At 43.4% G+C, this 122,302-nt stretch overlaps 8 protein-coding genes and 1 non-coding gene across 14 annotated transcripts; 5 read left to right on the forward strand and 4 right to left on the reverse strand.

Annotated features, from left to right (window-relative positions):
• The first annotated feature begins 2,580 nt into the window (after positions 1-2,580).
• On the forward strand, positions 2,581-4,080 carry LOC149982802 (uncharacterized). The gene is made up of 4 exons (XM_090237258.1): positions 2,581-2,761; positions 2,916-2,982; positions 3,193-3,661; positions 3,770-4,080. The coding sequence occupies exons 1-3, from the start codon at positions 2,708-2,710 to the stop codon at positions 3,396-3,398; spliced, it is 327 nt and encodes a 108-aa protein (XP_090093384.1). The 5' UTR covers positions 2,581-2,707; the 3' UTR covers positions 3,399-3,661; positions 3,770-4,080.
• Positions 4,081-5,797: 1,717 nt separating this feature from the next.
• LOC149982803 (uncharacterized) lies at positions 5,798-8,034 on the forward strand. Its single transcript, XM_090237261.1, has 3 exons — positions 5,798-7,421; positions 7,602-7,683; positions 7,844-8,034. The coding sequence occupies exons 1-3, from the start codon at positions 5,934-5,936 to the stop codon at positions 7,960-7,962; spliced, it is 1,689 nt and encodes a 562-aa protein (XP_090093387.1). The 5' UTR covers positions 5,798-5,933; the 3' UTR covers positions 7,963-8,034.
• Positions 8,035-14,667: 6,633 nt separating this feature from the next.
• LOC149982804 (uncharacterized) lies at positions 14,668-16,904 on the forward strand. The gene is made up of 3 exons (XM_090237262.1): positions 14,668-16,291; positions 16,472-16,553; positions 16,714-16,904. The coding sequence occupies exons 1-3, from the start codon at positions 14,804-14,806 to the stop codon at positions 16,830-16,832; spliced, it is 1,689 nt and encodes a 562-aa protein (XP_090093388.1). The 5' UTR covers positions 14,668-14,803; the 3' UTR covers positions 16,833-16,904.
• Positions 16,905-40,096: 23,192 nt separating this feature from the next.
• On the forward strand, positions 40,097-43,469 carry LOC149982805 (uncharacterized). The gene is made up of 3 exons (XM_090237260.1): positions 40,097-42,798; positions 42,988-43,069; positions 43,244-43,469. The coding sequence occupies exons 1-3, from the start codon at positions 40,204-40,206 to the stop codon at positions 43,360-43,362; spliced, it is 2,796 nt and encodes a 931-aa protein (XP_090093386.1). The 5' UTR covers positions 40,097-40,203; the 3' UTR covers positions 43,363-43,469.
• Positions 43,470-48,851: 5,382 nt separating this feature from the next.
• Positions 48,852-52,169, forward strand: LOC149982806 (uncharacterized). Its single transcript, XM_090237259.1, has 3 exons — positions 48,852-51,553; positions 51,743-51,824; positions 51,979-52,169. The coding sequence occupies exons 1-3, from the start codon at positions 48,959-48,961 to the stop codon at positions 52,095-52,097; spliced, it is 2,796 nt and encodes a 931-aa protein (XP_090093385.1). The 5' UTR covers positions 48,852-48,958; the 3' UTR covers positions 52,098-52,169.
• Positions 52,170-58,256: 6,087 nt separating this feature from the next.
• Positions 58,257-61,484, reverse strand: LOC149982807 (uncharacterized protein C22orf15-like). 2 transcript variants are annotated; one of them, XM_090237256.1, is made up of 5 exons: positions 61,329-61,484; positions 60,977-61,063; positions 60,043-60,165; positions 59,740-59,814; positions 58,257-59,572 (listed from the first exon to the last, which is right to left on the reverse strand). In XM_090237256.1, the coding sequence occupies exons 1-5, from the start codon at positions 61,351-61,353 to the stop codon at positions 59,439-59,441; spliced, it is 444 nt and encodes a 147-aa protein (XP_090093382.1). In that variant the 5' UTR covers positions 61,354-61,484; the 3' UTR covers positions 58,257-59,438. The 2 variants fall into 2 exon arrangements, with proteins under 2 accessions (XP_090093382.1, XP_090093383.1); XM_090237257.1 differs by lacking the exon at positions 60,977-61,063 and having other exon boundaries at positions 61,329-61,480.
• A 1,959-nt stretch (positions 61,485-63,443) lies between these two features.
• LOC110525528 (adenosine receptor A2b) lies at positions 63,444-74,835 on the reverse strand. 2 transcript variants are annotated; one of them, XM_090237263.1, is made up of 4 exons: positions 73,571-73,783; positions 71,682-71,766; positions 68,643-69,366; positions 63,444-65,451 (listed from the first exon to the last, which is right to left on the reverse strand). In XM_090237263.1, exons 3-4 carry the CDS (start codon positions 68,975-68,977, stop codon positions 64,428-64,430), a joined length of 1,359 nt encoding a protein of 452 aa, XP_090093389.1. In that variant the 5' UTR covers positions 68,978-69,366; positions 71,682-71,766; positions 73,571-73,783; the 3' UTR covers positions 63,444-64,427. The 2 variants fall into 2 exon arrangements, with proteins under 2 accessions (XP_090093389.1, XP_090093390.1); XM_090237264.1 differs by having other exon boundaries at positions 71,682-74,835.
• A 15,843-nt stretch (positions 74,836-90,678) lies between these two features.
• On the reverse strand, positions 90,679-120,755 carry LOC110525523 (cytospin-A). Of its 4 annotated transcripts, none has more exons than XM_090237265.1 (16): positions 120,479-120,755; positions 111,220-111,379; positions 110,695-110,833; positions 108,943-110,585; positions 106,482-106,689; positions 106,092-106,165; positions 105,711-105,886; positions 102,357-102,523; positions 102,077-102,180; positions 100,968-101,058; positions 100,336-100,431; positions 99,952-100,102; positions 99,131-99,233; positions 95,835-95,951; positions 94,668-94,727; positions 90,679-92,371 (listed from the first exon to the last, which is right to left on the reverse strand). In XM_090237265.1, exons 2-16 carry the CDS (start codon positions 111,367-111,369, stop codon positions 92,282-92,284), a joined length of 3,369 nt encoding a protein of 1,122 aa, XP_090093391.1. In that variant the 5' UTR covers positions 111,370-111,379; positions 120,479-120,755; the 3' UTR covers positions 90,679-92,281. The 4 variants fall into 4 exon arrangements, with proteins under 4 accessions (XP_090093391.1, XP_021461381.3, XP_021461382.3 ...); XM_021605706.3 differs by having other exon boundaries at positions 102,339-102,523; XM_021605707.3 differs by lacking the exon at positions 120,479-120,755 and having other exon boundaries at positions 111,220-115,572.
• On the reverse strand, positions 113,755-113,946 carry LOC118965095 (U2 spliceosomal RNA). Its single transcript, XR_005052429.2, has one exon. It is a non-coding gene; the product is annotated as a U2 spliceosomal RNA (small nuclear RNA).
• Positions 120,756-122,302: the final 1,547 nt, after the last annotated feature.

Below are 122,302 nucleotides of genomic sequence, written 5' to 3' on the forward strand. Positions count from 1 at the left end.
GATGCAATGCAGAATACGGCTTCACACAGAACAATCACCAAACCCATAAGATAACACTTAGCACAGCCAAACATCATGTATCACATGAAGAGGCATGTGTGTTCTCCAGACGTGATACCTTTTCATGGACCTGCTGTTTCGATCTTCGCTCTCTCTCTCTCTCTCTCTCTCTCTCTCTCTCTCTCTCGACCTCTCTCTCTCTCTCTCGACCTCTCTCTCTCTCTCTCGACCTCTCTCTCTCGACCTCTCTCTCTCGACCTCTCTCTTGACCTCTCTCTCTCTCTCTCTCGACCTCTCTCTCTCGACCTCTCTCTCTCGACCTCTCTCTCTCGACCTCTCTCTCGACCTCTCTCTCTCTCTCTCTCGACCTCTGAATGTTCGGCTTTGAAAAGCCAACTGATAATTACTCCGGAGGTGCTGACCTGTTGCACCCTCTATAACCACATTATTTTGTTGACTCTGCTGGTCATCTATGAAGAATGTTTGAACTACAATGCTTGAAGAATGATCTGGCCTTATTGGCCATGTACGCTTATAATCTCCACCGGCACAGCCAGAAGAGGACTAGCCTGGTTCCTCTCTAGGTTTCTTCCTAGGTTCCTGTTTTTCCTAGCCACCGTGCTTCTAAATCTGCATTGCATGCTATTTGAGGTTTTAAGCTGGGTGTCAGAATAAGCATTTTGTGACATCTGCTGATGTAAAAAGGGCTTTATAAATAAATTGTACTGATTGATTGATGATTGATTGTATGAAATGAAGTAGCATATATCCATCATGTAAAATAAACATTGAGCACTGTCTCCATGGAGTATAGCACTGCAGCCTTAGGCAATGTATATTTACGTGGTGCATAACATTATCTCATATCACATGCATGGCAAGACATGATTGATGTAATTAGATGCTCTGGAGAGATCCCACCGTCCTTCCCCAACACATGTAGAATGCTTAGAAAGCACCAGAAACCTGTGAAATAGATCAACAGATGATGTTTTATCTCCTCTCAAGGTCTGTTGGTTTACTGTCATATCCCATGTGATATGTCAAAACAAGTTGATGCATGTATTATCATGTTGCATTGGGTTTGTATTTGTATTTATTGTGGATCCCCTTTAGCTACAGCAGCTACTCTTCATGGGGTCCAGTAAAATGAAGGCAGTTATGCAATTGTAAAAACATCCCTATACATTCACAACAGATTTCACAAAATCCATGTTCCTGTTTGATTTCGGGGTAGGCTGTCAACAGCACGTACTATGTATGATATGTATTCTGATCAAGTCAACAATACGTCTAGGCATATCTGACGTCATGTATATCTTTATGTGAAGGTTAATGTCCATATTGACATCAGTTCATTGTGTTTGAGGACGGTTCACTGACCGGTTTTCAACGGATACGATTAGACGAGTTTAACAGTTACAGAAAAGCTACAGTGGCCTATCAGAACAGCTGCAGTATCAGAGGCGCAGAGCCTTAATTAACGGGCTACACATAATGGCTGACGACAGCCAGGTAAGGTTAATTTTAGCCCACGTTTAACGAGCTTTACAGTTGTCCTAATTCCATCTTGTTCTAATGGCAAGTCTGCCTTAAGTGCAGAAACGATGGTTGATATTAGAAAATAAGTATGATTGGAAGTTTAGGCAAGTAATTCCAATTGGGGAATTGTTGTGGGATGTTAGCATAATATATTGCGCGTGTAGCATTCGTGCCATGGAGGATTGTGCAGGCCGGCAGGTTGCTACAGGATCCTAGTATCATGTATGTTATAGAGATCAGATCTGGCTGACTTTTTCACCTGAACTGCTCATTGGCTGTCCATAATGAGCCCAGCGAGCAGGATGTGTAGCTGGGCTCTGCAATAATTAGCTCCCAGAGCAATTACAAATACCTTTTGTTGTTTTAAAAGCGTCATTACAACTAGCAACATGACAGACAGTCACCTCTAAGCAGGACCCAGTAGAAACGCTATGTGTTGGATTTGGCCATGTCTCGCTAAATTAACCTAGCTACCAGAACAGATGTGGAGAATTCATACTACAGTTTTAAGGGATCTCTCTGAAGGTTTTAGATGATACAATGGTGCTTCGTCCTCTGGATGAAGAACCATACATCTCGACTTGGCTTTATTATTTGGGGAACGTTGACATGCCATTTGTGTTGACGGATGGATGAAAATAATGTAATGCCCTGCTGACAAGCTATGATCTGTTTTCTAATGACATTGACAGTTCATATAGACATTAGATTTAGGCCTAATTGTGACATCATGTGTGTATGACATCTTTGAAGAATGCTCTGGCTTCAGCCAATCGGAATCGAGTATTCAACAATGCTTAGGCATAATTCAAGGACATTCATATTCACTTCAGTTGTCTGCCGATGGTTCACTGACGTATTTTTAAAGGAGGTATTAGTATTTCCTACACATCATGTCAGATGACAGCAAGGTATGGTTCATTTAGCCTATTTTGAGTTTAGAGGAGAAATTACTAACAATATAGTAGGTCACTACCAAAGCAATATGTCTCACTGGTTTGATCCATGGACTGAAATCTGACCACTATTGCCGTTTTGTTTAAAATATTAGCGAATAAGTTGTTTCACAAAGTCACAACCTAGGACTGATATTGACCTCTCATTTATCCACCAGAGCGTGAAATGGGAGGATCCCCCGGATGACCAAAATAAGGTTGTGGAGAATATGAAGGATGAAACAGAGACACATGAGACCAACAAGAACAGGACAGGAGGCAAGGTAAGAAATATGCTGTCCTCTACACATGTTCTGCCTACTTAGGCACAGATCTAGGATTAGTTTACTGCCACTAAATCCTAGCCTTAAAGCATTAGGAGGAGACGCTACACTGACCTTGGATCTGCTATGAGACCTATAATCTGTTGTCATGTAGGCTAAACGTAAGTCCAGTGGCCGCGCCAAGAAGACTTCCGTGGAGGAAGACAGCAGCATTGGTGCAGGTCTGAGATTACTTCATGTTGGTTGCAGGTTGTATTCAAATTCATCAGCACTGATCTGAGAAGATAGTATCTATATAGGTGAAAGCAATATAGTGGAGGCACGCAGAGAGATGTGCTTTTACCTGTCCAGTGCAATCAAATCACTAAAGGTGAAAGAAATGAGGGATCAAGTTCAGATTCAACTTTAGATTTCTCTTTGCGGTTTCCCAGAGTCTTCTCAGACACCCGGGTGTGGTTTCCGGGAAAGGGGATCTATCATTGAGCAGCTGGAGAAGGAGGCTCAGAGGACTCTAATGCCTTCTCTCAAGACTGGGACATGCTGTGCCCCAATCCTCCTCTCCTTCCTGAGGAGTCTAACTGATGAGCAAGTCCCATGTCTTTTTCCAACCTCACATACAACAACTCTGAATTTATAGTCATAGTGCACCTTCTAACCACAAATGGGATTTTAGACACTACACCTAACATCACTGTAACCACACCCCTAACTCTTCCTGTAAATCAAGAACAAAATGTCTCATGTACTTGCTAATAGCTTAATTAAATACACTTTTATTTTCCCTGACATGGCTATCTAGTGACTCCACTAACTCAACACCAGTGTGCAGGTAAAATATGTTTCCTTTCTTTTCTTTTCTCTAGCCAATGGAGGGTGATTCAGCATGGCATGAAAAATAACGTAAGTCTCTCCACATAAGGTTCTGGTCAAAAGTTGTGCCCTTATATAGGGAATGGTGTCATGGAATTGCTTGATTGACAAAAACATTACTCTGTTTGTTGGCCATAGCTCACATTCGAGCAGCTCTCCATGCTGTGTCTGAAGATTGTTAAAGTCGTGACCCAGACAGCCCTCCGCATTCTCCTACCAGCGCTAGCTCGTATCATGGGGGTGAACCTGAGGAGTGGGGCAACCTCCCCAGAATCCCAGTGCTCTCTGACAGGGTCTGAGGATTCCTTAGGCAGTCTGGATGAGAGAGAGAAAAGGCTGCTGATCAGTGAGATGAACTACTGGACTAAGGAGAGGAGGAGGAATGGCAGTGCAGGGTTCCGCCAAAAATCCACTCGCAGAACCTCATCACCATGCTGTTCGCCTAAGAGGTATGTTCACAGCAATATTTCAACTTAATAATTGCAAGACCTGACCCATACTTATCATAAATTATTAACTTGGAATTCACACCTTGTAGTTTTAAGTTCTGGTCAGAAATGTTGCCACTGAGGGGGTGGGTCCAGGTGAAAGTCATTTTTAACTGGGTAAGCCATAAAGTCATCTATGAATAAATAGATCAGCCTTTCAGAATTAATCATATTCTGATGTCGTACAAACATAAAAATCAGGCAAAAAATCGTGTCAGTTGGCTTTAGGCTTTTAGAACTACGGTGGTATGAGAAGTAAACCATCATTGCTCTAATTTGGTTATCAGGCTCACTAATGACCCAGATTAGATAGCAGTTGGTCACATTTGTGGTGATTGTGTGTTTATCTTCAAGGTCCCAGACCTCATTGCAGAGCTTGCCTGCAACTAGAGAGGCTCCCCTCATGGAGGAGCCTCTTAAGGCTCTTTTTGGGGTAACGGAAGAGAGCCTCCTGATATCCCTGGTTGAGGGTCACTCCAACCCCATCTCCTCCAGCTCTTCTGAGTTGAGCTGTGCTATTGTGGGAGAGGTAGTACACCAGCTTAACTCTGGCCTCTCAGTGGCCATTCAGGCCAGCTCAGGGAGTTGCCCCCCTATGGACAGTCAGGACATAGCAGTAGGCAAGGAGGTCATTCGGGTAGCCTCGGTGCAGATCCTGGCCGAGCTACAGAGCCAAACGTCTGAGCCAGAGTGGGTAGGGTTTATCGAGCCCCTCATGGACCCTGTGACCGATGATGTGCTGGATGCCATTGTCGACAAAATGGCACAGGACTTCAACATCCTATTGGATCTGGCCAAGAAGATGACAATCTTGGGGTCTAAATTTCTGACCAATCTTCAATGTGACCTTGATGTTGAGTGTCCATCTGGGAAAGAAGGGACCACTCACTTTCTCAAAGAGACTGGATCCTCTACCAGTGTGGTGGCCAGAAAGCTTCAGACCCTCTCTAGCCCCGACTTTCAGTCTAAAGCCCTGAAGGCGGTGAGCACCATCCTTACAAGGAAAGTCAGCAGCTCTTCTGGCATGGATCCTTCCTCTAGGCCTTCTAGTGCTGCACCTAGCCTTACTGAAGCTCCCCTGAATACCAGCTGCACAGCCCTGACACCTGTAACCTCCACTGCCACAGTGATTGTTAAGGCATTTGTGGGAGGCATGGAGACGATAGCATCATTTGAAGGCACATGTGAAGCAGTTGATTGGCCAGTTCCTGTAAAGGACCACAAAACAGGATCTTCACAGATGATAACCTTCTCTCTAGCCCGCACACTCTACGGCCGTATACGAGCAAAGCTGAGGGACCTTTTAACTCTATCCGCTCGAGAAGGTGTGGCTAAGGATGCTTCTCTTCAGGAGTCTTCAGACACCCTGGAAAAGGCAACTGTTTCAACTGTTGAGGTCCAGTTACCCAGCACCGAACTTAGTAGAGTTCCCAGTGAGAGCCAACCAATACCAGCTCTCTGTCTCTCCAATCTGGATACCAGTACTCAAGAAGTTCTTAGCAGTGTTTTTTCCATCTACAAGTCAGAGTTATCAAAAGTGGAGAGTAAATCCTTGGCCGTTGTCAGTTCATCTGATGAGTCCCTAGAGGCTTGTTGGTTTGTTTGATGGTGTCCTATCAAAGCTCGATGACTATACTATTTCCCAGTCACCCTCACCCAATGAAGACTTGAGCGTGAGTACTCAATATTCTCAACTGAGCTCAGAAGAGAGTGTCAGAATCACAGAGTCCTCTACTAGTCTGATTCAGAGCATTAAGAAGCTCTCTAGCAATGACTTCCAGACTCAGGCAGAAGAGGCAGTGAGTAAAGTGCTGATGAGATCCAGTCATTCCTTTATCACACAGATCAGCCATACTGGTCTTCAGAAAAGTCTGCAGGCTGGCTTATCATCTAGCTCACCATCAGAGATCCATGTCCTTTCAGAATCCATGTCCTCCATGTCCTCTGAGAATACAGCCTCTGGATTAGTGGAAACCTTTGTCAAAGGAATGGCGACTATTTTCCAGAAAAATGAGTCCACTGACACTGTGCTACTGGAAAGAAGTGGGAGAGTTTCGCAGTGCTCCCACGGGGGCTCCCAACTGGATGATACTGAATTGAGTGTTAAAATATCAGAGGAGAAGCTTTGGTCAACAGCTAAGACCATATGCGTCAGTATGAAGAACACACTTAAGGATTTCTTCACAGGGCTGAAGCCACCCGGATCCGAAAGGACAGAAAATGCTTCTTCCAAAGAGACCCTTGGGGAAATCCTGGTTGCTATCCAGAGTGAAATCTCAAACTTAGGGCGAATTAAGGATTCCAGGGAGCTCCTTCAGATCAATGATATGGTAGGAACTATGCTGAAGGAGGTTGAGAAAAGTGAGGATGACAGTGAACAAGTCTGCCAAGACATCCCTAGAACCTGTTCATCTTTGTCCACTTCTTTAAATGGTCGTAGTTCCTTGTCCAGCTCTTCAAAGAGTCCTAGGTCAGAGTGTGAGTTAGAGATCAACCTCCCTGGCACTCCCATCCCTGACGAAGTGCCTTTCGATCTGACCTGCCCCATCGTCAGGAGCTCCTTCATCGACACCAGGGTCTCTAAAATGCCAGATATTTCTTCAAGTGACCTAAAGACAAAGATGATGGCACACACAGATGAACGATCCTCCACTCCTTCTTTCACAAGCAAGGGAACCTCTTTGGTACCAAAGGGAGATGGGATTGACATTGAAGAGAAGGAAGAGTGTATCCCCAGCAGCTCTGGCCATCTGAGGGAGCTCTTAATCACCCCGGACATCAGCAGTGCCACTGCATTCCCGCTGCAGTACTTGATGGACTCCAGCAAAGACGATGTCATCTGTTTGGTCACCATACTGGTGATAAGGTTGTTATCGGAGATCAGACCCTCAGCCCTAGATGGACCCTCCCAACAGGCAGCAGATCTGACAGAAACATCTCAGCAACTCATCAGACAAGTCCTGTCTGAGTTCTGTGCTGCATCCAGATTCTCCAGGACAAAGGCATATTCCCAGAACCTGAACATCCAAAGGGTGTTCAGAGGTGTACATAAAAACCTCATGGAGGAGTTTGGCTCTTATAACACCCTGCAAGCAGCTATTTCCTCCCAGGACCCTGCATTTGACAGAGTCCTGGTAAAGTCCTTGACCCAGCAGCTGGTACAGGGATGCAAGGAGGCGTCAAGACCAGCTTCTGCTGCAACAAACCCATCAGACCAGGCTGAGACAGAGAGGGGGGCTGAGCAGAAAGCAAGAAGGAGCTTCCTTTGCTTTTCAATGACCAAACTCAGGATCAACTTCAAGGTATAGCAGGGAGTTAGCATTTGTTTTTGGTTCCAGTTAGGTGCTGATGTTATTGATATGATAAGACAAATACATGAGATAAATATGTTTTATTCATCACTAAATTGTTGCCTTGGATTCAGAAGTGTTCCATTTATTTATTTATTCTCTGTACCATTTTCTTGACCTTTCTTCTGTTAGCGTTCCAAGAGAGGAAACAAAAAGGACTGCCATTCAGTCCAGGAACAGACTGAGATTCCCTCTACTGATGGACATTGCATAGGTAAGGATTTTAGAGCTCTGCTAAAGCTTGTAGTTTTGTTTAGGTGTGTGTTAGAAACATAGGTATGCCTACCAAACTCACTGCACTGTTATTTTTCAACGTTACTATACTGCATCTCTCTCTCTCTCTCTCACCCCATCCATTTCTCTTGTGTTTCTAGCTCCAGTTGGAGAGGATTCTCCCTCCATATCTCAGCCTGTCAAAAAACAATCCTTGATTGTCAGGGTCTTTTCAGCAATGATGAAGCCATTCAGGCGCTTCACCAAGAAGAACCTGTAACCTCTTAAGCTGCATGAAGATCTACTTTTGTAACAGCAAGACTTTTGAAAAGAGGAATTTCTGCATGTCTACCCTTTCAAAGTCTATTTGATCAAATAAATGCAAATTATTTTACAAGAATTTCAAGTGTTTTGGAAGATTAGTAAAACTGAAGCAGCTTTTCTCAGAGAAATGCACTAGTTCTCCCTTGGTTACACATTTATTGTGCAGTTTTTGAGTTGGCAGGACTTGGGGCAGCAGGTAGCCTTGTGGTTAGAGCGTTGGGCCAGTAACTGAAAGGTTGCTAGGTCAGATCCCTGAGCTAACCATGTAAAAATATGACGTTCTGCTCCTGAACAAGGTAGTTAACCCACTGTTCCTAAGCTGTCATTGTAAATAAGAATTTGTTCTGAACTGACTTGTCTAGGAAAATAAATAAAATAACCACAGCTTGACTCTAATACAATAGTTGCTGCATAGACTGTCAGATAACCAGATGTCTATGCATTTAGTTCGATTGGTAAGAGCTTATTAGCAGCAAGGGGAAAACACATAGAGGAGAATTAGCTATCTGCAGCTAGATGTTTTGTATATGTTGAAAATATGTTGAAAATATAAGATCCAACAGTTGACAGTGTATGTCAGAGCAAAAACCAAGCCATGAGGTCGAAGGAATTGTCCATAGAGCTCAGAGACATGATTGTGTCAAGACACAGATCTGGTGAAGGGTACCAAAACATTTCTGCAATATTGAAGGTCCCCAAGGACACAGTGGCCTCCATCATTCTTAAACGGAAGAAGTTTGGAACCACCAAGACTCTTCCTAGAGCTGGCCGCTAGGCCAAACTGAGCAATCGGGGGAGAAGGGAAGTGCAGTGGAGCAGCAGTGCAGTGGATTCCATGATGCAATGCAGAATACGGCTTCACACAGAACAATCACCAAACCCATAAGATAACACTTAGCACAGCCAAACATCATGTATCACATGAAGAGGCATGTGTGTTCTCCAGACGTGATACCTTTTCATGGACCTGCTGTTTCGATCTTCGCTCTCTCTCTCTCTCTCTCTCTCTCTCTCTCTCTCTCTCTCTCTCTCTCTCTCTCTCTCTCTCTCTCGACCTCTCTCTCTCTCTCTCTCTCTCTCTCTCTCTCTCTCGACCTCTCTCTCTCGACCTCTCTCTCGACCTCTCTCTCTCTCTCTCTCGACCTCTCTCTCTCGACCTCTCTCTCTCGACCTCTCTCTCTCGACCTCTCTCTCTCGACCTCTCTCTCGACCTCTCTCTCTCTCTCTCTCGACCTCTGAATGTTCGGCTTTGAAAAGCCAACTGATAATTACTCCGGAGGTGCTGACCTGTTGCACCCTCTATAACCACATTATTTTGTTGACTCTGCTGGTCATCTATGAAGAATGTTTGAACTACAATGCTTGAAGAATGATCTGGCCTTATTGGCCATGTACGCTTATAATCTCCACCGGCACAGCCAGAAGAGGACTAGCCTGGTTCCTCTCTAGGTTTCTTCCTAGGTTCCTGTTTTTCCTAGCCACCGTGCTTCTAAATCTGCATTGCATGCTATTTGAGGTTTTAAGCTGGGTGTCAGAATAAGCATTTTGTGACATCTGCTGATGTAAAAAGGGCTTTATAAATAAATTGTACTGATTGATTGATGATTGATTGTATGAAATGAAGTAGCATATATCCATCATGTAAAATAAACATTGAGCACTGTCTCCATGGAGTATAGCACTGCAGCCTTAGGCAATGTATATTTACGTGGTGCATAACATTATCTCATATCACATGCATGGCAAGACATGATTGATGTAATTAGATGCTCTGGAGAGATCCCACCGTCCTTCCCCAACACATGTAGAATGCTTAGAAAGCACCAGAAACCTGTGAAATAGATCAACAGATGATGTTTTATCTCCTCTCAAGGTCTGTTGGTTTACTGTCATATCCCATGTGATATGTCAAAACAAGTTGATGCATGTATTATCATGTTGCATTGGGTTTGTATTTGTATTTATTGTGGATCCCCTTTAGCTACAGCAGCTACTCTTCATGGGGTCCAGTAAAATGAAGGCAGTTATGCAATTGTAAAAACATCCCTATACATTCACAACAGATTTCACAAAATCCATGTTCCTGTTTGATTTCGGGGTAGGCTGTCAACAGCACGTACTATGTATGATATGTATTCTGATCAAGTCAACAATACGTCTAGGCATATCTGACGTCATGTATATCTTTATGTGAAGGTTAATGTCCATATTGACATCAGTTCATTGTGTTTGAGGACGGTTCACTGACCGGTTTTCAACGGATACGATTAGACGAGTTTAACAGTTACAGAAAAGCTACAGTGGCCTATCAGAACAGCTGCAGTATCAGAGGCGCAGAGCCTTAATTAACGGGCTACACATAATGGCTGACGACAGCCAGGTAAGGTTAATTTTAGCCCACGTTTAACGAGCTTTACAGTTGTCCTAATTCCATCTTGTTCTAATGGCAAGTCTGCCTTAAGTGCAGAAACGATGGTTGATATTAGAAAATAAGTATGATTGGAAGTTTAGGCAAGTAATTCCAATTGGGGAATTGTTGTGGGATGTTAGCATAATATATTGCGCGTGTAGCATTCGTGCCATGGAGGATTGTGCAGGCCGGCAGGTTGCTACAGGATCCTAGTATCATGTATGTTATAGAGATCAGATCTGGCTGACTTTTTCACCTGAACTGCTCATTGGCTGTCCATAATGAGCCCAGCGAGCAGGATGTGTAGCTGGGCTCTGCAATAATTAGCTCCCAGAGCAATTACAAATACCTTTTGTTGTTTTAAAAGCGTCATTACAACTAGCAACATGACAGACAGTCACCTCTAAGCAGGACCCAGTAGAAACGCTATGTGTTGGATTTGGCCATGTCTCGCTAAATTAACCTAGCTACCAGAACAGATGTGGAGAATTTATACTACAGTTTTAAGGGATCTCTCTGAAGGTTTTAGATGATACAATGGTGCTTCGTCCTCTGGATGAAGAACCATACATCTCGACTTGGCTTTATTATTTGGGGAACGTTGACATGCCATTTGTGTTGACGGATGGATGAAAATAATGTAATGCCCTGCTGACAAGCTATGATCTGTTTTCTAATGACATTGACAGTTCATATAGACATTAGATTTAGGCCTAATTGTGACATCATGTGTGTATGACATCTTTGAAGAATGCTCTGGCTTCAGCCAATCGGAATCGAGTATTCAACAATGCTTAGGCATAATTCAAGGACATTCATATTCACTTCAGTTGTCTGCCGATGGTTCACTGACGTATTTTTAAAGGAGGTATTAGTATTTCCTACACATCATGTCAGATGACAGCAAGGTATGGTTCATTTAGCCTATTTTGAGTTTAGAGGAGAAATTACTAACAATATAGTAGGTCACTACCAAAGCAATATGTCTCACTGGTTTGATCCATGGACTGAAATCTGACCACTATTGCCGTTTTGTTTAAAATATTAGCGAATAAGTTGTTTCACAAAGTCACAACCTAGGACTGATATTGACCTCTCATTTATCCACCAGAGCGTGAAATGGGAGGATCCCCCGGATGACCAAAATAAGGTTGTGGAGAATATGAAGGATGAAACAGAGACACATGAGACCAACAAGAACAGGACAGGAGGCAAGGTAAGAAATATGCTGTCCTCTACACATGTTCTGCCTACTTAGGCACAGATCTAGGATTAGTTTACTGCCACTAAATCCTAGCCTTAAAGCATTAGGAGGAGACGCTACACTGACCTTGGATCTGCTATGAGACCTATAATCTGTTGTCATGTAGGCTAAACGTAAGTCCAGTGGCCGCGCCAAGAAGACTTCCGTGGAGGAAGACAGCAGCATTGGTGCAGGTCTGAGATTACTTCATGTTGGTTGCAGGTTGTATTCAAATTCATCAGCACTGATCTGAGAAGATAGTATCTATATAGGTGAAAGCAATATAGTGGAGGCACGCAGAGAGATGTGCTTTTACCTGTCCAGTGCAATCAAATCACTAAAGGTGAAAGAAATGAGGGATCAAGTTCAGATTCAACTTTAGATTTCTCTTTGCGGTTTCCCAGAGTCTTCTCAGACACCCGGGTGTGGTTTCCGGGAAAGGGGATCTATCATTGAGCAGCTGGAGAAGGAGGCTCAGAGGACTCTAATGCCTTCTCTCAAGACTGGGACATGCTGTGCCCCAATCCTCCTCTCCTTCCTGAGGAGTCTAACTGATGAGCAAGTCCCATGTCTTTTTCCAACCTCACATACAACAACTCTGAATTTATAGTCATAGTGCACCTTCTAACCACAAATGGGATTTTAGACACTACACCTAACATCACTGTAACCACACCCCTAACTCTTCCTGTAAATCAAGAACAAAATGTCTCATGTACTTGCTAATAGCTTAATTAAATACACTTTTATTTTCCCTGACATGGCTATCTAGTGACTCCACTAACTCAACACCAGTGTGCAGGTAAAATATGTTTCCTTTCTTTTCTTTTCTCTAGCCAATGGAGGGTGATTCAGCATGGCATGAAAAATAACGTAAGTCTCTCCACATAAGGTTCTGGTCAAAAGTTGTGCCCTTATATAGGGAATGGTGTCATGGAATTGCTTGATTGACAAAAACATTACTCTGTTTGTTGGCCATAGCTCACATTCGAGCAGCTCTCCATGCTGTGTCTGAAGATTGTTAAAGTCGTGACCCAGACAGCCCTCCGCATTCTCCTACCAGCGCTAGCTCGTATCATGGGGGTGAACCTGAGGAGTGGGGCAACCTCCCCAGAATCCCAGTGCTCTCTGACAGGGTCTGAGGATTCCTTAGGCAGTCTGGATGAGAGAGAGAAAAGGCTGCTGATCAGTGAGATGAACTACTGGACTAAGGAGAGGAGGAGGAATGGCAGTGCAGGGTTCCGCCAAAAATCCACTCGCAGAACCTCATCACCATGCTGTTCGCCTAAGAGGTATGTTCACAGCAATATTTCAACTTAATAATTGCAAGACCTGACCCATACTTATCATAAATTATTAACTTGGAATTCACACCTTGTAGTTTTAAGTTCTGGTCAGAAATGTTGCCACTGAGGGGGTGGGTCCAGGTGAAAGTCATTTTTAACTGGGTAAGCCATAAAGTCATCTATGAATAAATAGATCAGCCTTTCAGAATTAATCATATTCTGATGTCGTACAAACATAAAAATCAGGCAAAAAATCGTGTCAGTTGGCTTTAGGCTTCTAGAACTACGGTGGTATGAGAAGTAAACCATCATTGCTCTAATTTGGTTATCAGGCTCACTAATGACCCAGATTAGATAGCAGTTGGTCACATTTGTGGTGATTGTGTGTTTATCTTCAAGGTCCCAGACCTCATTGCAGAGCTTGCCTGCAACTAGAGAGGCTCCCCTCATGGAGGAGCCTCTTAAGGCTCTTTTTGGGGTAACGGAAGAGAGCCTCCTGATATCCCTGGTTGAGGGTCACTCCAACCCCATCTCCTCCAGCTCTTCTGAGTTGAGCTGTGCTATTGTGGGAGAGGTAGTACACCAGCTTAACTCTGGCCTCTCAGTGGCCATTCAGGCCAGCTCAGGGAGTTGCCCCCCTATGGACAGTCAGGACATAGCAGTAGGCAAGGAGGTCATTCGGGTAGCCTCGGTGCAGATCCTGGCCGAGCTACAGAGCCAAACGTCTGAGCCAGAGTGGGTAGGGTTTATCGAGCCCCTCATGGACCCTGTGACCGATGATGTGCTGGATGCCATTGTCGACAAAATGGCACAGGACTTCAACATCCTATTGGATCTGGCCAAGAAGATGACAATCTTGGGGTCTAAATTTCTGACCAATCTTCAATGTGACCTTGATGTTGAGTGTCCATCTGGGAAAGAAGGGACCACTCACTTTCTCAAAGAGACTGGATCCTCTACCAGTGTGGTGGCCAGAAAGCTTCAGACCCTCTCTAGCCCCGACTTTCAGTCTAAAGCCCTGAAGGCGGTGAGCACCATCCTTACAAGGAAAGTCAGCAGCTCTTCTGGCATGGATCCTTCCTCTAGGCCTTCTAGTGCTGCACCTAGCCTTACTGAAGCTCCCCTGAATACCAGCTGCACAGCCCTGACACCTGTAACCTCCACTGCCACAGTGATTGTTAAGGCATTTGTGGGAGGCATGGAGACGATAGCATCATTTGAAGGCACATGTGAAGCAGTTGATTGGCCAGTTCCTGTAAAGGACCACAAAACAGGATCTTCACAGATGATAACCTTCTCTCTAGCCCGCACACTCTACGGCCGTATACGAGCAAAGCTGAGGGACCTTTTAACTCTATCCGCTCGAGAAGGTGTGGCTAAGGATGCTTCTCTTCAGGAGTCTTCAGACACCCTGGAAAAGGCAACTGTTTCAACTGTTGAGGTCCAGTTACCCAGCACCGAACTTAGTAGAGTTCCCAGTGAGAGCCAACCAATACCAGCTCTCTGTCTCTCCAATCTGGATACCAGTACTCAAGAAGTTCTTAGCAGTGTTTTTTCCATCTACAAGTCAGAGTTATCAAAAGTGGAGAGTAAATCCTTGGCCGTTGTCAGTTCATCTGATGAGTCCCTAGAGGCTTGTTGGTTTGTTGATGGTGTCCTATCAAAGCTCGATGACTATACTATTTCCCAGTCACCCTCACCCAATGAAGACTTGAGCGTGAGTACTCAATATTCTCAACTGAGCTCAGAAGAGAGTGTCAGAATCACAGAGTCCTCTACTAGTCTGATTCAGAGCATTAAGAAGCTCTCTAGCAATGACTTCCAGACTCAGGCAGAAGAGGCAGTGAGTAAAGTGCTGATGAGATCCAGTCATTCCTTTATCACACAGATCAGCCATACTGGTCTTCAGAAAAGTCTGCAGGCTGGCTTATCATCTAGCTCACCATCAGAGATCCATGTCCTTTCAGAATCCATGTCCTCCATGTCCTCTGAGAATACAGCCTCTGGATTAGTGGAAACCTTTGTCAAAGGAATGGCGACTATTTTCCAGAAAAATGAGTCCACTGACACTGTGCTACTGGAAAGAAGTGGGAGAGTTTCGCAGTGCTCCCACGGGGGCTCCCAACTGGATGATACTGAATTGAGTGTTAAAATATCAGAGGAGAAGCTTTGGTCAACAGCTAAGACCATATGCGTCAGTATGAAGAACACACTTAAGGATTTCTTCACAGGGCTGAAGCCACCCGGATCCGAAAGGACAGAAAATGCTTCTTCCAAAGAGACCCTTGGGGAAATCCTGGTTGCTATCCAGAGTGAAATCTCAAACTTAGGGCGAATTAAGGATTCCAGGGAGCTCCTTCAGATCAATGATATGGTAGGAACTATGCTGAAGGAGGTTGAGAAAAGTGAGGATGACAGTGAACAAGTCTGCCAAGACATCCCTAGAACCTGTTCATCTTTGTCCACTTCTTTAAATGGTCGTAGTTCCTTGTCCAGCTCTTCAAAGAGTCCTAGGTCAGAGTGTGAGTTAGAGATCAACCTCCCTGGCACTCCCATCCCTGACGAAGTGCCTTTCGATCTGACCTGCCCCATCGTCAGGAGCTCCTTCATCGACACCAGGGTCTCTAAAATGCCAGATATTTCTTCAAGTGACCTAAAGACAAAGATGATGGCACACACAGATGAACGATCCTCCACTCCTTCTTTCACAAGCAAGGGAACCTCTTTGGTACCAAAGGGAGATGGGATTGACATTGAAGAGAAGGAAGAGTGTATCCCCAGCAGCTCTGGCCATCTGAGGGAGCTCTTAATCACCCCGGACATCAGCAGTGCCACTGCATTCCCGCTGCAGTACTTGATGGACTCCAGCAAAGATGATGTCATCTGTTTGGTCACCATACTGGTGATAAGGTTGTTATCGGAGATCAGACCCTCAGCCCTAGATGGACCCTCCCAACAGGCAGCAGATCTGACAGAAACATCTCAGCAACTCATCAGACAAGTCCTGTCTGAGTTCTGTGCTGCATCCAGATTCTCCAGGACAAAGGCATATTCCCAGAACCTGAACATCCAAAGGGTGTTCAGAGGTGTACATAAAAACCTCATGGAGGAGTTTGGCTCTTATAACACCCTGCAAGCAGCTATTTCCTCCCAGGACCCTGCATTTGACAGAGTCCTGGTAAAGTCCTTGACCCAGCAGCTGGTACAGGGATGCAAGGAGGCGTCAAGACCAGCTTCTGCTGCAACAAACCCATCAGACCAGGCTGAGACAGAGAGGGGGGCTGAGCAGAAAGCAAGAAGGAGCTTCCTTTGCTTTTCAATGACCAAACTCAGGATCAACTTCAAGGTATAGCAGGGAGTTAGCATTTGTTTTTGGTTCCAGTTAGGTGCTGATGTTATTGATATGATAAGACAAATACATGAGATAAATATGTTTTATTCATCACTAAATTGTTGCCTTGGATTCAGAAGTGTTCCATTTATTTATTTATTCTCTGTACCATTTTCTTGACCTTTCTTCTGTTAGCGTTCCAAGAGAGGAAACAAAAAGGACTGCCATTCAGTCCAGGAACAGACTGAGATTCCCTCTACTGATGGACATTGCATAGGTAAGGATTTTAGAGCTCTGCTAAAGCTTGTAGTTTTGTTTAGGTGTGTGTTAGAAACATAGGTATGCCTACCAAACTCACTGCACTGTTATTTTTCAACGTTACTATACTGCATCTCTCTCTCTCTCTCTCACCCCATCCATTTCTCTTGTGTTTCTAGCTCCAGTTGGAGAGGATTCTCCCTCCATATCTCAGCCTGTCAAAAAACAATCCTTGATTGTCAGGGTCTTTTCAGCAATGATGAAGCCATTCAGGCGCTTCACCAAGAAGAACCTGTAACCTCTTAAGCTGCATGAAGATCTACTTTTGTAACAGCAAGACTTTTGAAAAGAGGAATTTCTGCATGTCTACCCTTTCAAAGTCTATTTGATCAAATAAATGCAAATTATTTTACAAGAATTTCAAGTGTTTTGGAAGATTAGTAAAACTGAAGCAGCTTTTCTCAGAGAAATGCACTAGTTCTCCCTTGGTTACACATTTATTGTGCAGTTTTTGAGTTGGCAGGACTTGGGGCAGCAGGTAGCCTTGTGGTTAGAGCGTTGGGCCAGTAACTGAAAGGTTGCTAGGTCAGATCCCTGAGCTAACCATGTAAAAATATGACGTTCTGCTCCTGAACAAGGTAGTTAACCCACTGTTCCTAAGCTGTCATTGTAAATAAGAATTTGTTCTGAACTGACTTGTCTAGGAAAATAAATAAAATAACCACAGCTTGACTCTAATACAATAGTTGCTGCATAGACTGTCAGATAACCAGATGTCTATGCATTTAGTTCGATTGGTAAGAGCTTATTAGCAGCAAGGGGAAAACACATAGAGGAGAATTAGCTATCTGCAGCTAGATGTTTTGTATATGTTGAAAATATGTTGAAAATATAAGATCCAACAGTTGACAGTGTATGTCAGAGCAAAAACCAAGCCATGAGGTCGAAGGAATTGTCCATAGAGCTCAGAGACATGATTGTGTCAAGACACAGATCTGGTGAAGGGTACCAAAACATTTCTGCAATATTGAAGGTCCCCAAGGACACAGTGGCCTCCATCATTCTTAAACGGAAGAAGTTTGGAACCACCAAGACTCTTCCTAGAGCTGGCCGCTAGGCCAAACTGAGCAATCGGGGGAGAAGGGAAGTGCAGTGGAGCAGCAGTGCAGTGGATTCCATGATGCAATGCAGAATACGGCTTCACACAGAACAATCACCAAAACCATAAGATAACACTTAGCACAGCCAAACATCATGTATCACATGAAGAGGCATGTGTGTTCTCCAGACGTGATACCTTTTCATGGACCTGCTGTTTCGATCTTCGCTCTCTCTCTCTCTCTCTCTCTCTCTCTCTCTCTCTCTCTCTCTCTCTCTCTCTCTCTCTCTCTCTCTCTCTCTCTCTCTCTCTCTCTCTCTCGACCTCTCTCTCTCGACCTCTCTCTCTCGACCTCTCTCTCGACCTCTCTCTCTCTCTCTCTCGACCTCTCTCTCTCGACCTCTCTCTCTCGACCTCTCTCTCTCGACCTCTCTCTCTCGACCTCTCTCTCGACCTCTCTCTCTCTCTCTCTCGACCTCTGAATGTTCGGCTTTGAAAAGCCAACTGATAATTACTCCGGAGGTGCTGACCTGTTGCACCCTCTATAACCACATTATTTTGTTGACTCTGCTGGTCATCTATGAAGAATGTTTGAACTACAATGCTTGAAGAATGATCTGGCCTTATTGGCCATGTACGCTTATAATCTCCACCGGCACAGCCAGAAGAGGACTAGCCTGGTTCCTCTCTAGGTTTCTTCCTAGGTTCCTGTTTTTCCTAGCCACCGTGCTTCTAAATCTGCATTGCATGCTATTTGAGGTTTTAAGCTGGGTGTCAGAATAAGCATTTTGTGACATCTGCTGATGTAAAAAGGGCTTTATAAATAAATTGTACTGATTGATTGATGATTGATTGTATGAAATGAAGTAGCATATATCCATCATGTAAAATAAACATTGAGCACTGTCTCCATGGAGTATAGCACTGCAGCCTTAGGCAATGTATATTTACGTGGTGCATAACATTATCTCATATCACATGCATGGCAAGACATGATTGATGTAATTAGATGCTCTGGAGAGATCCCACCGTCCTTCCCCAACACATGTAGAATGCTTAGAAAGCACCAGAAACCTGTGAAATAGATCAACAGATGATGTTTTATCTCCTCTCAAGGTCTGTTGGTTTACTGTCATATCCCATGTGATATGTCAAAACAAGTTGATGCATGTATTATCATGTTGCATTGGGTTTGTATTTGTATTTATTGTGGATCCCCTTTAGCTACAGCAGCTACTCTTCATGGGGTCCAGTAAAATGAAGGCAGTTATGCAATTGTAAAAACATCCCTATACATTCACAACAGATTTCACAAAATCCATGTTCCTGTTTGATTTCGGGGTAGGCTGTCAACAGCACGTACTATGTATGATATGTATTCTGATCAAGTCAACAATACGTCTAGGCATATCTGACGTCATGTATATCTTTATGTGAAGGTTAATGTCCATATTGACATCAGTTCATTGTGTTTGAGGACGGTTCACTGACCGGTTTTCAACGGATACGATTAGACGAGTTTAACAGTTACAGAAAAGCTACAGTGGCCTATCAGAACAGCTGCAGTATCAGAGGCGCAGAGCCTTAATTAACGGGCTACACATAATGGCTGACGACAGCCAGGTAAGGTTAATTTTAGCCCACGTTTAACGAGCTTTACAGTTGTCCTAATTCCATCTTGTTCTAATGGCAAGTCTGCCTTAAGTGCAGAAACGATGGTTGATATTAGAAAATAAGTATGATTGGAAGTTTAGGCAAGTAATTCCAATTGGGGAATTGTTGTGGGATGTTAGCATAATATATTGCGCGTGTAGCATTCGTGCCATGGAGGATTGTGCAGGCCGGCAGGTTGCTACAGGATCCTAGTATCATGTATGTTATAGAGATCAGATCTGGCTGACTTTTTCACCTGAACTGCTCATTGGCTGTCCATAATGAGCCCAGCGAGCAGGATGTGTAGCTGGGCTCTGCAATAATTAGCTCCCAGAGCAATTACAAATACCTTTTGTTGTTTTAAAAGCGTCATTACAACTAGCAACATGACAGACAGTCACCTCTAAGCAGGACCCAGTAGAAACGCTATGTGTTGGATTTGGCCATGTCTCGCTAAATTAACCTAGCTACCAGAACAGATGTGGAGAATTTATACTACAGTTTTAAGGGATCTCTCTGAAGGTTTTAGATGATACAATGGTGCTTCGTCCTCTGGATGAAGAACCATACATCTCGACTTGGCTTTATTATTTGGGGAACGTTGACATGCCATTTGTGTTGACGGATGGATGAAAATAATGTAATGCCCTGCTGACAAGCTATGATCTGTTTTCTAATGACATTGACAGTTCATATAGACATTAGATTTAGGCCTAATTGTGACATCATGTGTGTATGACATCTTTGAAGAATGCTCTGGCTTCAGCCAATCGGAATCGAGTATTCAACAATGCTTAGGCATAATTCAAGGACATTCATATTCACTTCAGTTGTCTGCCGATGGTTCACTGACGTATTTTTAAAGGAGGTATTAGTATTTCCTACACATCATGTCAGATGACAGCAAGGTATGGTTCATTTAGCCTATTTTGAGTTTAGAGGAGAAATTACTAACAATATAGTAGGTCACTACCAAAGCAATATGTCTCACTGGTTTGATCCATGGACTGAAATCTGACCACTATTGCCGTTTTGTTTAAAATATTAGCGAATAAGTTGTTTCACAAAGTCACAACCTAGGACTGATATTGACCTCTCATTTATCCACCAGAGCGTGAAATGGGAGGATCCCCCGGATGACCAAAATAAGGTTGTGGAGAATATGAAGGATGAAACAGAGACACATGAGACCAACAAGAACAGGACAGGAGGCAAGGTAGGAAATATGCTGTCCTCTACACATGTTCTGCCTACTTAGGCACAGATCTAGGATTAGTTTACTGCCACTAAATCCTAGCCTTAAAGCATTAGGAGGAGACGCTACACTGACCTTGGATCTGCTATGAGACCTATAATCTGTTGTCATGTAGGCTAAACGTAAGTCCAGTGGCCGCGCCAAGAAGACTTCCGTGGAGGAAGACAGCAGCATTGGTGCAGGTCTGAGATTACTTCATGTTGGTTGCAGGTTGTATTCAAATTCATCAGCACTGATCTGAGAAGATAGTATCTATATAGGTGAAAGCAATATAGTGGAGGCACGCAGAGAGATGTGCTTTTACCTGTCCAGTGCAATCAAATCACTAAAGGTGAAAGAAATGAGGGATCAAGTTCAGATTCAACTTTAGATTTCTCTTTGCGGTTTCCCAGAGTCTTCTCAGACACCCGGGTGTGGTTTCCGGGAAAGGGGATCTATCATTGAGCAGCTGGAGAAGGAGGCTCAGAGGACTCTAATGCCTTCTCTCAAGACTGGGACATGCTGTGCCCCAATCCTCCTCTCCTTCCTGAGGAGTCTAACTGATGAGCAAGTCCCATGTCTTTTTCCAACCTCACATACAACAACTCTGAATTTATAGTCATAGTGCACCTTCTAACCACAAATGGGATTTTAGACACTACACCTAACATCACTGTAACCACACCCCTAACTCTTCCTGTAAATCAAGAACAAAATGTCTCATGTACTTGCTAATAGCTTAATTAAATACACTTTTATTTTCCCTGACATGGCTATCTAGTGACTCCACTAACTCAACACCAGTGTGCAGGTAAAATATGTTTCCTTTCTTTTCTTTTCTCTAGCCAATGGAGGGTGATTCAGCATGGCATGAAAAATAACGTAAGTCTCTCCACATAAGGTTCTGGTCAAAAGTTGTGCCCTTATATAGGGAATGGTGTCATGGAATTGCTTGATTGACAAAAACATTACTCTGTTTGTTGGCCATAGCTCACATTCGAGCAGCTCTCCATGCTGTGTCTGAAGATTGTTAAAGTCGTGACCCAGACAGCCCTCCGCATTCTCCTACCAGCGCTAGCTCGTATCATGGGGGTGAACCTGAGGAGTGGGGCAACCTCCCCAGAATCCCAGTGCTCTCTGACAGGGTCTGAGGATTCCTTAGGCAGTCTGGATGAGAGAGAGAAAAGGCTGCTGATCAGTGAGATGAACTACTGGACTAAGGAGAGGAGGAGGAATGGCAGTGCAGGGTTCCGCCAAAAATCCACTCGCAGAACCTCATCACCATGCTGTTCGCCTAAGAGGTATGTTCACAGCAATATTTCAACTTAATAATTGCAAGACCTGACCCATACTTATCATAAATTATTAACTTGGAATTCACACCTTGTAGTTTTAAGTTCTGGTCAGAAATGTTGCCACTGAGGGGGTGGGTCCAGGTGAAAGTCATTTTTAACTGGGTAAGCCATAAAGTCATCTATGAATAAATAGATCAGCCTTTCAGAATTAATCATATTCTGATGTCGTACAAACATAAAAATCAGGCAAAAAATCGTGTCAGTTGGCTTTAGGCTTTTAGAACTACGGTGGTATGAGAAGTAAACCATCATTGCTCTAATTTGGTTATCAGGCTCACTAATGACCCAGATTAGATAGCAGTTGGTCACATTTGTGGTGATTGTGTGTTTATCTTCAAGGTCCCAGACCTCATTGCAGAGCTTGCCTGCAACTAGAGAGGCTCCCCTCATGGAGGAGCCTCTTAAGGCTCTTTTTGGGGTAACGGAAGAGAGCCTCCTGATATCCCTGGTTGAGGGTCACTCCAACCCCATCTCCTCCAGCTCTTCTGAGTTGAGCTGTGCTATTGTGGGAGAGGTAGTACACCAGCTTAACTCTGGCCTCTCAGTGGCCATTCAGGCCAGCTCAGGGAGTTGCCCCCCTATGGACAGTCAGGACATAGCAGTAGGCAAGGAGGTCATTCGGGTAGCCTCGGTGCAGATCCTGGCCGAGCTACAGAGCCAAACGTCTGAGCCAGAGTGGGTAGGGTTTATCGAGCCCCTCATGGACCCTGTGACCGATGATGTGCTGGATGCCATTGTCGACAAAATGGCACAGGACTTCAACATCCTATTGGATCTGGCCAAGAAGATGACAATCTTGGGGTCTAAATTTCTGACCAATCTTCAATGTGACCTTGATGTTGAGTGTCCATCTGGGAAAGAAGGGACCACTCACTTTCTCAAAGAGACTGGATCCTCTACCAGTGTGGTGGCCAGAAAGCTTCAGACCCTCTCTAGCCCCGACTTTCAGTCTAAAGCCCTGAAGGCGGTGAGCACCATCCTTACAAGGAAAGTCAGCAGCTCTTCTGGCATGGATCCTTCCTCTAGGCCTTCTAGTGCTGCACCTAGCCTTACTGAAGCTCCCCTGAATACCAGCTGCACAGCCCTGACACCTGTAACCTCCACTGCCACAGTGATTGTTAAGGCATTTGTGGGAGGCATGGAGACGATAGCATCATTTGAAGGCACATGTGAAGCAGTTGATTGGCCAGTTCCTGTAAAGGACCACAAAACAGGATCTTCACAGATGATAACCTTCTCTCTAGCCCGCACACTCTACGGCCGTATACGAGCAAAGCTGAGGGACCTTTTAACTCTATCCGCTCGAGAAGGTGTGGCTAAGGATGCTTCTCTTCAGGAGTCTTCAGACACCCTGGAAAAGGCAACTGTTTCAACTGTTGAGGTCCAGTTACCCAGCACCGAACTTAGTAGAGTTCCCAGTGAGAGCCAACCAATACCAGCTCTCTGTCTCTCCAATCTGAATACCAGTACTCAAGAAGTTCTTAGCAGTGTTTTTTCCATCTACAAGTCAGAGTTATCAAAAGTGGAGAGTAAATCCTTGGCCGTTGTCAGTTCATCTGATGAGTCCCTAGAGGCTTGTTGGTTTGTTGATGGTGTCCTATCAAAGCTCGATGACTATACTATTTCCCAGTCACCCTCACCCAATGAAGACTTGAGCGTGAGTACTCAATATTCTCAACTGAGCTCAGAAGAGAGTGTCAGAATCACAGAGTCCTCTACTAGTCTGATTCAGAGCATTAAGAAGCTCTCTAGCAATGACTTCCAGACTCAGGCAGAAGAGGCAGTGAGTAAAGTGCTGATGAGATCCAGTCATTCCTTTATCACACAGATCAGCCATACTGGTCTTCAGAAAAGTCTGCAGGCTGGCTTATCATCTAGCTCACCATCAGAGATCCATGTCCTTTCAGAATCCATGTCCTCCATGTCCTCTGAGAATACAGCCTCTGGATTAGTGGAAACCTTTGTCAAAGGAATGGCGACTATTTTCCAGAAAAATGAGTCCACTGACACTGTGCTACTGGAAAGAAGTGGGAGAGTTTCGCAGTGCTCCCACGGGGGCTCCCAACTGGATGATACTGAATTGAGTGTTAAAATATCAGAGGAGAAGCTTTGGTCAACAGCTAAGACCATATGCGTCAGTATGAAGAACACACTTAAGGATTTCTTCACAGGGCTGAAGCCACCCGGATCCGAAAGGACAGAAAATGCTTCTTCCAAAGAGACCCTTGGGGAAATCCTGGTTGCTATCCAGAGTGAAATCTCAAACTTAGGGCGAATTAAGGATTCCAGGGAGCTCCTTCAGATCAATGATATGGTAGGAACTATGCTGAAGGAGGTTGAGAAAAGTGAGGATGACAGTGAACAAGTCTGCCAAGACATCCCTAGAACCTGTTCATCTTTGTCCACTTCTTTAAATGGTCGTAGTTCCTTGTCCAGCTCTTCAAAGAGTCCTAGGTCAGAGTGTGAGTTAGAGATCAACCTCCCTGGCACTCCCATCCCTGACGAAGTGCCTTTCGATCTGACCTGCCCCATCGTCAGGAGCTCCTTCATCGACACCAGGGTCTCTAAAATGCCAGATATTTCTTCAAGTGACCTAAAGACAAAGATGATGGCACACACAGATGAACGATCCTCCACTCCTTCTTTCACAAGCAAGGGAACCTCTTTGGTACCAAAGGGAGATGGGATTGACATTGAAGAGAAGGAAGAGTGTATCCCCAGCAGCTCTGGCCATCTGAGGGAGCTCTTAATCACCCCGGACATCAGCAGTGCCACTGCATTCCCGCTGCAGTACTTGATGGACTCCAGCAAAGATGATGTCATCTGTTTGGTCACCATACTGGTGATAAGGTTGTTATCGGAGATCAGACCCTCAGCCCTAGATGGACCCTCCCAACAGGCAGCAGATCTGACAGAAACATCTCAGCAACTCATCAGACAAGTCCTGTCTGAGTTCTGTGCTGCATCCAGATTCTCCAGGACAAAGGCATATTCCCAGAACCTGAACATCCAAAGGGTGTTCAGAGGTGTACATAAAAACCTCATGGAGGAGTTTGGCTCTTATAACACCCTGCAAGCAGCTATTTCCTCCCAGGACCCTGCATTTGACAGAGTCCTGGTAAAGTCCTTGACCCAGCAGCTGGTACAGGGATGCAAGGAGGCGTCAAGACCAGCTTCTGCTGCAACAAACCCATCAGACCAGGCTGAGACAGAGAGGGGGGCTGAGCAGAAAGCAAGAAGGAGCTTCTTTTGCTTTTCAATGACCAAACTCAGGATCAACTTCAAGGTATAGCAGGGAGTTAGCATTTGTTTTTGGTTCCAGTTAGGTGCTGATGTTATTGATATGATAAGACAAATACATGAGATAAATATGTTTTATTCATCACTAAATTGTTGCCTTGGATTCAGAAGTGTTCCATTTATTTATTTATTCTCTGTACCATTTTCTTGACCTTTCTTCTGTTAGCGTTCCAAGAGAGGAAACAAAAAGGACTGCCATTCAGTCCAGGAACAGACTGAGATTCCCTCTACTGATGGACATTGCATAGGTAAGGATTTTAGAGCTCTGCTAAAGCTTGTAGTTTTGTTTAGGTGTGTGTTAGAAACATAGGTATGCCTACCAAACTCACTGCACTGTTATTTTTCAACGTTACTATACTGCATCTCTCTCTCTCTCTCTCACCCCATCCATTTCTCTTGTGTTTCTAGCTCCAGTTGGAGAGGATTCTCCCTCCATATCTCAGCCTGTCAAAAAACAATCCTTGATTGTCAGGGTCTTTTCAGCAATGATGAAGCCATTCAGGCGCTTCACCAAGAAGAACCTGTAACCTCTTAAGCTGCATGAAGATCTACTTTTGTAACAGCAAGACTTTTGAAAAGAGGAATTTCTGCATGTCTACCCTTTCAAAGTCTATTTGATCAAATAAATGCAAATTATTTTACAAGAATTTCAAGTGTTTTGGAAGATTAGTAAAACTGAAGCAGCTTTTCTCAGAGAAATGCACTAGTTCTCCCTTGGTTACACATTTATTGTGCAGTTTTTGAGTTGGCAGGACTTGGGGCAGCAGGTAGCCTTGTGGTTAGAGCGTTGGGCCAGTAACTGAAAGGTTGCTAGGTCAGATCCCTGAGCTAACCATGTAAAAATATGACGTTCTGCTCCTGAACAAGGTAGTTAACCCACTGTTCCTAAGCTGTCATTGTAAATAAGAATTTGTTCTGAACTGACTTGTCTAGGAAAATAAATAAAATAACCACAGCTTGACTCTAATACAATAGTTGCTGCATAGACTGTCAGATAACCAGATGTCTATGCATTTAGTTCGATTGGTAAGAGCTTATTAGCAGCAAGGGGAAAACACATAGAGGAGAATTAGCTATCTGCAGCTAGATGTTTTGTATATGTTGAAAATATGTTGAAAATATAAGATCCAACAGTTGACAGTGTATGTCAGAGCAAAAACCAAGCCATGAGGTCGAAGGAATTGTCCATAGAGCTCAGAGACATGATTGTGTCAAGACACAGATCTGGTGAAGGGTACCAAAACATTTCTGCAATATTGAAGGTCCCCAAGGACACAGTGGCCTCCATCATTCTTAAACGGAAGAAGTTTGGAACCACCAAGACTCTTCCTAGAGCTGGCCGCTAGGCCAAACTGAGCAATCGGGGGAGAAGGGAAGTGCAGTGGAGCAGCAGTGCAGTGGATTCCATGATGCAATGCAGAATACGGCTTCACACAGAACAATCACCAAAACCATAAGATAACACTTAGCACAGCCAAACATCATGTATCACATGAAGAGGCATGTGTGTTCTCCAGACGTGATACCTTTTCATGGACCTGCTGTTTCGATCTTCGCTCTCTCTCTCTCTCTCTCTCTCTCTCTCTCTCTCTCTCTCTCTCTCTCTCTCTCTCTCTCTCTCTCTCTCTCTCTCGACCTCTCTCTCTCTCTCTCTCTCTCTCTCTCTCTCGACCTCTCTCTCTCGACCTCTCTCTCGACCTCTCTCTCTCTCTCTCTCGACCTCTCTCTCTCGACCTCTCTCTCTCGACCTCTCTCTCTCGACCTCTCTCTCTCGACCTCTCTCTCGACCTCTCTCTCTCTCTCTCTCGACCTCTGAATGTTCGGCTTTGAAAAGCCAACTGATAATTACTCCGGAGGTGCTGACCTGTTGCACCCTCTATAACCACATTATTTTGTTGACTCTGCTGGTCATCTATGAAGAATGTTTGAACTACAATGCTTGAAGAATGATCTGGCCTTATTGGCCATGTACGCTTATAATCTCCACCGGCACAGCCAGAAGAGGACTAGCCTGGTTCCTCTCTAGGTTTCTTCCTAGGTTCCTGTTTTTCCTAGCCACCGTGCTTCTAAATCTGCATTGCATGCTATTTGAGGTTTTAAGCTGGGTGTCAGAATAAGCATTTTGTGACATCTGCTGATGTAAAAAGGGCTTTATAAATAAATTGTACTGATTGATTGATGATTGATTGTATGAAATGAAGTAGCATATATCCATCATGTAAAATAAACATTGAGCACTGTCTCCATGGAGTATAGCACTGCAGCCTTAGGCAATGTATATTTACGTGGTGCATAACATTATCTCATATCACATGCATGGCAAGACATGATTGATGTAATTAGATGCTCTGGAGAGATCCCACCGTCCTTCCCCAACACATGTAGAATGCTTAGAAAGCACCAGAAACCTGTGAAATAGATCAACAGATGATGTTTTATCTCCTCTCAAGGTCTGTTGGTTTACTGTCATATCCCATGTGATATGTCAAAACAAGTTGATGCATGTATTATCATGTTGCATTGGGTTTGTATTTGTATTTATTGTGGATCCCCTTTAGCTACAGCAGCTACTCTTCATGGGGTCCAGTAAAATGAAGGCAGTTATGCAATTGTAAAAACATCCCTATACATTCACAACAGATTTCACAAAATCCATGTTCCTGTTTGATTTCGGGGTAGGCTGTCAACAGCACGTACTATGTATGATATGTATTCTGATCAAGTCAACAATACGTCTAGGCATATCTGACGTCATGTATATCTTTATGTGAAGGTTAATGTCCATATTGACATCAGTTCATTGTGTTTGAGGACGGTTCACTGACCGGTTTTCAACGGATACGATTAGACGAGTTTAACAGTTACAGAAAAGCTACAGTGGCCTATCAGAACAGCTGCAGTATCAGAGGCGCAGAGCCTTAATTAACGGGCTACACATAATGGCTGACGACAGCCAGGTAAGGTTAATTTTAGCCCACGTTTAACGAGCTTTACAGTTGTCCTAATTCCATCTTGTTCTAATGGCAAGTCTGCCTTAAGTGCAGAAACGATGGTTGATATTAGAAAATAAGTATGATTGGAAGTTTAGGCAAGTAATTCCAATTGGGGAATTGTTGTGGGATGTTAGCATAATATATTGCGCGTGTAGCATTCGTGCCATGGAGGATTGTGCAGGCCGGCAGGTTGCTACAGGATCCTAGTATCATGTATGTTATAGAGATCAGATCTGGCTGACTTTTTCACCTGAACTGCTCATTGGCTGTCCATAATGAGCCCAGCGAGCAGGATGTGTAGCTGGGCTCTGCAATAATTAGCTCCCAGAGCAATTACAAATACCTTTTGTTGTTTTAAAAGCGTCATTACAACTAGCAACATGACAGACAGTCACCTCTAAGCAGGACCCAGTAGAAACGCTATGTGTTGGATTTGGCCATGTCTCGCTAAATTAACCTAGCTACCAGAACAGATGTGGAGAATTTATACTACAGTTTTAAGGGATCTCTCTGAAGGTTTTAGATGATACAATGGTGCTTCGTCCTCTGGATGAAGAACCATACATCTCGACTTGGCTTTATTATTTGGGGAACGTTGACATGCCATTTGTGTTGACGGATGGATGAAAATAATGTAATGCCCTGCTGACAAGCTATGATCTGTTTTCTAATGACATTGACAGTTCATATAGACATTAGATTTAGGCCTAATTGTGACATCATGTGTGTATGACATCTTTGAAGAATGCTCTGGCTTCAGCCAATCGGAATCGAGTATTCAACAATGCTTAGGCATAATTCAAGGACATTCATATTCACTTCAGTTGTCTGCCGATGGTTCACTGACGTATTTTTAAAGGAGGTATTAGTATTTCCTACACATCATGTCAGATGACAGCAAGGTATGGTTCATTTAGCCTATTTTGAGTTTAGAGGAGAAATTACTAACAATATAGTAGGTCACTACCAAAGCAATATGTCTCACTGGTTTGATCCATGGACTGAAATCTGACCACTATTGCCGTTTTGTTTAAAATATTAGCGAATAAGTTGTTTCACAAAGTCACAACCTAGGACTGATATTGACCTCTCATTTATCCACCAGAGCGTGAAATGGGAGGATCCCCCGGATGACCAAAATAAGGTTGTGGAGAATATGAAGGATGAAACAGAGACACATGAGACCAACAAGAACAGGACAGGAGGCAAGGTAAGAAATATGCTGTCCTCTACACATGTTCTGCCTACTTAGGCACAGATCTAGGATTAGTTTACTGCCACTAAATCCTAGCCTTAAAGCATTAGGAGGAGACGCTACACTGACCTTGGATCTGCTATGAGACCTATAATCTGTTGTCATGTAGGCTAAACGTAAGTCCAGTGGCCGCGCCAAGAAGACTTCCGTGGAGGAAGACAGCAGCATTGGTGCAGGTCTGAGATTACTTCATGTTGGTTGCAGGTTGTATTCAAATTCATCAGCACTGATCTGAGAAGATAGTATCTATATAGGTGAAAGCAATATAGTGGAGGCACGCAGAGAGATGTGCTTTTACCTGTCCAGTGCAATCAAATCACTAAAGGTGAAAGAAATGAGGGATCAAGTTCAGATTCAACTTTAGATTTCTCTTTGCGGTTTCCCAGAGTCTTCTCAGACACCCGGGTGTGGTTTCCGGGAAAGGGGATCTATCATTGAGCAGCTGGAGAAGGAGGCTCAGAGGACTCTAATGCCTTCTCTCAAGACTGGGACATGCTGTGCCCCAATCCTCCTCTCCTTCCTGAGGAGTCTAACTGATGAGCAAGTCCCATGTCTTTTTCCAACCTCACATACAACAACTCTGAATTTATAGTCATAGTGCACCTTCTAACCACAAATGGGATTTTAGACACTACACCTAACATCACTGTAACCACACCCCTAACTCTTCCTGTAAATCAAGAACAAAATGTCTCATGTACTTGCTAATAGCTTAATTAAATACACTTTTATTTTCCCTGACATGGCTATCTAGTGACTCCACTAACTCAACACCAGTGTGCAGGTAAAATATGTTTCCTTTCTTTTCTTTTCTCTAGCCAATGGAGGGTGATTCAGCATGGCATGAAAAATAACGTAAGTCTCTCCACATAAGGTTCTGGTCAAAAGTTGTGCCCTTATATAGGGAATGGTGTCATGGAATTGCTTGATTGACAAAAACATTACTCTGTTTGTTGGCCATAGCTCACATTCGAGCAGCTCTCCATGCTGTGTCTGAAGATTGTTAAAGTCGTGACCCAGACAGCCCTCCACATTCTCCTACCAGCGCTAGCTCGTATCATGGGGGTGAACCTGAGGAGTGGGGCAACCTCCCCAGAATCCCAGTGCTCTCTGACAGGGTCTGAGGATTCCTTAGGCAGTCTGGGTGAGAGAGAGAAAAGGCTGCTGATCAGTGAGATGAACTACTGGACTAAGGAGAGGAGGAGGAATGGCAGTGCAGGGTTCCGCCAAAAATCCACTCGCAGAACCTCATCACCATGCTGTTCGCCTAAGAGGTATGTTCACAGCAATATTTCAACTTAATAATTGCAAGACCTGACCCATACTTATCATAAATTATTAACTTGGAATTCACACCTTGTAGTTTTAAGTTCTGGTCAGAAATGTTGCCACTGAGGGGGTGGGTCTAGGTGAAAGTCATTTTTAACTGGGTAAGCCATAAAGTAATCTATGAATAAATAGATCAGCCTTTCAGAATTAATCATATTCTGATGTCGTACAAACATAAAAATCAGGCAAAAAATCGTGTCAGTTGGCTTTAGGCTTCTAGAACTACGGTGGTATGAGAAGTAAACCATCATTGCTCTAATTTGGTTATCAGGCTCACTAATGACCCAGATTAGATAGCAGTTGGTCACATTTGTGGTGATTGTGTGTTTATCTTCAAGGTCCCAGACCTCATTGCAGAGCTTGCCTGCAACTAGAGAGGCTCCCCTCATGGAGGAGCCTCTGAAGGCTCTTTTTGGGGTAACGGAAGAGAGCCTCCTGATATCCCTGGTTGAGGGTCACTCCAACCCCATCTCCTCCAGCTCTTCTGAGTTGAGCTGTGCTATTGTGGGAGAGGTAGTACACCAGCTTAACTCTGGCCTCTCAGTGGCCATTCAGGCCAGCTCAGGGAGTTGCCCCCCTATGGACAGTCAGGACATAGCAGTAGGCAAGGAGGTCATTCGGGTAGCCTCGGTGCAGATCCTGGCCGAGCTACAGAGCCAAACGTCTGAGCCAGAGTGGGTAGGGTTTATCGAGCCCCTCATGGACCCTGTGACCGATGATGTGCTGGATGCCATTGTCGACAAAATGGCACAGGACTTCAACATCCTATTGGATCTGGCCAAGAAGATGACAATCTTGGGGTCTAAATTTCTGACCAATCTTCAATGTGACCTTGATGTTGAGTGTCCATCTGGGAAAGAAGGGACCACTCACTTTCTCAAAGAGACTGGATCCTCTACCAGTGTGGTGGCCAGAAAGCTTCAGACCCTCTCTAGCCCCGACTTTCAGTCTAAAGCCCTGAAGGCGGTGAGCACCATCCTTACAAGGAAAGTCAGCAGCTCTTCTGGCATGGATCCTTCCTCTAGGCCTTCTAGTGCTGCACCTAGCCTTACTGAAGCTCCCCTGAATACCAGCTGCACAGCCCTGACACCTGTAACCTCCACTGCCACAGTGATTGTTAAGGCATTTGTGGGAGGCATGGAGACGATAGCATCATTTGAAGGCACATGTGAAGCAGTTGATTGGCCAGTTCCTGTAAAGGACCACAAAACAGGATCTTCACAGATGATAACCTTCTCTCTAGCCCGCACACTCTACGGCCGTATACGAGCAAAGCTGAGGGACCTTTTAACTCTATCCGCTCGAGAAGGTGTGGCTAAGGATGCTTCTCTTCAGGAGTCTTCAGACACCCTGGAAAAGGCAACTGTTTCAACTGTTGAGGTCCAGTTACCCAGCACCGAACTTAGTAGAGTTCCCAGTGAGAGCCAACCAATACCAGCTCTCTGTCTCTCCAATCTGGATACCAGTACTCAAGAAGTTCTTAGCAGTGTTTTTTCCATCTACAAGTCAGAGTTATCAAAAGTGGAGAGTAAATCCTTGGCCGTTGTCAGTTCATCTGATGAGTCCCTAGAGGCTTGTTGGTTTGTTGATGGTGTCCTATCAAAGCTCGATGACTATACTATTTCCCAGTCACCCTCACCCAATGAAGACTTGAGCGTGAGTACTCAATATTCTCAACTGAGCTCAGAAGAGAGTGTCAGAATCACAGAGTCCTCTACTAGTCTGATTCAGAGCATTAAGAAGCTCTCTAGCAATGACTTCCAGACTCAGGCAGAAGAGGCAGTGAGTAAAGTGCTGATGAGATCCAGTCATTCCTTTATCACACAGATCAGCCATACTGGTCTTCAGAAAAGTCTGCAGGCTGGCTTATCATCTAGCTCACCATCAGAGATCCATGTCCTTTCAGAATCCATGTCCTCCATGTCCTCTGAGAATACAGCCTCTGGATTAGTGGAAACCTTTGTCAAAGGAATGGCGACTCTTTTCCAGAAAAATGAGTCCACTGGCACTGTGCTACTGGAAAGAAGTGGGAGAGTTTCGCAGTGCTCCCACGGGGGCTCCCAACTGGATGATACTGAATTGAGTGTTAAAATATCAGAGGAGAAGCTTTGGTCAACAGCTAAGACCATATGCGTCAGAATGAAGAACACACTTAAGGATTTCTTCACAGGGCTGAAGCCACCCGGATCCGAAAGGACAGAAAATGCTTCTTCCAAAGAGACCCTTGGGGAAATCCTGGTTGCTATCCAGAGTGAAATGTCAAACTTAGGGCGAATTAAGGATTCCAGGGAGCTCCTTCAGATCAATGATATGGTAGGAACTATGCTGAAGGAGGTTGAGAAAAGTGAGGATGACAGTGAACAAGTCTGCCAAGACATCCCTAGAACCTGTTCATCTTTGTCCACTTCTTTAAATGGTCGTAGTTCCTTGTCCAGCTCTTCAAAGAGTCCTAGGTCAGAGTGTGAGTTAGAGATCAACCTCCCTGGCACTCCCATCCCTGACGAAGTGCCTTTCGATCTGACCTGCCCCATCGTCAGGAGCTCCTTCATCAACACCAGGGTCTCTAAAATGCCAGATATTTCTTCAAGTGACCTAAAGACAAAGATGATGGCACACACAGATGAACGATCCTCCACTCCTTCTTTCACAAGCAAGGGAACCTCTTTGGTACCAAAGGGAGATGGGATTGACATTGAAGAGAAGGAAGAGTGTATCCCCAGCAGCTCTGGCCATCTGAGGGAGCTCTTAATCACCCCGGACATCAGCAGTGCCACTGCATTCCCACTGCAGTACTTGATGGACTCCAGCAAAGATGATGTCATCTGTTTGGTCACCATACTGGTGATAAGGTTGTTATCGGAGATCAGACCCTCAGCCCTAGATGGACCCTCCCAACAGGCAGCAGATCTGACAGAAACATCTCAGCAACTCCTCAGACAAGTCCTGTCTGAGTTCTGTGCTGCATCCAGATTCTCCAGGACAAAGGCATATTCCCAGAACCTGAACATCCAAAGGGTGTTCAGAGGTGTACATAAAAACCTCATGGAGGAGTTTGGCTCTTATAACACCCTGCAAGCGGCTATTTCCTCCCAGGACCCTGCATTTGACAGAGTCCTGGTAAAGTCCTTGACCCAGCAGCTGGTACAGGGATGCAAGGAGGCGTCAAGACCAGCTTCTGCTGCAACAAACCCATCAGACCAGGCTGAGACAGAGAGGGGGGCTGAGCAGAAAGCAAGAAGGAGCTTCCTTTGCTTTTCAATGACCAAACTCAGGATCAACTTCAAGGTATCGCAGGGAGTTAGCATTTGTTTTTGGTTCCAGTTAGGTGCTGATGTTATTGATGTTATTGATATGATAAGACAAATACATGAGATAAATATGTTTTATTCATCACTAAATTGTTGCCTTGGATTCAGAAGTGTTCCATTTATTTATTTATTCTCTGTACCATTTTCTTGACCTTTCTTCTGTTAGCGTTCCAAGAGAGGAAACAAAAAGGACTGCCATTCAGTCCAGGAACAGACTGAGATTCCCTCTACTGATGGACATTGCATAGGTAAGGATTTTAGAGCTCTGCTAAAGCTTGTAGTTTTGTTTAGGTGTGTGTTAGAAACATAGGTATGCCTACCAAACTCACTGCACTGTTATTTTTCAACGTTACTATACTGCATCTCTCTCTCTCTCTCTCTCTCTCGCTCTCTCACCCCATCCATTTCTCTTGTGTTTCTAGCTCCAGTTGGAGAGGTTTCTCCCTCCATATCTCAGCCTGTCAAAAAACAATCCTTGATTGTCAGGGTCTTTTCAGCAATGATGAAGCCATTCAGGCGCTTCACCAAGAAGAACCTGTAACCTCTTAAGCTGCATGAAGATCTACTTTTGTAACAGCAAGACTTTTGAAAAGAGGAATTTCTGCATGTCTACCCTTTCAAAGTCTATTTGATCAAATAAATGCAAATTATTTTACAAGAATTTCAAGTGTTTTGGAAGATTAGTAAAACTGAAGCAGCTTTTCTCAGAGAAATGCACTAGTTCTCCCTTGGTTACACATTTATTGTGCAGTTTTTGAGTTGGCAGGACTTGGGGCAGCAGGTAGCCTTGTGGTTAGAGCGTTGGGCCAGTAACTGAAAGGTTGCTAGGTCAGATCCCTGAGCTAACCATGTAAAAATATGACGTTCTGCTCCTGAACAAGGTAGTTAACCCACTGTTCCTAAGCTGTCATTGTAAATAAGAATTTGTTCTGAACTGACTTGTCTAGGAAAATAAATAAAATAACCACAGCTTGACTCTAATACAATAGTTGCTGCATAGACTGTCAGATAACCAGATGTCTATTCATTTAGTTTGATTGGTAAGAGCTTATTAGCAGCAAGGGGAAAACACATAGAGGAGAATTAGCTATCTGCAGCTAGATGTTTTGTATATGTTGAAAATATGTTGAAAATATAAGATCCAACAGTTGACAGTGTATGTCAGAGCAAAAACCAAGCCATGAGGTCGAAGGAATTGTCCATAGAGCTCAGAGACATGATTGTGTCAAGACACAGATCTGGTGAAGGGTACCAAAACATTTCTGCAATATTGAAGGTCCCCAAGGACACAGTGGCCTCCATCATTCTTAAACAGAAGAAGTTTGGAACCACCAAGACTCTTCCTAGAGCTGGCCGCTAGGCCAAACTGAGCAATCGGGGGAGAAGGGAAGTGCAGTGGAGCAGCAGTGCAGTGGATTCCATGATGCAATGCAGAATACGGCTTCACACAGAACAATCACCAAACCCATAAGATAACACTTAGCACAGCCAAACATCATGTATCACATGAAGAGGCATGTGTGTTCTCCAGACGTGATACCTTTTCATGGACCTGCTGTTTCGATCTTCGCTCTCTCTCTCCCCCACCTCTCTCTCTCTCTCTCTCTCTCTCTCTCTCTCTCTCTCTCTCTCTCTCTCTCTCTCTCTCTCTCTCTCTCTACCACACCTGCTGTCTCGACCTCAATGTTCGGCTTTGAAAAGCCAACTGATAATTACTCCGGAGGTGCTGACCTGTTGCACCCTCTATAACCACATTATTTTGTTGACTCTGCTGGTCATCTATGAAGAATGTTTGAACTACAATGCTTGAAGAATGATCTGGCCTTATTGGCCATGTACGCTTATAATCTCCACCGGCACAGCCAGAAGAGGACTAGCCTGGTTCCTCTCTAGGTTTCTTCCTAGGTTCCTGTTTTTCCTAGCCACCGTGCTTCTAAATCTGCATTGCATGCTATTTGAGGTTTTAAGCTGGGTGTCAGAATAAGCATTTTGTGACATCTGCTGATGTAAAAAGGGCTTTATAAATAAATTGTACTGATTGATTGATGATTGATTGTATGAAATGAAGTAGCATATATCCATCATGTAAAATAAACATTTTGCACTGTCTCCATGGAGTATAGCACTGCAGCCTTAGGCAATGTATATTTACGTGGTGCATAACATTATCTCATATCACATGCATGGCAAGACATGATTGATGTAATTAGATGCTCTGGAGAGATCCCACCGTCCTTCCCCAACACATGTAGAATGCTTAGAAAGCACCAGAAACCTGTGAAATAGATCAACAGATGATGTTTTATCTCCTCTCAAGGTCTGTTGGTTTACTGTCATATCCCATGTGATATGTCAAAACAAGTTGATGCATGTGTTATCATGTTGCATTGGGTTTGTATTTGTATTTATTGTGGATCCCCTTTAGCTACAGCAGCTACTCTTCATGGGGTCCAGTAAAATGAAGGCAGTTATGCAATTGTAAAAACATCCCTATACATTCACAACAGATTTCACAAAATCCATGTTCCTGTTTGATTTCGGGGTAGGCTGTCAACAGCACGTACTATGTATGATATGTATTCTGATCAAGTCAACAATACGTCTAGGCATATCTGACGTCATGTATATCTTTATGTGAAGGTTAATGTCCATATTGACATCAGTTCATTGTGTTTGAGGACGGTTCACTGACCGGTTTTCAACGGATACGATTAGACGAGTTTAACAGTTACAGAAAAGCTACAGTGGCCTATCAGAACAGCTGCAGTATCAGAGGCGCAGAGCCTTAATTAACGGGCTACACATAATGGCTGACGACAGCCAGGTAAGGTTAATTTTAGCCCACGTTTAACGAGCTTTACAGTTGTCCTAATTCCATCTTGTTCTAATGGCAAGTCTGCCTTAAGTGCAGAAACGATGGTTGATATTAGAAAATAAGTATGATTGGAAGTTTAGGCAAGTAATTCCAATTGGGGAATTGTTGTGGGATGTTAGCATAATATATTGCGCGTGTAGCATTCGTGCCATGGAGGATTGTGCAGGCCGGCAGGTTGCTACAGGATCCTAGTATCATGTATGTTATAGAGATCAGATCTGGCTGACTTTTTCACCTGAACTGCTCATTGGCTGTCCATAATGAGCCCAGCGAGCAGGATGTGTAGCTGGGCTCTGCAATAATTAGCTCCCAGAGCAATTACAAATACCTTTTGTTGTTTTAAAAGCGTCATTACAACTAGCAACATGACAGACAGTCACCTCTAAGCAGGACCCAGTAGAAACGCTATGTGTTGGATTTGGCCATGTCTTGCTAAATTAACCTAGCTACCAGAACAGATGTGGATAATTTATACTACAGTTTTAAGGGATCTCTCTGAAGGTTTTAGATGATACAATGGTGCTTCGTCCTCTGGATGAAGAACCATACATCTCGACTTGGCTTTATTATTTGGGGAACGTTGACATGCCATTTGTGTTGACGGATGGATGAAAATAATGTAATGCCCTGCTGACAAGCTATGATCTGTTTTCTAATGACATTGACAGTTCATATAGACATTAGATTTAGGCCTAATTGTGACATCATGTGTGTATGACATCTTTGAAGAATGCTCTGGCTTCAGCCAATCGGAATCGAGTATTCAACAATGCTTAGGCATAATTCAAGGACATTCATATTCACTTCAGTTGTCTGCCGATGGTTCACTGACGTATTTTTAAAGGAGGTATTAGTATTTCCTACACATCATGTCAGATGACAGCAAGGTATGGTTCATTTAGCCTATTTTGAGTTTAGAGGAGAAATTACTAACAATATAGTAGGTCACTACCAAAGCAATATGTCTCACTGGTTTGATCCATGGACTGAAATCTGACCACTATTGCCGTTTTGTTTAAAATATTAGCGAATAAGTTGTTTCACAAAGTCACAACCTAGGACTGATATTGACCTCTCATTTATCCACCAGAGCGTGAAATGGGAGGATCCCCCGGATGACCAAAATAAGGTTGTGGAGAATATGAAGGATGAAACAGAGACACATGAGACCAACAAGAACAGGACAGGAGGCAAGGTAAGAAATATGCTGTCCTCTACACATGTTCTGCCTACTTAGGCACAGATCTAGGATTAGTTTACTGTCACTAAATCCTAGCCTTAAAGCATTAGGAGGAGACGCTACACTGACCTTGGATCTGCTATGAGACCTATAATCTGTTGTCATGTAGGCTAAACGTAAGTCCAGTGGCCGCGCCAAGAAGACTTCCGTGGAGGAAGACAGCAGCATTGGTGCAGGTCTGAGATTACTTCATGTTGGTTGCAGGTTGTATTCAAATTCATCAGCACTGATCTGAGAAGATAGTATCTATATAGGTGAAAGCAATATAGTGGAGGCACGCAGAGAGATGTGCTTTTACCTGTCCAGTGCAATCAAATCACTAAAGGTGAAAGAAATGAGGGATCAAGTTCAGATTCAACTTTAGATTTCTCTTTGCGGTTTCCCAGAGTCTTCTCAGACACCCGGGTGTGGTTTCCGGGAAAGGGGATCTATCATTGAGCAGCTGGAGAAGGAGGCTCAGAGGACTCTAATGCCTTCTCTCAAGACTGGGACATGCTGTGCCCCAATCCTCCTCTCCTTCCTGAGGAGTCTAACTGATGAGCAAGTCCCATGTCTTTTTCCAACCTCACATACAACAACTCTGAATTTATAGTCATAGTGCACCTTCTAACCACAAATGGGATTTTAGACACTACACCTAACATCACTGTAACCACACCCCTAACTCTTCCTGTAAATCAAGAACAAAATGTCTCATGTACTTGCTAATAGCTTAATTAAATACACTTTTATTTTCCCTGACATGGCTATCTAGTGACTCCACTAACTCAACACCAGTGTGCAGGTAAAATATGTTTCCTTTCTTTTCTTTTCTCTAGCCAATGGAGGGTGATTCAGCATGGCATGAAAAATAACGTAAGTCTCTCCACATAAGGTTCTGGTCAAAAGTTGTGCCCTTATATAGGGAATGGTGTCATGGAATTGCTTGATTGACAAAAACATTACTCTGTTTGTTGGCCATAGCTCACATTCGAGCAGCTCTCCATGCTGTGTCTGAAGATTGTTAAAGTCGTGACCCAGACAGCCCTCCGCATTCTCCTACCAGCGCTAGCTCGTATCATGGGGGTGAACCTGAGGAGTGGGGCAACCTCCCCAGAATCCCAGTGCTCTCTGACAGGGTCTGAGGATTCCTTAGGCAGTCTGGATGAGAGAGAGAAAAGGCTGCTGATCAGTGAGATGAACTACTGGACTAAGGAGAGGAGGAGGAATGGCAGTGCAGGGTTCCGCCAAAAATCCACTCGCAGAACCTCATCACCATGCTGTTCGCCTAAGAGGTATGTTCACAGCAATATTTCAACTTAATAATTGCAAGACCTGACCCATACTTATCATAAATTATTAACTTGGAATTCACACCTTGTAGTTTTAAGTTCTGGTCAGAAATGTTGCCACTGAGGGGGTGGGTCTAGGTGAAAGTCATTTTTAACTGGGTAAGCCATAAAGTCATCTATGAATAAATAGATCAGCCTTTCAGAATTAATCATATTCTGATGTCGTACAAACATAAAAATCAGGCAAAAAATCGTGTCAGTTGGCTTTAGGCTTCTAGAACTACGGTGGTATGAGAAGTAAACCATCATTGCTCTAATTTGGTTATCAGGCTCACTAATGACCCAGATTAGATAGCAGTTGGTCACATTTGTGGTGATTGTGTGTTTATCTTCAAGGTCCCAGACCTCATTGCAGAGCTTGCCTGCAACTAGAGAGGCTCCCCTCATGGAGGAGCCTCTGAAGGCTCTTTTTGGGGTAACGGAAGAGAGCCTCCTGATATCCCTGGTTGAGGGTCACTCCAACCCCATCTCCTCCAGCTCTTCTGAGTTGAGCTGTGCTATTGTGGGAGAGGTAGTACACCAGCTTAACTCTGGCCTCTCAGTGGCCATTCAGGCCAGCTCAGGGAGTTGCCCCCCTATGGACAGTCAGGACATAGCAGTAGGCAAGGAGGTCATTCGGGTAGCCTCGGTGCAGATCCTGGCCGAGCTACAGAGCCAAACGTCTGAGCCAGAGTGGGTAGGGTTTATCGAGCCCCTCATGGACCCTGTGACCGATGATGTGCTGGATGCCATTGTCGGCACAATGGACAAAATGGCACAGGACTTCAACATCCTATTGGATCTGGCCAAGAAGATGACAATCTTGGGGTCTAAATTTCTGACCAATCTTCAATGTGACCTTGATGTTGAGTGTCCATCTGGGAAAGAAGGGACCACTCACTTTCTCAAAGAGACTGGATCCTCTACCAGTGTGGTGGCCAGAAAGCTTCAGACCCTCTCTAGCCCCGACTTTCAGTCTAAAGCCCTGAAGGCGGTGAGCACCATCCTTACAAGGAAAGTCAGCAGCTCTTCTGGCATGGATCCTTCCTCTAGGCCTTCTAGTGCTGCACCTAGCCTTACTGAAGCTCCCCTGAATACCAGCTGCACAGCCCTGACACCTGTAACCTCCACTGCCACAGTGATTGTTAAGGCATTTGTGGGAGGCATGGAGACGATAGCATCATTTGAAGGCACATGTGAAGCAGTTGATTGGCCAGTTCCTGTAAAGGACCACAAAACAGGATCTTCACAGATGATAACCTTCTCTCTAGCCCGCACACTCTACGGCCGTATACGAGCAAAGCTGAGGGACCTTTTAACTCTATCCGCTCGAGAAGGTGTGGCTAAGGATGCTTCTCTTCAGGAGTCTTCAGACACCCTGGAAAAGGCAACTGTTTCAACTGTTGAGGTCCAGTTACCCAGCACCGAACTTAGTAGAGTTCCCAGTGAGAGCCAACCAATACCAGCTCTCTGTCTCTCCAATCTGGATACCAGTACTCAAGAAGTTCTTAGCAGTGTTTTTTCCATCTACAAGTCAGAGTTATCAAAAGTGGAGAGTAAATCCTTGGCCGTTGTCAGTTCATCTGATGAGTCCCTAGAGGCTTGTTGGTTTGTTGATGGTGTCCTATCAAAGCTCGATGACTATACTATTTCCCAGTCACCCTCACCCAATGAAGACTTGAGCGTGAGTACTCAATATTCTCAACTGAGCTCAGAAGAGAGTGTCAGAATCACAGAGTCCTCTACTAGTCTGATTCAGAGCATTAAGAAGCTCTCTAGCAATGACTTCCAGACTCAGGCAGAAGAGGCAGTGAGTAAAGTGCTGATGAGATCCAGTCATTCCTTTATCACACAGATCAGCCATACTGGTCTTCAGAAAAGTCTGCAGGCTGGCTTATCATCTAGCTCACCATCAGAGATCCATGTCCTTTCAGAATCCATGTCCTCCATGTCCTCTGAGAATACAGCCTCTGGATTAGTGGAAACCTTTGTCAAAGGAATGGCGACTATTTTCCAGAAAAATGAGTCCACTGACACTGTGCTACTGGAAAGAAGTGGGAGAGTTTCGCAGTGCTCCCACGGGGGCTCCCAACTGGATGATACTGAATTGAGTGTTAAAATATCAGAGGAGAAGCTTTGGTCAACAGCTAAGACCATATGCGTCAGTATGAAGAACACACTTAAGGATTTCTTCACAGGGCTGAAGCCACCCGGATCCGAAAGGACAGAAAATGCTTCTTCCAAAGAGACCCTTGGGGAAATCCTGGTTGCTATCCAGAGTGAAATGTCAAACTTAGGGCGAATTAAGGATTCCAGGGAGCTCCTTCAGATCAATGATATGGTAGGAACTATGCTGAAGGAGGTTGAGAAAAGTGAGGATGACAGTGAACAAGTCTGCCAAGACATCCCTAGAACCTGTTCATCTTTGTCCACTTCTTTAAATGGTCGTAGTTCCTTGTCCAGCTCTTCAAAGAGTCCTAGGTCAGAGTGTGAGTTAGAGATCAACCTCCCTGGCACTCCCATCCCTGACGAAGTGCCTTTCGATCTGACCTGCCCCATCGTCAGGAGCTCCTTCATCGACACCAGGGTCTCTAAAATGCCAGATATTTCTTCAAGTGACCTAAAGACAAAGATGATGGCACACACAGATGAACGATCCTCCACTCCTTCTTTCACAAGCAAGGGAACCTCTTTGGTACCAAAGGGAGATGGGATTGACATTGAAGAGAAGGAAGAGTGTATCCCCAGCAGCTCTGGCCATCTGAGGGAGCTCTTAATCACCCCGGACATCAGCAGTGCCACTGCATTCCCGCTGCAGTACTTGATGGACTCCAGCAAAGACGATGTCATCTGTTTGGTCACCATACTGGTGATAAGGTTGTTATCGGAGATCAGACCCTCAGCCCTAGATGGACCCTCCCAACAGGCAGCAGATCTGACAGAAACATCTCAGCAACTCATCAGACAAGTCCTGTCTGAGTTCTGTGCTGCATCCAGATTCTCCAGGACAAAGGCATATTCCCAGAACCTGAACATCCAAAGGGTGTTCAGAGGTGTACATAAAAACCTCATGGAGGAGTTTGGCTCTTATAACACCCTGCAAGCGGCTATTTCCTCCCAGGACCCTGCATTTGACAGAGTCCTGGTAAAGTCCTTGACCCAGCAGCTGGTACAGGGATGCAAGGAGGCGTCAAGACCAGCTTCTGCTGCAACAAACCCATCAGACCAGGCTGAGACAGAGAGGGGGGCTGAGCAGAAAGCAAGAAGGAGCTTCCTTTGCTTTTCAATGACCAAACTCAGGATCAACTTCAAGGTATCGCAGGGAGTTAGCATTTGTTTTTGGTTCCAGTTAGGTGCTGATGTTATTGATGTTATTGATATGATAAGACAAATACATGAGATAAATATGTTTTATTCATCACTAAATTGTTGCCTTGGATTCAGAAGTGTTCCATTTATTTATTTATTCTCTGTACCATTTTCTTGACCTTTCTTCTGTTAGCGTTCCAAGAGAGGAAACAAAAAGGACTGCCATTCAGTCCAGGAACAGACTGAGATTCCCTCTACTGATGGACATTGCATAGGTAAGGATTTTAGAGCTCTGCTAAAGCTTGTAGTTTTGTTTAGGTGTGTGTTAGAAACATAGGTATGCCTACCAAACTCACTGCACTGTTATTTTTCAACGTTACTATACTGCATCTCTCTCTCTCTCTCTCTCTCTCGCTCTCTCACCCCATCCATTTCTCTTGTGTTTCTAGCTCCAGTTGGAGAGGTTTCTCCCTCCATATCTCAGCCTGTCAAAAAACAATCCTTGATTGTCAGGGTCTTTTCAGCAATGATGAAGCCATTCAGGCGCTTCACCAAGAAGAACCTGTAACCTCTTAAGCTGCATGAAGATCTACTTTTGTAACAGCAAGACTTTTGAAAAGAGGAATTTCTGCATGTCTACCCTTTCAAAGTCTATTTGATCAAATAAATGCAAATTATTTTACAAGAATTTCAAGTGTTTTGGAAGATTAGTAAAACTGAAGCAGCTTTTCTCAGAGAAATGCACTAGTTCTCCCTTGGTTACACATTTATTGTGCAGTTTTTGAGTTGGCAGGACTTGGGGCAGCAGGTAGCCTTGTGGTTAGAGCGTTGGGCCAGTAACTGAAAGGTTGCTAGGTCAGATCCCTGAGCTAACCATGTAAAAATATGACGTTCTGCTCCTGAACAAGGTAGTTAACCCACTGTTCCTAAGCTGTCATTGTAAATAAGAATTTGTTCTGAACTGACTTGTCTAGGAAAATAAATAAAATAACCACAGCTTGACTCTAATACAATAGTTGCTGCATAGACTGTCAGATAACCAGATGTCTATTCATTTAGTTTGATTGGTAAGAGCTTATTAGCAGCAAGGGGAAAACACATAGAGGAGAATTAGCTATCTGCAGCTAGATGTTTTGTATATGTTGAAAATATGTTGAAAATATAAGATCCAACAGTTGACAGTGTATGTCAGAGCAAAAACCAAGCCATGAGGTCGAAGGAATTGTCCATAGAGCTCAGAGACATGATTGTGTCAAGACACAGATCTGGTGAAGGGTACCAAAACATTTCTGCAATATTGAAGGTCCCCAAGGACACAGTGGCCTCCATCATTCTTAAACAGAAGAAGTTTGGAACCACCAAGACTCTTCCTAGAGCTGGCCGCTAGGCCAAACTGAGCAATCGGGGGAGAAGGGAAGTGCAGTGGAGCAGCAGTGCAGTGGATTCCATGATGCAATGCAGAATACGGCTTCACACAGAACAATCACCAAACCCATAAGATAACACTTAGCACAGCCAAACATCATGTATCACATGAAGAGGCATGTGTGTTCTCCAGACGTGATACCTTTTCATGGACCTGCTGTTTCGATCTTCGCTCTCTCTCTCCCCCACCTCTCTCTCTCTCTCTCTCTCTCTCTCTCTCTCTCTCTCTCTCTCTCTCTCTCTCTCTCTCTCTCTACCACACCTGCTGTCTCGACCTCAATGTTCGGCTTTGAAAAGCCAACTGATAATTACTCCGGAGGTGCTGACCTGTTGCACCCTCTATAACCACATTATTTTGTTGACTCTGCTGGTCATCTATGAAGAATGTTTGAACTACAATGCTTGAAGAATGATCTGGCCTTATTGGCCATGTACGCTTATAATCTCCACCGGCACAGCCAGAAGAGGACTAGCCTGGTTCCTCTCTAGGTTTCTTCCTAGGTTCCTGTTTTTCCTAGCCACCGTGCTTCTAAATCTGCATTGCATGCTATTTGAGGTTTTAAGCTGGGTGTCAGAATAAGCATTTTGTGACATCTGCTGATGTAAAAAGGGCTTTATAAATAAATTGTACTGATTGATTGATGATTGATTGTATGAAATGAAGTAGCATATATCCATCATGTAAAATAAACATTTTGCACTGTCTCCATGGAGTATAGCACTGCAGCCTTAGGCAATGTATATTTACGTGGTGCATAACATTATCTCATATCACATGCATGGCAAGACATGATTGATGTAATTAGATGCTCTGGAGAGATCCCACCGTCCTTCCCCAACACATGTAGAATGCTTAGAAAGCACCAGAAACCTGTGAAATAGATCAACAGATGATGTTTTATCTCCTCTCAAGGTCTGTTGGTTTACTGTCATATCCCATGTGATATGTCAAAACAAGTTGATGCATGTGTTATCATGTTGCATTGGGTTTGTATTTGTATTTATTGTGGATCCCCTTTAGCTACAGCAGCTACTCTTCATGGGGTCCAGTAAAATGAAGGCAGTTATGCAATTGTAAAAACATCCCTATACATTCACAACAGATTTCACAAAATCCATGTTCCTGTTTGATTTCGGGGTAGGCTGTCAACAGCACGTACTATGTATGATATGTATTCTGATCAAGTCAACAATACGTCTAGGCATATCTGACGTCATGTATATCTTTATGTGAAGGTTAATGTCCATATTGACATCAGTTCATTGTGTTTGAGGACGGTTCACTGACGGGTTTTCAACGGATACGATTAGACGAGTTTAACAGTTACAGAAAAGCTACAGTGGCCTATCAGAACAGCTGCAGTATCAGAGGCGCAGAGCCTTAATTAACGGGCTACACATAATGGCTGACGACAGCCAGGTAAGGTTAATTTTAGCCCACGTTTAACGAGCTTTACAGTTGTCCTAATTCCATCTTGTTCTAATGGCAAGTCTGCCTTAAGTGCAGAAACGATGGTTGATATTAGAAAATAAGTATGATTGGAAGTTTAGGCAAGTAATTCCAATTGGGGAATTGTTGTGGGATGTTAGCATAATATATTGCGCGTGTAGCATTCGTGCCATGGAGGATTGTGCAGGCCGGCAGGTTGCTACAGGATCCTAGTATCATGTATGTTATAGAGATCAGATCTGGCTGACTTTTTCACCTGAACTGCTCATTGGCTGTCCATAATGAGCCCAGCGAGCAGGATGTGTAGCTGGGCTCTGCAATAATTAGCTCCCAGAGCAATTACAAATACCTTTTGTTGTTTTAAAAGCGTCATTACAACTAGCAACATGACAGACAGTCACCTCTAAGCAGGACCCAGTAGAAACGCTATGTGTTGGATTTGGCCATGTCTTGCTAAATTAACCTAGCTACCAGAACAGATGTGGATAATTTATACTACAGTTTTAAGGGATCTCTCTGAAGGTTTTAGATGATACAATGGTGCTTCGTCCTCTGGATGAAGAACCATACATCTCGACTTGGCTTTATTATTTGGGGAACGTTGACATGCCATTTGTGTTGACGGATGGATGAAAATAATGTAATGCCCTGCTGACAAGCTATGATCTGTTTTCTAATGACATTGACAGTTCATATAGACATTAGATTTAGGCCTAATTGTGACATCATGTGTGTATGACATCTTTGAAGAATGCTCTGGCTTCAGCCAATCGGAATCGAGTATTCAACAATGCTTAGGCATAATTCAAGGACATTCATATTCACTTCAGTTGTCTGCCGATGGTTCACTGACGTATTTTTAAAGGAGGTATTAGTATTTCCTACACATCATGTCAGATGACAGCAAGGTATGGTTCATTTAGCCTATTTTGAGTTTAGAGGAGAAATTACTAACAATATAGTAGGTCACTACCAAAGCAATATGTCTCACTGGTTTGATCCATGGACTGAAATCTGACCACTATTGCCGTTTTGTTTAAAATATTAGCGAATAAGTTGTTTCACAAAGTCACAACCTAGGACTGATATTGACCTCTCATTTATCCACCAGAGCGTGAAATGGGAGGATCCCCCGGATGACCAAAATAAGGTTGTGGAGAATATGAAGGATGAAACAGAGACACATGAGACCAACAAGAACAGGACAGGAGGCAAGGTAAGAAATATGCTGTCCTCTACACATGTTCTGCCTACTTAGGCACAGATCTAGGATTAGTTTACTGTCACTAAATCCTAGCCTTAAAGCATTAGGAGGAGACGCTACACTGACCTTGGATCTGCTATGAGACCTATAATCTGTTGTCATGTAGGCTAAACGTAAGTCCAGTGGCCGCGCCAAGAAGACTTCCGTGGAGGAAGACAGCAGCATTGGTGCAGGTCTGAGATTACTTCATGTTGGTTGCAGGTTGTATTCAAATTCATCAGCACTGATCTGAGAAGATAGTATCTATATAGGTGAAAGCAATATAGTGGAGGCACGCAGAGAGATGTGCTTTTACCTGTCCAGTGCAATCAAATCACTAAAGGTGAAAGAAATGAGGGATCAAGTTCAGATTCAACTTTAGATTTCTCTTTGCGGTTTCCCAGAGTCTTCTCAGACACCCGGGTGTGGTTTCCGGGAAAGGGGATCTATCATTGAGCAGCTGGAGAAGGAGGCTCAGAGGACTCTAATGCCTTCTCTCAAGACTGGGACATGCTGTGCCCCAATCCTCCTCTCCCTCCTGAGGAGTCTAACTGATGAGCAAGTCCCATGTCTTTTTCCAACCTCACATACAACAACTCTGAATTTATAGTCATAGTGCACCTTCTAACCACAAATGGGATTTTAGACACTACACCTAACATCACTGTAACCACACCCCTAACTCTTCCTGTAAATCAAGAACAAAATGTCTCATGTACTTGCTAATAGCTTAATTAAATACACTTTTATTTTCCCTGACATGGCTATCTAGTGACTCCACTAACTCAACACCAGTGTGCAGGTAAAATATGTTTCCTTTCTTTTCTTTTCTCTAGCCAATGGAGGGTGATTCAGCATGGCATGAAAAATAACGTAAGTCTCTCCACATAAGGTTCTGGTCAAAAGTTGTGCCCTTATATAGGGAATGGTGTCATGGAATTGCTTGATTGACAAAAACATTACTCTGTTTGTTGGCCATAGCTCACATTCGAGCAGCTCTCCATGCTGTGTCTGAAGATTGTTAAAGTCGTGACCCAGACAGCCCTCCGCATTCTCCTACCAGCGCTAGCTCGTATCATGGGGGTGAACCTGAGGAGTGGGGCAACCTCCCCAGAATCCCAGTGCTCTCTGACAGGGTCTGAGGATTCCTTAGGCAGTCTGGATGAGAGAGAGAAAAGGCTGCTGATCAGTGAGATGAACTACTGGACTAAGGAGAGGAGGAGGAATGGCAGTGCAGGGTTCCGCCAAAAATCCACTCGCAGAACCTCATCACCATGCTGTTCGCCTAAGAGGTATGTTCACAGCAATATTTCAACTTAATAATTGCAAGACCTGACCCATACTTATCATAAATTATTAACTTGGAATTCACACCTTGTAGTTTTAAGTTCTGGTCAGAAATGTTGCCACTGAGGGGGTGGGTCTAGGTGAAAGTCATTTTTAACTGGGTAAGCCATAAAGTCATCTATGAATAAATAGATCAGCCTTTCAGAATTAATCATATTCTGATGTCGTACAAACATAAAAATCAGGCAAAAAATCGTGTCAGTTGGCTTTAGGCTTCTAGAACTACGGTGGTATGAGAAGTAAACCATCATTGCTCTAATTTGGTTATCAGGCTCACTAATGACCCAGATTAGATAGCAGTTGGTCACATTTGTGGTGATTGTGTGTTTATCTTCAAGGTCCCAGACCTCATTGCAGAGCTTGCCTGCAACTAGAGAGGCTCCCCTCATGGAGGAGCCTCTGAAGGCTCTTTTTGGGGTAACGGAAGAGAGCCTCCTGATATCCCTGGTTGAGGGTCACTCCAACCCCATCTCCTCCAGCTCTTCTGAGTTGAGCTGTGCTATTGTGGGAGAGGTAGTACACCAGCTTAACTCTGGCCTCTCAGTGGCCATTCAGGCCAGCTCAGGGAGTTGCCCCCCTATGGACAGTCAGGACATAGCAGTAGGCAAGGAGGTCATTCGGGTAGCCTCGGTGCAGATCCTGGCCGAGCTACAGAGCCAAACGTCTGAGCCAGAGTGGGTAGGGTTTATCGAGCCCCTCATGGACCCTGTGACCGATGATGTGCTGGATGCCATTGTCGGCACAATGGACAAAATGGCACAGGACTTCAACATCCTATTGGATCTGGCCAAGAAGATGACAATCTTGGGGTCTAAATTTCTGACCAATCTTCAATGTGACCTTGATGTTGAGTGTCCATCTGGGAAAGAAGGGACCACTCACTTTCTCAAAGAGACTGGATCCTCTACCAGTGTGGTGGCCAGAAAGCTTCAGACCCTCTCTAGCCCCGACTTTCAGTCTAAAGCCCTGAAGGCGGTGAGCACCATCCTTACAAGGAAAGTCAGCAGCTCTTCTGGCATGGATCCTTCCTCTAGGCCTTCTAGTGCTGCACCTAGCCTTACTGAAGCTCCCCTGAATACCAGCTGCACAGCCCTGACACCTGTAACCTCCACTGCCACAGTGATTGTTAAGGCATTTGTGGGAGGCATGGAGACGATAGCATCATTTGAAGGCACATGTGAAGCAGTTGATTGGCCAGTTCCTGTAAAGGACCACAAAACAGGATCTTCACAGATGATAACCTTCTCTCTAGCCCGCACACTCTACGGCCGTATACGAGCAAAGCTGAGGGACCTTTTAACTCTATCCGCTCGAGAAGGTGTGGCTAAGGATGCTTCTCTTCAGGAGTCTTCAGACACCCTGGAAAAGGCAACTGTTTCAACTGTTGAGGTCCAGTTACCCAGCACCGAACTTAGTAGAGTTCCCAGTGAGAGCCAACCAATACCAGCTCTCTGTCTCTCCAATCTGGATACCAGTACTCAAGAAGTTCTTAGCAGTGTTTTTTCCATCTACAAGTCAGAGTTATCAAAAGTGGAGAGTAAATCCTTGGCCGTTGTCAGTTCATCTGATGAGTCCCTAGAGGCTTGTTGGTTTGTTGATGGTGTCCTATCAAAGCTCGATGACTATACTATTTCCCAGTCACCCTCACCCAATGAAGACTTGAGCGTGAGTACTCAATATTCTCAACTGAGCTCAGAAGAGAGTGTCAGAATCACAGAGTCCTCTACTAGTCTGATTCAGAGCATTAAGAAGCTCTCTAGCAATGACTTCCAGACTCAGGCAGAAGAGGCAGTGAGTAAAGTGCTGATGAGATCCAGTCATTCCTTTATCACACAGATCAGCCATACTGGTCTTCAGAAAAGTCTGCAGGCTGGCTTATCATCTAGCTCACCATCAGAGATCCATGTCCTTTCAGAATCCATGTCCTCCATGTCCTCTGAGAATACAGCCTCTGGATTAGTGGAAACCTTTGTCAAAGGAATGGCGACTATTTTCCAGAAAAATGAGTCCACTGACACTGTGCTACTGGAAAGAAGTGGGAGAGTTTCGCAGTGCTCCCACGGGGGCTCCCAACTGGATGATACTGAATTGAGTGTTAAAATATCAGAGGAGAAGCTTTGGTCAACAGCTAAGACCATATGCGTCAGTATGAAGAACACACTTAAGGATTTCTTCACAGGGCTGAAGCCACCCGGATCCGAAAGGACAGAAAATGCTTCTTCCAAAGAGACCCTTGGGGAAATCCTGGTTGCTATCCAGAGTGAAATGTCAAACTTAGGGCGAATTAAGGATTCCAGGGAGCTCCTTCAGATCAATGATATGGTAGGAACTATGCTGAAGGAGGTTGAGAAAAGTGAGGATGACAGTGAACAAGTCTGCCAAGACATCCCTAGAACCTGTTCATCTTTGTCCACTTCTTTAAATGGTCGTAGTTCCTTGTCCAGCTCTTCAAAGAGTCCTAGGTCAGAGTGTGAGTTAGAGATCAACCTCCCTGGCACTCCCATCCCTGACGAAGTGCCTTTCGATCTGACCTGCCCCATCGTCAGGAGCTCCTTCATCGACACCAGGGTCTCTAAAATGCCAGATATTTCTTCAAGTGACCTAAAGACAAAGATGATGGCACACACAGATGAACGATCCTCCACTCCTTCTTTCACAAGCAAGGGAACCTCTTTGGTACCAAAGGGAGATGGGATTGACATTGAAGAGAAGGAAGAGTGTATCCCCAGCAGCTCTGGCCATCTGAGGGAGCTCTTAATCACCCCGGACATCAGCAGTGCCACTGCATTCCCGCTGCAGTACTTGATGGACTCCAGCAAAGACGATGTCATCTGTTTGGTCACCATACTGGTGATAAGGTTGTTATCGGAGATCAGACCCTCAGCCCTAGATGGACCCTCCCAACAGGCAGCAGATCTGACAGAAACATCTCAGCAACTCATCAGACAAGTCCTGTCTGAGTTCTGTGCTGCATCCAGATTCTCCAGGACAAAGGCATATTCCCAGAACCTGAACATCCAAAGGGTGTTCAGAGGTGTACATAAAAACCTCATGGAGGAGTTTGGCTCTTATAACACCCTGCAAGCAGCTATTTCCTCCCAGGACCCTGCATTTGACAGAGTCCTGGTAAAGTCCTTGACCCAGCAGCTGGTACAGGGATGCAAGGAGGCGTCAAGACCAGCTTCTGCTGCAACAAACCCATCAGACCAGGCTGAGACAGAGAGGGGGGCTGAGCAGAAAGCAAGAAGGAGCTTCCTTTGCTTTTCAATGACCAAACTCAGGATCAACTTCAAGGTATAGCAGGGAGTTAGCATTTGTTTTTGGTTCCAGTTAGGTGCTGATGTTATTGATGTTATTGATATGATAAGACAAATACATGAGATAAATATGTTTTATTCATCACTAAATTGTTGCCTTGGATTCAGAAGTGTTCCATTTATTTATTTATTCTCTGTACCATTTTCTTGACCTTTCTTCTGTTAGCGTTCCAAGAGAGGAAACAAAAAGGACTGCCATTCAGTCCAGGAACAGACTGAGATTCCCTCTACTGATGGACATTGCATAGGTAAGGATTTTAGAGCTCTGCTAAAGCTTGTAGTTTTGTTTAGGTGTGTGTTAGAAACATAGGTATGCCTACCAAACTCACTGCACTGTTATTTTTCAACGTTACTATACTGCATCTCTCTCTCTCACCCCATCCATTTCTCTTGTGTTTCTAGCTCCAGTTGGAGAGGATTCTCCCTCCATATCTCAGCCTGTCAAAAAACAATCCTTGATTGTCAGGGTCTTTTCAGCAATGATGAAGCCATTCAGGCGCTTCACCAAGAAGAACCTGTAACCTCTTAAGCTGCATGAAGATCTACTTTTGTAACAGCAAGACTTTTGAAAAGAGGAATTTCTGCATGTCTACCCTTTCAAAGTCTATTTGATCAAATAAATGCAAATTATTTTACAAGAATTTCAAGTGTTTTGGAAGATTAGTAAAACTGAAGCAGCTTTTCTCAGAGAAATGCACTAGTTCTCCCTTGGTTACACATTTATTGTGCAGTTTTTGAGTTGGCAGGACTTGGGGCAGCAGGTAGCCTTGTGGTTAGAGCGTTGGGCCAGTAACTGAAAGGTTGCTAGGTCAGATCCCTGAGCTAACCATGTAAAAATATGACGTTCTGCTCCTGAACAAGGTAGTTAACCCACTGTTCCTAAGCTGTCATTGTAAATAAGAATTTGTTCTGAACTGACTTGTCTAGGAAAATAAATAAAATAACCACAGCTTGACTCTAATACAATAGTTGCTGCATAGACTGTCAGATAACCAGATGTCTATGCATTTAGTTCGATTGGTAAGAGCTTATTAGCAGCAAGGGGAAAACGCATAGAGGAGAATTAGCTATCTGCAGCTAGATGTTTTGTATATGTTGAAAATATGTTGAAAATATAAGATCCAACAGTTGACAGTGTATGTCAGAGCAAAAACCAAGCCATGAGGTCGAAGGAATTGTCCATAGAGCTCAGAGACATGATTGTGTCAAGACACAGATCTGGTGAAGGGTACCAAAACATTTCTGCAATATTGAAGGTCCCCAAGGACACAGTGGCCTCCATCATTCTGAAACGGAAGAAGTTTGGAACCACCAAGACTCTTCCTAGAGCTGGCCGCTAGGCCAAACTGAGCAATCGGGGCAGAAGGGAAGTGCAGTGGAGCAGCAGTGCAGTGGATTCCATGATGCAATGCAGAATACGGCTTCACACAGAACAATCACCAAACCCATAAGATAACACTTAGCACAGCCAAACATCATGTATCACATGAAGAGGCATGTGTGTTCTCCAGACGTGATACCTTTTCATGGACCTGCTGTTTCGATCTTCGCTCTCTCTCTCCCCCACCTCTCTCTCTCTCTCTCTCTCTCTCTCTCTCTCTCTCTCTCTCAGTATAGCACTGCAGCCTTAGGCAATGTATATTTACGTGGTGCATAACATTATCTCATATCACATGCATGGCAAGACATGATTGATGTAATTAGATGCTCTGGAGAGATCCCACTGTCCTTCCCCAACACATGTAGAATGCTTAGACAGCACCAGAAACCTGTGAAATAGATCAACAGATTATGTTTTATCTCCTCTCAAGGTCTGTTGGTTTACTGTCATATCCCATGTGATATGTCAAAACAAGTTGATGCATGTATTATCATGTTGCATTGGGTTTGTATTTGTATTTATTGTGGATCCCCTTTAGCTACAGCAGCTACTCTTCATGGGGTCCAGTAAAATGAAGGCAGTTATGCAATTGTAAAAACATCCCTATACATTCACAACAGATTTCACAAAATCCATGTTCCTGTTTGATTTCGGGGTAGGCTGTCAACAGCACGTACTATGTATGATATGTATTCTGATCAAGTCAACAATACGTCTAGGCATATCTGACGTCATGTATATCTTTATGTGAAGGTTAATGTCCATATTGACATCAGTTCATTGTGTTTGAGGACGGTTCACTGACCGGTTTTCAACGGATACGATTAGACGAGTTTAACAGCTACAGAAAAGCTACAGTAGCCTATCAGAACAGCTGCAGTATCAGAGGCGCAGAGCCTTAATTAACGGGCTACACATAATGGCTGACGACAGCCAGGTAAGGTTAATTTTAGCCCACGTTTAACGAGCTTTACAGTTGTCCTAATTCCATCTTGTTCTAATGGCAAGTCTGCCTTAAGTGCAGAAACAATGGTTGATATTAGAAAATAAGTATGATTGGAAGTTTAGGCAAGTAATTCCAATTGGGGAATTGTTGTGGGATGTTAGCATAATATATTGCGCGTGTAGCATTCGTGCCATGGAGGATTGTGCAGGCCGGCAGGTTGCTACAGGATCCTAGTATCATGTATGTTATAGAGATCAGATCTGGCTGACTTTTTCACCTGAACTGCTCATTGGCTGTCCATAATGAGCACAGCGAGCAGGATGTGTAGCTGGGCTCTGCAATAATTAGCTCCCAGAGCAATTACAAATACCTTTTGTTGTTTTAAAAGCGTCATTACAACTACAACTAAGCAGGACTCAGTAGAAACGCTATGTGTTGGATTTGGCCATGTCTCGCTAAATTAACCTAGCTACCAGAACAGATGTGGAGAATTTATACTACAGTTTTAAGGGATCTCTCTGAAGGTTTTAGATGATACACTGGTGCTTCGTCCTCTGGATGAAGAACCATACATCTCGGCTTGGCTTCATTGCATTATTATTTGGGGAACGTTGACATGCCATTTGTGTTGACGGATGGATGAAAATAATGTAATTATAGTATCGTTATACGTAGGTTAGCAGAAAGTTGTCCTAATGAGCAAGTCCCATGTCTTTTTCCAACCTCACATACAACAACTCTGAATTTATAGTCATAGTGCACCTTCTAACCACAAATGGGATTTTAGACACTACACCTAACATCACTATAACCACACCCCTAACTCTTCCTGTAAATCAAGAACAAAATGTCTCATGTACTTGCTAATAGCTTAATTAAATACACTTTTATTTTCCCTGACATGGCTATCTAGTGACTCCACTAACTCAACACCAGTGTGCAGGTAAAATATGTTTCCTTTCTTTTCTTTTCTCTAGCCAATGGAGGTTGATTCAGCATGGCATGAAAAATAACGTAAGTCTCTCCACAGAAGTCTCTTCTGGTCAAAAGTTGTGCCCTTATATAGGGAATGGTGTCATGGAATTGCTTGATTGACAAAAACATTACTCTGTTTGTTGGCCATAGCTCACATTCGAGCAGCTCTCCATGCTGTGTCTGAAGATTGTTAAAGTCGTGACCCAGACAGCCCTCCGCATTCTCCTACCAGCGCTAGCTCGTATCATGGGCGTGAACCTGAGGATTGGTTCAACCTCCCTAATACTTATTTTTTACTTAAATACTGCACTGTTGGTTAAGGGCTTGTAAGTAAGCATTTCACTGTAAGGTCTACTACACCTGTTGTATTTGGCGCATGTGACAAATAAACTTTGATTTGATTTGAATGTGTGATTACAGTCGTACAAATTGCAATTTGTAACATATGTCATGAATTTTCAAAATGTACAATATGTTACGAATTTGCAAAATGTATGATATGTTACGGATTTGCAAAATGTATGATGTGTTACAAATTCCAATTTGTTGTTGCTAAAGTTAGTTAGGTGGCTAATGCTATAAAGTTAGCTAGCTGGCTAAGGGTTAGCTAGGGTCAAGATTAGGAGTTAGGTTAAAGGTTTAAGGTAAGAGGAAGAGTTAGCCAACATTCTAAGTAGTTGTAAAGTAGCTAAAAAGCAGTAAGTAGTTACAAAGTTTGCTAAAATGCTAAAATTGTCCATGATTGGATTGGAACACACTACCTTTGGGTTGCTAGATGTACGTGTTAGGGTTAGAGGAAGGGGAAGGGTTAGCTAAAATTAAGGTTAGGGTTAGGGGAAGGGTTAGCTACATGCTAAGTAGTTGCAAAGTAACTAAAAAGTAGTACCCTAAGTAGTTGCAAATTAGCTAAAATGCTAAAGTTTTCCATGATGGGATTCAAACACACAACCATTGGATCTTAATGGTTGTACAGTCGGTTGTACAGTCGTCTCAAATAAAACTGTAAAGGACCTCGGCGTTACTCTGGACCCTGATCTCTCTTTTGAAGAACATAGTTGTCCTCATTTCAAGGACAACTTTTTTCCACCTACGTAACATTGCAAAAATCAGAAACTTTCTGTCCAAAAATTATGCAGAAAAACTAATCCACTGGCTTCCTGTCAAAGCAAGGGCTGATTTCAAGATTTTACTGCTAACCTACAAAGCATACAAAGCATTACATGGGCTTGCTCCTACCTATCTCTCTGATTTGGTCCTGCCGTTCATACCTACACGTACACAAGACGCAGGCCTCCTAATTGTCCCTAGAATTTCTAAGCAAACAGCTGGAGGCAGGGCTTTCTCCTATAGAGCTCCATTTTTATGGAACGGTCTGCCTACCCATGTCAGAGACGCAAACTCGGTCTCAACCTTTAAGTCTTTACTGAAGACTCATCTCTTCAGTGGGTCATATGATTGAGTGTAGTCTGGCCCAGGAGTGGGAAGGTGAACGGAAAGGCTCTGGAGCAACGAACCACCCTTGCTGTCTCTGCCTGGCCGGTTCCCCTCTTTCCACTGGGATTCTCTGCCTCTAACCCTATTACAGGGGCTGAGTCACTGGCTTACTGGGGCTCTCTCATGCCGTCCCTGGAAGGGGTGCGTCACCTGAGTGGGTTGATTCACTGATGTGGTCATCCTGTCTGCGTTGGCGCCCCCCCTTGGGTTGTGCCATGGCGGAGATCTTTGTGGGCTATACTCAGCCTTGTCTCAGGATGGTAAATTGGTGGTTGAAGATATCCCTCTAGTGGTGTGGGGGCTGTGCTTTGGCAAAGTGGGTGGGGTTATATCCTTCCTGTTTGGCCCTGTCCGGGGGGGGTGTCCTCGGATGGGGCCACAGTGTCTCCTGACCCCTCCTGCCTCCAGTATTGTTGCGTTTAGATTTTTGTTCAGTATTGTTCACAGTTCAACTTATTCCCCTCTACCAAGACAGTGCAGAGGCTTGTGCATTTGGAGGACCCTCTGAGCTATATTGTCTATAGCCTATGACAAACTGGTCTGAGGTGAACTACATCTGACATCTGACATCGGTTCTTTTTTCAATGTGGGTCTAACCAATGCTAACAATTATTTATTCCAAAGGAACAGACATTTGGACATTGCTGAAATGTGTTTTAAGTTTGACATTTGTTACTCATTTGTAGTTCACTCAAATGTGGGGTGTGAATATAAGCATTGCTTACAATTGTCTTCTACAAAGGGACAGTTATACAGACTCTCCCTGTCATTTCTATGGTCCCCTCTTCAAAACATTAATTGTTTTAAGTGCAAAATATATGAGTACAAGAGTACAAGGTAAAGGTTTATTTTACTTGATTATACATTCAAAATGGGAAAGGGATATGTTTAAAGAATATGTAAAAATATCCTCTAAATGAAAATAAATACATATAAGAATTTGTGTGAGGCAGGGGCAATAGGGAGGGGGTGGGAAAGGGATATATCAACAATGTATGAAATTGAAATATGAACTGTAAAAAAAAGTCATGAGTTGAGTAGAATACAATGACATCTCATTTTTTTGTCTACTACAAAGGGACAGTTTCACCTATAACTTGTATGTATTGTAATTTAGTCCATCTTCTATCACCTTAACTTGCACAGTAGGTATACAGGGGACATACAGACAGTGGAGCAATTGTGCTGTGATGGCACACGTTATCCTGTAATTTCTTTCACTGTGTTGTTTTCCTCATTTTGTACAGGTGTGGCAAGCTTCTTTTCAACAGGAGCCATTTACTTTCCAATCTGTGTTTTCCGGTGATTGTATTTCAAATATTGGGAAAGGCCTGTTTTAGCTACGTTCTGTTCACTGAACAATATTCTGCACGTTCCCAGCTGTAGGCGATTGTGATTGGGCTACACACAATCAACAGCGAGGCAAAAATGTAAAATAAGCTAATGATCCTCTGTGGCTAAATTATAGGCCTACTCGTGGAGTAGTCTTCTGAATGATTTCACTTATTTTTGAACAGGTAGCAGTAATTCTCTAACTTTGGCAAAAGTGTTTAAATGTATCAGGGGTGCTGGGATACATCCAGCACCCTTCCCGCGGCTATGATTCTATAAGGAAATAAATTATGAACTGTAATGCTGGAGAGATGAGAGTTGCAGGCTCATGTTCATCAGAGCAGAGAGAGGGACAGAGATCATAAAAAGGTATGTGAGAGATACAGGTGTGCTTCTCTCTCTCACCACAGAAAAGGCCACGCATTGGTCTATAGGCTACATGTTTCGCAAACAATAAACCCGGGCCGGCCCGACTCAAATCAATTCGTGGAATATCAGACACTTTTTCACATTACGTTTTTAAGGGGCAGGAGAATTACGGAGGAGGCAACTTGAATGAACTCTGATTGCTTTTATTATAATTTTTACATTGCAAACTGACAATTATTTTTTATGGCAATAGAGATACCAGATCTTGACAAATGGGTTTACGGAATGAAACAGTCCAAAACGGAGAGGTGCAGGATCCTGTTCTGGCAGGATCCGTCTCAAATTATGCTCTGCGCTCACCCATCCACCCCAACCAACCACTCTCCTTTTGTTTTTGCCTGTCTCATGTAACCGTACCAAACTTTACATATCATACTAATTTGCATGCCCCAGATTTACTTTTACTATGTTACGTCTAGTCTATGATACCAGGCTCAGCATACAGACAAGGAGACTTCTGCAGCCTGATAGGGCCGAGTGCAGAATTCAACAACAACTCACTTGGTTTATTTTCCAAACAAGATTCGTTTTACTTCTTTCAATTCCTCATCTGGAATATGTGTCTCCAGTATCTTCTCCAAAGATTCAAACTCAGACCCCGGCATTGTGAGGATCCTTCTGTACAAGTTCCACTGTCCAAACCTTGTGCTTCTGTTAGTGAACCCTATAGCCCAGTAAGCCCACCCCGTCGTTTATTGGGCAAAATAAACATCATCATATTTTTACTTTTGCTGTGGTTATGCAACCTGTCCGATTCTATCACGTTTCTCTGTCATATATCATCATGAAGATGATGAGTCACGTTTTACACTGACTACAGTTAGGAAGTCTATGACAGGTCAGGTACAGTATAGACAAAGCTTGTATTGTATAGAAAACTATGTGGTATAACACTAGGCACCGTATCTACAAGTATATATGCTACCTTTACTAGTTGTTCAACAATTGTTGTATTTTATTTTAACTTCATTAATTGTTGTGAATACATGGATAAGTAGATTTATGCATTTAGTAAGTGGTCCATATAGCCTAACTCTCACAAATAGTCCTATATGAGTACAAAACGTTTCTGGACCTATACCAGCCTCTAGTATGCACAGCACACATGTAACATTCTTACATTACCCGTTGGGATATGTTGGAATGTTAACTTATCAACCTAAATGTACCTTTGTTAAAAAATAATCGGAGTGAATAGTACCACAGCACCAACACATTTACTGTATTAGTATGTGGATCACATCATTTTATTCATACATGTCCATCACCATCATTTTCACCTTTCCTCCTCTCCTCTCATCATAGTCAAAGTTTTCCAGAATGGCTCTTCTTGTTTCCAGCGGTGGCCTTGCTCCAGGTCTGGTTAACAGAGCCTTTCCTTGACGGAACAGCCTTTCTGTCCCGCTCCTTACAGGGGTTGGACAGCTTCTTTAGGACCTCTGAGGTAGAACAATTGTACAAAAGTAACACGGGTGCAGACAGTACATACAAACGTACGTATTAGCCACCCCTTTTCATAGTCTTAAATCAGACTTGATGTGGGTTTGCTCAAGGCAAGGGCGGTGCACATGTACAGTAACTAGGCAAGAGAGTCATTTGTCATTACCTGCTAACTCAGGATGACTCTTGTCCAGGTCATTTAAGAGTGGCACATACTTCTGCCCTTCAGTCCCGTCACCTTCTGGGGGGAAAATATGAAGTGAATTAAAGTTAATCCGTTTCATTACTGTAAAATATCTTTAGTAATAATAACATTTATTGCAGCCATGTTAACAACCTATCTATAACATATTAGTAGGCATAGTAATAGTGTTTGGCAAGCAATGTGAGAAACCAAACTTTGATCCCATGGGATTTTTAATACGGACATGTGAAGCCTAGTGCCTTCATCATATTTTGAGATACTCACTGCAGATGCGTATGAGAACGTAGCTGTGCCTCTTCTTCATCAGACTGCTGGCCTGCTCCATGCTCTCCTCCTTGTCACTCAGGTTCACCAGCTCCCCTGTCCTGTCCATCAGGTCCACACAGTCTGCAGAGTACATCTTCAATGTGACCTTTACGCTGGGCTCTCTCGGTCTATTACATATTCACTTATGACATTTACTCAGTCAGGAAACAATCTGGCAGAGTTACCACATAAACTCAGCAAAAGAAGAAACGTCCTCTCACTGTCAACTGCGTTTATTTTCAGCAAACTTAACGTGTAAATATTTGTATGAACATAACAAGATTCAACAACAGACATAAACTGAACAAATTCCATAGACATGTGACTAACAGAAATGGAATAATGTAATAATAATTGTTCAGAGATACATCTGCAGTCTTCATGCATCCTTGCAGCATACCTAAGGCACGTTCACGCAGATGAGCAGGGACCCTGGACATCTTTCTTTAGGTGTTTTTTAGAGTCAGTAGAAAGGCCTCTTTAATGTCCTAAGTTTTCATAACTGTGACCTTAATTGCCTACCGTTTGTAAGCTGTTAGTGTCTTAACGACCGTTCCACAGGTGCATGTTCATTAATTGTTTATGGTTCATTGAACAAGCATGGGAGACAGTGTTTAAACCCTTTACAATGAAGATCTGTGAAGTTATTTGGATTTTTACAAATTATGTTTGTAAGACAGGTTCCTGAAAAAGGGCCGTTTATTTTTTTGCTGAGTTTACATTAAACCTCACACTGCAATGTACGGTGTAATGTATATCCAGTACTGTTTGTATCACTCTTTCATACTGTAACCACACTATCAGGTTGAATTAGGAATGTGATATTTGATGAAACACATCAGAAGTTGAACTGTAAATTATTTTTCTCTATGGGAGAAGTACAGGACAGTACCTTGAGAATCCAGATCACACCTCTCCTTCAAACTGTGGATGAAGTTTATCATCCTGCAGTTCAGGTTAAACAATTCTGTTTGGGCCTCTTTCAAAGTAATAAAAGAGAAGTATTTTTGTACACGTCCTCTATCTATAACCCCATACTTTATAAAGTAACCTGATTGTCACATCTAAATCCCCACAATGATTTTCTTAAAGTTTTTATTCTCATATGATCCGTTTATATCAACAAAGCTCTCCATTACCATATGTCGGACATTTCATTATAGGTCAGCTGTTGACCTCCACAGAGATGATGGAATTATGCTCAATCAAATCATGATGATGATATAGCGCCATCTTTTACTTACCTCCAAACTGCACCGTGACAAACATTTCTCCTTCTCTCTGTACAAAATGCCTCTATAGCACCCTCCTGTAATGTAGCTACAAGCAGCTGAAGCACTCGCCTCTTCCATAGAGCCAAAAGAAGTAATGAGTTTGGGATAAGCACACAGTGCCACAATAGGGGGTGTTAAATCAATGTTGTTGACTACAATCACACTTAGTGACAAAGCTTTGGCACTGAGGGATTGGCCATTGTGAATGGCTTCTGCAGTTGCTCTGAGCAAACCAACAGTTGACAGGGTAAATATTCTGTTTGGAATTTTAACCAGACATGTAAACAGTTTTGAACTGTTGCAGGGACCTCACATTCCCCCATGGTCGATAACCCCTCTGACACCCACTCTTCTCTCTTCTCCTTTCAAAAGATGAGAAGACAGGAAGCCTTTTATGTGAAGGGACTGTTTGTTTGTATCCATGGAGTCAATATACAGACAGAGCTTTTACTGCTACTTGTTGAACACTGTGGTCTGACAGCTATACTGTGGGGGATGACTTATTGTCAGCCGACCACTAACTGAAATTGAAAACAAGACTGTGTATGACCTATAGAGACAACGCTACACTACTATCTAGCGAATTACAATGGCAAACCAGTTGTTACCACAAGCCTCATCACAACAACTCTAAGAGAGCAATATTCTGTCTTTATGCTTAAAGATGTTAGGGGCAGGAATCAGCTTTTCCTCTTACTTCACAAATACCACACAAGTTGTATTGAAGACACTTCACACATTCTCTACTTACCACCATAACAATGACAGGTGCAGTAGATCATCTGAGGACCTAAGTCCATTCATGGCAAGGCCTGCTGACTTGTATATGCTACATCAAGCAGGGCTGGTGAGAGTGAAACCATCAACACTGAACTATGAATAAACTAGTATTTCCCCCTCTATGACCATGGAGAGAATTGCATTGCTCAAATCACACTATCAATCAGGTGACCCAAGAATACCAGACCATCGAACACTTGATAGATTGTACAGTGAATGAGGCACGAGAACCACTTAGTGACAGAATTAGATTAGTCTTGTTCAGTGAGCACCATTACTCATGGCCAAATGTACAGTAAACCATGTACAGTATCAGGACCAATGGTCATCCCTGAGTCATGACACGAAGGTAACATAACCCCCCAGGTCACTTAGGACAGTCACAGGTATATCATTTTACATTAGATTTGAGTAATTTAGCCGACGGTCTCATCCAGAGCGATTTACAGTAGTGAGTGCATACATGTTCATACATTTTCTTATATCAACAGTGGAGGTTGGTACAGTAACACTGGAATAAAAATAAATGTGAGTGAGAGATTTATTGGTCAGAATGGCCACAGCTAAAAGGGTGAGTTGCTGAAATCTGATTTAGTAATGTCAGAAATGGGGGGGGGGAGACAATATGTTGTTGTGCAGAAAACACCAGTCAACTAGGCTGGGAGCATCTTTTAAAAAACATTCAAATGTCATTTCAGGAAGCCCCTGAGAGAATATCAAAAGGAGAATGTCCTGTAACCCTGTAACCTGGAATCATCAGGGAATTTGGATAAAAGCTGGGAAAGCTGGAGAAATCTGAGGATCTCACAGCTCGTGACAGGGGACATAAATCCCCATAGAGGGCCTGTCTGCTCTAGTCTGCTCCCTCCCCAGACTCAACAGCAAGCCTGCCTCTGGAGCTTCACTTCCCTTTGTCCAAAACTCCTCCCTGCTTGGAGCAAAGCCATTGTGAGCCCTAGAACTTTCTCTGCACTTATTGATCAATAGTTGGGAAAGCTTTTTGATCAATAGTTGGGAAAGCTTATTGATCAATAGTTGGGAAAGCTTATTGATCAATAGTTGGGAAAGCTTATTGATCAATAGTTGGGAAAGCTTATTGATCAATAGTTGGGAAAGCTTATTGATCAATAGTTGGGAAAGCTTATTGATCAATAGTTGGGAAAGCTTATTGATCAATAGTTGGGAAAGCTTATTGATCAATAGTTGGGAAAGCTTATTGATCAATAGTTGGGAAAGCTGTACAGTAATTGTAATGCGTAAACAATGCAACATGGAAACGCAAACAAATACACTTAGAGATGACAATTACATACAAATATTTATTTTCAAACAGGAGGTATTGCGTCCTGTATTGCATCTGAAAATGTGAAAATGCAGAGAATGCCATAGCTATGTAACTCTTGAGAGTATATTCAGTGAAAAATGTAAGCTGTATGTGTCATTGATTCATTATTTTGGCCATTTAATTGTCTGTGTAATCTCAACGATCAGCTCAACAGTTTTGGTTTGTGTTACTGACAGTTAGACAAGTTGAGAAAGTGCCCAGTAGTTTAGATATTCCTCAAAATAGTTTAAAACCATTATCATTTAAAAACACGCAGATCATTTTTTGAGCATTCATACATTTGCAAGATCATAAACCTGAACATCTAAGAGATTGCTCTTATCATGTCCATCTGTATGGTGCACAAACATTCTAAATCAATGCAGTAGTACAGTCCCCTCATCACGAACCTGGAACATCCCTGCCATCCCCAAACACACAAGATTCATCATAAAGGTGATTTATTAAAACCTCACCAGTTATCATAGAACAAAAGTCCATTGTGAGGATTCCGATTTAAGCACCAGACACGTCACAGAGCAAGAGAATAAACATCATAAACAGAATCACATTTAACCATTCGAGTCACATTAACGTTTCTTCAATAAATAACTAAAATGATTTTTGTTTGCAAATTTAAATAGAATTGTTCATGCCCCCAAAATAAGTTGTTCTCTTCCGCATGGTGAATGTACAGTAGGCTTTGCATGCCTGCCTTTGTGTAGGTCCTCGTTTCGTACTCATTCAGGACCAACGGTTACAATCCCTGGCGATAGAATGCCTCCAAGTATGTGGAATTAGACCATCTGGATACAACCAAACTCTGAAACTCAGATTGTGAGCCTGACTGCCTAGTAATCTACTCTAAGCTTACTCCAAAAAAATGTACACATCAGCAGTAATTTCACACCAAAGGCCAGGTGATAAGGATCCTTTGTAGCTGTCTAATGCCCATTCTGTGTCCATTAGGACACCTCAGTGAGCTCAGTGAAGCAGGTTTTATGTTTATAGAACAGTGTTTTGACCTGGACAGGGGAGAGATCCTGCCTGTCCTTTACCTCTTCCACCTCTGGACCTTTGTGAGACTGCTGCTGCTGGTCCCCATACTGCAGGGGATGACATAACGGGTGTGCGTGTGTCTGTCTGAGAGGCTGTGGCACAGGGGGGCTTTCCCTGTCATTGCGGGAGCTAATCACGGTAAGAGGGTGATTGTGAATGGGCGCTGGCTTCAGAACGCCGCCTGCAGGTTTGATATGGCTATGACAGGGGTGGGAGCTCTCACAGCTGCTGCTGCTGTGCTCGGTAAAGAGGTCGAAGCGGAGGCCATTGGCCTTAACCCTCACTGAGCCGCTGATGCTGTTGTGGGTGGAGGTGTGGCTGCTGCCACCACTGTCAAACAGATCCCGGCGGAACAGGACATGGCGGCGGATGACCCTCTTGAAGGTGTGGCGGAACTCCTGGATGCGGTTTGCGTAGATGAAGGGGTTGACCACTGAGTTGCCGTGAGAGAGGATGATGGCAACGTATATGATCCAGAGGGGCGGGCGGGCACACTGAGGGCAGAACAGGGTGAAGCAGTTGATGATGTGCAGCGGCAGCCAACAGATGGCAAACAGGCCCACGATGATGGCCAGCGACTTAGCCGCCTGGACCTCCTTCTGCAGGGTGGAGTGGGACTTCCCACCGTGGACAGCCTTCAGTTCTATGAGCTTCAGCTGATGCCGAGCTGCCATGAAGATCCGCATGTAGATGACCAGCATGAGCAGCAGAGGCATCAGCACACAGGCGAAGAAGTTAAAGTAGACCATATAGTCCATGACCACCACATCCTCAAACAGGCACTCCATCAAGCCTGGGGGACAGGTGCTGTTGGGGCGCTCAGTGAACTTATTCCAGCCCAGCATCGGGGTCAGGCCGATGATGATGGACAGCACCCAGCAGACAGCAATTATCCCCTTGGCACGCTGGCCTGTCACCAGGCTATTGTACCTGTGGGAATAATAAAGATATGGACTGTCAGTAAGACACACATTATGGGCTCTCTTGGCTGGAGGAGGATAAGTTGTCTCTCTGGAGGGTTAGACTCCCCCAGAGGTTAAGGGATAGTGAGTTAAATAATAAACACTATAATAGTAGGCATATCATTAGTTAGGTTTCCATCCAATTTGCGACCAATTTTTATGAGAATATTCTAAAATCTTTTTTAAACAATATGCGCATTTTCCCACCAGAGATGTTTCCATCAAACAGACTTTTTGCAGATAAAAGGCTGTGCGTGATGACATTTTCACAAAAACTGTTGTGGTATTCAGCAAATGTGCCCACTCCAGTCTTGACACATGCACTCTAGCCAACAGCTCAGAGATACAGCAGGTAGGCTACCTACATTATGAGATTATTATGGATAAGAGCAATATTATTTGTATTTATCAAATGGCGCCAAGCATCGATCATCATGTCACCAGAATAAGACCCTTGATATTTATTGGAAAGGAGCATCAAGCTCATCACCTTTAACATCCACCACACTGCGAAGTTCATCATCAATTCTTTCATCTGTAGCCTAATAAACTGCATGCTTTCCCGAGTCGTAGTGGGAGGACAACACAACATACACTACACAAACAAAAATATGTGGACACCTGCTCATCTAATATCTCATGCCAAAATCATGGGCATTAATATGGAGTTGGTCCCCATTTGCTGCTATAACAGCATCCCCTCTTCTGGGAAGGCTTTCCACTAGATGTTGGAACATTGCTGCAGGAACTTGCTTCCAATCAGCCACAACAGCATTAGTGAGGTCGGGCACTGATGTTGGGCGATTAGGCCTGGCTCTCAGTCGGCGTTCCAATTCATCCCAAAGGTGTTCAATGGGGTTGCGGTCAGGGCTCTGTGCAGGCCAGTCAAGTTCTTCCACACCGATCTCGACAAACCATTTCTGTATGGACCTCGCTTTGTGCACGGGAGCATTGTCATGCTGAAACAGGAAAGGGCCTTCCCCAAACTGTTGCCACAAAGTTGGAAGCACAGAATTGTCTAGTATGTAATTGTATGCTGTAGCGTTAAGATTTCCCTTCACTGGAACTAAGGGACCTAGCCCAAACCATAAAAAACAGCCCTAGACAATTATTTCCCCTCCACCAAACTTTACAGTTTGCACTATGCATTCAGGCTAGTAGCGTTCTCCTGTCATCCGCAAACCCAGATTTGTCCGTCGGACTGCCAGATGGTTAAGCGTGATTTATCACTCTGGAGTCCAATGGTGGAGAGCTTTACACCACTCCAGGCGACTCTTGGCATTGCGCATGGTGATCTTTGGCTTGTGTGCGGCAAGTTGGCCATGGAAACCCATTTCATGAAGCTCCCGATGAACAGTTATTGTGCCGGCCTTGCTTCCAGAGGGAGTTGGAACTCGGTAGTGAGTGTTTCAACTGAAGACAGGCGATTTTTACGCAGTATGTGCTTCTGCACTCGGCGGTCCCAGTCTGTGAGCTTATATAGCCTATCATTTCCAGCTGAGCCATTGTTGCTCCTAGACGTTTCCATTTCACAATAACAGCACTTGCAGTTGACCGGGGCAGCTCTAGCAGGGCAGAAATTTGACGCTGACTTGTTGGAAAGGTGGCATCTTATGACGGTGCCATGTTGACAGTCACTGAGCTCTTCAGTAAGGCCATTCTACTGCTAATGTTTGTCTATGGCGATTGCATGGCTCTGTGCTCAATTTTATACCCGTCAGCAACAGGTGTGGCTGAAATAGCCGAATCCACTAATTTGAAGGGCTGTCCACATACTTTTGGTTATATGGTGTATCATTGCGTGACTCTAAGTTTACTTCGACATGATGGTTATTATATCAATATTTGCGCATAAAGGCGTTTGCACTGCTTTTCTTGTGTAATTAATTTTACAGACACAAAGAGATCCCACCATGTCGAACTAACAAATTGTCTGTCGGCATATATAACATTGACTTGTTTCATGCGTCAGGTAATTCATCTGCATGAAATGTTTGGATGGAAATATGGTTAGACTATCTTTTTATGGGAAAATCTCTCATCTAAGTTATAAAAAGAGACTTAAAAACAAAACGTCTAAGGGAAGTCTATTTCAAGTGTCTGTTGGTCAGTGTGGGAGTGCAGCTGATTTTTTTGGGCCTGTTTCTGTCACATTCTCTAGACGTTGAGGTTCAAATGTTAGCTGTGAGAAAACAGCAACCCCCCCCCCCCCCCCCCCCCCCCCGTGCAGCAACACAGACATGCACAAATGCCCTTAACACATCCCAGGGACACAACAGAACAGCAATCTTGGACGCAATAAAAAGGGAGTGAATGGCATGTTGTTTTTAGGTAATGCACACTATCAAATATGCCAGTAGGAGTGAGGTTGAAAAGAGTGTGTGAGCAACAATCTACACACACTATCCAGAAAGTGTATAAGTAATTACTGATTAATAATACATTTTAGGGAATAATGTAATTTATATTTGTATATCAAGGAAAATAAATGACTGGTCTGAACAGCTATTTTATTTTTTACATGTTTATAGTTCTGAATGGGGATTATGGTCTGTATAAACTATTAGTAAGAGGAGATTACAGTTAACTGGTCTTGGGTGAGATGGCCTCCTAGGAGACTATAGCTGGTTCCACTGAGGAAATCAAAAGCTCATCTGGCCATTTGGTCCAAAAACCTAAAGTTCATTTAAAAATAGCCTCTGCTACTCCATTCTGAAAATATCTCACACAGATTTTAAGATTATGAAAAATATAGCAATGTGCTATATGTGGGTAGGCAAATCAATCAATAACCCTATACAGCCTCAAAGGGTAGATTTAAATCTTTGAAAAGCCTAACCCAGGGGTGGGAAACTTTTTGACTCGAGGGCCACATAGGGATTTCGAAATTTGGCCGCTCCAATTTCTTATGGGCCAATTTGTTAGTCAGCATCAATTTGCGGGACAGAAAAATGGCAGTTATTTAAAGGGTCCAATATCATTTCTACATACTTTCTACTTTTTTTAAACCTAAAATAATACTTTCCCCCAAAAAGTTGTTTGCTCACCCCTGGTCTAACCTCTTTCTCCGTATATGGGAGTGGAAAGCAGCGCGACAGCAGCAATATGTTTAAAATGGTTAGCACACTCTCTGTTATGTTCATACAATTTGGAACTGACCTGAGGGGTATCTTGATAGCGATGTAGCGGTCTATGGCAATGGCCAGCAGGCTGAAGATGGAGCTCTGGGTGAGCACCAGCACAAAGCAAGCAATGAAGAGGCAACCATAGAAGTTGGAGCAGAAGCCTGTGCTGATGACGATGGCAAAGGGGATACCCAGCACTCCCACAGCAATGTCTGCCACCGCCAGGGACACCACAAAGAAGTTGGTGATGCTCTGCAGGTTGCTGTTGAGACAGACAGCCCAGCAGACCAGCACATTGCCCAACACAGACAGTACAGCTATCAGCAGCTCCAGCACAATGTAGATGACAGACGCAGCATCGTTCAGCATGGTGAGAAGAGCAGCGAGGTCACTGAGGAGGAGGGAGGACCACTCTCCTCAAGGTCCATAGCTGCAGCCTGGCAGCAGTTCGCTTACTCTGTAGGGGGTATCTCACTGCCTGGGACTATGGCTGAGCTCTCCACACAGAGACCACTTCACCTTAAAGCCTCTTAGAAGTCCCACACAGTTGGTGGTCAGATAAGCAGTCCAAAGGCTAAGGCATTCTCCTCACTTAACATATAAGGCATGACAGTCTCCTTTCTGTTATGGTATCTGCTGTCCTGTCTGGCCCTCTCCTCTCAAGTCCTTCCCCACCACTGTTTGAAGATTCAGCCCTGTGAAACTCAGATGGGGCTCAGACTGAGCCAGGAAGTGATCACATGGGCGTCATACTGCTGCTGATAAAGGGAAGAAAGAGTAAATAAAGTGGAAATGCTGAATGCAGAAATGACTACACAAAATACCAGTGAATAAGAGACTTTCCATCAAATATTAACCACATTTGAAGTCAAACAATAAATTACAATGTATTGTCTGCCGTGATACTCTGGAATTTCCAATGTAGCAAGTCAAATAACAATTGTACTGTTTACTTTACATAGACAATGTACTGCATTCCCCATACAACTGCCGGTCATCATCATTGATATTTGATCCGAACCAACATCAAGATCTGCAATAGTGAGCACTGACATCTGACTACGGATTACAGTATACTGACTACATTACACTACCTGGGCAACTGCAGTGGTCATGTTAACACATGATAACTGACTTTCCACCAATCCTCCTTTTTACCATTAACAACAGTCATTAAACTGTAAACCAGGGCTAGAGGAAATAATGTCATGACGACACGGTGGTGTTATGGAGCCACTATCCCAGTGACAGTTAAATATCAGCTGTACCAGAGAGAGGAAGCAGTCAGATGCTTCAGGGACTGGAATTTTCTATGTCCCCTGAGATCATCCAACCCCTGCCTGATAAGGAGAAAGTAGTCTTGAGGACATCCAGAGACAATCACTAAATGAGGTTATCAGGACACAAAATGAAGCATTCAAATTTCGTTAGAGAAGGGTGTTGTCATGCTCAAGAAAAACAAAAAAACGAATAAAAACAATTAATGTAGTACAGTATGTGGTTCGGGATTACAGCAGGCATAATCTACACTTGAAAAGACAATTGTTTTAAAAAAGGTCTAATTTGTCAATCAACTGTGGTCACTGTGCCACGCTCACTTTCCCAGGAATTAAATATGAGTGTGAAGAGGTTTCCAAACTCCTTTCATACAGAACTCTGATCATGTTTATGGAGAATTACCACATTGAAGCCAAGGAGGTTTTCTGAGGTTACTCATGGTTTCAGGAGAGAGCAGTTGTGATGGAACTGAAAGGCCTTTGCTCTCAGAAACATTTCCATTCAGGTGGGACTGAGGTTTTTTCCGACCAATCTCAGTTACTGTTTTAAATTTATCACACACATACAGTATGAGGCACAGAGGCTGCTGTTGCAAATAGTGTCAGCCTTGGAGCACATGTAACCCAACAGTGACAGATCTGATAGCCATAGACTAGTATACTGTAGGAAAAACCCTTTGCATTGCAAAAAGCCTATAATGCATTTTGTTCACCCTCACACAGACCTAGTCACAAAAGGACCAGGGAAGGTACAAAGTGGTACCTTCAATATAGAGTTTACTGGATTAGAAGTGACATCTCAATGTGACTGCATATGTGACCCTTTCTCAGTCACCTTAAAACAGCAGTCAAAAACGAGGTAATAACAGGGTATTTCAGTTGTCCCCTTTGACAGCACTTGAGGGGTATGAATAGTCCAAGTATAGTCTATAATGTTAAATTCATTTTTATTCCATTGTGAAACAGCTGTAGCAAACAAGAGCTCTGACTGTATTCTGCTGAACAGTGGACCCTGGTGGTTGGATTTAAACCAAGGGTAGTGCTTTGATACTGCATCTCAGATTAAAAGTATTATTTAAAGTAACTGTCTAGTGTTTCCAGATTTCTATGAAATATGAAGGGTCATTAATTCCGTGAAATTGTTGTAATTCCAAGAAATTATGATAAAGCATGTTAAAAAGCAGCTTTTCTGTGTTGGAATGGTGTAGACGTACCCCAACAACAGAAGGGTGTGGGTGTATATGGGTCATGAAATAATTATGTAAGTAGACCACTGATTGGCCAGCTCATCGATGACATCATCCTCTATGAGGAAATAGCAAAAAAAAATTAAATGGTCTGTTTGCGATACAAGTTTGAGGATGGGTTAAAAAAAACAACAACATTATATCAAATTTGTGCTTTGGTCACAAATATGAGCATAGGATGAAACAAAAACATTATTTGGGTATGAGTTAACAGAATATGAATTTATAAATGTTAGATTTTCTCTGGACAGTTACTTTAAGCTTGACACAAAATATGTTCAAGCTTGACACAAAAAGCTAATTAAATCATTCCCATGAAGATAAACCAACTGAACATACAGGGCCTCAATAAGTGCACATTAATATCTTAATGTACGACTGTTTGCTGAGGAAACCAAAGAACATAAGGAATCTGACTCCCACTTTAATACACTTACCTGGAGAGGTAAAACCACTGTGGTAAAATGGAAACCTAATATACTTGGCACACCCATCAACATTATCCTTACCAGTAAGTGACAGTATTAGTATCCCTAACTATCTACTCACCTCCATCCTGTAGTTCCCTATCAAAGAGGGAGTATTTGTTTATTTGGATCCCCAATAGCTTTTGCAGAAGCAGCAGCTACTCTTCCTGGGGTCCACAAAAAAACACAAAACATGACAAGTAACAAAACAATGATACACTGCTAGACAAGGACAGTCACATTCATGTTGAAATACAATGATTTACAAACAACATAACACACAAGGGGATCTGTGCAAACATTATATCTAGAAATACATAAAGTGATTAAAAAACTTCCCAAAATGTATTGGACACAGTTATCCATAATATACAGTTCCTTCAGAAAGTATGCATACCCCTTGACTTATTCCACATTTCTTGTGTTACAGTCTGAATTCAAAATCTATAAAAATACAAAAAATCTCACCCATCTACACACCGTACCCCATAATGACAAAGTGAAAACATGTTTTTAGACATTTTTCCAAATTGGATTGAATTCCAAGTGTTTGGACTTCTAGTTCACTCTTCTAACTCCATTTTATTCATCTATTATCTATTAATTAATCCAAGTATGTAAGCGCTTTGCACACCTGGATTGTACAATATTTGCTAGACAGCCATTTTCAAGTCTTGCCATAGATTGTCAAAACGATTTAATTCAAAACTGTAACTAGGCCCCTCAGGAACATTCAACGTCATTTTGGTAAGCAACTCCAGTGTATCCTGTATTTGGCCTTCTGTTTTAGGTTATTGTCCTGCTGAAAGGTGAATTTGTCTCCTAGTGTCTGTTGGAAAGCAGACTGAACAAGGCATACCCATAACATGATGCAGCCACCAACATTCTTGAAAATATGAAGAGTGGTACTGAGTGATGTGTTGTGTTGGATTTGCCCCAAACATAACGGTTCATTTTCAAACCATTAAGTTAATTTCTTTGCCACATATTTAGCAGGCTTACTTTAGTGCCTTACTGCAAACAGGATGCACGTTTTGGAATATTTTTTATTCTGTACAGTTTTCCTTCTTTCCACTCTGCCATTTAGGTTAGTATTGGGGAGTAACTACAATTCTCAGTTTTCTCCTATCACAGCCATTAAACTCTGTAACTGTTTTAAAATCCTCTTTGGCCTCATGGGGAAATCCCAGAGCTGTTTCTTTTCTCTCTGGCAACTGAGTTAGAAAGGATGCCTGTATCTTTGTAGTGGCCAGGTTTATTGATACACCATCCAAAGTGTAATTAATAACTTCACCATGCTCAAAAGGTTATTAAATTAAACAAGGTGCCCTTGTTTGCGAGCCATTGGAAAACCTCCCTGGTCTTTGTGGTTAAATCTGTGTTTGAAATTCACTTCTCGACTGAGGGACCTTACAGAGAATTGTATGTTTGGGGTACAGAAATTAGGTAGTCTTTCAAAAATCATGTTAAAACACTATTATTGCACACAAAGTGAGTCCACGCAACTTATTATGTGACTTAAGGAAATCTTTCCTCCTGAATTTATTTAGGCTTGCCATAATAAAGGGGTTGAATACTTATTGACTCAAGACATTTCAGCGTATTTTTTATTAAATTGTAAAAAAAAAAAAAAAATGTTAAATAACAATTCTGTTTTGACATTATGAGATATTGTGTAGGCCAGTTACACATAATGTCAATTTAATCCATTTAAAATTCAGGCTGTAACAACCAAATGTGGAAGAAGTCAACGGGTGTGAATGCTTTCTGAAGGCACTGTAAGCCTTGCATAAGCTGTCCCGTGTCTGTGTACCTGGCCGAAAATCATTTTGATTGCACCAGCACTAACTGTTGTATAAACTTACATTGTCTAACAAAATGTTTAATTAGGCTATTCATTAAAAAGTTAAAATAATCTAAACGCAAACCCCTTGACTTCTATCCAATTCTATGTTCAATAAAAAAACGTACCTTTTTAAATGTATGCCTCGTCGTATTCGAAATGAATTACAATCTTTTTAGAAATGAGTTTGCATCATATTTATAATCATCGCTTAATAAAATAACATAATTCCTCGAAAACCCGTTGTGAAGAATAAGAAATGGGAAACTCCGTTTGTTAGGCTACTTGTGCGCTCCGCTCCCACTGTTTCACTACCGATTCTCCGTTCAATACCTCAGGCTGACCAGATTTACACCACGTGATCGCATGGTCGGTGTTCGTGCGGATAATTACTTTTCTACACTAAACCGAGCAACACAGAATGAGAAAACGGACAGTTGTTTTGTTTTTAGACACACATTTTAAAACGGATTTCTTATTTTTTCTTATAAATCCAAACACAATTTGATATTTTGATTTTCACATGTGGGTGGGGTTAAATGTGAAATGCCTGTCATTGGCCTGGCGTTGCCGAGGTCCACAGCTCCTATCTTGGTTCATCTGCACCCTTCCAGTCAGTTTGTGGTGGAGGCAGATGCTACTGATGTTGGAGTGGGGGCGGTCCTATCCCAGTGTTCTGCCCTGGACCTCAAGCTACATCCCTGCGCCTTTTCCCATCGCCTCAACTCTACGGAAAATAACTACGATGTGGGGAATCGTGAGCTTCGGGAGGCACTGGTTGGAGGAGGCGGAACACCCATTCATCGTGTGGATAGACCACAAGAACCTGGAGTATCTCCGCACCGCCAAGCGCCTCAACTCCAGGCAAGCCAGATGGGTCCTGCTGTTCACACGGTTCAACCGTACTGGCCGGGATCCAAGAATGTCAAGCCGGTAATCGGATGTTTATGTCTAACACTGTCCGCGCTGTGGTCCTGGAGTGGGCCCATTCCTCCAGGCTTGCCTGCCACCTGGGGTCCCGTCAGACCCTGGCCTTCGTGCAACAACGCTTTTGGTGGCCTATGATGGTTCCGGATGTCGCTGCATTTGTCTCCGCCTGCACGATCTGTGCTCAGAATAAGACTCCTCGGTAAGCTCCGGCTGCTCTTCTGCAACCACTGCCTGTTTTCCAAGGGCGCTCACTTCATTCCTCTCCCCCAACTACCCTGGGCCGAGGAAATGGCCCAGCTCATGGTGTAGCACTTCTTCCGGATCCATGGACTGCCCGTGGACATGGTTTCCGACTCGGGGCCTCAGTTCTCGTTCTGGAAGGCGTTCTGCGCCCTCATTGGGTCATCTGCCAGCCTGTCCTCTGGGTTCCACCCCCAGTCCAATGACCAGTCGTAGCGAACCAACCAGGATCTTGAGACCACTCTGCGCTGCCTGGTCTCCTTCAACCTCACCTCCTGGAGCTAGCAGCTGGTCAGGGTCAAGTACGCCCGCAACACCCTTCCCTGCTCTGCCACGGGCCTATCTCCGTTTGAGTGTTCCCTGGGGTATCAGACCCCGCTCTTCCCCGAGGAAGAGGTTGGCGTACCTTCTGACCAGATGTTTGTCCGCCGCTGTCATCATACCTGCAAGAGAGCCTGGTCGGCCCTCCTCAAGACCACCTCCAGGTATCGATGACAAGAGGATCGCCATCGGACCCCGGCATTGTCTCGGGCAGAAGGTATGGCTATCCACCCGGGATCTTGTTTGTTTGTCTTCTGTTGCACCGTACCCTTCGTATACATCACACCTTTCATAAGCCCAGAGTCAACCCTATGTCTCACAGCCCTTTGTCTTCTGTTTCCAGAAGGGGGGGGGGGTCGCCCATTATCCCCTGTGTATTTATACCTGTGTTCTTTGTATGTCCAATGCCAGTTCGTTTTGTTTGACAAGTCAACCAGCATTTTTGTACTCAGCTCCTGCTTTTTCCAGTCTCTCTTTTTCTCCCCCTACTGCTTGACCCTGTGCCTGCCTGCCGTCCGGTACCGTTGCCCCACCTCTAGTTTACTGTCCCCTGCCTGCCTTGACCTGTCTATTGCCTGCCCCTGTTGGAATATTAAACCATTGTCAATTTGACGTGTCTGCATCGGGGTCTTACCTTGATTCCTGATAGAACTGCTGTTATTGTAAATGGTTAGCTAACTGATATATTCTAGCTAGTCACCTCCAAAATGAATGGCAAAAAATACTTTATAAATACAAATACTGAGCTATATTATAGGCCTATGCAAAAAAAAGTATATTTTATACAATTGCTCAAATATGTTTAAGTAATTTAAAAAAAGGTGTCAATTATTGGCACCCGTTTTCAATACTTTGTGTACCTTGCCCTTGTGAGGATAACAGCATTTAGCCTTTTCTAGAACTCAGACCATTCCTCCATACAGAATCTTTCCAGAGCCTTGATATCCTTTGGTCTGCACTTATGGACTGCCCTCTTCAATTCAAACCACAGGTTCTCAATGGGGTTCAAGTCCGGAGACCGAAATGGTCATTGCAAAATGTAGATTTTGTGGTAAATTAACAATTTCTTTATGGATTTGAATGTGTGCTTGGGTCATTGTCTAGCTTTACGATCCACTTGAGGCCAAGTTTCAGCCTCATGGCTTAGGCAACCAGGTTTTTGGCTAAAATGTCCTGGTACTTGGTAGAGTTCTTGATGCTGTTGACCCTAACAAGAGCCCCAGGACTAGTGGAAGCAAAACATCCCTATACAATCAAAGATCCACCACCATATTTTACAGTAGGCATGAGGTTCTTTTCTGCATATGCATCCTTCTTTCAAAGCCAAAACCACCACTGGTGTGTGTAGACAAAAAGCTCTATTTACATCTTATCTAACCATAGCACCCAGTTCCAATCTAAGTGTCATGAGAATTTTCAAATCCCAATGATAATAACTATCAATCAATCAATAGCTTTGACCAATTCCCGAGGTTTGTAAGACCGTGGGTATAATAATAATTAGGCAAAGACTCAGCTTTATGCAAATGGTCTGTACAGTTTATTCAGAGAACGTTCTAAAGTCAAGAATACAAAGACATCCATTTTATACCAGGCTCCTTAATTACGCACATACTTTCACACAAACAGTAGATATCCTATGCACATACATACACACAAACAGTAGGTGAGTTTTATCCTTCTCCATAGTTCTCACCACTGTGTATCATTACCTAGCCGACAGTTCCATTCCCCCGAGATTAGGGGAACCTTGAGAAGTAAGGACGTCAGAGGACAAAAATCAGTTAACCACCTAACTGAGGAACTCAATTTAACTTTGCGCAATACCCTAGATGCAGTTGCACCCCTAAAAACTAAAAACATTTGTCATAAGAAATTATCTCCCTGGTATACAGAAAATACCCGAGCTCTGAAGCAAGCTTCCAGAAAATTGGAACGGAAATGGCGCCACACCAAACTGGAAGTCTTTCGACTAGCTTGGAAAGACAGTACCGTGCAGTATCGAAGAGCCCTCACTGCTGCTCGATCATCGTAATGATCATGATCATTAGAAAGCAAATTACGGACTCCTCTTTAAATCTGCGTATTCCTCCAAAGCTCAGTTGTCCTGAGTCTGCACAACTCTGCCAGGACGTAGGATCAAGAGAGACACTAAAGTGTACTAGATCTCTTGACACAATGATGAAAATAATCATGGCCTCTAAACCTTCAAGCTGCAAACTGGACCCTATTCCAACTAAACTACTGAAAAAGCTGCTTCCTGTGCTTGGCCCTCCTATGTTGAACATAATAAACGGCTCTCTATCCACCGGATGTGTACCAAACTCACTAAAAGTGTCAGTAATAAAGCCTCTCTTGAAAAAGCCAAACCTTGACCAAGAAAATATAAAAAAAACTAATCGGCCTGTATCGAATCTTCCATTCCTTTCAAATATTTTAGAAAAAGCTGTTGCGCAGCAACTCACTGCCTTCCTGAAGACAAACAATGTATACGAAATGCTTCAGTCTGGTTTTAGACCCCATCATAGCACTGAGACTGCTCTTGTGAAGGTGGTAAATGACATTTTAATGGCGTCAGACCGAGGCTCTGCATCTGTCCTCGTGCTCCTAGACCTTAGTGCTGCTTTTGATACCATCGATCACCACATTCTTTTGGAGAGATTGGAAACCCAAATTGGTCTACACGGACAAGTTCTGGCCTGGTTTAGATCTTATCTGTCGGAGAGATATCAGTTTGTCTCTGTGAATGGTTTGTCCTCTGACAAATCAACTGTACATTTTGGTGTTCCTCAAGGTTCCGTTTTAGGACCACTATTGTTTTCACTATATATTTGACCTCTTGGGCATGTCATTCGAAAACATAATGTTAACTTTCACTGCTATGCGGATGACACACAGCTGTACATTTCAAAGAAACATGGTGAAGCCCCAAAATTGCCCTCGCTAGAAGCCTGTGTTTCAGCCATAAGGAAGTGGATGGCTGCAAACTTTCTACTTTTAAACTCGGACAAAACAGAGATGCTTGTTTTAGGTCCCAAGAAACAAAGAGATCTTCTGTTGAATCTGACAATTAATCTTGATGGTTGTACAGTCGTCTCAAATAAAACTGTGAAGGACCTCGGCGTTACTCTGGACCCTGATCTCTCTTTTGACGAACATATCAAGACTGTTTCAAGGACAACTTTTTTCCATCTACGTAACATTGCAAAAATCAGAAACTTTCTGTCCAAAAATGATGCAGAAAAATGTATCCATGCTTTTGTTACTTCTAGGTTAGACTACTGCAATGCTTTACTTTCCGGCTACCCGGATAAAGCACTAAATAAACTTCAGTTAGTGCTAAATACGGCTGCTAGAATCCTGACTAGAACCAAAAAGATTTATAATATTACTCCAGTGCTAGCCTCCCTACACTGGCTTCCAGTTAAGGCAAGGGCTGATTTCAAGGTTTTACTGCTAACCTACAAAGAATTACATGGGCTTGCTCCTACCTATCTTTCTGATTTGCTCCTGCCGTACATACCTACACGTACGCTACGGTCACAAGACACAGGCCTCCTAATTGTCCCTAGAATTTCTAAGCAAACAGCTGGAGGCAGGGCTTTCTCCTATAGAGCTCCATTTTTATGGAATGGTCTGCCTAACCATGTGAGAGACGCAGACTCGGTCTCAACCTTTAAGTCTTTACTGAAGACTCATCTCTTCAGTGGGTCATATGATTGAGTGTAGTCTGGCCCAGGAGTGTGAAGGTGAACGGAAAGGCTCTGGAGCAACGAACCGCCCTTGCTGTCTCTGCCTGACCGGTTCCCCTCTCTCCACTGGGATTCTCTGCCTCTAACCCTATTACAGGGGCTGAGTCACTGGCTTACTGGTGCTCTTTCATGCCGTCCCTAGGAGGGGTGCGTCACTTGAGTGGGTTGAGTCACTGATGTGATCTTCCTGTCTGGGTTGGCGCCCCCCCTTGGGTTGTGCCGTGGCGGAGATCTTTGTGGGCTATACTCAGCCTTGTCTCAGGATGATAAGTTGGTGGTTGAAGATATCCCTCTAGTGGTGTGGGGGCTGTGCTTTGGTAAAGTGGGTGGGGTTATATCCTTCCTGTTTGGCCCTGTCCGGGGGTATCATCGGATGGGGTCACAGTGTCTCCTGACTCCTCCTGTCTCAGCCTCCAGTATTTATGCTGCAGTAGTTTGTGTGTCGGGGGGCTAGGGTAAGTTTGTTATATCTGGAGTACTTCTCCTGTCTTATCCGGTGTCCTGTGTGAATTTAAGTATGCTCTCTCTAATTCTCTCTTTCTCTCGGAGGACCTGATCCCTAGGACCATGCTTCAGGACTACCTGGCATGATGACTCCTTGCTGTCCCTAGTCCACCTGGCCGTGCTGCTGCTCCATTTTCAACTTTTCTGCCTGCGGCTATGGAATCCTGACCTTTTCACCGGACGTGCTACCTGTCCCAGACCTGCTGTTTTCAACTCTCTAGAGACAGCAGGAGCGGTAGAGATACTCTTAATGATCGGCTATGAAAAGCCAACTGACATTTACTCCTGATGTGCTGACTTGCTGCACCCTCGACAACTACTGTGATTATTATTATTTGACCATGCTGGTCATTCATGAACATTTGAACATCTTGGCCATGTTCTGTTATAATCTCCACCCGGCACAGCCAGAAGAGGACTGGCCACCCCTCATAGCCTGGTTCCTCTCTAGGTTTCTTCCTATGTATTGGCCTTTCTAGGGAGTTTTTCCTAGCCACCGTGCTTCTACACCTGCATTGCTTGCTGTTTGGGGTTTTAGGCTGGGTTTCTGTACAGCACTTTGAGATATCAGCTGATGTAAGAAGGGCTATATAAATACATTTGATTTGAAGTACTCCCTGTCCTCATAAGTTTCTCAGAGTCCTAGCCAGGTCGGTTCAAACACACTTTAATTGTTCTTCGGTATTTTCTTAGGCACACACACATTTCTCTCTTTCCCAGTCCAACCTAATTGGACTTATGTTAAATACTGTAATTATTCCTTCTACATGCTACATAAACTGTACTCCCTAATGGTTACGTTTCAGGGTAGAATTATTTAATCATCTTCAAACATATAAATTATTTTATCACTAAGTGCCAACACCGTTTAGCAAACTCCAGGCGTTTACATTTGTTGTTTGCTCTGAATAAAGTTGTTTTATTGGAACTCTTCCAAATAGCCTATAAATCAAATGTTATTGGTCACATACAGATATTTAGCAGATGTTATTGCGGGTGTAGCGAAATGCTTGTGTTCCTAGATCCAACAGTGCATTAGTATCTAAAAACGATTCACAAGAATACACATCTAAAAGTAAAAGAATGGAATTAAGAAATATATAAATAGAGCTATGTCGTAGTGGTATGAATTAAAATACAGTAGAATAGACTACAGTATCTCCATATGAGATCAGTAAAGCAGTTCATAAACATTAAAGTGGCCAGGGATTCCAAGTCTGTCTATAGGGCAGCAGCCTCTAAGGTGCAGGGTTGCGTAACCGGGTGGAAGCAGGCTAGTGATGGCTATTTAAACAGTCTGATGGCCTTGAGATTGAAAAACAGCTTCTGTCTCTCGGTCCCAGCTTTGATGCACCTGTACGGACCTCTACTTCTGGATGATAGTAGGGTGAACAGGCCGTGGCTCAGGTGGTTGATGTTTTTGATGATCTTTTTGGCCTTCTTGTGACATCGGGTAATCATTAGATTAAGCCGCCTCAATATTTGTAGCCGTAGGCGGTAATATCTCTCTAGGAGCTTATCCGTCGTCAGTATTGTGAGATACTGAAAGATTTGAATGGAGAAAGCTGATTCAAGAGCAGCACTACTTTTCTTTTGATCCTATCAGTATCGACACATGCTCCAACGACGCACTTAACAGTTTTATCTGTGTGGCGTTTTGGGAAACACAAGTTACATCTTCGGCCATTGTAGGATAGATGCATCATGAAAACAATCATAAGCCTCAAAAGTTCCATCGCTATCAGGAAACCGGGCCCAAGTCAAAACATTGTGTTTCAAAGTGTTAAAGCACTGCGGAGAAAAAAACAACGACCGGGATTGTAATCAATTAAGGTTACAAAATTTGGTTAGTTTGTAGACTGTTATTTTTATTCAAAGAAAATAGTCTGCGAAATGTATAGGCCTAGCCTATGTTTCACATGAAATGTGTGCTATTAGTGGTGTTTGCATAAGATGAGAGCGGCATCGATTTCAGCGCCAGGGAACTGGACAGCTCCCCCAACTGGATCATGTAAAAAACCAAACATGCCCCCAACGATGCTCTTAGCAGTGGGTCAGCATATATGGGAACTCCTTCCAGATTGTTGAAAAAGCATTCCAGGTAAAGCTGGTTGAGAGAATGTCAAGAGTATGCAAAACTGTCATTAAGGCAAAGGGTGGCTGGTTTGAAAAACCTCAAATTAATTTTGATTTGTTTAACACTTTGTTGGTTACTACATGATTCCATGTGTTATTTCATAGTTTTGATGTCTATTATTCTACATTGTAGAAAATAGTAAAAATAAAAACCCTGGAATGAGTAGGTGTGTCCAAACCTTTGACTCTTACTGTATGTACAGTGCCTTGCGAAAGTATTCGGCCCCCTTGAACTTTGCGACCTTTTGCCACATTTCAGGCTTCAAACAAAGATATAAAACTTTATTTTTTTGTGAAGAATCAACAACAAGTGGGACACAATCATGAAGTGGAACGACATTTACTGGATATTTCAAACTTTAACAAATCAAAAACTGAAAAATTGGGCGTGCAAAATTATTCAGCCCCCTTAAGTTAACACTTTGTAGCGCCACCTTTTGCTGCGATTACAGCTGTAAGTCGCTTGGGGTATGTCTCTATCAGTTTTGCACATCGAGAGACTGACATTTTTTCCCATTCCTCCTTGCAAAACAGCTCGAGCTCAGTGAGGTTGGATGGAGAGCATTTGTGAACAGCAGTTTTCAGTTCTTTCCACAGATTCTCGATTGGATTCAGGTCTGGACTTTGACTTGGCCATTCTAACACCTGGATATGTTTATTTTTGAACCATTCCATTGTAGATTTTGCTTTATGTTTTGGATCATTGTCTTGTTGGAAGACAAATCTCCGTCCCAGTCTCAGGTCTTTTGCAGACTCCATCAGGTTTTCTTCCATAATGGTCCTGTATTTGGCTCCATCCATCTTCCCATCAATTTTAACCATCTTCCCTGTCCCTGCTGAAGAAAAGCAGGCCCAAACCATGATGCTGCCACCACCATGTTTGACAGTGGGGATGGTGTGTTCAGGGTGATGAGCTGTGTTGCTTTTACGCCAAACATAACGTTTTGCATTGTTGCCAAAAAGTTCAATTTTGGTTTCATCTGACCAGAGCACCTTCTTCCACATGTTTGGTGTGTCTCCCAGGTGGCTTGTGGCAAACTTTAAACAACACTTTTTATGGATATTTTTAAGAAATGGCTTTCTTCTTGCCACTCTTCCATAAAGGCCAGATTTGTGCAATATACGACTGATTGTTGTCCTATGGACAGAGTCTCCCACCTCAGCTGTAGATCTCTGCAGTTCATCCAGAGTGAGCATGGGCCTCTTGGCTGCATCTCTGATCAGTCTTCTCCTTGTATGAGCTGAAAGTTTAGAGGGACGGCCAGGTCTTGGTAGATTTGCAGTGGTCTGATACTCCTTCCATTTCAATATTATCGCTTGCACAGTGCTCCTTGGGATGTTTAAAGCTTGGGAAATCTTTTTGTATCCAAATCCGGCTTTAAACTTCTTCACAACAGTATCTCGGACATGCCTGGTGTGTTCCTTGTTCTTCATGATGCTCTCTGCGCTTTTAACGGACCTCTGAGACTATCACAGTGCAGGTGCATTTATACGGAGACTTGATTACACACAGGTGGATTGTATTTATCATCATTAGTAATTTAGGTCAACATTGGATCATTCAGAGATCCTCACTGAACTTCTGGAGAGAGTTTGCTGCACTGAAAGTAAAGGGGCCGAATACTTTCGCAAGGCACTGTATGTATAAATAATTACCAGAACAAGGCTGCTGGCTGTATGCCAAATCCCACTGGCTAGCTGACTGAATTAAACACTATTTCATCCAACAATGAATGTCCCAATCTAATTTGATATAATACCATGATCTAAATCACACAAGTAGTTTGATATGCCCTCTTACAGAGAATCAGATACAGAGTATTACTGTTTCCTGTTTCATAAGAGAGGATTCAAGGAATTATGTTTTGTTTATCAGTGCCTTCATTAAAAACTTCAGACTAGCAATCTGATTATAACACATTTAGTGCTTCAGTTAAATCATAGCCTTTTACTCTATAAAAGGAGATATGACTGAAATAACCACATGAACAATTGTGTTCACAAAACACGTACCTGTTGCAGTGATCCTTTAATATTACTTTCTGCAAAATAAAGTGTAAACACATATATAAAACCTTAATCAACCATTTATAAAAAGGAGAAAAATGATCATAATACATGAGCATTTGGTCTACTTCCCTACACAACATCATACTCTTTCTATTATCAGTATCAAATCAACCGGACACGTTTTTCTTTCAAGATACTCATTCGGCAATTAAGTGGCAACCATGACTTCTTAAAACCAGAATAAGACGCCATGGATCTCTTGGTCTCCTTATTACCAAGTAAAACTCTGGCAAGACTGACATTCATTTGAATGCAAAAAGTACCCTTAATAAGAAAGAAAATAAAGGCTTAGAAACATTTAAAACCTTTCAAGTTAACAAAATGAACTTATAACAAATGGACCCGTAAAACAAAATAAAATTATTTAAGTTCTTTTCACATTTGTTGTGATGAGGTGAAGAAATAAGCAGAAGAACATGCGGAACAAAATCAAGTCTAAAGAAGCCACGGAAAATTAGCAACTTATTGAATGAACTCAAGCACTAGCTACAGTTGAAGTCGGAAGTTTACATACACCTTAGCCAAATACATTTAAACTCAGTTTTTCGCAATTCCTGAAGTTTAATCCTAGTAAAAATTCCCTGTTTTAGGTCAGTTAGGATTACCACTTTATTTCAAAAATGTGAAATGTCAGAATAATAGTAGAGAGAATTATTTATTTCAGCTTTTATTTCTTTCATCACATTCCCAGTGGGTCAGAAGTTTACATATACTAAGTGAGTGTTTGGTAGCATTGCCTTTAAATTGTTTAACTTGGGTCAAACACTTTTCTGGTCTTTTGCACACCAGTATTTCTACCTGCACATCGATCACTCCAGTGTTAATTTCCTCACGCCATTTGCACACTGTATATAGACTTTCTTTTTTTCTATTGTGTCATTGACTGTACGCTTGTTTATTCCATGTGTAACTCTGTTTGTGTTGCACTGCGTTGCTTTATCTTGGCCAGGTCACAGTTGTAAATGAGAACTTGTTCTCAACTAGCCTACCTGGTTAAATAAAAGGTGAAATATATATATTTTTATAACAAACCGAGTCAGGTTTGTAGGCCTCCTTGCTCGCACTCGCTTTTTCAGTTCTGCCCACAAATATTCTATAGGATTGAGGTCAGTGCTTTGTGATGGCCACACCAATACCATGACTTTGTTGTCCTTAAGCCATTTTGCCACAACTTTGTAAGTATGCTTGGGGTCAATGTCCGTTTGGAAAACCCATTTGCAACCAAGCTTTAACTTCCTGACTGATGTCTTGAGATGCTGCTTCAATATATGCACATCATTTTCCTTCCTCATGACTCCATCTATTTTGTGAAGTGCACCAGTTCCTCCTGCAGCAAAGCAACCCCACAACATGATGCTGCCACCCCTGTTTTTCACGGTTGGGATGGTGTTCTTTGGCTTGCAAGCCTCCCAATTTTTTCTCCAAACATAACGATGGTCATTATGGCCAAACGGTTCTATTTTTGTTTCATCAGACCAAAGGACATTTCTCCAAAAAGTATGATCTTTGTCCCCATGTGCAGTAGCAAACCGTAGTCTGGCTTTATTATGGCGGTTTTGGAGCAGTGGCTTCTTCCTTGCTGAGCGGCCTTTCAAGTTATGTCGATATAGGACTCGTTTTACTGAGGATATAGATACTTTTGTACCCGTTTCCTCCAGCATCTTCACAAGGTCCTTTGCTGTTCTGGGATTGATTTGTACTTTTCACACCAAAGTACGTTCATCGCTAGGAAACAGAACACATCTCCTTCCTGAGCAGTATGATGGCTGCGTGGTAACATGGTGTTTATACTTGCGTACTATTGTTTGTACAGATGAATGTGGTACCTTCAGGCATTTGGAAATTGCTCCCAAGGATGAACCAGACTTGTGGCGGTCTACAATTTTTTTTTCTGAGGTCTTGGCTGATTTCCCCATGATGTCAAGCAAACAGGCACGGAGTTTGAAGGTAGGCCTTGAAATACATCCACAGGTACACCTCCAATTGCCTCAAATTAGCCTATCAGAAGCTTCTAAAGCCATGACAATTTTCCAGAATTTTCCAAGCTGTTTAAAGGCACAGTCAACTTAGTATGTCAACTTTGACCCACTGGAATTGTGATACAGTGAATTGTAAGTAAAATAATCTGTCTGTAAACAATTGTTGGTAAAAATGATTTGCGTCATGCACAAAGTAGATAAACTATAGTTTTGGCAAGTTGGTTAGGATAACAATAAATGTGTGGAGTGGTTGAAAAACGAGTTAATGAATCCAAACTAAAATGTATGTAAACTTCAGGCTTCAACTGTATGTTCTTCAGTGGTGATATGTCAAGATGATAGATAATACAATGTCAAAATATCAGACTATAATGTTAGGGAAAAGTTTCAGTCCTCATAAATTACAACATATACAGTGGCTTCAGAAAGTATTCACACCCCTTGACTTTCTCCACATTGCTGTTATAGCCTGCATTTAAAATTGATTAAATTAAGATGTGTGTCACAGGCCTACCCACAACACCATAATGTTAAAGTGGAATCATGCATTTAGATTTTTTTACAAAATAATAAAAAATGAAAAGCTAAAACGGAGGCTATAAGTATTCAACCCTTTTGTTATGGCAAGCCTAAATAAGTTCAGGAGTAAAAATGTGCTTAACAACTCACATAATAGGTTGCATGGAGTTTATTGGCTGTGATAAGAGAAAACTGAGATTGTAGTTACTACAAAATACTAACCTAATTGACAGAGTGAAAAGAAGGAAGCCTGTACAGAATACAGCATTCAAAAACATGCATCCTGTTTGCAACAAGGCACTAAAGTAAAACTGCAAAAAAAGTAAGTTTTTTTCCCCTGAAGAAAGTGTTACGTTTGGGGTAAATCCAATACAACAAATTACAGAGTACCACTTCATATTTTCAAGCATAGTAGTTGCTGCAACATGTTATGCTTTTAATCGTTAGGGACTGGGGAGTTTCAGGGTAATAAAGAAACAGAATTGAGCTTAGCACAGAAAAATCTGAGGAAAACCTGATTTCCACCAGACACTAAGATGAATTCACCTTTCAGCAGGACAATAACCTAAAACACAAGGCCAAATATACACTGGAGTTGCTTACCAAGAAGACAGTGAATGTTCCTGAGTGGCCGAGTTAGTTTACTCAAATCTACGCCAATACATGAAAAGGGTTCTCTAGCAATGATCAACAACCAATTTGACAGAGCTTGAAGAATTTAGAAAATAATAAAATGGGCAAATGTTGCACAATCCAGGTGTGGAACGCTCTTAGAGACTTACCCAGAAAGACTCACAGCTGTAATCACTAACAAAGGTGCTTCCACAAAGTAATGACTCAGGGGTGTGAAAACGTTAGATATTTCAGTATTTAATTTAATACATTTGCAAAAATCTCTAAAAACATGCATTCACGTTGTCATTATGGGATATTGTGTGCAGTAGATGTGATCAAAAAAATGTAGTTAATCCATTTGGAATTCAGGCTGTAACAAAAAGTGGAATAAGTCAAGGGGTATGAATACTTTGATGGCACTGTACCACTTATCAATACCAATGTACATTGAAACATGATCAAGAGACATTCCGAGGGTGTCTTAGGGATATGCAAAAAACATTTCAAATTCACATGCGTATAATACACACTTGTACAAGTGTGAAATAGGACAAATGTAAGCACACCCACCCAATTATTATTACATTGTGTACTTTGCAAGAAGTAGCAGAGGAGCTTCACATAATAGAATCATAGCAAACCAACTACTGTTTGGATCCAATGCAAGTCAGATTTTAGCCACAGGTTTGCAGTAATGGGAAATATAAATACATGAGATTTAGAGGTAACATGCTATGCAATGTTCAACAGTAAATACTGTACATAAATCACAGCTCATGCGCTCTCACAAATTAGTGTTCATCCATACAATCCCTCCCTACAACTTAAACCACACAGTCTTACTCTCCAACCACACTGATCGACAAAAAAAAATAAAAAATACCACCCATGCTCCTAGTTGTGCTTGGTCAGTGAGTGCCTCAATCACCATGCAGTGCCTGGCAAGCAGACCGGAGTTAATGTGCTTTCAAATATATATAATTTTTATTTTTTAAAGTCCCTCAAAAGTTTAATCGCCACATGCAAGTGTGTTATATAGTAGATGTATGGGGGCCTAAACTAAGGTGGTACGGCAACGAGGGAGTATCCACAGCTTCCTGTACCATTCTGAAATTATTCAGTAGTGTGGTTGGAAACAAACGAAAGGCAACAAGCCAGCTTATGTTATGAGCTTATGAGAGATATCAGTGCAGCAGTGTGATGAAGTCAGACTGGTCACATACACTACATAACCAAAAAGTATGTGGACACATGCTCGTCGAACATCTCATTACAAAATCATGGACAATAATATGGAGTTGGTCCCCCCTTTGCTGCTATAACAGCCTCCACTCTTCTGGGAAGGCTTTCCACTAGATGTTGGAGCATTGCTGCAGGAACTTGCTTCCATTCAGCCAAAAAAGCATTACTGAGGTCGGGCACTGATGTTGGGCGATTGGGTCTGGCTCGCAGTCGGCGTTCCAATTCATCCCAAAGGTGTTTTAATGAAGTTGAGGTCAGGGCTCTGTGCAAACCATTTCTAGATATTTCTCACTTAATGCACAGGAGCATTGTCATGCTGAAACAGGAAAGGGCCTTCCCCAAACTGTTGCCACAAAGTTGGAAGCACAGAATTGTCTAAAATGTCAGTATGCTGTAGTGTTAAGATTTCCCTTCACTGGAAGTAGCCTGAAGACCCAGATCTTTATTCCTCCTCCACCAAACTTTACAGTTGGCACTATGCATTCGGGCAGGTAGCGTTCTCCTGGCAGCCGCCAAACCCACATTTGTCTGTCGCACTGCCAGATGGTGAAGTGTGATCCATCACTCCAGAGAACGAGTTTCCACTGCTCCAGAGTGCAATGACGACAAGCTTTACACCACTCCAGCCAACGCTTGACATTGCGCATGGTGCTTGTGTGTGGCTGCTCACTTTGGAAACCCATTTCAAGAAGCTCCCGATGAACAGTTCTTGTGCTGATGTTGCTTCCAGAGGCAGTTTGAAAGTTGGTAGTGAGTGTTGCACCCGAGGACAGACGATTGTTACATGATACGAAGCCTCAGCACTTGGCGGTCCCGTTCTGTGAGCATGTGTGGCCAACCACTTTGCGGCTGAGCTGTTGTTGCTCATAGACGTTTCCACTTCACAATAAAAAAAAATAAAGTTGACCGGGGCAGTTATAGCAGGGCAGAAATTTGACAAACTGACTGGTTGGAAAGGTGGCATCCTATGACAGTGCCAGGTTGAAAGTCACTGAACTCTTTAGCAATGCCATTCTCCTGCCAATGTTTGTCTATGGAGATTGCATGGCGGTGTGCTCGATTCCATACACCTGCCAGCAACGGGTGTGGCCGAAAAAGCCGAATCCACTCATTTGAAGGGGTATCCACATACTTTGTATATATAATGTCCTTTAACATTTCTAACACTTGCCTCGCTATACTGGATGGTGGATTAAACCACACTAATAAACCCACAGAAACTAATAAGCAGAGGCACAATAACATGACAGTCATTCTTCATTCCAATATCTTTCTTGCCAAGTATGTAAACTACATACAGTGCCTTGCGAAAGTATTCGGCCCCCTTGAACTTTGCGACCTTTTACCACATTTCAGGCTTCAAACATAAAGATATAAAACTGTATTTTTTTGTGAAGAATCAACAACAAGTGGGATACAATCATGAAGTGGAACGACATTTATTGGATATTTCAAACTTTTTTAACAAAACAAAAACTGAAATATTGGGCGTGCAAAATTATTCAGCCCCTTTACTTTCAGTGCAGCAAACTCTCTCCAGAAGTTCAGTGAGGATCTCTGAATGATCCAATGTTGACCTAAATGACTAATGATGATAAATACAATCCACCTGTGTGTAATCAAGTCTCCGTATAAATGCACCTGCACTGTGATAGTCTCAGAGGTCCGTTAAAAGCGCAGAGAGCATCATGAAGAACAAGGAACACACCAGGCAGGTCCGAGATACTGTTGTGAAGAAGTTTAAATCCGGATTTGGATACAAAAAGATTTCCCAAGCTTTAAACATCCCAAGGAGCACTGTGCAAGCGATACTATTGAAATGGAAGGAGTATCAGACCACTGCAAATCTACCAAGACCTGGACGTCCCTCTAAACTTTCAGCTCATACAAGGAGAAGATCAGAGATGCAGCCAAGAGGCCCATGATCACTCTGGATGAACTGCAGAGATCTACAGCTGAGGTGGGAGACTCTGTCCATAGGACAACAATCAGTCGTATATTGCACAAATCTGGCCTTTATGGAAGAGTGGTAAGAAGAAAGCCATTTCTTAAAGATATCCATAAAAAGTGTCGTTTAAAGTTTGCCACAAGCCACCTGGGAGACACACCAAACATGTGGAAGAAGGTGCTCTGGTCAGATGAAACCAAAATGGAACTTTTTGGCAACAATGCAAAACGTTATGTTTGGCGTAAAAGCAACATAGCTGAACACACCATCCCCACTGTCAAACATGGTGGTGGCAGCATCATGGTTTGGGCCTGCTTTTCTTCAGCAGGGACAGGGAAGATGGTTAAAATTGATGGGAAGATGGATGGAGCCAAATACAGGACCATTCTGGAAGAAAACCTGATGGAGTCTGCAAAAGACCTGAGACTGGGACGGAGATTTGTCTTCCAACAAGACAATGATCCAAAACATAAAGCAAAATCTACAATGGAATGGTTCAAAAATGAACATATCCAGGTGTTAGAATGGCCAAGTCAAAGTCCAGACCTGAATCCAATCGAGAATCTGTGGAAAGAACTGAAAACTGCTGTTCACAAATGCTCTCCATCCAACCTCACTGAGCTCGAGCTGTTTTGCAAGGAGGAATGGGAAAAAATGTCAGTCTCTCGATGTGCAAAACTGATAGAGACATACCCCAAGCGACTTACAGCTGTAATCACAGCAAAAGGTGGCGCTACAAAGTATTAACTTAAGGGGGCTGAATAATTTTGCACGCCCAATTTTTCAGTTTTTGATTTGTTAAAAAAGTTTGAAATATCCAATAAACGTCGTTCCACTTCATGATTGTGTCCCACTTGTTGTTGATTCTTCACAAAAAAAATACAGTTTTATATCTTTATGTTTGAAGCCTGAAATGTGGCAAAAGGTCGCAAAGTTCAAGGGGGCCGAATACTTTCGCAAGGCACTGTAGAATTGAGTTCCACATTAATGTTAGTAAGGCTTTATATCAATGAAGTAAAATGGGTGAAGATAGCACAGATATATCATTTACATAGGTGTTACTTAAGCATTTCTTGTAGTTATAATTTGCTGTGCAAATTTCTTTGTAGGCTAGGTAAATGTTACTGGCAAGATGGAATATATCAACTTACAAAAAGTTTTGTTTACACACACACACACACACACACACACACACACGATTAGTTAAATCCATTGTGAGTTGAGCTCAGAGTATCTAATAACACATCAATCTTATAGTTCAAGAGCACTGGACTGTGAACAATCCTGGGAGTTCAATGTATGGAATGCAAATCAGTCTGCCGTTGGTGGAAGTAATGTGTCAACACTAACAATATGTTAATACATTTGGGTCCAGCAGCAAAACTGATGCATTTTGCAGTTGAAAAACTTTCCCAATCTTGATTGATGACGACAACAAAAGTGACTATGAAGAATGTTCAACCTTGAGACTCAACATCCTGGCCAAACAGTCCAATCAAATCACCAAGAAGCAGGGCTTTTGCCAAGTCTAGCCCTGGACTTCACATAAAGAAAAAACACATTCCTTTTTTGGTTCAGGATTAAGACAGTTCTGTGTGAGAAAGCTGTCACGGAGAGGCATTGTGTTGGTCCCGTATAGTTCATTGGTCTCTGTTACCAATACAAAATGCTACTGTAGCAATGTTCACGCTCCTAAAAACAGACCAAAAGCACATCAACATTGTAGCTTGAATCTAACAGGTGATCGTGAGAGCACCTGACAGCTTTATCCCTTATGATGTAGCTAGTGTTTTTCATATAACTGCTCAATAACTAGTGTTTCTAAACTAGTGTTTCTAAAAAGCTTCACTTCGATTTCTCCAAAGATGCTTTGAAAGCATGGAGCATTGAAACAGTTTCATTGAGACATTTTTGCTACAACCTCTCTTAGGAAGTCAGTGATGCAATTTAAACAGGCACTTAATCCATGATAAAAGATGAACCTGCACCTGACAAAGTGTTCCATTTGTCCCTCTTATTTCCATAGAAAATAAGTGCCATGAACATACTACACACAATGGGTATGGTTTGGCTGAAACATTTTGGATAACCCCTTGGCTAGAAGAGTAAAGGCTGGGTGCAAGGCACAACGACTGGGAGAGTCTGTAGCATGTTCTCCAACTGGTTTAACCAGATCATTTGGATTAAGGGTCATCTCAACCGGGTTATCCAGTAATGGATCAGAGTAAAAATAGAATCCCCAACAGAGCAGGCCCTGAATAGGTGCTTGAAGTGGCCTTAAGCTGTGTGTCCATCACACGTAAGGTGTCAGTGAAAAGGGCAAGACTGTTCACAATAGCAATATTATGAATAGCTTGCAGTGAGCTTATTTGTATGTTTCTTATGGCGATTCAAATCTAGCAGGCCTCTAGACCAGAGAGAGTGGCCGGCGTGTGGCACGGCTGGGATGAAGGGTGGTTCAGTGAAGTGAGCTATAACACCAGAGTTGAATGTCGAGTTGAAGTGTTGGAGGTGCAGTGAGGTCAGAGGAGCTTCCGAGCAGGGCTGCAGGTTGTGCTTGCAGTGTTGGGTGGGGAAATCACATCAGGTCTCAAAGTACTTGTAGATGGCCGTGACGTAGGTCATCACACTCTGCCAGTCTGGTCTCTCAGTACTGGCCATCTCATTCAGGTCCTGCAGCAGAGAATGAGACCACGGGGGTGACAGAAGCTTTGTCGTTAAGACACATAATGCCTTGGAAAAAGTCCTTGCCATTTGTTCATCTTTGTATCATTTATTTACAGTGCCTTGCGAAAGTATTCGGCCCCCTTGAACTTTGCGACCTTTTGCCACATTTACGGCTTCAAACAAAGATATAAAACTGTATTTTTTTGTGAAGAATCAACAACAAGTGGGACACAATCATGAAGTGGAACAACATTTATTGGATATTTCAAACTTTAACAAATCAAAAACTGAAAAATTGCAAAATTATTCAGCCCCCTTAAGTTAATACTTTGTAGCGCCACCTTTTGCTGCGATTACAGCTGTAAGTCGCTTGGGGTATGTCTATCAGTTTTGCACATCGAGAGACTGACATTTTTTCCCATTCCTCCTTGCAAAACAGCTCGAGCTCAGTGAGGTTGGATGGAGAGCATTTGTGAACAGCAGTTTTCAGTTCTTTCCACAGATTCTCGATTGGATTCAGGTCTGGACTTTGACTTGGCCATTCTAACACCTGGATATGTTTATTTTTGAACCATTCCATTGTAGATTTTGCTTTGTTTTGGATCATTGTCTTGTTGGAAGACAAATCTCCGTCCCAGTTTCAGGTCTTTTGCAGACTCCATCAGGTTTTCTTCCAGAATGGTCCTGTATTTGGCTCCATCCATCTTCCCATCAATTTTAACCATCTTCCCTGTCCCTGCTGAAGAAAAGCAAGCCCAAACCATGATGCTGCCACCACCATGTTTGACAGTGGGGATGGTGTGTTCAGCTGTGTTGCTTTTACGCCAAACATAACGTTTTGCATTGTTGCCAAAAAGTTCAATTTTGGTTTCATCTGACCAGAGCACCTTCTTCCACATGTTTGGTGTGTCTACCCGGTTGGCTTGTGGCAAACTTTAAACAACACATTTTATGGATATCTTTAAGAAATGGCTTTCTTCTTGCCACTCTTCCATAAAGGCCAGATTTGTGCAATATACGACTGATTGTTGTCCTATGGACAGAGTCTCCCACCTCAGCTGTAGATCTCTGCAGTTCATCCAGAGTGATCATGGGCCTCTTGGCTGCATCTCTGATCAGTCTTCTCCTTGTATGAGCTGAAAGTTTAGAGGGACGGCCAGGTCTTGGTAGATTTGCAGTGGTCTGATACTCCTTCCATTTCAATATTATCGCTTGCACAGTGCTCCTTGGGATGTTTAAAGCTTGGGAAATCTTTTTGTATCCAAATCCGGCTTTAAACTTCTTCACAACAATATCTCGGACCTGCCTGGTGTGTTCCTTGTTCTTCATGATGCTCTCTGCGCTTTTGACGGACCTCTGAGACTATCACAGTGCAGGTGCATTTATACGGAGACTTGATGACACACAGGTGGATTGTATTTATCATCATTAGTCATTTAGGTCAACATTGGATCATTCAGAGATCCTCACTGAACTTCTGGAGAGAGTTTGCTGCACTGAAAGTAAAGGGGCTGAATAATTTTGCACGCCCAATTATTCCGTTTTTGATTTGTTAAAAAAGTTTGAAATATCCAATAAACGTCGTTCCACTTCATGATTGTGTCCCACTTGTTGTTGATTCTTCACAAAAAAATACAGTTTTATATCTTTATGTTTGAAGCCTGAAATGTGGCAAAAGGTCGCAAAGTTCAAGGGGGCCGAATACTTTCGCAAGGCACTGTAAATAAAAACTTGAAATAACATGCTGTTGTTGTCTAGGTCAGAGTTACACAATCTGACTAGAAATAACTGTGGAGGTCAGAAAATTGCTTTTGTGGCATAAATTCTGAAAAGAAGAGCTTGCATCTTCTATTTCTGGAACCAAGTGAACCCATAAAACAAATGTCAGGACAATTCACACAGGGCCTGCTTTATACCTAGCTATGGATAGTGATATACACTCATGCGAGGACTTATTTTGTGAAAAGGGCTAAAATAGCAGTCCAGGTGATACTATGAAACTGCACCTGCAAGCCTGCTCAATGAAGGCAGTTTCATCCTAAAGATCCTCTCTACAGGAGTCTGCCTATAAGAGCCTATACAGTCCACAATCTCAATGCCTCACAGAAAACATACCATCCTCAACATGCAATAGAATAGCAGGCCACAATTCACAACCTTGCCAGTGACATTGTGGTGATTTTTAAAGGTGAAATGAGCCTGAAAGATTCTCTATTCAAAATTAGATTTTCTTTTAAGCTGTGAGATATAGTTTTGAATATAATCCTGTGAAAATATTCAGTTCAGTTAATCTTTCACTTACCAGAGTGGACTTGATCCCCACACTCTCTGCAGCCTGGAAGGCTAGTGTGAAATTTTGCCTCTAAAGATAGGGAGACAAAAACACACTAATGATCCCTGATGACAGATTAATGAGACAACTGTAAACAATAGCTAGGTTCTAGGTTCCAATTGGTGAGAGATTTATGTAAATATTCAAAAATCTACATAAAACAATATGCACATTTTCCCACCAGAATTTCCATCAAACTGACATGGTGCAGATAAAGGTACGCGCGTGCAGATAAAGGTACGCGCGTGCCGACATGGGGCAGATAAAGGTACGCGCGTGCCGACATGGTGCAGATAAAGGTACGCGCGTGCCGACATGGTGCAGATAAAGGTACGCGCGTGCCGACATGGGGCAGATAAAGGTACGCGCGTGCCGACATGGGGCAGATAAAGGTACGCGCGTGCCGACATGGTGCAGATAAAGGTACGCGCGTGCCGACATGGTGCACATAAAAATTACTTGTGGTTATGTTCCCATGTACCGAATAAAAAAACTAAGTTAAAATGGGCTTCCATCGCAACTTCAACTCTAATGATGATTTTGTCACAAAAATTGTTGCGATAAATAGCAAACTTGCACAACCTGGTTTCAGCACACGCTCTCTAGACTTGGCTGAAAGTGGACAGGGGGTTATATGATTTTAAAAGAGTAAGATTTTTATTTAATATTTGGCAGCCGAGCACCGATCATCATGTCATCAGCATTCACAGAATAGCCTACCTTTGATATTTAGCCTATTGTAAATTTGCATGATTACCGTACACTTAACCACAAATAAACTTTTGATGCTTTTCCGTGTGGTGGTGGTAGGCCCATATTATCTTGTGACTCCGAGTTTACTTCGATATAATGTTATTATATCAATATTTGCACATAAAGGCATTTCCACTGCATTTCTTGAATAATTAATTTTAGTCACAAAAAGATCCCACCAGGTCAAACGAAACAAATTGTCTATCGACATTTGTGAATTTGCACCAACATTTCCTGTTTCCATAAGCCCTGTTGTGACTTATTTTAGTCAGGTAATTCTTCCACATGTAATGGTTGGATGGAAATCTGGATATAGTTCTTTGACACATTGTTACTCATCATCATCATCATCATCATCACCACCATAGTAGGAGGTAGGCTTGCCTTGTCCTGGCTCGTGAGCTCCTGGTAGGGGATGTGAGCAGGCAGGTAGGTGTGTAGCACAGCACAGAACGCAAGGCCGTCGTTCCAGCTGCTGCTGAAGTTTGTTATGTCGATGTTCTGCCAGAAAGAGGGGCAAAGGGTTATTTTCATTGTAGTGCAAATGTACAGTGTAAAGACATGTGGGATGCAGGAGGAGTTTGGTATTGATAATACAATATATAACTGGGTCAGGTCCCAGACGTTGGTCCTAAAAGCACCATGCTGCCTCATCCTACTGGTGGCTATAATGTCTCAAATAAACAGGCTTGTGTTCCCCAAGAACAAGCTGTTTTATGAGAATGACCTCGTTTCTCTGAAGGATGAGGTCGTATACACCGAGTGTACAAAACATTAAGAACACATTGCAAATATTGAGTTGCACCTCTTTGCCCTCAGAACAGTCTCAATGCATCAGGTCATGCACTCTACAAGGTGTCGAAAGCGTTCCACAGGGATGCTGGCCCATGTTGACTCCAATGCTTCCCACAGTTGTGTCAAGTTGGCTGGATGTCCTTTGGATGGGGGACCATTCTTGATACACAAGGGAAACTTTTGAGTGTGAAAAACCCAGCAGCGTTGCAGTTCTTGACACATCACATTTACATAAGTATTTAGATCCTGTACTCAGAACTTTGTTGAAGCACCTTTGACAGCGATTACAGCCTTGAGTCTTCTTAGGTATGACGTTACAAGCTTGGCACACCTGTATTTGGGGTGTTTCTCCCATTCTTCTCTGCAGATCCTCTCAAGCTCTGTCAGGTTGGATGGTGAGCGTCGCTGCACAGCTATTTTCAGGTCCATCCATAGATGTTTGATCGGGTTCAAGTCCGGGCTCTGGTTGGGCTACTCAAGGACATTCAGAGGCTTGTCCGGAAGCTACTCCTGCATTGTCATAGCTGAGTGCTTAGGGTCGTTCTGTCTGGTGGAGTCCTTCTGGAAGGTTCTCCCAACTCCACAGAGGACCTCTGGAGCTCTGTCAGAGTGACCATCAGGTTCCTGGTCACCTCCCTGACCAAAGCCCTTCTCCCCCGATTTCTCAGTTTGGCCAGGTGGCCAGCTCTAGGAAGGGTCTTGGTGGCTCCAAACTTCTTCCATTTAAGAATGATGGAAGCCACTGTGTTCTTGGAGACCTTCAATGCTGCAGAAATGTTTTGGTACCCTTCCCCAGATCTGTGCCTCGACACAAGCCTGACTGAGCTCTACGGACAATTATTTTGACCTCATAGCTTGGTTTTTGCTCTGGAAGCTAAATAAACTCATACCTGTTTAGGCAAGATGCTGGTTAGTGGAGTATAACACTTAAAAAAGGAGAGCTGCACACCCTAGGAGCTCAGATGAAATAATTAAATAACCAACATTGACAGACAAGCGGTCTTCATCATTGGTTTTTGCTCTGACATGCACGGTCAACTGTGGGACCTTATATAGACAGGTGTGTGCCTTTCCAAATCATGTCCAATCAATTTAATTTACCTCAGGTGGACTCCAGTCAAGTTGTAGAAACGTCACAAGGATGATCAATGGAAACAGGATACACCTGAGCTCAATTTCAAGTCTCATAGCAAAGGGTCTGAATACTTATGTTAATAAGGTAACGGTTTTTGAAATGTTCAAAATGTCTAAAAACCTGTTTTCGCTTTGTAATTATTGGATACTGTGCGTAGAGTTTTTATTTATCTATCAACTTTAAAATAAGGCTGTAACATAAAATGTGGAAAAAGGTCATTACCTTCCGAATGCACTGTAAATCTTTTGTCTTGCCCATTCACCTTCTGAATGGCACACGTACTGTACACAATCCATGTCTCAATTGTCTAAAGGCTTAAAAAGTCCTTCTTTAACCCATCTCCTACCCTTCATACACTGATTGAAGTGGATTTAACAAGTGACATTTATAAGGGATCATAGCTTTCACCTGGTCAGTCTATGTCATGAAAGCGCTGGTGTTATTAAATGTTTTGTATACTTAGTGTATGCTGATTGAGTATGATGTGTCTGCTCAAGTTAATCTGACCAGATGAAACGATCAATCAAATATATTTTATAAAGCCTTTTTACATCAGCAGCTGTCACAAAGTGCTTATACAGATATAGCAATGCAGATGTAGAAGCACAGGGGCTAGGAAAAACTCCCTAGAAAGACAGGAACCTAGAGAGGAACCAGGCTCAGAGGGGTGGCCAGTTCTCTTCTGGCTTTGCCGGCTGGAGATTAAAAGAGTACATGACCATTAAGGCCAGATAGTTCAAGATGTTCAAACGTTCATAGATGACCAGCAGATAAGATGACTAGCAGGGTAAAATAATAATCAGTGGTTATAGAAGGTGTAACAGGTCAGCACCTCAGGAGTAAATATAAGTTGGCTTTTCATAGCCGAGCACTTAGTTGGTCGAGACAGCAAGTGTGGTAGAGAGAAAGAGTGCGATAGAAACTAGATTTCTGTTAGCACATTATAATCCTGGCAGGATTGTTTCCTCAGCTACAACAACAACAAAATAATTCCCCACAAAAAACAAAGATGGTTAGTTTCCATCCCACTAGCGCAATGCATTACATCCCAATGCTTTCCTCCCAGCCAGGCAAACCACAGCTTTTCTGTCAGGCAGTTGAAAGGACGTGTGTAATTTGGCACAATTCCTGAAGAGGACCTCTGTAAAGGGGGAACCATGACGACCATTCACTCTCTGCACCAGAACCAACAAGACCATTGAAAACAAAGCTGTTTCAATATGATAGACTGAGTCTTAAAAACTTGCCCTAGATAGCAAATTCAACAAATCAATATAGTTGATTTATAGTAGCTAAATGTTTATTCCCTCTCTGGATGACGCTTGAAGCCGTTCCCAGGCACTGTTGGTCCAATCCCATGCTTTAGAGTAGGAGAGGAACTATAAGGACAACACAATAAAACTGACAAGTCCTCATAACATCGAGAATGGTTTAGGACTTGAAAAGGAGAGCATAAAGGATGCACTGATATAGGTGTCTGAGAGGGGCTCTTAAAACTCAATCAACTAGACTCTGGAGGAATAAAGGACATTCTGACGCTATTCAACGCTATTGAATTAGACTGTCATTAATGAACCTCACACCAGATATTTTAACTTCTAAAAAGAAAACATCCATTGGATCAGTCTCACTGTTGAGATATTTAACTAAATAAATGATTATCAACAGGCGAGTCAGTGACATGAGAGGTGAAATGACCCGAGATTTCATTCTCATCCCAACAGGTCTGTTCTGACTGAACGACACATACCTGGTACCCCTCAGTCTTCTTCTGGCACCACTTGAGCAGCGCGTTCCTCTTGGAACCCCCATACTCCCGGGCCAGGGCTGAGAGGGGGTCCTTCCGCTCCTCTCTGAACACAAATCACATAGGAAAGGGCAGAGTCATTTGAATTAATACACATATCCAGATCCCATGTACCTGGCTAGTCCACAAAGTCCATTGAAGCCTAAATGCTATAGTCAAAATCAGTGTTGTAGTACTCGAGACCGGTCTCCAGACCACACAGAGTGTCTCAGTCTCGACTAGGTCTCGGACAAATCAGGACTCGTCATTTCTTCCCGAGACCATTAATAATTATCAGCTCCTATTCAGTAAGCGCATAAAACCACTTCATCAGGCTAGCATTCTCACTATTAGTAAGTTGAGACTGGGGAAGTTGTAGAGTGGCTCCCTATTTGCCCTCAGCTTGCATTCTGAATGTCTAAATATAAACACACAGAAACACTGGACATTTTCAACTCTTATTATGGTGGCGATTTGACACAATTACAATCATGGTCTTGAATTGGACTTTTTGTGCATTTTTCTGGTCCGGTCTTGACACACTCTCGAACCCCTCCCGGTCTTGACACACTCTCGAACCCCTCCCGGTCTTGACACACTCTCGAACCCCTCCCGGTCTTGACACACTCTCGAACCCCTCCCGGTCTTGGGTTTGACTCAATTGAATCAGTCTAGCTTTAAGTGGTCTCGAAAACAAAACTGGTAAAAATAGAATGTTAACCATACAAAGGACTTAGTGGACTCCTATGTATGGTATGAAAGTATGGAGCTGGTAAGGCTGTTACCGGAGGCGGCTGCGTGCAGTGGGGGTGACGGAGGCGGTGGGAGAGGAGGAGGACAGGGAGGAAGCAGAGCCCATGGCCATCAGAGAGGACGAGGTGCCACCCTCAGGGGCAGAGATGTCCCTCTTCATCTCCTCACTGCTCCTGCGGGACACTGGCCACCAAAAAACAGACAACCATACAGTGTGGCTGACACGTCTTCACAGCAAGTGACACCTCAAAAGTCTGATCTGTGCTGTGTGTGCATGGTAGGGGAAGCAATTCAATCAAATATTTTGTCAAATGTCATTGATTTCTTTCTCAAAATGCACTTAATTTTACTGGCAACCATTTAGAAGAATTGCGGCTTTATTTCAAGGTCAATTCCTATTTCCATGACTTTGATACCTGATATGGCCATGGCCTTAGATGAGTCCATGTTTGAGACCCTCTGCAGAGCAGAGGCAGGGCGGCTGGCAGAGGAGCCCCTAAGATGATGCTCTGCTGTGGAGGGAAGGACAGTGGCAATATTAACAACCCCACAACCAGTCAAGAAACAAATATGACTTTCAAGCAAGAGGGATGTGGGGTCAAAAGCAACATTCCAGGCCTGGAACTGTCAAGCACCATGGAAGGAAGTTAATTTTCCATGCAAGAAAACAGCCGGGACATTAAACGAAACATTGGCGGCTGTGACCACTATAGTACGTTCACATTTATAGGCCTTTGAACATGAAGTTAGCAGGGCTTCATGTTTACTCACCCATGGTGCTTTGTTACACCTCCCTCACCATATTAAAGTCAACATGAAGCTCTGCACGCTCGCCTCCTCAGGGGCTAATTACACCAACCCCCCTGCTTGAGGCAAGGCACCAACACACTCGCTGAGATATAGCCACATAATATGAGGACTCACTGAGGTCTAATGTCCAAGATGAAATTGTATTATTTTCCTGTGACATTAAAACGCCTCTCTCATTTTGTTCAAGGGAGACCGAATGAGATCCAGACATGGAGCTTGGTTTGTGCTACTGACTCACCTGGCATGCTGATGTCTGTGTAGCTGGGCCTTTTGTCATTCAGAGAGGAGAGGGGTTTGGCTGCTGAGATGGACCCAGTTATGGACTGTCTCTGAAATAGACCAACAATCATTTGATTAAAACTCTCACATACAAAATGTCTTCATCCTCCCAACAGAAGTAGCCTACTGTTTGCCATTTCTGGAAAAAGGCCCAGCTTGAGGAGATCATTTTGACAGCAGCACTAGCAGCCAGCCACTGGCAATAATCCCGTGACTGCAGAGGAGGTAAAAAAAGAAAGATGCAACAACAAGACTGAAGACTTATGAAAGTTGTATATGAGGAAACAGAAAAACCCATCTCCCCCTGAACTCTGATCCTTTTATATGAGAACACCAGATTCTCTACTAGAATAATGCATGTAAAATATCGAAGGCTCAGATTTCCCCCCTCTTATCCACAGTATTACATGGCCTGACTGAATGTGTCCGTCTACTGTATAGCACCGCAAAGTTCATGACAAAGGTAGTAGTCCTTGAGCCATGAAGCTCATTATGTTCTCAAAAATGTGTGAGAGTTTAAAACATGAGAAAAATATTTTTATGGGGCAATTGAATGCACTGAGAAAGAATCTATGGATGATGTGGATGCACTGACAGTAAGTCACTCTGGATAAGATAATCCACAAAATTACCAAAATGTAAGTGAAGGGAAAGTGAGGTAATGGAATTAAAGTGATGGGACAATACTCTCAATCAAAAACTCAATGTCTGTTCCATCTCACGGTCTGTGTATGAGGCAAGCCCAGCTGTGACAAAGTGCCAGAAGAGGAAATGCCCCCTGTAGAGTATTGGAGGTCTATAAACACTGGGAATATAGAACAATTCTTGACCTGGTGGTCAGAGTAACTCTTTAACTACTACACCGCTCCCCATCCTACACTGCTCTGGTGGGTTCTAAAAACACTCCATTTGATCTAGACCTTGGTAAGTAGTTCTGTGTGAATGACTGGTCTAGTGTAAGCCAGGGATTCTGTGTGTGTGTTTGACCAGATGCCTACATTTAGAGCTCGCCACGCAAATAAAACACACTGAAATGGGTCAGTGGGTCAAATGTTCTAGGTGATATACCTGCATGGGTGTGATGGCGGCAGCAGGAGGGGTCTTCATGGGGCTGGGGCTCAGGGGAGTGCGTGGTAATGTGACAGCAGGGGCAGAGGTCGGGGGGACTAGGCCTGTTGTGAACAGAAGAAGACACAAATCAGTCACATCAGGTAGAAATCCCACAGTAATAGAACTACACTGTATAAGGAAGGAGCAGTGATGCTTGGTAGGCTCATTACTAGGAATGTACAGGTCAAATTAGAAGTCAGAAAAGGGGTCCATATCTTACACTCGCAGGTTGGGGTACCTTGTGAGGAGGCATTGTCGAAGCTCTTGATGAGGGTTTTGACGGTGGGAGAGGGCTCTGAGGAGGTAGAGGAGCGACGGCTCAGGCCCATACCCTGCCTCAGTGCAGCCAGATCCCTCTCCACTGCATTCATGTAGTTATACACCCTGCCCCTCTCCTCATCCTGCCTGAGGAGACAAACAAAAACACACACATACAGACCAAGGGCACATCAGGTGTCAGATCACCCATTTCATGTGTATGAAAATACAGACCAGCACATCCAGCTTGATCAATGTGACTATCACTGTTAAACCCAAACCTGCAGATACATCTCCCTTAATGGCCTCCAACTGCTCTTAAACGCAAGTAAAACTAAATGCATGCTATTCAACCGATCACTGCCCGCACCTGCCCGCCCGTCCAGCATCACTACTCTGGATGACTCGGACTTAGAATATGTGGACAACTACAAATACCTACAGTGCCTTGCGAAAGTATTCGGCCCCCTTGAACTTTGCGAACTTTTGCCACATTTCAGGCTTCAAACATAAAGATATAAAACTGTATTTTTTTGTGAAGAATCAACAACAAGTGGGACACAATCATGAAGTGGAACGACATTTATTGGATATTTCAAACTTTTTTAACAAATCAAAAACTGAAAAATTGGGCGTGCAAAATTATTCAGCCCCCTTATGTTTGAAGCCTGAAAATGTGGCAAAAGCTCGCAAAGTTCAAGGGGGCCGAATACTTTCGCAAGGCACTGTAGGTGTCTGGTTAGACTCACATTAAGCATCTCCAATTCAAAATTAAATCTAGAATCGGCTTCCTATTTCACAACAAAGCATCCTTCACTCATGCATGCCGATCCTCGACTTCGGTGATGTAATCTATAAAATAGCCTAGAACACTATTCAACAAACTGGATGCAGTCTATCACAGTGCCATCCGTTTTGTCACCAAAGCCCCATATACTACCCACCATTGCCACCTGTACACTCACGTTGGTTGGCCCTCGCTTCATACTCGTCGCCAAACCCACTGGCTACAGGTTATCTACAAGTCTCTGCTAGGTAAAGCCCCACCTTATCTCTGCTCACCATAACAGCACCCACTCAGAGCACGTGCTCCAGCAGGTATATCTCACTGGTCACCCCCAAAGCCAATTCCTCCTTTGGTCACCTCACCTTCCAGTTCTCTGCTGCCAATGACTGGAACAAACTGCAAAAATCTCTTAAGCTGGAGACACATATCTCCCTCACTAGCTTTAAGCACCAGCTGTCAGAGCAGCTCACAGATCACTGCACCTGTACATTGCCCATCTGTAAACAGCCCATCTATCTACCTACCTCATCCCCATACTATATACAGTGCCTTGTGAAAGTATTCGGCCCCCTTGAACTTTGCGATGTTTTGCCACATTTCAGGCTTCAAACATAAAGATATAAAACTGTATTTTTTTGTGAAGAATCAACAACAAGTGGGACACAATCATGAAGTGGAACGACATTTATTGGATATTTCAAACTTTAACAAATCAAAACCGGAAAAATTGGGCGTGCAAAATTATTCAGCCCCCTTAAGTTAATACTTTGTAGCGCCACCCTTTGCTGCGATTACAGCTGTAAGTCGCTTGGGGTATGTCTCTATCAGTTTTGCACATCGAGAGACTGACATTTTTTCCCATTCCTCCTTGCAAAACAGCTCGAGCTCAGTGAGGTTGGATGGAGAGCATTTGTGAACAGCAGTTTTCAGTTCTTTCCACAGATTCTCGATTGGATTCAGGTCTGGACTTTGACTTGGCCATTCTAACACCTGGATATGTTTATTTTTGAACCATTCCATTGTAGATTTTGCTTTATGTTTTGGATCATTGTCTTGTTGGAAGACAAATCTCCGTCCCAGTCTCAGGTCTTTTGCAGACTCCATCGGGTTTTCTTCCAGAATGGTCCTGTATTTGGCTCCATCCATCTTCCCATCAATTTTAACCATCTTCCCTGTCCCTGCTGAATAAAAGCAGGCCCAAACCATGATGCTGCCACCACCATGTTTGACAGTGGGGATGGTGTGTTCAGCTGTGTTGCTTTTACCCCAAACATAACGTTTTGCATTGTTGCCAAAAAGTTCAATTTTGGTTTCATCTGACCAGAGCACCTTCTTCCACATGTTTGATGTGTCTCCCAGGTGGCTTGTGGCAAACTTTAAACGACACTTTTTATGGATATCTTTAAGAAATGGCTTTCTTCTTGCCACTCTTCCATAAAGGCCAGATTTATGCAATATACGACTGATTGTTGTCCTATGGACAGAGTCTCCCACCTCAGCTGTAGATCTCTGCAGTTCATCCAGAGTGATCATGGGCCTCTTGGCTGCATCTCTGATCAGTCTTCTCCTTGTATGAGCTGAAAGTTTAGAGGGACGGCCAGGTCTTGGTAGATTTGCAGTGGTCTGATACTCCTTCCATTTCAATATTATCGCTTGCACAGTGCTCCTTGGGATGTTTAAAGCTTGGGAAATATTTTTGTATCCAAATCCGGCTTTAAACTTCTTCACAACAATATCTCGGACCTGCCTGGTGTGTTCCTTGTTCTTCATGATGCTCTCTGCGCTTTTAACGGACCTCTGAGACTATCACAGTGCAGGTGCATTTATACGGAGACTTGATTCCACACAGGTGGATTGTATTTATCATCATTAGTCATTTAGGTCAACATTGGATCATTCAGAGATCCTCACTGAACTTCTGGAGAGAGTTTGCTGCACTGAAAGTAAAGGGGCTGAATAATTTTGCACGCCCAATTTTTCAGTTTTTGATTTGTTAAAAAAGTTTGAAATATGCAATAAATGTCGTTCCACTTCATGATTGTGTCCCACTTGTTGTTGATTCTTCACAAAAAAATACAGTTTTATATCTTTATGTTTGAAGCCTGAAATGTGGCAAAAGGTCGCAAAGTTCAAGGGGGCCGAATACTTTCGCAAGGCACTGTAGCTCCTTTGCACCCCAGTATCTCTACTTGCACATTCATCTTCTGCACATCTACCATTCCAGTGTTTATTGCTATATTGTAATTACTTCACCGCCATGGCCTATTTATTGCCTTAACTCCCATATCTTACCTCATTTGCACTCACTGTATATAGACTTTTTGTTTTCTTTGTTCTACTGTATTATTGACTGTATGTTTGTTTATTCCACGTGTAACTCTGTTGTTGAATTGTGTCGAATTGCTTTGCTTTATCTTGGCCAGGTCGCAGTTGCAACTAGCCTACCTGGTTAAATTTTTTTTTTTTTTTTAAATGATCACAATACAGCTGGCGTCGGCTGACGAGACACTTGGAATCAAGCACAGCGTGTTCCTCAGTGTCTCTTACTTGCGGTTCTTGACTTCCTCCAGCTCCTTGCCCAGCTTCTCGTTCTTCTCCTGGGCCTCGCGGAGACGGTGACGCATATCCCCAATCTCCTCCTGTGCTTCCGACTTGATGTCATTAGCGATAACCACGGCCGTCTGCAGATCAGCCTGGAACTGACGCCACTCTGCCGACTCTTCCTGAACACACACAGCGAAACAAAACAAACAAGCGCATCATGAGATACGGCCCTCAATACTGAGGCTGAATTTTTTGGGGGGAACCAAACGTCATTATATTGCTTTCTAGTGAATTCCAGTTGTAATGAACATGGCCCAAACCATAGTGCTGTTGTGCTTGACCGTGTCAGTGAACCCTGGTCCTCAGATGGCCCTGTCCACTCACCCTCAGCCTCCGGTGGAGGATCTTAATCTCCCGCTCCATGTCATGCTTCTGGTCCTGCAGTTTTTTCACAGAGTCTGAGGGAGGAAGCAGATACATGGCTGAGTTCATGTGAACAGGCCACAGGATATATTCACACGCAGCACAGGAAGATACGTGTGCCTTTTATTAGCCTGAGTGACTTATAACCACACAAATAAACAAAGGTGCAAGTACAGAAATCTCTTATTCTAACAGAGGACTATTCACACTTTCCTCAGGCTGCAAGAAGCCTGACAGCCACCATGTGGGCAAAAGTGGAAAATGCATTGTGTGGCTCCAGTGATATGTGATATGATGACGTGGTTCTATGATGCTGTGCCATGTTTCCCCCCCTGGCCTGAGCCCACTCACTCTCCAGGTCTGTGATGACGAGGTTGTCGTGGAGTTTGACTGCTCGGTGCTGCTCCACCTCATCCTCCAGCTCAAATATGGTCTCCTTCATGTCCCCGATCTCAGTCTCCTTCTCCAGCAGCTCACCGCGCTGTTTCTCCAGCCCACGCTTCTGCTCAGCCATCTGCTTCTGTACCTGTTCCTGGAAGTCCTGGTACTCCCCATCCAGCTGCACACACCACCCAGGACAGAAGAAATCAATCCTCTCATTCATTAACTAATGGCCCAAATGAATACTCATTCTCCCCCCCCCCCCCAGTAGTGAGGGAATACAGTGGTTCGTCCTTTAAAAGTTGCGGCGCAGCTTGTATGGTGCTGCAGAATTCTATGGCACGTTATTTAAGTGTGAACCACTGGTGCCATTAATGCAAGTTAGTGCTAGTTTGACCACCAGCGGGCATCTTTGAGAAGCATTTGATAGCCTTCAATAGTGGCTGTATTAGAGAATTGAAAACCTTTTTTGTAAGAAAATAGTATATGGGACTGATTAAGAAATCTTGCTTAATTCATTTAATAAAAATGGTGTTTCTATTCCAAGAAAAACCCTCTGAATTTCCATTAGGATGGAACGGAAAAAATGGTGCTGTACAACGTGACGGTCGGGAGTAGGCTACAGTACTGGGCTATTTAGCTAAAGAATCCCCGTGTCATGCGGGCACGTGGGAGACCGGGGTTCAATTCCCCGATGGGGAGGAAGGAGTCGGCTGTCCTTGTAAATAAGAATTTGTTCTTAACTGGACTTGCCTAGTTAAATAAAGGTTACACTAAGAGCATAACATCTCTACACCCTAATTGAATAATTGTCGTCTAACCAATACCCAAACAGAAATTCAGTCAAAATAAAAATCTAATTGATTTAGACCAGTCCCCACGCTCGTCTCAGAGCAGTGATAAAATAGTTGAAGGCTTTTTCTTCTAACTCCAATATGCTCTTTAAATAAATAAGACTTACACCGCTTTTAACAGCACATTACTCAACACTAGTGAGACTCATGTCGCCTACGGTAGGCCTACAGTATATTGAAAAATATGAAGTGACTCTCCGCCAATAATTACATAGAGGATATTTCTGTAATTCACCAATATTTATTCCCCTAGTAATTTGTTATGGATCCATAACTAAATAAACATCGGCATTTTGAAAGAGTATTTTTATCATTATTTTATTAACGAAAGCATAAAGATGCCATTATTAGTAACATTGTTTTACTTTTAACGTGCAGACTGGCACTAAGCACCCCCCCTCCCCATGGGCTAGGTCTTCTGTGTGTGGCTCTGCGGCCCATCCCGTGCCCCCTGCCCTCATGCCTTTAACCTTGCACCCTTTCAATGGATACAGCTGGAGAACTGCAAGGCAATCCCATTATGCGCCAATCAGGAGCTATGACCAATATATATTGTCCTGCTAATAACAGGGTTAATAATGTGTTGAATATCCAAGGGGCTTTCATATAATTCTAAATTAATAATAAATCACTTTGTTTAAGCCAATAACAATATTTTGGAGACAAATTTGTTTTCAAATAAAGTAAAATGAGCGAGAAAAGGGCCATTCTTGAACACGGGGTGCGATATTTACTAAATTGTTATTTAGAATGGATTTATTTCTATTGAGTCATTCTGATGGCAGAGTCAGGATTTGACAAAAATAGCATGAATTCAAAGACCCATCCTGCCTGGTGTCAATGTTATAGGCTGGTGGCGGTGGTCTACCGCCATCTGATCTGCAGCAACTATGCGATGCCATCACATCAGCATAGACCAACATTCCTGTGGATCTTTTCCAACTTGTAGAATCCATGCCCCAAATAATTCAGGCTGTTCTGGAGGAAAAGGTGGGTCTGTCCCAGTACTAGATGTGTGTACCTAATAAACTGACCAGTGAGTGCATAGAGCAGACAGATGCATTTCTATAAAAGCTTTAAAGTAACTGTCCAGTGAAAATGTAACTTTTAAAAGTTCATATTCTGTTAACTCATACCCAAATAATGTTGTTGACTCATCCTATAAGCATAAATTAAAGAAAACAAATACTTAAACCCCACCTAAAAAATGCTTTCTATTTCCTCATAATGTGATGTCATGTTGGCTCATTTGCTGAGCTGGCCAATCAGCTGTTTACTTGTCATGAATATTCTTAATGACCGGTATACGGCCACACCATTCTGATGTTGGGTACGACCCATACCATTCAAACACAGAAAAGCTGATTTTTAACATACTTAATTTAAAAAATTGGAAGGAAAACTATTTCACTCATAATGAATTAAAAACACTGGACAGTTACTTTAAGGTGGTATAGAGGAAAGTGGACTTTTATGAACTTTTCACAAGTTGGATACAGGAGACAGAAGCAACCATCAAAAGAGTTGGATGAAGGAAAGTGTACTACCTCTGTAGGATAGTGTGTGCGTGGACTCACCTTATTGAGGGTGTCCTGCAGCCTGGTGACATCACTGCAGGCGTGGCCCAGGTCCTCCTGCAGTTTGGCAGCCCTGCCCTCTGCCTCCTCCTTGTCCAGCCGAACACCCTCCAGCAGCTGGCAGATGTCACTCTTGTCTCCAGAGTTGTGGATGGAGTAGAGCTCAGCCACCTTCTGCCTCTCCTGGTCCAGCTGGGCCCTGCAGCGGCTCAGCTCTACCTGGTCACTGCTCACCGCCGCCTTGTACTCCTCCAGCGCTGCCACCATGGCCCCCCGGTCCTGCCTCTCTGACTCCATGATGCGCTCCATGTGGTGGTTTCTCTCCTTCAGAGCGCCGATCAACTCCTGGGCCTCGGCGTTGTCCTGCTCAGCCATCTTCAGTGTGTTGCTGAGGTGCTGCTGCACCCCCAGTAGCTGCTCCCTGTCGAAGCGGGCGTTGTCGGCCAGGTCCACGTAGCGCTGCTCCAGCTCCATGTAGCGGCCGCTCTTGATGTCCTCCTCCAGGACGTAGGACACGTGGTGATCGTCCAGCAGAGAGCGGAAGTACTCAATCTGCCGGCCGTAGTGCTCCAGCTTGTCGCTCTGCTGACACAGAGAGTCCATGAGGATTACCTTCTCTTCCCCTAGCCTTTCGTTCTCTCCATTCAGCTCCTGGGTGATCTGCTGCAGGTCAGCCAGCTCCTGTAGTGTGGCCTGCAGCTCCTCGGCCGTGCTGTGCTGGTTCTCCTCCATTTGGTGGATTCGCTCTGTCAGGCAGGCCAAAGACACCTCGCTGGCATTGCCGCTGCTGCCCCGGCACGAGCGTTCTCGGCTGGGCAGGCTCTCAGACTCGGAGGAGGAGGAGGCTCCGGAGGGGGCGTCCAGGGCGTCGTCGCTGGATGTGACACCCTGGTAGACCTCGCTGGACTCACTGTCCAAGTTGTCCAATGAACCACCGTGCTGTTGGTCCGTCAGCAGGTCCTCCAGGGAGCCCGGAGCAGAGCCCTCCACAGAGGACGTAAGGGTACCAGTGCACCTGCCATCGCTGTGTCTGCTGCTGGCAGCCAGGTCTGGGCTCAGGGAGGCGTAGTTAAAGAGCTTGTCAGAGCCATCCAGCCTCTGCTCCAGGGAGAAGCCAAGCGCATTGAGCCGGTCCTTCAGCATGCGGTTCTCCCTCTTCAACAGGTTCAGCTCCTCACGGATGGCATGGTTCTGCTCCTGCAGGAGGAGCAGCGTGGACTCCACGTCCGCTGCTGTGATGGCCGACACCTCCCTCTCCAGGGACTTCTCCTCCCCCCTTCCGCCTTCTCCCTCCTCTGGGGGCACCTCTTCCCGTCCCAGGCCCAGCTGAGCCCTCATATCTCTCAGCTCACTGCGTAGGTGCAGGATCTCCACGTCTTTGCTCTTGGCCAAACCCAGCAGGTCCTCCACCTTGGCCTCCAGGGCCACCTTGTCACTGATCTGGCTGTCTGATTTAGACTTGTTCATGCGGCCCTCTGACTCTGCTAGCTGCTGGCTGCGAGAGCGCTTTCCCTGGGCCACATCTCCCTGCCCTGCCCCTGATGACTGCTTCTTACTAGGCAATGTTCTGGATGTCCGCAGACGATCCCTTGATGAGTTGGGCTCCTTGGAGGTCGAGGACGTCACACGTTTGGCTGAGGAACCTTGTAAAGAGAGAGCAAGCATGAAATGCAGAGTAATAATAAATATGATGAAAATATACTAGAACATTAGAGGTTAGTCAACTAATATAAAGATATAAACAAATAATACCTGTGCTAGTCTTTGGTTTACTGTCTGGGTTACCATTGCTGTTCCCCGTGGAGGCAGTCCTCTTATTCTTGGTCACAGTGCGGTTCGTAGCTGGAGTTCCCCCTGCCATTGCTGCTAGCAGATCATCATTGCTTTTAACCTGGAGAACAATCACATGAGAAAGATCACTTTAATACCACTCCCACTGATCCAGCCAGCCACCAGAAGAATAACTTAGCAATGTTCGGTACCATGGTAAACATGTACAACTGGGTGTTAGCCATTGTATTTTTAAGCAATAAAGCATGGGGGCGTGGGGGGGGTGGCATATGGCCAAAATAAAACACAGCTAAGGGCTGTTCTTAGGCACGACGCAACGTAATTAGAGCAGTAACAAGAAATGTTTTGTCATACCCATGCTATACGGTCTGATATACCATGGCTAATTAGCATTCAGAGCTCGAACCATCCAGTTTCTAATACATAATATGGTAGAAGTGTACCTGGCTTAGTAACAAAAAGTGTAGTGAGATAATAGAAGTGTACCTTTGACAGTGGTGCTGTTGTGGTGGTCTTGGCTGCAGCCTTGCCGGTGGTTCCTGTAGCAGTGCCTTCAGTCTTCCCCCTCTCTCCACTCTGAGCCTTAGTCCCCACCGGCCTGCCTGTCTTCTTCATACTGGGCTCTCTGATGCCCATACATTTACACCTCAGTGTGGACACACAAAAGAGGTTTCCATAAAAAGGAAAACACCTTATCTCCACAAGTCTGGAAAACAAGGCTTTCTCCTCTGGAATTCATCTGGCTCAGTCTCAGGTTTCCTGTCAACTCCACTAGATGGCAGTCACTGGCTGGTTTGGGTCTAACTGGGGTTGTTCTGCGGTCAGAAGTTCTTACTGTCACAGATGAAGATTTAATACACAATCCATGTGTATTAGCTCACATCTCACCCAGGTGCATGGACAACTGGCCTTGCTGTCACGATGACCAAGGTAGGGAAAGTATTTGGGGCTTTATAACAGCAGAGCTTATAAAACAGTGTTAAAGGACAAATGAGGCAGTCTTTTTCATCCTGAAAAAAATAAAATCACCCCAAGCAGTAAGAAAAATAGGCTAGGTGTTGCGCACAAGAACATTTGACGTTTTGTCTTCAAGGAATGGTTGTGTAACATTGCAAGAGAATAGCCTAAAAATAAACAAAATCTGCTAAATGGGTGAACCAATTAGTGGGGTAATGGCTTTCCAAAAGGATCGGCAAGGCAATACAGTTCTTAGAGAAATGGACATAGTTTAAATTTAAATTATACTGCCGGAGACGAGGGTCTCAGTAAAACCTTTCTTCTGTATGCTCTCCCCTAAGATTCCTACAATCGAACCCAACCTGCTGCTTCTGGCTATACTATACCTCACTGCATAGCCTGTGACCATTAAACCAAAACAGTCTTTCTGGGTATCTTTGTGCCTGCTCTTAAGATGGGTGCAGATGGAAGTACCAACTCTCTGCCTGGAAAGTCTCATTGTTTAATCAATTAAGACGACAAAAAGTTAAGAGTAAATATTATACTTGCTTCATTTGAAAATATAAAATGACATAGGGAGCATTTCTGGTTAAAGACAATTATCTGTGCCTGTGACAAAGTGAACTTTTCCTAAACTCTTTTGTTTGGCGTATTAAGAAATTCCAACTTGAAGCCAAAACTCTTTCAATTCTCTTTCGTCTTTAGACTAACTGACATAATCCATCAAAAAGAGTTGCAAATAAAGAGAACACGCTGTCTGGTCCTTGTGCTGGAGTTATGAGATCTTTCCAGAGCTTCTCTAACAGTTCCCCGTTGTCCTCCCTCACCTCATTTATGGCAGAGCAGCAGAGGGCTTGTGCTCATGAGGAGTGGGCCTAAACTCTGCCTAATGTTTCTCAGCTGTGCGCAAGTGTGTGTGTGTGTGTGTGTGTGTGTGTGTGTGTGTGTGTGTGTGTGTGTGTTGCAACCCTGTGGTGGGGAGGTGCTTGTTTATTCAGACCCCCCATTGAAATATATCTAGTGTACACATTCCTGAACAGCCAGAGGGCAAAGAGACAGGCCAGACCGTGAATGTTGAAATAACTAAAGGGAAATACAATACAGTAACATAAACATTCCACTTATTGGCAGTATTAATGTAAAACTTAGCATTGGAATATTCCTTTACAGTTGCCCCTATAATGCAAAACAAAAACACAGAAATAGGGACATCTTGCAACAATGAGTGTTCTTACTGAAGCCTATACATTCCAGTCAGGTGTGGGTAGGCCTGTTCTCACCTCCATCTGACCTCTGTTTGGATTGTGCAATGCATATTGCCAGCTGCTGACATGGGCTCTCAACACACATACTGGGTAGGCTACAGTTGTCTGTAGCAGTTGTCTGTGGCTCAGATGTGAGTCAAACCAGATCACCCAAACACACAACCTGGACCTAGAGGGCTGCTCTTTTCTGTAACTATGAATGAATGGGACTGGGTGACAGAGACTGGGGAATAAACTGACCTTCAGTCTATGCTCACTCTTCATAGAGTAACATGATGGAATGTCTTCTGTAGACCATCAGGTTCAGGTGTGAAGTAATACTTCAAGGCCTTTCTTATAGTCAACATACACTGTGTATACTAACCTCTGATCTCACAGTCAAACATCTTCCAAAGCCAAAGAGCCAGTCCTAACAGATCCAACCAAGACATTTTTCCTTTTAAGATCACAAGGTCCAACCGAAATGTGACTTCCACTTTATCTCAACCCGTCCAAAAGATACACATACCTCTACAGGATAGGAGAGGTTGGAGGAGGGGGCTGCCACACTGGGCACCTGTTGAGCAGTTGTTTTGGGGGGTTAAGTGCCTTTCTCAAGGGCACAACAGCTGGCAATGGCATTTAGGATTTGATACCAGCAGCAACCCTCCAGTTGCCAGCTCACTTCAGACCAGAGATTTGACCTGGCAACCCTCTGGTGACCCCCTGAAAAGTGGTGCACCATTCCCAGGGGTACTCCAATACCGGGTAGATGCTGAACAAGGCAGTTAACCCACTGTTCCTAGGCCGTCATTGTAAATAAGAATTTGTTCTTAACTGACTTGCCCAGTTAAATAAAGGTTAAATAAGTGGAGCAACTCCCATTTCCCACTCCCTATTTGAAAACCCCATTTAATAAGTAATCCCCCAACGGGGGATGTATTAGATAAACTGATAAGAACAGATACTACACTTGATTAGGGTTGCAAAATTCTGGCAACCTTCAATAAATTCCCTGGTTTTCTAGAAATCCTGGTTGGAGGATTCCGCATTTTTCTGCTTATTCCCTCCTGGTTCCGGGATCCTCCAAATGGGATTTTGGGAAACCAGGGAATTTATTGAAAGTTCCTGAATTTTGCAACCCTACACTTGATCTTAGCCAAGTTAACCCTATCATGTACCTATTATGCTGGATTGGGAAACACTGTGCTATGCAGTGCAAACAGAAAACATGGCTAGGACCGTCTTGTATGGGAGGTTAGGGGATTTTGGTGAACAACTCACAAAGGAGGACACAATCACACATGCACAAACATATTCTGTTTAAAGGGGGAATTGGCTCTGGAAGCCAAAACAGCCAAATACTCCCTCTAAATCGATTCTCAATTATGGTCCAGTTCTAGAAACATAAATCCCTCTATTTTCATATCATGTCAAAATATTTTCACAAATCCAAAATACACCCTGACTGTTTTAACCCGCTTTAACACATTTGCAGCCAACAATATTTTTCAGTGACAACTTTGTGGCATCGTTCTTCCGTTTACAGGTGTTCGGAGACACAGATAGCTAATTAGCACAGATAGCCCACTCCGTCTTCCATCTGTTTTCTGTAAACAAGCGCTGTAACATGGAAATATGACCATGTGGGAACACTAACCCTATAAAAGGTGTGTATCAATTAAACTTTTTTTATTATTACTCGCCGATATGAAAGATAAGGTTTCAAAACCGTACCGCGAGCGATGGTGTGTATGCTCAGACCGAGCATTGCGGCTCTTAACAAAACTTACCCTACAGAAGCCTTCGTCCAATGACTTATATATAATGGAACTGAGTGTCATGACCAAGGGCTAGTGCTGAGGGAACCTCCAGCTTTAGGAATGTGCTTTGTTTGGCAGGGGTTTCCTTTCAAACTGCAAGAGGAACATTTCCAAGAACTGAAGATTTTTCACTTTGGGACATTTTTCCAAAAGGCAGGCTGCAGAGACAGTGTAGGCTAGGCCTAATACCTATTGCATAAGTCACATTCATTGGACAAGACATTGAAGAGCAGGTCATAAAAATATAGCTTAATGATGCACTACGCAGAAATTTCCCCACCTTTTCCTGGTTGGTGGGGCCTAAAATTCTAATAGTTCACTTAATTTCAGTTTGTGACAAAACAAGCTAGTGTAGAGAATCATTGTACCATCTAAAGCGCTGTGAAATATATTTTCCAGAACCAAAAATATTGTATTAACAGCTGGTGTACAAAACCAAAACTATACCGAACAACAATATAAAATGCAACAGCCACACTCAGGCTCTGTGTGTAGTTAATCCGACCCTCCCTGCCTAGTCAACGCCATTTTACCTGCTGTTGTTGTGCTAGCTGATTAGCTGTTGTTGTCTCACCTACTGTTTTAGCTAGCTCTCCCAATTCAACACCTGTGATTACTGTATGCCTCGCTGTATGTCTCTCTCAAATGTCAATATGCCTTGTATACTGTTGTTCAGGTTAGTCATCATTGTTTTAGTTTACAATGGAGCCCCTAGTTCCACTCTTCATACCCCTGATACCTCCTTTGTCCCACCTCCCACACATGCGGTGACCTCACCCATTACAACCAGCATGTCCAGAGATACAACCTCTCTCATCATCACCCAGTACCTGGGCTTACCTCCGCTGTACCCGCACCCCACCATACCCCTGTCTGCGCATTATGCCCTGAATATATTCTACCATGCCCAGAAATCTGCTCCTTTTATTCTCTGTCCCCAACGCTCTAGGCGACCAGCTTTGATAGCCTTTAGCCGCACCCTCATACTACTCCTCCTCTGTTCCGCCGGTTTTGTGGAGGTAAACCCAGGCCCTGCATGTCCCCAGGCACCCTCATTTGTTGACTACTGTGATCGAAAAAGCCTTGGTTTCATGCATGTCAACATCAGAAGCCTCCTCCCTAAGTTTGTTTTACTCACTGCTTTGGCACACTCTGCTAACCCTGATGTCCTTGCCGTGTCTGAATCCTGGGTCAGGAAGGCCACCAAAAATTCTGAGATTTCCATACCCAACTATAACATTTTCCGTCAAGATAGAACTGCCAAAGGGGGAGGAGTTGCAGTCTACTGCAGAGATAGCCTGCAAAGTAATGTCATACTTTCCAGGTCCATACCCAAACAGTTCGAACTACTAATTTTAAAAATTACTCTCTCCAGAAATAAGTCTCTCACTGTTGCCGCCTGCTACCGACCCCCCTCAGCTCCCAGCTGTGCCCTGGACACCATTTGTGAATTGATCGCCCCCCATCTAGCTTCAGAGTTTGTTCTGTTAGGTGACCTAAACTGGGATATGCTTAACACCCCGGCAGTCCTACAATCTAAGCTAGATGCCCTCAATCTCACACAAATCATCAAGGAACCCACCAGGTACAACCCTAAATCTGTAAACAAGGGCACCCTCATAGACGTCATCCTGACCAACTGGCCCTCCAAATACACCTCCGCTGTCTTCAACCAGGATCTCAGCGATCACTGCCTCATTGCCTGTATCCGCTATGGAGCCGCAGTCAAACGACCACCCCTCATCACTGTCAAACGCTCCCTAAAACACTTCTGTGAGCAGGCCTTTCTAATCGACCTGGCCCCGGTATCCTGGAAGGATATTGACCTCATCCCGTCAGTTGAGGATGCCTGGTCATTCTTTAAAAGTAACTTCCTCACCATTTAGATAAGCATGCTTCGTTCAAAGAAATGCAGAACTAAGAACAGATATAGCCCTTGGTTCACTCCAGACCTGACTGCCCTCGACCAGCACAAAAACATCCTGTGGCGGACTGCAATAGCATCGAATAGTCCCCGCGATATGCAACTGTTCAGGGACGTCAGGAACCAATACACGCAGTCAGTCAGGAAAGCTAAGGCCAGCTTCTTCAGGCAGAAATTTGCATCCTGTAGCTCCAACTCCAAAAAGTTCTGGGACACTGTGAAGTCCATGGAGAACAAGAGCACCTCCTCCCAGCTGCCCACTGCACTGAGGCTAGGTAACACGGTCACCACCGATAAATCCATGATTATCGAAAACTTCAACAAGCATTTCTCAACGGCTGGCCATGCCTTCCGCCTGGCTACTCCAACCTCGGCCAACAGCTCCGCCCCCCCCCCCCCCCCCCCCCCCCGCAGCTACTTGCCCAAGCCTCTCCAGGTTCTCCTTTACCCAAATACAGATAGCAGATGTTCTGAAAGAGCTGCAAAACCTGGACCCTCTATTTCTGAAACTATCCGCCGCCATTGTCGCAACCCCTATTACCAGCCTGTTCAACCTCTCTTTCATATCGTCTGAGATCCCCAAGGATTGGAAAGCTGCCGCAGTCATCCCCCTCTTCAAAGGGGGAGACACCCTGGACCCAAACTGTTACAGACCTATATCCATCCTAGCCTGCCTATCTAAGGTCTTCGAAAGCCAAGTCAACAAACAGGTCACTGACCATCTCGAATCCCACCGTACCTTCTCCGCTGTGCAATCTGTTTTCCGAGCCAGTCACGGGTGCACCTCAGCCACGCTCAAGGTACTAAACGATATCATAACCGCCATCGATAAAAGACAGTACTGTGCAGCCGTCTTCATCGACCTTGCCAAGGCTTTCGACTCTGTCAATCACCATATTCTTATCGGCAGACTCAGTAGCCTCGGTTTTTCTGATGACTGCCTTGCCTGGTTCACCAACTACTTTGCAGACAGAGTTCAGTGTGTCAAATCGGAGATGCTGTCCGGTCCTCTGGCAGTCTCTATGGGGGTGCCACAAGGTTCAATTCTCTGTATATATCAATGATGTTGCTCTTGCTGCGGGCGATTCCCTGATCCACCTCTACGCAGATGACACCATTCTATATACTTCCGACCCGTCCTTGGACACTGTGCTATCTAACCTCCAAACGAGCTTCAATGCCATACAACACTCCTTCCGTGGCCTCCAACTGCTCTTAAACGCTAGTAAAACCAAATGCATGCTTTTCAACCGTTCGCTGCCTGCACCCGCACGCCTGACTAGCATCACCACCCTGGATGGTTCCGACCTTGAATATGTGGACATCTATCTAAGTATCTAGGTGTCTGGCTAGACTGTAAACTCTCCTTCCAGACTCATATCAAACATCTCCAATCGAAAATCAAATCTAGAGTCGGCTTTCTATTCCGCAACAAAGCCTCCTTCACTCACGCCGCCAAACTTACCCTAGTAAAACTGACTATCCTACCGATCCTCGACTTCGGCGATGTCATCTACAAAATTGCTTCCAACACTCTACTCAGCAAACTGGATGCAGTTTATCACAGTGCCATCCGTTTTGTTACTAAAGCATCTTATACCACCCACCACTGCGACCTGTATGCTCTAGTCGGCTGGCCCTCGCTACATATTCGTCACCAGACCCACTGGCTCCAGGTCATCTACAAGTCCATGCTAGGTAAAGCTCCGCCTTATCTCAGTTCACTGGTCACGATGGCAACACCCACCCGTAGCAAGCGCTCCAGCAGGTGTATCTCACTGATCATCCCTAAAGCCAACACCTCATTTGGCCGCCTTTCATTCCAGTTCTCTGCTGCCTGTGACTGGAACGAATTGCAAAAATCGCTGAAGTTGGAGACTTATCTCCCTCACCAACTTCAAACATCTGCTATCTGAGCAGCTAACCGATCGCTGCAGCTGTACATAGTCCATTGGTAAATAGCCCACCCAATTTACCTACCTCATCCCCATACTGTTTTTATTTACTTACTTTTCTGTTCTTTTGCACACCAATATCTCTACCTGTACATGACCATCTGATCATTTATCACTCCAGTGTTAATCTGCAAAATTGTAATTATTCGCCTACCTCCTCATGCCTTTTGCACACAATGTATATAGACTCTTTTTTTCTACTGTGTTATTGACTTGTTAATTGTTTACTCCATGTGTAACTCTGTGTTGTCTGTTCACACTGCTATGCTTTATCTTGGCCAGGTCGCAGTTGCAAATGAGAACTTCTTCTCAACTAGCCTACCTGGTTAAATAAAGGTGAAATAAAAAATAAAATAAAAATGTAAAGTGTTGGTCCCATGTTTCATGAGCTGAAATAAAAGATCCCAGATATTTTCCATACGCACAAAAAGCTTATTTCTCAAATGTGGTGCACAAATTAGTTTCCGTCGCTATTAGTGTGCATTTCTCTTTTATCAAGATAATCCATCCACCTGACAGGTGTGGAATATCAAGAAGCTAATTAAACAGCATGATCATTACACAGGTGCAGCTTGTGCTGGGGACAACGAAAGGCCACTAAAATGTGCTGTTTTGTCACACAACACAATGCCACAAATGTCTCAAGTTGAGGGAGAGTGCAATTGGCATGCTAACTGCAGGAATGTCCACCAGAGCTGTTGGCAGAGAATTTAATGTTAATTTCTCTATCATAAGAAAAACGTTGTTTTAGAGACTTTGGCAGTACGCCCGACCGGCCTCACATCCGTAGACCACGTAACCACGGCAGCCCAGGAATTCCACATCCGTCTTCTTCAACTGCGGGATCGTCTGAGACCAGCCACCCGGACAGCTGATGAAACTAAGTATTTCTGTCTGTAATAAAACCCTTTTGTGGGGAGAAACTCTTTCAGATTGGTTGGACCTGGCTCCCAGATTGGCCCCTGCCCTCCCATTGGCACGCCCCTGCCCAGTCATGTGAAATCCATAGATTAGGGCCTAATTAAATCTATTTCAATTGACTGATTTCCTTATATAAACTATAACTCAGTAAAATCGTTGCGTTTATATTTTTGTTCAGTATAAAATATGCAAAAACTAAACTTTAACAGCTTTTTAGACTCACTTTCAATGAGAATTACAGATTTAACATTTATGCGAGTTTGGTCGGGTTGCCCAAAAAGTATTATTTCATTAAGTCAAATAAAGTTGTCAGTTAAAAGATCGACTCACAATGATTCTACTGTATGAGAACAGTGTGCGTTTTAACAAAAATAAGTATGGCCTTTAAATAAATCTCTAAATTGCATGCGGTAATGAGTGACATGCTTCAAGTTCAAGGAATCAAACATTTAATTACATGACAATTGGTTACTAATGTAATGACATTTGAAATAGAGCAGTTGATAGAATGTCACCCAACTTACCTTGCTTGTCAGCTATCAATCTAATAGCTTGCTGCCAACATTTTGTTACCTAGCCAAACGCTTGTTTTCCCAGTGCTTGTATATGACTAACTAGCAGACATAGTTATCATTCATTATACGACAAGGACTACATTACTTTTAGCTCTATTTTCTAATCACGTTAGCTAGCCATCGTTTTAGCACGCAAATCAATCAATACAGCCACTCATGAGTTGTCAGCTAACGTAGCTAACCATTTAAGTTAGCTAACGTTAGCTGCGTCAAACTATTCAGCTATAATACTAACTAATTAGCTAGACAAAAATACACCCACCTAGCTAGTTGAATATTCCAGGAGACGTGAACGCTGCAAGGTTTTCATTAGCTTAACAGCTATCTAGCTGGCTAAAAGTCATACCTTGTTCTTGGCTTTTTCCATTTGATCCTTGAAGATTAAAGATGACTTCCGGGGTGCGAGTACATCTGAAGAAAGCTTTGTAGCCCAGACAGATAGCTACTGGAGATTATCCCAATGTTTCCATTGCAGCTGCATTGGTCCATCTGACACGATGCTTTTCAGTTGTCAATGCAGCAACTAACAGCAGCCTGATGCTTGCTTAGTCAGTGCAATCCGGGATCCTTGGGACGTCCCTACCCCTACATTAAAACCCCTTCACAGAGCCTTGCCCTGGTCTGGAGAGCATCGTTCATAAATGCGTATTCTAGCCCTTCTATCTCCATCTTCTTCTTCTGTGTATTTTATATGGCTGTTGGCAACCAAACTATCTCCATCTAGAGCCCAACTCTAGTTGAGGGCAGGTTATACAGTATATATGAATGAGATGTATTTATTTTATTTCACTCTTATTTAACCAGGTAGGCTAGTTGAGAACAAGTTCTCATTTGCAACTGCGACCTGGCCAAGATAAAGCAAAGCAGTTCGACACATACAACAACACAGAGTTACACATGGTATGAACAAAACATACAATCAATAATAGGGTAGGAAAATCTATATACAGCATGTGCAAATGAGGTAGGATAAGAGACGTAAGGCAATAAATAGGCCATGGTGGCAAAGTAATTACAATATAACAATTACACACTGGAATGGTAGGATGTGCAGAGGATTAATGTGCAAGTTGAGATACTGGGGTGCAAGGTGCAAGATAAATAAGTAAATAAATACAGTATGGGCTATTTACAGATGAGCTATGTACAGGTGCAGTGATCTGTGAGCTGCTCTGACAGCTGGTGCTTAAAGCTAGTGAGGGAGGTAAGAGTCTCCAGCTTCAGAGATTTTTGCAGTTCATTCCAGTCATTGGCAGCAGAGAACTGGAAGGAGAGGCGACCAAAGGAAGAATTGGCTTTGGGGGTGACCGTGAGATATACCTTCTGGAGCACGTGCCACGGGTGAGTGCTGCTATGGTGACCAGTGAGCTGAGATAAGGCAGGGCTTTACCTAGCAGAGACTTGTAGATGACCTGGAGCCAGTGGGTTTGGCGAGGAGTTTGAAGCGAGGGCCAGCCAACGAGAGCATACAGGTTGCAGTGGTGGGTAGTATATGGGGCTTTGGTGACAAACGGATGGCACTGTGATAGACTGCATCCAATTTGTTGAGTGGAGTGTTGGAGGCTATTTTGTAAATGACATCACTGAAGTCAAGGATTGGTAGGATGGTCAGTTTTACCAGGGTATGTTTGGCAGCATGAGTGAAGGATGCTTTGTTGCAAAATAGGAAGCCGATTCTAGATTTAATTTTGGATTGGAGATGTTTGATGTGAGTCTGGAAGGAGAGTTTACAGTCTAACCAGACACCTAGTTAATTGTAGTTGTCCACATATTCTAAGTCCGAACCGTCCAGAGTAGTGATGCTGGACGGGCGGGCGGGCAGGTGCGGGCAACGATCGTTTGAAGAGCATGTATTTAGTTTTACTTGCATTTAAGAGCAGTTGGCGGCCACGGAAGGAGAGTTGTATGGCATTGAAGCTCATCTGGAGGTTAGTTAACACAGTGTCCAACAAAGGACCAGAGGTATACAGAATGGTGTCGTCTGCGTAGAGGTGGATCAAAGAATCACCAGCAGCGAGAACGACGTCATTGATGTATACAGAGAAGAGTCGTCCCAAGAATTGAACCCCGTAGGACAACAGGCCCCCCAATTTGACATACTGAACTCTATCGGATAAGTAGTTGGTGAACCAAGCAAGGCAATCCTTTGAGATACCAAGGCTGTTGAGTC

This window comes from Oncorhynchus mykiss, chromosome 6 (genome assembly GCF_057628025.1).
Source record: "Oncorhynchus mykiss isolate SJ-2025 chromosome 6, ASM5762802v1, whole genome shotgun sequence".
Classification (NCBI taxonomy): Eukaryota; Metazoa; Chordata; class Actinopteri; order Salmoniformes; family Salmonidae; genus Oncorhynchus; species Oncorhynchus mykiss.

Bases quoted from the DNA above. Each gene is read 5' to 3' on its own strand.
- LOC149982805 (XM_090237260.1), top strand. From the start codon at position 40,204: ATGGACCCTGTGACCGATGATGTGCTGGATGCCATTGTCGGCACAATG. The intron at 42,799-42,987 runs GTATCGCAGGGA...TTCTTCTGTTAG, and splicing joins AACTCAGGATCAACTTCAAG to CGTTCCAAGAGAGGAAACAA. The intron at 43,070-43,243 runs GTAAGGATTTTA...TTGTGTTTCTAG, and splicing joins TACTGATGGACATTGCATAG to CTCCAGTTGGAGAGGTTTCT.
- LOC149982802 (XM_090237258.1), top strand. From the start codon at position 2,708: ATGAAGGATGAAACAGAGACACATGAGACCAACAAGAACAGGACAGGA. The intron at 2,762-2,915 runs GTAAGAAATATG...GTTGTCATGTAG, and splicing joins AGAACAGGACAGGAGGCAAG to GCTAAACGTAAGTCCAGTGG. The intron at 2,983-3,192 runs GTCTGAGATTAC...GCGGTTTCCCAG, and splicing joins AGACAGCAGCATTGGTGCAG to AGTCTTCTCAGACACCCGGG.
- LOC149982807 (XM_090237256.1), bottom strand. From the start codon at position 61,353: ATGTTTGTCACGGTGCAGTTTGGAG. The intron at 61,064-61,328 runs GTAAGTAAAAGA...TTACTTTGAAAG, and splicing joins TGTCACGGTGCAGTTTGGAG to AGGCCCAAACAGAATTGTTT. The intron at 60,166-60,976 runs GTACTGTCCTGT...TGTACTCTGCAG, and splicing joins GTGTGATCTGGATTCTCAAG to ACTGTGTGGACCTGATGGAC.
- LOC149982806 (XM_090237259.1), top strand. From the start codon at position 48,959: ATGGACCCTGTGACCGATGATGTGCTGGATGCCATTGTCGGCACAATG. The intron at 51,554-51,742 runs GTATAGCAGGGA...TTCTTCTGTTAG, and splicing joins AACTCAGGATCAACTTCAAG to CGTTCCAAGAGAGGAAACAA. The intron at 51,825-51,978 runs GTAAGGATTTTA...TTGTGTTTCTAG, and splicing joins TACTGATGGACATTGCATAG to CTCCAGTTGGAGAGGATTCT.
- LOC110525528 (XM_090237264.1), bottom strand. From the start codon at position 68,977: ATGCTGAACGATGCTGCGTCTGTCATCTACATTGTGCTGGAGCTGCTG. The intron at 65,452-68,642 runs GTCAGTTCCAAA...TTATTCCCACAG, and splicing joins GCTATCAAGATACCCCTCAG to GTACAATAGCCTGGTGACAG.
- LOC149982803 (XM_090237261.1), top strand. From the start codon at position 5,934: ATGAGATCCAGTCATTCCTTTATCACACAGATCAGCCATACTGGTCTT. The intron at 7,422-7,601 runs GTATAGCAGGGA...TTCTTCTGTTAG, and splicing joins AACTCAGGATCAACTTCAAG to CGTTCCAAGAGAGGAAACAA. The intron at 7,684-7,843 runs GTAAGGATTTTA...TTGTGTTTCTAG, and splicing joins TACTGATGGACATTGCATAG to CTCCAGTTGGAGAGGATTCT.
- LOC149982804 (XM_090237262.1), top strand. From the start codon at position 14,804: ATGAGATCCAGTCATTCCTTTATCACACAGATCAGCCATACTGGTCTT. The intron at 16,292-16,471 runs GTATAGCAGGGA...TTCTTCTGTTAG, and splicing joins AACTCAGGATCAACTTCAAG to CGTTCCAAGAGAGGAAACAA. The intron at 16,554-16,713 runs GTAAGGATTTTA...TTGTGTTTCTAG, and splicing joins TACTGATGGACATTGCATAG to CTCCAGTTGGAGAGGATTCT.
- LOC110525523 (XM_021605706.3), bottom strand. From the start codon at position 111,369: ATGGGCATCAGAGAGCCCAGTATGAAGAAGACAGGCAGGCCGGTGGGG. The intron at 110,586-110,694 runs GTATTATTTGTT...TCTCTTTACAAG, and splicing joins TAAACCAAAGACTAGCACAG to GTTCCTCAGCCAAACGTGTG. The intron at 106,690-108,942 runs GTGAGTCCACGC...TGGTGTGTGCAG, and splicing joins TGCAGGACACCCTCAATAAG to CTGGATGGGGAGTACCAGGA.